Source organism: Labeo rohita, chromosome 6 (assembly GCF_022985175.1).
Source record: "Labeo rohita strain BAU-BD-2019 chromosome 6, IGBB_LRoh.1.0, whole genome shotgun sequence".
NCBI lineage: Eukaryota > Metazoa > Chordata > Actinopteri > Cypriniformes > Cyprinidae > Labeo > Labeo rohita.
In genome coordinates, this window is record NC_066874.1 from 24,742,587 (window position 1) to 24,866,664 (window position 124,078).

At 36.5% G+C, this 124,078-nt stretch overlaps 6 protein-coding genes across 18 annotated transcripts; all 6 read right to left on the minus strand.

The window, feature by feature from the left end:
• Positions 1 to 1,316: 1,316 nt before the first annotated feature.
• Positions 1,317 to 47,751, minus strand: dip2bb (disco-interacting protein 2 homolog Bb). Of its 5 annotated transcripts, XM_051112262.1 has the most exons (41): positions 47,490 to 47,751; positions 31,222 to 31,293; positions 30,694 to 30,855; positions 29,652 to 29,777; positions 28,056 to 28,322; positions 27,822 to 27,839; positions 25,562 to 25,702; positions 25,244 to 25,261; positions 23,512 to 23,631; positions 23,240 to 23,437; positions 23,041 to 23,132; positions 20,843 to 20,953; positions 20,611 to 20,734; positions 20,397 to 20,506; positions 20,217 to 20,319; positions 20,032 to 20,096; positions 18,840 to 18,933; positions 18,641 to 18,760; positions 18,410 to 18,524; positions 17,283 to 17,422; positions 15,638 to 15,774; positions 15,412 to 15,492; positions 15,197 to 15,324; positions 14,997 to 15,111; positions 14,001 to 14,202; positions 13,778 to 13,890; positions 13,630 to 13,653; positions 13,449 to 13,529; positions 13,219 to 13,342; positions 11,909 to 12,030; positions 11,678 to 11,789; positions 10,769 to 10,878; positions 9,320 to 9,450; positions 8,988 to 9,156; positions 8,263 to 8,433; positions 8,019 to 8,080; positions 7,100 to 7,157; positions 6,949 to 7,023; positions 5,779 to 5,953; positions 4,326 to 4,449; positions 1,317 to 4,248 (listed from the first exon to the last, which is right to left on the minus strand). In XM_051112262.1, exons 1-41 carry the CDS (start codon positions 47,572 to 47,574, stop codon positions 3,996 to 3,998), a joined length of 4,848 nt encoding a protein of 1,615 aa, XP_050968219.1. In that variant the 5' UTR covers positions 47,575 to 47,751; the 3' UTR covers positions 1,317 to 3,995. The 5 variants fall into 5 exon arrangements, with proteins under 5 accessions (XP_050968219.1, XP_050968222.1, XP_050968220.1 ...); XM_051112265.1 differs by lacking the exon at positions 27,822 to 27,839; XM_051112263.1 differs by lacking the exon at positions 25,244 to 25,261.
• Positions 47,752 to 48,463: 712 nt separating this feature from the next.
• Positions 48,464 to 60,557, minus strand: atf7b (activating transcription factor 7b). 4 transcript variants are annotated; one of them, XM_051112868.1, is made up of 12 exons: positions 60,419 to 60,557; positions 58,965 to 59,040; positions 58,488 to 58,584; positions 56,793 to 56,923; positions 56,530 to 56,688; positions 56,282 to 56,436; positions 55,940 to 56,033; positions 53,677 to 53,796; positions 53,397 to 53,492; positions 52,916 to 53,104; positions 50,611 to 50,713; positions 48,464 to 50,508 (listed from the first exon to the last, which is right to left on the minus strand). In XM_051112868.1, exons 2-12 carry the CDS (start codon positions 59,010 to 59,012, stop codon positions 50,321 to 50,323), a joined length of 1,380 nt encoding a protein of 459 aa, XP_050968825.1. In that variant the 5' UTR covers positions 59,013 to 59,040; positions 60,419 to 60,557; the 3' UTR covers positions 48,464 to 50,320. The 4 variants fall into 4 exon arrangements, with proteins under 4 accessions (XP_050968825.1, XP_050968828.1, XP_050968827.1 ...); XM_051112871.1 differs by lacking the exon at positions 60,419 to 60,557 and adding an exon at positions 60,380 to 60,403; XM_051112870.1 differs by lacking the exon at positions 60,419 to 60,557 and adding an exon at positions 59,404 to 60,370.
• A 1,670-nt stretch (positions 60,558 to 62,227) lies between these two features.
• On the minus strand, positions 62,228 to 82,984 carry larp4ab (La ribonucleoprotein 4Ab). 3 transcript variants are annotated; one of them, XM_051112781.1, is made up of 17 exons: positions 82,543 to 82,984; positions 75,986 to 76,127; positions 75,239 to 75,352; positions 75,045 to 75,135; positions 73,877 to 74,013; positions 73,687 to 73,790; positions 73,205 to 73,315; positions 72,016 to 72,069; positions 71,261 to 71,461; positions 69,447 to 69,550; positions 68,833 to 68,874; positions 67,233 to 67,424; positions 66,857 to 66,905; positions 66,588 to 66,764; positions 66,357 to 66,481; positions 64,936 to 65,134; positions 62,228 to 64,827 (listed from the first exon to the last, which is right to left on the minus strand). In XM_051112781.1, exons 1-17 carry the CDS (start codon positions 82,645 to 82,647, stop codon positions 64,453 to 64,455), a joined length of 2,322 nt encoding a protein of 773 aa, XP_050968738.1. In that variant the 5' UTR covers positions 82,648 to 82,984; the 3' UTR covers positions 62,228 to 64,452. The 3 variants fall into 3 exon arrangements, with proteins under 3 accessions (XP_050968738.1, XP_050968740.1, XP_050968739.1); XM_051112783.1 differs by lacking the exon at positions 82,543 to 82,984 and adding an exon at positions 78,315 to 78,566; XM_051112782.1 differs by lacking the exon at positions 68,833 to 68,874 and having other exon boundaries at positions 82,543 to 82,982.
• Positions 82,985 to 84,950: 1,966 nt separating this feature from the next.
• On the minus strand, positions 84,951 to 87,632 carry pfdn5 (prefoldin 5). The gene is made up of 6 exons (XM_051111469.1): positions 87,526 to 87,632; positions 86,357 to 86,459; positions 86,199 to 86,230; positions 85,950 to 86,024; positions 85,750 to 85,855; positions 84,951 to 85,649 (listed from the first exon to the last, which is right to left on the minus strand). Exons 1-6 carry the CDS (start codon positions 87,589 to 87,591, stop codon positions 85,570 to 85,572), a joined length of 462 nt encoding a protein of 153 aa, XP_050967426.1. The 5' UTR covers positions 87,592 to 87,632; the 3' UTR covers positions 84,951 to 85,569.
• Positions 87,633 to 88,225: 593 nt separating this feature from the next.
• Positions 88,226 to 104,407, minus strand: espl1 (extra spindle pole bodies like 1, separase). 4 transcript variants are annotated; one of them, XM_051113264.1, is made up of 32 exons: positions 104,198 to 104,407; positions 103,812 to 103,906; positions 102,905 to 103,210; positions 101,700 to 102,428; positions 101,533 to 101,622; positions 101,327 to 101,438; positions 100,921 to 101,048; positions 99,586 to 99,779; positions 99,264 to 99,506; positions 99,033 to 99,177; positions 98,739 to 98,904; positions 98,515 to 98,651; positions 98,263 to 98,397; positions 98,064 to 98,180; positions 97,817 to 97,985; positions 96,789 to 96,917; positions 96,136 to 96,292; positions 95,833 to 95,942; positions 94,392 to 95,611; positions 93,882 to 94,293; positions 93,644 to 93,784; positions 92,633 to 92,846; positions 92,347 to 92,540; positions 90,879 to 91,006; positions 90,615 to 90,737; positions 90,387 to 90,530; positions 90,136 to 90,300; positions 89,954 to 90,058; positions 89,306 to 89,421; positions 89,144 to 89,227; positions 88,875 to 89,039; positions 88,226 to 88,785 (listed from the first exon to the last, which is right to left on the minus strand). In XM_051113264.1, exons 2-32 carry the CDS (start codon positions 103,890 to 103,892, stop codon positions 88,584 to 88,586), a joined length of 6,561 nt encoding a protein of 2,186 aa, XP_050969221.1. In that variant the 5' UTR covers positions 103,893 to 103,906; positions 104,198 to 104,407; the 3' UTR covers positions 88,226 to 88,583. The 4 variants fall into 4 exon arrangements, with proteins under 4 accessions (XP_050969221.1, XP_050969222.1, XP_050969224.1 ...); XM_051113265.1 differs by having other exon boundaries at positions 103,812 to 103,921; XM_051113267.1 differs by lacking the exon at positions 104,198 to 104,407 and adding an exon at positions 104,032 to 104,184 and having other exon boundaries at positions 103,812 to 103,921.
• Positions 104,408 to 104,625: 218 nt separating this feature from the next.
• itgb7 (integrin, beta 7) lies at positions 104,626 to 122,499 on the minus strand. Its single transcript, XM_051113367.1, is given in 17 exon segments — positions 104,626 to 105,189; positions 105,347 to 105,507; positions 105,811 to 105,995; positions 106,418 to 106,625; positions 106,746 to 106,972; positions 109,200 to 109,390; positions 109,507 to 109,647; positions 110,591 to 110,680; positions 112,174 to 112,269; positions 112,388 to 112,543; positions 112,676 to 112,762; positions 112,764 to 112,918; positions 114,622 to 114,792; positions 115,043 to 115,241; positions 117,143 to 117,222; positions 117,306 to 117,369; positions 122,394 to 122,499. Coding segments are annotated over 16 exon segments (2,307 nt in total). The 5' UTR covers positions 122,394 to 122,499; the 3' UTR covers positions 104,626 to 105,093.
• Between the last annotated feature and the right edge of the window lie 1,579 nt (positions 122,500 to 124,078).

Consider the following 124,078-nt stretch of genomic DNA (forward strand, 5'->3'; position numbering starts at 1 on the left):
AACAAAATCATTGCAAACATGAAAGTGAGTATTTATAAATGAATATCCTCTCCGTCCTGGAAAGCACTATTTCCCTGAATGCCCCGTGTAAAAAGCTCATTCACTCGCTTGTGCTTTCATCACATAAACTCAGCTCTGATGCCATTAAACAACAGTGAAAATGAGAGAATACATTTCATGACAGTAGTGTCTCTGATTTGGGAAAAGGTATCGTGGAACTCGTCCGCAAACAGCCTTTCAACGCAGTGACCATACATACGCATACGTACACAACCCCGGAATGAGGTTAGGCTAACATACTGTAGTGATCAGTTGTGTAAGGACTCTGAAAGTAGTCTTTCAAGCCCCCACAGTGCTCGACTTTATCATGCTTACATCTTAAAGACTTGTACATACTGTAAGATTTCTGAATCGGAATTCTAAATAGAAATGCATGACACACAGACTTCAACCCATCACGTTTCTGAAAAGAACAAACAGAAACAGAGCAAGCTATTTACAAGAAGTCTTCAACTTCAGAGCCCCGCTCGGCTACGAAGGGATGTCGATGACAGTAGTTAATATTAATCCAAAAATTTGACAAGAGTACAGCAACTAACTTACAGTACAGTAGAATTTCTCATCTGTACACAAGCAATAATTTACAATTATTTATGGTTTACAAGAAGTTAGTCATTCCTAGTAAAAATGTCTATAGTACAGGAGACAGCAACTGTCCTTTAAAGATCCTTTGCCAAACATGTAAAATCTATGCCTTTGTACAGTTAGGTGTTCACGAGGGGCTTGCTTGTACAGAGTGTCGTGTTATTTTACAGTTCTTTTGTTTTATTGTACAGATGCCTGAATTCCTTTTTTGCCATTCAGAGGTTTAAATGGCTTGTCCTGATGTGTATAAGCACCTTTAGATGAGAGCAAAAATAGAGCTATACGTACCTCAGTTTGTGTTTGGTTTGGGCTTGGTGTGTTATAATGAGGTTTACAGTAAGTGAACGTTCTTGTCTATATGAGTGTTTCTGTTACTGTTAAGTAAAGAAGTAAACTCAAGGAATGTGTGATTTGTAAATATTGAGGTTACACTGAGCACTTAGTCTCAAAAATGTGTTTATTGAATGTGCCTGCACTTTTTTGTGTAATTCATATGCTACTCAATAATGCAAGTAATTACATAATACTACACATATGCCCTTGTTTACAGATATTAATAATCCATGTTACAGAATGTATCTGCATTTATCTAATAAAGTGCATAAAGGATAATGAAAAATAATAAGGATGATTATCCTCATGCAGAACTTGTGGGGGTTGAGGGAATGAAGTTGTTCAGTGTAATACATACATATATATATATGCAGTGATTTGCGAAAGTATTCAAACCCCTTCGTTTTTTCATGTTTTGTTATGTTGCAGTCTTATGTTAAACTGCTTTAATTTACTTTTTTTCCACAACAATCTACACTCTATACACCATAATGACAAAGAAAAACCATGTTTGTAACAACTTTGCATATTTATTACAAATAAAAAACTGAAATTACTTCATTGCATAAGTATTCATACCCTTATCTGGGACACTTGAAATTGAGCTCAGGAGCATGCATATCGCTTGTAGGTGTTACTACACTTTAAGTGGAGTTAACCTGTGGCAAATTCAGTTGAATGGGTATTTTGGAAAGGCACACACCTCTCAATAAAAGGTCTTAACAGCTGAAAATGCATATTAGAGGAAAAACCAAGCCCTGAGTTCAAAAGAACTGCCTGTAGAGACAGGATTGCGTCAAACCACACATCTGGGGATGAGTTCAGAAAAAATTATACTGCATTGAAGGTTCACAGAAGCATTATCCATCATGGAAGAAGTTTGGAACAACTAGGACTCTTCCTAGAGCTGGCCTCCTTCCCAAACTGAGCAACTGATGGAAAAGGGCCTTGGTTAGACTGGTAACCAAGAAGCTGATGGTCACTCTAGCTGAGCTCCATGATCATATATGCAGATGGAAGAAACTTACAGAAGGACACACATCACTGCAACACTCCACCAATCCGGTCTTTATGGCGGTGTGACCAAACTCAATCCTCTCCTCAGTGACGACACATGAAAACCAACTTGGAATTTGCAACAAAGCACCAGGGGTTGCTCATCACCTGCAGAGTACCATCCCAAAAGTAAAGTATGGACGTAGCACCCTCATGCCGTGGGGCTGTTTTTCAGCGGCAGGGACTGAGGGACTCGTCAGAGTAGAAGGAAAGCTCAACACAGTAAAATATAGAGATGGCCTTAATGAAATCCCAGTCTAGAGCATACAGAAACTCAGGCTTCGCAGAAGGTTCACCTTCCAACAGGACAGTGACTTTAAGCACACACAGCAAGAGTGGCCTTATAGACAACTCTGTGAATGTCCTGTGAAAGTGGCCCAGTCACAGCCTGGGCTTGAACTCAGTCAAACATTTCTGAAAAAACCTGAAAATGTGCGTCTGCCCCCCATCAAAGCTGACAGAGCTTGAGAGGTGAAGAATGGCAGATAATTTCCAAATGCAGATGTGCAAAGCTTGTCGCATCATACCCAAAAAGCTTGTGCAAGTACTGCGTTAAGGGTATGAATACTTATGCAATGTATTTATTTCGTTTTTTTAATTTTAATACATTTTCAAAGTTGTCATAAATCATTTTTTTGCCTTGTTATTAAGGTGTAGGGAGTGTAGATTGATGTTTAACATAAGGCTGCTACATAACAAAACGTGAAAAAATGAACTTTGCAAAAAATGAATACTTTTGCAAGGTACTGTATATATACCATATCTGAAATATATTTTGTTAAAGCCCCAGTGGTAAGATTTAAAATGCTAAATGGTTCCAGAACAGACAGCAAATGAGCTGACATCTGCAGTCTCTGTATCACATTTGTGTGTTATTCAAAACAATGGTGATGAAGCTGTGGAGTTTAACCTGGGTAAGGGCATTCTATGAACCGGAGCGTTACAGAAATGTCCTATAATCAATACTGCCCTTGAGAAAGGCACTTAACCCCAGGTTGCTCTGGAGGGACTGTCCCTGTGTTATAAGTATACTGTAAGCTGCTTTGGACAAAAGCATTTGATGAATGACAAATGACCAGGGGAGTATTGATGCTGTTACCCCAATGCTGTCCTAAAATGTTTCATTTTAGAGCCCTGTAACACACAGCACCATTAATAAGCTGGGTTGCAGATCAATTCTGTATATATATTCAGAATCATCAAATGCTAGATCCTAAAAGAAACTCATCTTCCATTCTTTGCTGTTGGGATTCAGAAGCATGGTGTCCTAATGTGTTCATTAACTTGATTACCACACTATTACACATCCCAAATTTAAGATACAGAATTTGTATTGCTGAACCTACATAATTACTGGACTGATCAATGCGACTTAGGCCTTTTGTAGTCCATCCATCCGTCAAGACCTCCCATCATTCACTCTATCAATCATAGTAGTATAAATTAGTTTATATTGCACTATTTTAAGATTTCACTTTGTCTCCCTTTATACTTCTGAGAACTGACTCCTGAAATCGTTTCTGTTGATTCCAAAAACTTGAAATCAGAGTCAAATATTTTGGAATCGAACAACCCAGGTGAAAACTTACAAACTGAGGCTTTAAGCTCATTTTAATAAAAAAAAAAAACTAGTTAGTGCTAGAATAGGAATGCGTTTAAGTAGAAAAAAACAGCTATGCTCTTCAAGTAAATTTATAATCATGACCAAGAACTGGACAGACAGTAAGTGGCATTTTGCTGAAAAAGGGCGGTTCTGGGGCAAAAGGAAGTGAGCAAAAAGGGAAATTCTATTATAGTATCCCTTCACCGAAACAGTCACCTCACACATTTGTAATTTTTGTTCATTAACACCTTATGCCTGAAAAAACAGGGCCAAGTCTGTCTTTTTATATGAACCCGATCCCAGCTGTGAGGCTCCATAGCACCTTTCTGGAAAGCCTTTGTCTCGCCCATAACCCAGCTCACATGTTGTACGCTACGTATATGGGGTCCAACTGATCTGCCAAAAAGGAGTCTCTCAAGTGCATTCGCTGCTTCTCTCCTCTGGAGTTGATGGGAATGACCCCTGGGTCAACGATAACCACTACACCCACAATCAGATGATGCTCCTCTAATACAACATTGGTTACCAGCGGAACCAGGTCTAAAGCGTCCTGCTCTGATCCGCAGAGTTCAGCCACCACCACCAGCAGGTTTGTCCAGGTGAACACAGCACTGCAGAGAAAATAAGCAAATAAGAGGTTATAAATAGAAAAGAAAATTAAGCAAAGAATGTGTGGGTGGGATTTTACCTTTCACCAATGCTGCGATGGGCACGTGACACGCTGGTCTCTATGTCAATTGGATGATATCGCAAACCTCTCAATTCTAATGTCTCATCCAGAGAGCCCACTACAAACAGGGCATCATGGCGATCTAAAAAATCAAGGACATTTTTCAAAATGCATGCATTTTTTTTTTATAATTCATGTATCTACAGTGAGGTTCAAAAGTCTGAGATCCCTAGTTACAATATTAACAATTAGGAAAATATATATGCCGGGGTTCAAGTGGTTTGAGACATTTAAGCACATATGAAAAAAGACATTATTTAGCAAGCCTGTAACCACCTAAATCAATTATTTAAAAAGCATTTTTGGCAAATCCAGGTAATTTACCATAGAAATATAATATTTTTAAATTTTTTTTTTATGTTACTGTGCCAGCTGTGGTCCGATCTCCTTAAAAGATCTCCTTTGCATGCTTGTTTTGAATCACCTGTCTCATGTGCTCACCAGGTTTTGAAGTTTTGAGTTTTTCCTTTTGTACTGCAGTGTTTTTTTCCAGACGAGCAAAAAACATAGGACTAGTTCTTTTCAATTATTTAAAAAACTAGTTGATTGACAGAATAGTTCTAGAGGCAAAATTGTCTGGAATGAGGAGTTCTATCATAAGATACGAATATCATGTGTATGTGAGAAAAACACGCCATGTACAGTCATTTACACCAGTGGTCTCAAACGCAATTCCTGGAGGGCCACAGCTCCGCACACTTTCGCTCCAACCCTAATCAAACACACCTGATCCAGCTAATCAAGGTCTTCAGGATTACTAGAAACTCCAAGCAGGTGTGAGCTGGAGCTGGTTGGAGCTTAACTCTGCAGAGCTGCGGCCCTCCAGGAACTGAGTTTGAGACCTCTGATTTACACCCTTGGAAAACGTGATATCGGCCCCCAGTGGCTGATTTCTTTCAAATTTCTCATAGACCTTTGGGGCCATGACTCAAACAGGCCCGCCGAGTTTCATTCTGATCAGCCTCTGTTAACCTTGTCTAATAGATGCTCAAACATCATCGACCAAATGCGGCCATGTTTTTTTGAGATATGCAAATGTCCTTATAGGCCAGGGGTGCCCAACCCTGTTCCTGGAGATTGACTTTCCTGCAGAGTTTAGTTCCAACCCTAATCAAACACACCTGTCTGTAATTATTAAGTGCTCCTTGAGATCCTAATTATCTGGTTCAGGTGTGTTTGGTCAGGGTTGGAGCTGAACTCCGCAGGAAAGTCGATCTCCAGGACCAGGGTTGAGCACCGCTGTTATAGACATTTGTGGCACTTTGGGCCACAACCGTGCATAGCGATTTCCATGTTGATAGGACAAATGGTTGTGTAGATTCTAGCCATTCTAGCCAAACACACTGTATTGTCTCCATCAGTCTGTCTGAGCACTTTGTCATTAATTTATCCATTTTTATTTCTCTCTCACCTCCACTGGAGTCTGTGAGTTCAGTTCTCTTGACAAATCCCAGATATCCAGTTCTGGCCCAGAGCGTTTGAGGATCTCCAAAACTCAGCTTCGTGTTGAAGTGGTCAGCCTGCAGATTCTCTTCTCCGTATATAGTGTAGTATCCTGTTGCATTGTGGGGACTATGTACCCAAATCTGGGAAAGAATTAAGTGTATTACTGGATAAGAAATATAATCTATTTCGATGAACAAAATTAAGGTAAATATCACTTAACTTGTATCATTTCCAAATAAAGCTGTAGGTTTCTCAAATTATTAGCCAAATTATTATTATTTTCAAAATTAGCCTAAGCAAGACAAAGGAGTCACTGTATTTGCAGGGCCACTGAAGTGTTTTGAAACATGCAGCGTTATTCTATGCGATGATGTAATTTCAACTGAAACAGGAAGACAGGGCAGGACATTTTTTAAATAGCATTTTGTTTATATTACAGCTTGGGCCAAAACCACTGATCTCAGTAAAGCCATATTTGACAGAGTATGACAGCCACAATGTGATCCATATCGCTATAAAATATACCATTCTGTGTAGAATTCAGACTGGTCTAATATGTTTTATGGTCTGTGACGGCTCATGCATGTGATGCTCTCCGTGCTATCATTTCTCTGAACCAAAGCAGACTGTGTGCACACTGTGGCAGTTCATGTGACAGCGCGAAACCAGACTTCCTTTGCCCCAATGAAAAACATATTGACATTGAATCGTTCCTTATCCCCTATATAGTGCACTACGTGCTATTCACCATAAAATACTAAATCTGTGACCAATTACAGTGGGACGCTTTGGATTCTAGACAGCATCTGATTGGACCGAAAGAAGCTGAAGTGCAGTTTGATATCATCAAAATCATTGATCCATATTGGCGGAAGTTAGAGACTAAGTTTTTAATGCTTACATCTTGTAAATTTTGTTATTTTGTCACTCTTTTGAAACATATTAGCTTTTAGATCATATTCATACTAAAAGCCAAAAAAATTCAATTTGATTTCATGGTGACTTTAACAAAATAACTTGTTAGTTTACAAGAAAATTGTTAGTTTAAGAAAATGCTATTTTAAAAAAAAAAAAAAAAAAAAAAAAAAAAAAGCTGAAAAAAATACCCAATTATTATTCTCATAAGTAAACACACCTCTCCAAGATGAGAGTCGCCTAGCGGTCCTCTAGTTTCTGGATTGACTATGATCACCCTCACGCCAGGAAGAATCTAGATAAGGGAGAAAGAGCATTAACTATATTTTCAGTTTCATTTATGCTTGATCGAACAATGGAAACGTCCTTACTGTTCCAGACTCCATGAGAGGAAGTGACTGTGGAGCTCCTCGCTCTACTAACCTTACCCTGCAACACAGAAATAACATTATCAGTGTTGTACAAGGAGAAAGAGTGTTTATTACATGACGTAATCACTTAGGAGGAGCTCAGCTGGGAGGAACCAGCAGCTCTGGAGATGTTTTCATATTTGACAACACCCAGTCTCATAATTGATAGAATACTGCACTATTTAAAAGTGAAAAGTGTGATTTCTGATTTAACAGCACCAAACACAATTCCATTTGGCCAGAAAGTGACATTTCACACATTTTAACACACAAAACACACATCACCTACAAATATTTAAAGGGATAGTTCACCCAAAAATGAAAATTCTGTCACCATGTCATTCCAAACCTGTTAGACCTTCGCTCATCTTCAGAACACAAACTAAGATATTTCTGAAGAAATCCGAGAGCTTTCTGACCCTGCATAGACAGCAACGCAGCTGACACGTTCAAGGCCCAGAAAGGTAGTAAGAACATCATTAAAATAGTTCATGTGACATTAGTGGTTCAACCATAATTTTTGAAGCTGTAAGAATACTTTCTGTGTGCATAGAAAACAAAATGTCTTCTCTTCCCTGTCACAAAAAGTATTTTCGTAGCTTCAAATTAAGGTTGAAGCACTGATGTCACATAGACAATGTCCAACTACCTTTCTGGCCTTTAACATTTCGGTTGCGTTGTTATTAATGCACGGTCAGAAAGCTCTTGGATTTCATAAAAAATATCATAATTTTTGTTCCAAAGAAGAACAAAGGTCTTACGAGTTTGGAACGACATGAGGGTGAGTAATTAATGACAGAATTTTCAGCTTTGGGTGAACTAACCCTTTAAAGACTATTTGTTTTGTGTTTGTGTTTATATGTGTTTGTCTTTATCTTACCGGTCATGTCGGAGGGATTTCATGTCCACATAAACAGTTGAGGGGTCTGGTCCTGTGGTACCCTGTAAAAAATACAACCCCACCAACATACAGATCACCTGCACATCAAATAATCAACATCATATATATCCACAACCTCTCACCAGTGCATTTATTTCTAACACAGAGATGATGAAACAGTGAGAAGAATATATATTGTTGCAAAAGAAAATCCATTTGCAAAGTTTAACTTAAGATAACGTACCTGTAGGCAGATGGCCAGGTTAACTCTTGACCCAAAAGCAGTGCTTACAGCTCGCATGGAGAGTCCAAGGTCTTTGAACAGTTTGGAGAAGGAGTGTGTGAGAGCCAAGCGTGGACGCTCCTCAGCAACCACCACACAGCTCCTCACACACGACAGATTCACACCACGTGCCTGAAGTCAGATGGACATGAAGAACATTAGAAGAACATGTGAAGATCAAAAAAAGATGGAATGGAATTGCAATTCTCTTGCAGTAAAAAGACAGTCATACACGTTTGGAATGACATGAGGGTGAGTAAATTAAATGATGGCAGAATTGTAATTTTTGGGTGAACTATGCCTTTAATGGTGAGTAAATATTAGGGCTGTTAAATGATTAATCGCATACAAAATAAAAGTTTGAGTTTGCCTAATATATGTGTGTGTGTACTGCGTGTAATTATTATGTATACATAAATACAAACACATTCATGTATATACTTAAGAAATATTTACAAGTATATGTATTTATTATAATTTTATATAATTTATATTATATATATAAATAAAAATATTTTGTACAAAAATAACATATTTCTCTTAAATATATACATTATTTTGTGTGTATTTACTTATGCATAATAATTACACACAGTGCACACACATATATTAGGCAAACTCAAACTTTTATTTTGTATGCGATTAATCATGATTAATCGTCTGACAGCCATAGTAAATATGCATACCCTCAGCATGTCTGTTTGTCCACCTAGTCCCTTAGTGCAAAGCTCCATGACAGAATAGGAGCAGAAGGTATCTCTGATGCGGTACTGACTGAGTGTGCCCAGCCACAGGGTCAGCGAGCTCTCCAGCTCCATAGGAGGGATCAAGATGGACTGATGACCTGAGTACACACTGTAAAACACAAGCACATTTCAGGTTTATAATACCATTAAAACATATTCATATGCATTCTGAAGAGAGCAAGCCATTGCATGAGATGACACAAAGCTGTGAGTCATTTGTATGTGAGTATGAGTCATTTGTATGTGACTGTTTGTGTGTATCCATCTGTTACCTCGCAAGGCACCAGAGCACGAAACCAAGTCCACAGTAGGGGTCGAGGCAGATGGCGATCTGGCGAGAGGAGTACAGCTCACACTGCAGCTTTATAGAGCGACAGAGAGCGCTCACCGCCGCATGAGAGATCTGACAGACAGCCAATCAGAGAGAAGACTCTTAAATGTACAGTACAATTAAGATTTGCTTTAAAGGGATAGTTCACCCAAAATAGACATTTTGTCATTCATTATTCACCCTCATGTTGTTGCAAACCTGTAAGAACTTCGTTCATCTTCAGAACACAAATTAAGATATTTTTGATGAAATCCAAGGGCTTAGACAGCAATGCAACTACCACGTTCAAGGCCCAGAAAGGTAGTAAGGACACTGTTAAAATAGTCCATGTGACGTATTTTTTGACGTAATGTTAATGTCACGAATCCTGTCCATGGTCTTCAGTCTGCTCACCACCAGAGGTCGCCTTGCCATTCTATTGACATTCACACTACACAGACTTGCACTACACCCTGGACTACATTTCCAATGCTCCACTTCACTGATTACACGCAGCTGCTGCCAATCACACACAGTATATGAGGTCACACCTATCACTCAGCGCCGATATTGCATAGCGTTTATCACTCTCCTAGCGGTAGGTACATTACAGAGCCACTCTGAGTTTTCCCCAGTTTCCTGAGTCTAGTTTAGTCTTGTTTCTAGTCTGGTTATCCAAATCTTGATCCTTGCCTGTTATCTCATCTTGTCTGTCTGCAGCCTGCCATGGATTTATTACCTGTCATGGATTAACCCCTTTATCTTGCTGTGTCTGACTCTGTTCACTCCTCGTTTAGACTATTATATGTCTGTTTGGAATACCTGTTTGCCTCGCCCCCTGGATTACGTTCGCTGTCAGTGAACCCTCACCTGTCCCTGGATTACTCTTGTGTCTTGTCTGTACTGTGCCTGTTTGGTAATGTGTACCCCGCCTGTTTTTGACCACGTCTCGTTCACTCCATAACAATTTTGAGAGTATGAGAGTACTAGCTTAAAACATTATGGTTGAACCACTGATGTCACATGAACTATTGTAACAATGTCCTTACATCCTTTCTGGGCCTTGAAGAGTAATTAATGACAGAATATTTATTTTTGGGTAAACTTTTTCTTTAGGTCAAAGGGAGACATTTGCTACAATGGGGTCCAAAACGTCTAAAATAACACAGAAAATTAGGAAATCTAATTTAAACTAAAACGTTTTACAATCTCAAATGAGAAAATTTCAAAATAGAAATATTTTCACTAGTGGTTTTAGATTTTTGGACACCACTGTGTATTAACAAAATCCCATCAAGGTAAATGGCTAATGCATCCTATTAGGTAAACATGTCAATGACTCTGGTTTAAAAGGTTTACCAAAACCTGCTGAAAGAATTATGAAACATCCATTGAGATACAAATCTCTCACCTTCACTCCTGTCAGCATGCCTGTGGTGGAGACACTGAAGTCCAGGTAGGCGATCATCTCAGCATTGGGTGGTTTGTAGATTGTGGGAGGTCGTTTGCGAGGCAAGTCATCTGGGAAGAATCATGGATATGTTACTTATGGATATATTTTTAAGCTTGCCACCTAAGTGAAGTCTGAAGACTTTAAGAATACAGTTTTAGTTCCTTTTCCTGTTGTTTCTGTTCCTGAAGTCTCTTGCAGTACACTGTAAACTTGTGTAATTTAATTTAATTTGATTTTATTTAATTTTAAATGTATTCCTTTCATTAAACTAGTTGCAAGTAGAATTAAATTAGAATTGCCAATAAAATAGTGCTGTTTTACTCAAAAATGTCCTATAAATTGACTCATGAATGCACAAAGTTTGACACAGAAGAGAAGAAATTGTTAAATAAAGTCATTATTTTTGTTTTCTTTGCACACAAAGTATTTTCGTAGCATCATAAAATTAGTTTGTACCACTAATGTCATATGGACTATTTTATCAATGTCCTTACTATCTTTCTGGGCCTTGAATGTGTCATTTGTGTTGTTGTTTTTATGCAGGGTCAGAAAGCTCTCAGATTTCATAAAAAAATCCTAATTTGTGTTCCAAAGATGAACAAAGGTCATATGAGTTTGGAACGACATGAGGGTCAGTAATTAATGACAGAATTTTCACTTTTTGTAAATTAACCCAAATGAATCTGATGAGTCTGCCATTAGGAAAGCTATTATACAAAACTAAAAGTTGTTTCAATGAAAGAGCAAATCCTGATCCAATGTATATCCTAAATAATCATATCATATGACTTGAACCTATTATTATGCAAGCAAAGCACAGTATGTTCTGCACAGTAGCTGTTTTGAAAACTAACTGGTGTGTGTTACCTGTGTCTATTATGATGGGCCATGTTTTTATGTTGACTGTAGCTGCTGCTTCTTTAGATCTGAGAATCTTCGTTAAAACCTGAGTAGTGAGAATGCAAGCAGCCTTGCTGACCTGAGGAAACCAGGAGAGAGATGCAAGAAAAGTGAACAATGAGTTTGGCTTCTGAAAGGCCTTCAAAACCAAAAAGAAACCTAACAACGGTGTTAAGAGATGCAAACACACAGACTTACATCAATTATCATGCGGACAGTGGGCAGGGTGGCAGAGAGGTTCTGCGGGTGTGGAGGCCTCACGGTGACAGGAATACAACCAGCATACAAACAGCCATAAAATGCTGCGATCAGATCAATACCTGCACACACAGAGAATTCAAATGCATTTTTAAAGTGTGTAAAAAAACATTACATTTTATATATATTCTATACAAATGTTTCAGTTACAATAACAACACTGTTGCTTTGCTGCTTTGCTTTAAGGCACCTATATGTTAACGTCCTTTATGTGAAATGAGAAAGAGCACTTTTCTCCAATTAACCATGACTTTGTGGTTTACTTTAAGGGAAGTTTTTTTAAAACCTGTATGGCTTTATTTAATGTAAATATGTAGCAGAAAACCCATGTAAGATTTACGTTATTTAAAAAATCCACATTGTTTTATACATATTTTGGACTATGGGGAGCTCCATTACTTCGATGACGTCAAATGGTTACATACTGTGAGCTACTGGCGCTACCTGTTGCTATTTTTATCGCAACACAACGCAGAATAAGCAACTTGGAAAATAAAATACTTTTACAATTCCACATTGTGCAGCTTTTGGTTGTAATTTTCAGTTGAAGCACAACAAGAAAAGCGATGTAAATCTTCACTGCTTTTCCTAGCAATAAGAAGAGGAGAAAAGAATGGGAAGATGCCTGTGGATGAATAAAACTTCCTAAAGACCCGCGTCTTTGCTCTCTCCACTTCAGCCCTGATGCTTTTTATAGACCACAGCGACTGAAAGAGCTTACAAATGGCAGAGACAAGAAACGCTAGATGCCATCCTGGCAGGATTTAACATGTCAATGCTTTTCATGACACCGCAGCCACTGAAGGAGTTTCTTAGCGTGGATTTCACTCGATATCTGGGGTCGTTTAATCTCCTTGTGTGGAAAAATGGATGGTAAATCACTTGGTTTAAGCCCACGCTTATATCAGTCGCCACCTATAAGCTCTTTCAGTAGCTGTAGTTATCGTATCAGTGTTTTATTTTGTGTATTCCAAGTTGTGTTGTGGTAAAAATAGCAAAAGGTAGCGCCAGTAGCTCACAGAGTGCAACCATTTCACATCATCGGAATAATGGCATCCCCCATAGTCCAAAATATGTATAAAAAGATTTTTTTAAATAATGTAAATCTTTCAAGGGTTTTCCACTACATATTTCAGTAAGAAACATCATTTACATTCATTACATTAAGCCATACAAGTCTTAATACCTGGAGTTCCATTTAACTGTCCATCCTTCAAAAACAGCTATGACAGGACAAATCTGTGATTTACCTGGTGGATACAAAAGCACCACATTCTCTCCAATGTTAATACCACTTCTCTCCATGAGAGCAGCAGCAATCTTCTCTGCTCTTTTATGAAGCTGAACACAAGTAGCTGTGCATATTGCCACTCCCTAGACAGAAAGAGAGCATATTATAGGCCAGCAAAACAGAATATCTAAGTGAGGATTTGATTAAGCACTTGCATTATTTTTTTATGTGTATGACATTTGTTTTCACCTTTGCATTCAAAAGTACATAAAGTGTATGGTCAGGATCAGTTTGTGCTCTCCACTGTAAAGCCTCTGCAAGGAACTGATGCTAAAAAACAAGATAGACAGTTCATCATCAGTTCAAACATACAGCCATGCCAAAAGTCATGTCATGCATGTGATTGTGTCATAATGATCACAGGGCTTACCATCATTGTAGGCCACATGCACAACTGCATCCATACGAAGGCATTAAAATACCACACAATGCATTTTAAATATACTGCTTTAAATGATACAGTATGCATTATTTACTTCCTGTTGCATGGGCACAATACACAATAAGTCTCAATTTACCTTCCTGACCAGGTCTTGATCCTCTATCAGTCCCAGATCTCTGCCTGCAGCCTGTGCAATTCTTTTCCCAGCAACCAGATTACCCACCATGATGGAGGCAGGGCCGACACCGACTATGAAAGAAAGGAAAACAGGATAGAACACTTAACATGCATCAAATTTTACATCCAGATTTTAGGGTTCCATTGCTTCCAAGATTTCCATTTAACTAATGCATACACACCTGGTTGTTTTTGACGTGGTTTGGGCATGTTGGTGACGCAGGTGTGGGGGCACATGAGGATGTTGCAGGGGTGCAGCGCCCCCTCCAGGAAGAGCTGCTTGGTGTCTGAGATGTGAATGCCCCCTAGGGGAGTTTTGGGCAGGGTGTTTGCAGGAACCAGTGCAAGACAATACAATCCCACCTGATGAATGCTGTCAATTGCCTGAAGTTGTGAAATAGGACACAAAACCACCAGCAAATAAATAAACCATACATACAAGACTATCAAACGTTTGTGTGTAAACTTAACAATGAAATATCTTTTATGTAAGCAATATTAAGCCACTGTTTTAACCATGATAAACCACTGACTTGAACATGCAGAAAAATATCCTGATATTAATCAGAATTTGGCCATATTCATATTCATTAAATGCGTTAACCCGACTGGAATAACCAGATTAAGTCAATTAAGACCAGTGTTATTTTTGTATTATTTATTAATATTTTTTATTATTTTATAATTTTAGAGTTTTAATTACTTGAGGTTTAGGTAATTTTGTGTTCTTTCGTTATTTTATTTGTTTTTGTTCCTTTAAATATTTCTACTTAGCTTAAATTCATTTTTATTTCAGTTTTAGTTTTCTTAATTTTATTGCATCGACTTTTCAATTTTTTTCATTAAATTTTTTTAATGTAATATATATATATATATATATATATAATTTCAGCTTTATTTCAATTAATGAAAATTATTTGTAATCATTTTACATTTAGTTAACAATAACAACACATATTTCAGTGACAAAAGCTTTAAATAATAAATACGCATTAATCATTAAATTATTGGCTATATTTAATAATAGCCACTGCAAGCAATTTTCCCACCAAAAGATAGCACATACTGGCAGTACAGTCACAAACTGCTTTTGTACCATAGAAATAACTTGGTATATCAGACTTTAAAGAATAAAATGTTATTATTTTTTAAAACTACATCTATAAATTTGTGTGTACCTGCAGAACCCGACTCATCCACTGGAAGCTGTCTTCTTCACTGGCATCAGGCCTTTGTTCTGCTACGATTACTATCCTCTCATCATAGAATACAGTCACTGAGAATACAGCAATCCTACAAAACACACACATACACTTCAGATTAATATCTACTACATTAGACAACATTATTCTCTCTATATTCAAATGTGAACCCTCACCTTCCTCTGTACACAGTTTTAACTGGCTCCACCGCTAGTGCCGTCGCTACCAGATCATCAGCATTGTGGCGACGACCACTAACCATTAGCAAGCCTTCATTCTTACCCACCACAAATATCAGACTACCCTATTGAAGGAAGAGACAGGAAATACAGATTATGATGCATGAAATATGGCACCGTCCTGCTCTTGTTTTCCTTTTTCAGACTCTTACCGGTCCAACAAACCCCAGTAATCCTGAGCGCACAAATGGGATCTCACCAATAGGAGTGCCACTAGCATTGACTGGGATCACCTGCGAGATTTAAAACAAACAACACAACATTCACAAGCACATCAATGCTGCAGGATTATTCCAATAAAAATATATTTATTGTGTGTAATTCCGTGCAAAGTTATATCATTGTTTGTGTATGTGAGTGCTAAGTTGATTGTCATACCTCAAAGGTGTTTTTAGTGACTCCAGACAGGCCATAGTACATGGTTCCACCAGCACGAGAGTTCACAACGATCTCTCCAATTTCATCCGTCTTACACAGCATTGGCGGCCCATCCGGTTTCACAATGCACATCAATGCTAAAACACACATAAACACACAGGCTAACCCTGTTTAAAAAACAAGCATATGCTGGTTTGGTATGTTCTGAAGCATGGTTGCTGGTTTGAGCTGGTTTAAGATGGTCCTTAGCTGGTCATTATCTGGTTTAAACTGGTCCTAATCTGGTCCTGAGCAGGAGCTAGTTGCTTAGGACCAGACAAGGACCAGCTCAAACCAGCAGCACTGATTTGAAACATGCCTAACCAGCATATGCTGTTTTTTTTAACAGGGAACTTCATGCATGCATGACAAACATATTTTAAACTTTGATAGCATGGTGTTATGAACTTGATTTTTCTCTGAAGAAAATGTCCAAGAGAGTACCACAGTTTTACCACGGTCTATAAGCCTATAGTAATACCATGGTTATTTTTTGTATGTGCAGACATGCAAATCACATATATAAGATTCAGTGACACTACCAAGTTTTCGATAATTATGATTTATTTAATTCTTTTGAAAGACATCTCTTTATGCTGTCTTGCGTTAATCAAAAATACAGTAAAAGAAGTAATACTGTGAATTATTATTACAATTTAAAATATTTTGATCCTTCAGAAATCATTCTAATATGCTAATTTATTGTTTAATAATTAGCTATTAGTTTTGGTGGTCAGTAATAATGACAAGTAAGTAGGTAAGTAAGTAAAATCTATTAAAACAGAAAACAGTACTTTTAAATTTTAATATTTCACATCGACATATAGCACTGTTGCTCTACGGGCGTCCCGAGTTTGAATCCTGACTTGAGGACCTTTCCTGATCCCGCCCCCCTGTCTCTCTCCCACTTCGCTTCCTGTCAGTTCTGATCTGTCCAATCATAATAAAGGCAAAAATGCAAAAACAAAAAAAAAACAAATCTAAAATAAAAAAATAAAAAAAATTAACATTTCACAATGGACCCTTTTCACAAGCCTGTGATGACACGTTTCAACGGTCATCGTTATTATAAATCCTTTAAAGTTTTTTATATTTTGATTTTTAAAAATATGTATGTACATTTATAACACTATACTTTGTATTATATCACATTTTCATCAATTTACAAAAAAAATAGTTAACGCTATGCGAGGGTGTTTCTAATGCCGCGTCTATGGGAGGGACGGTAAATTTGACATTGTTCTCTATTCTGACTGCTGATATCAGTCTAGCTCAATTTTTCCTTTGATTGAAAGTCGTGAAAACACTATCGTGTAGTTTTTCTTTTGCTATTTGAGCAAATGCGAATGCAAAAAATATATTTGTGGTACTCTCCCATTCACTGCTCTCAGATTTTACCCAACTATGACGACTTCCGCTATGAGAAACCCGGAAATGTGAGAAAGGTCCATATGACTATTTTCTGCACTTTTATCAACAACCTTGCTGGGCAAAAGAGAGTTATTTTAAAAACAGTTTTTTAAAAATCTTATTAAATAATCTTATCTAATTATTCCAAACCTTTGACTGGTAGTGTATAAAATTAGCATTAGAAGCACACACACACCTCCGGGCATGACGTGTCCTACATCCTGGACAGTGAGAGCAGAGTTCTTGTCTTCAGTGTTGACCCTGATGACCCCATGGCTCAGCCCAGTCATGGATAGGATGGCTCTCGCTGGAAGAGGAGCACCAGGGACCCCAGGCCTGGAGAAACATTTCACAATCAGGACACAAATAGCTAGTGCTTTAAAAGGGGTCATGAACCGAGACATCCCTTGACATACTATAGTGTACTATAAAAACATCCTGTAAGTTTCAAAACTCAAAACTTTCTCAGCAGTTTAAAAACAGCTTTTATTGAAACCAAGCACAGAAAACGACTTGTTTTGGAATGTGCCACTTTATGACGTAATACTGAGACAAACGCCCGGGGATTTGTTGTGTCAATCTGCGCCACATCCAGAGTAGAGTGGGTTCTGTTGTCTACAGTCATGTTGTGCCGCTCGCATCCGGTGTAAATGTGATAAATTAGGAAAAGGCTCCAGACTGTGTCAGTCAAACACTGTTTACTTGTTTGCTTTACTACAGATTCATTTTTAAACAAGACAGTATGATGCAGGCTTTTCAGAGAGACTAAAATTAAAAGATGTTACAGTGCTGAGTCTGACTACAGTGGATCTAACAGTAATGTCACATCACATGTTTTTACCACTATTGCATTGTCTGTTCCATACTGTTTGGATATATAGTAGTCAACATTTGAAGTGGATCAAAAAAGTTCATCAAAGTTGTTCTAAGACAAGAACGGATATTGTTTTAGTTTTAGAACAACTTTGATGAAAAGTTTTTTCTTCCACTTCAATTGTTGACTACTGTAGAGTATTTATATGCTTTTCACCCAAATGACCATGTTTCATTTTCAGAGTATCAGCGTCCATCTGTTATTTTAATAAGCAAAACTGTTAGCCAATCATAGCAGTGGGCGTTCACTTGCGAGTCTTGAATGTGCCCCGCCCATAAAAACAGACCATTCTGCAGAGAGGGTAAAAAACAGGATAGAAAATAGCCTATTACTTCTAAATTACATTTTTTGGATGTAAAATCACACTGAGATTATAAATGAAACTAAAGAATGCAGTTCATGACTCCTTTAAAAAGGGATCCCTACAGTTTGTCAGAAGCATGATATACCTCCGTATGGCAACCGTCATGGCTTCAGGTGATGTAGCACATGGGCAAATGACCTCTGGCTTCAAACCATGAGCCTGGAATACGTTTAAAAATGCATCACATGATGAAACCGACCCTAAATCAGAAGGAGATGGAGATACGGAGAGATGAAAGGAGTCAAATTGTTGCATATGAATATTAAATGAATATCATCTCCCATGGAGTGTCTGCAGGAGGTCTGGTGTAACTCACAAGGATTGGCTCCGTCAGCAACAATTAGCATGCGCAAAGAAGCCAGACTGGTGTCTCTTTGATCTCTGTGAGCCATCATCGCCCAATGCAGGTCACGACACTTCACCAGGGCAACCCGTGCTATAGACACAAACGTTTTTTATATCAAAACAAATGTGTGTAGATAACAGACAAACATTTGGCCTCGTGTTTCTTGTACCTTTGTGTATGTGAACTCGCTGAACCCAGGAGAGTGGACAGGCCTTCATTACTGCGTATGGAACACTGATGGTGTGGATTCGATTCATCACACTCTGAAATACACACAGATGTTATTGAGCAGATGCCTGGAAACTGCCAAAATTAAATTTCAGCACAAAATCAAAAACTATTTTGCATTGTGACATTACTTTCAAGACAAGCCTAATTTTCAGTTACTTAATTATCATTACTGAAATGCAATGTACATATACTGTAAGTACCCCAGTAATATTTGATGAGCTACCTTCATGCTGATTTGATTAAAAAACATTATCTATTTCATTGTTTTACAGTATTTAGATGTATTCACATTACAGTAATTTGAGTGTTTTTGAGGAGTAAATAATAATGCAAAAAATCTTTTTATTTTATGTAATAATAACAACAATAATAATAATTTACTTTCAAAAAGAATCTTCCAAAAAGGTGCCTTTACATAAATATATGAATAAATGAAAAGTAAAACAATAACAAATAATAAAGTATTAATAAATGGATAAATAAATAAAAAGTAAAACAATAAACACAATAATATATCTTTAATAAATGAATAAATAAATGAATAACAAGGAGAAGAAAAATAATAATTACAGTCATTTTGAGGGTAAAATAGTAATAGTAAATGAAAAAAACCTTTTTATTTTATATAACAAGAATAATAATTTTCTTTTTATAAAATAAAATAATCTTAACAAAAATGTGCCTTATTTCATAAATAAATGAATAAGTAAATAAAAAGTAAAACAACACAAATAATAATAAATTATAAATAAATGAATAAATGAAAAGTGAAATAATAAAAAGAATAATTACATTTTGAGAGGTAAAATTCTAATAGTAAATGCAAAAAAAACGTATTATTTTATAATAATCATAATTTACTTAAAAAATAATTATTTTTATTTCATAAATAAATAAAAAAATAAATACAAAATAATACATTATTAATAAATGAATAAATAAATAAAAAGTAAAACAATAAAAACAATAATATATTATTAATAAATGAATGAATAAATAAAAAGCAAATAGAACAATAAAATATATAGGCACAGATACATACACACATATATTCTTATATTATATTTTATTTATTCTGAAAAAATCCGTAGTATCAGCATTGATGAATCATACACATTTTTGTCACTCACCGTGAGAACTCCATGCCACAAACCCATGTCCTTCTTAAAGTCCAAAACATTCACCAGCGTTTCACCTGCATGCAGACACATTTTATTACCAAACGGCCAGTGCAAGTAAAGCAGCATAGCGAGTTTTTTGGTTTAGTGTAGCTGCAACTAAAGGATGGTGTTTCCATAGCAACAGCATCACTCACCCTCACAGTAGTTACAGGCCTGAGTTAGAGCCTGGCAATGTGTTAACATGGCAACTTTTGAAACCGCAACACCCATCACTGTGCCCTCCTTACTGGCCTTATACTGCATGAGAGAAAGAAAGAGAAGAATACTTACATCAATTCAACAAACACACACATAAACCACGCACATGATCTCACCTCTATGTATGCCGTGTCTGTGTTGGCTGTCGGTATGTGAGGCTGCCAGTCTTTCGAAGGTTTCGTGAGATATTTGGAGTCCGTCACCACCCACTTCAACCTGGGCCAGCCTATCAGAAACCCAACTAGTATTAGATCCATCATAAAATTACCATTTCTGACGGTCTTTAAAAAAGGAAATGGATCATTAATTGGTGTATGTGAAGTCTCTGACCTTTAAACTGCAGTATTTCTCCAGTGGGGGTCTTGGGTAAACCCTTCAAACAGATCTCACTGGTCAAAGCCAGACCCACCCCACAGCTACCTAACAAAAAACCAACCTGGCTGCTCCCAGCATCCTGTAAACACATGGAAATTATTTCAACCACAATAACAATATGAATTACTGGCACTCTGTTTAGATTTGAAAGCTTTGTGTAATATATTATTGGTTAACATGTGACTACCTTTCGGGATAGTGGAACCTCTATGGGCACAGGAATGACTTCAGCCAACAAACAGCCATAAAACGCAACCCAGAACATACCAGGGTCACTATTTGGATACACCAATGCCACCTGGATCAATAAAAAGACATTGCTTACAAATAATTAAAGTGAACCCAGCAGGCACACAACGTCATAAGACGTTGATATATGACCAACCCCTAATGTTCCGACATCAGCTGACTATTTTTTTTTTTTTTTAGGTTGTGTAACCAAAATCCAACGTTAAGTCAACGTCAAGTACTGACGTCAACCCGATTTTCATTCTCATCCAAAATGCAACATCTGTCCGACATTGGGGTCCAATGCCAACCTGACATTATACTGACGTCCAGTGCCTGCTGCGAAATGGCAGCATTTTTTAAATAAACATTGCTTCTAAAAATATATGTAACTCATAGCTAGTCCCGGCAGGATTTCACGATTCTGTGAGTGCAAAATTTAATCCAAAACAAAGCAAATACTGCATTATGTGAGGCAGCTTGAATATTTCTCCTATTTACACAATTTACTATCAAAGCAATAATGCAAAAGCAATATTACACAATAGACAACATAATTGTTTAACTGTAAAAACTTGAAAAGGATTTTTTTTCTCGATTTATTTTTCTATACTCTGTTTTATGGTTAGATTAAATTGTATTAATCAAAAAGCATGTCTAATGAATTGAAATCATTAAACATACACAATTCAACAGCAATTTCCTAAACGTTTAACAAAAACTATATTTTTAAGGCTCTATGGCTCTTTTATTTTGATCAAATTCTGTTTTTCATTAATTTTATGAATTCCATTTTAATTGTTTTATTAAATTTCGATTAATCTTAAATTAAAAAAAAAAAAGTATTATTTCATTTCTTTTTCAGAAATACTGTGCTGTGTATTACATTTTTCTGGTAAATAAATTATGGTAAATAATTTTTCTGGTAAATACTCCTCAAAAACAATGTTGTGATAATTGTATTACTAGTAGTAATACTATTATTACATTAAGTACTATATTTCTGTCACAGTTTCTTCAAATTAAACCAAATTTTTATTTTGACGGGTTGCTGCGAAGACCTTTAAGTTTCTGTTTGTATTTGATATAACGATGGTTTTTCTCAAAAGAAACAGTAAAATGCTCATTAAGTGACTCTCAGAGAAGTTCTAGAGATTGCAGGATACATATTTAAATAGTATTTTGCGGCTAAATATTCATAGTCCATATCGTGTTATTGTTAACTGAAACTAAAAACTGTATTAAAAATGATCATTTAAATAAAGCTGAAATAAAATATAAGAAATGTATATTAAATATTTATTACTATTACAGAAACCAACAAAATAAGATAAAGTACTAAAACTAAACTCAAATAAAAATAAATTAAAGCTAAACAGAAAAATTAATAATGATAAAAGCACACAATAAAATTAATACAACTAAAATTAAAACGAAAACTGAAAATAGAAAAATAAAAGGTAATTCCATAGATGGATAAAAACTATAGTAGCAAATAAAAACATTGCAAAATTATACACAACTAAATTATATTATAGTGCTGGGCAACGATTAATCGCGATTATTCGCATCCAAAATAAAAGGTTTTGTGTACATGATATATGTGCATGTACTATATCTAAAAATACACACACATGCATGTATATATTTAAGAAATATATGTTATGTTTATATATTAAATATATTTAGATATAATATACATATTTTCAAAATATATACAAAATATACACAGTACAAATGTTAGGTTAAGACAATATTTGGCTGAGATACAACTATCTGAAAATCTATAATCTGAGGGTGCAAAAAATCTAAATATTGAGAAAATCGTCTTTAAAGTTGTCCAAATGAAGTTCTTAACAATGCATATTACTAATCAAAAATTAAGTTTTGATATATTTACAGTAGGAAATTTACAAAATATATTTAGGGAACATGATCTTTGCTTAATATCCTAATGATTTTTGGCATAAAAGAAAAATCTATAATTTTGACCCATACAATGTGTTTTTGGCTATTGCTGCAAATACACCCGTGCTACTTAAGACTGGTTTTGTGGTCCATATTATATAAACAAAAACTTTTATTTTGGAAGTGATAAATCACAATTAAGCATTGCCCAGCACTATTATTATATTATGAAGTTATATAATTTTTTACCCGGTCTCCTGGTTTGAGAATCTGCTCATTTTTGGTTCCCAGCTTGTTGAGAAGCGTGTAGGCCAGCTTTACGCTACGACTCCACAGTTTCCCTGTCAATCACACACCAATCACTTAGTCGTGAAGCCCTTTCTCGCCAATTCCAGCATCTGCTTTTAATCAAGATAAGTGTTTTGCAGGTGACCTTGCTCAGTCTTACCATATGTAAGTGTATAAAGTGGTTTTCCTGTGATATCCAGAGCTGTGAGGGCGGGGCTTTTGCCCTGTGTGGCACCCCATCGAGTTAACGCTGCCTGAAGAGCAGGAGGCCAGTTACTGACCACACCCAACGGCTCCCCCTTCACCGGGATTATCTGCCGTCCTTCTGGCTTCGGGGTGTTAGGATCTACTTGAGGAACTGTGGAGGAAGAAACGCGTATTGCTACAGCTTTCTTTTAATGTGTCTGATGTTTTCTGAATTCATTAACGTACCTTCTACAATCTCCTCTTGGTCATCCATGAAGAACTCACTGAGTGGCGGGCGTTTGGGTCGTTTTAGCGTGTTTAGCAGCTGCTGGATCTTCGTGGACACACGACTGGACACTGGAACACCTACACCGGGATCGGGGTCAGGCAGGGTGGGATGAGACAGACGAACAAGCACACACTCACGCACACTTATAAATGAACTGGGAAAGCATAAATCATGACTAAAGCATATCTATGAACGTATTACACTCTTCTACAGTGGTATTATCAGTTCTGGTCCAAAAATGCCTAGATATACAATGGATTAAAGATCAAATTAAATGTAAAATCAATATATACACAATCATTTCAAAGTTTGGGGTCAGTAAAATTGTTATTTTTAGGAGAAAAGTAATACTTTTTTTTTCAGCAAAGTCACATTAAATTGTGATAGTAAGTTTTACAGATACAAATTCAAAGAAGAATAAAAAAAAGTTTCTTGCACCAAAATATGCACCGAATCAGTATATAAGAATGATTTCTTCACAGGATCACAGGAATAAATTGTTTTAAAATATATAATAATTAGAGCTTAAAAATCAATTAATTGCGATTAATCGCATCCAAAATAAAAGTTTGTATTTACAAAATATATGTGAGTATATTTATATATAAATACACACGTACATATATATATATATATATATATATATATTCATATTTATATATGATTTATAATTTACATAAATATAAATTACAAATATATTTTTAATATAAACATGTATGTGTTTATTTATATATACATATAAATATACAAAGTACACACATATATTATGTAAACTAGGGCTGCAAAATAATTAATCATGATTAATTGCATTCAAAATAAAAGTTTATGCTAACACTGTAATATATATAGTGTGTATATATAGTATATATAACACTGTATGTTATACATAAATATACAAATACATGTATATATTTAAAAAATATTTGTATGTATATATATTTATACTTGTATATAATTTATTATATAAATTTAAATATATACAAATCTAACATTTTTTTCTTAATATGTACATGCATGTGTGTGTATTTATAATAAATATACACAGTATATGAATGTAAACATAAACTATTTTGAATGTGATTAATCATTTTGCAGCCTTAATGTAAACACAAACTTTTATTTTGGATGTGATTAATCATGATAAATCGATTTGACAGCACTAATAACAATAGAAAACAGTTATTTTAAATTGTAATAATATTTCACACTATCACTGTTTTACTGTATGTTTTTATCAAATAAGTGCAGCCTTGTTGAGACTTCAAATCATTAAAATAAATTTTACCAATCCTAAACTTTTGAATAGTAGTGTATCTGAATGTGAGATATTTTTGTATTTTTTTTATAAATATTTCTGTATTTTCTACATATTTTTCTAATAGTAAAGGACTTTAGTATAAACATAAGTCCTTTGAAAAGTTGTAATAAATTATTTTATGGTACGTTTATAAGAATTTTTCACCTGTAAAGCAGTTTTGATGTATTATGAAGGATCAGGACTGAGTAAAACCACATGTAAGTAGAGATGTAGGGATGAGTGATCTACTGTTATTTACTTATTTTCCTAAAGAAGTGCAGGGTTTCACTAGTAGGGTTCACATTCTCTCTGTGTAACACATATACAGTATACAAACACAAACACACAATTTCAAAGCCAACCTACAGGACATGTCTATGACCAATCATTACCTCTGCCTACTCTTCTCACTGACAGAGAAAAGCAACATGAAACAAGCGGATAAAAGGTGGAAAGGAACAAAGAAACGGGATGCGATTAATGAAGCAATCAAACACAGCATTCATAAAGACTCATTGAAATGCCCCTACTGAGATGTTTACACAAAGTTCTGAGAGGCATGAAAAGAAAGTTATGAAAAGGAGCTTAAAGATTGACATACATTTTGAGAGTATGTATGTCTAATAGCGCACTACAAATAAACATTTCTCTATTTATCGCTTTCTCTTTTACTCTTTTTTCCCCTGCACACACACAGACACACTCAGTACCGTCTGCTGTCTCCATCATGCTGGACCGGCTCTGTCCTCGACTCATGCCTCGCACCACAGCGTTGGCAGGCAGATCCACACGAGAGCCTCTGGCCTGAGCTTGGGATGGCACATCAGGGGGCCCAACTCCTCCTACTGGATCTGGTACAAAATAACACATATTACTCACTCAAATCCACCGCTACTGAAAGTTTTAAACATATCATACTTTAGCTCTTAAAGTGCGCCTACATCCTACATCATCCGCTGCAACGCCGCTAGAGATTACGGTTTATAAAGTTTCAAATATGGATATTTTTCTTACACAAATGCATCGATTTACATCAGAAGGCCTTTATTAACCCCCCAGAGCTATGTGGAGTACTTTTTATGATGGATGGATGCACTTTATTGGACTTCAAATTTTTAACACCCATTCACTGCCATTATAAAACTTGAAAGAGGCAGGACATTTTTTAATATAACTCCAATTGTATTCATCTGAAAGAAGAAAGTCATATACATACACCTAGGATGGCTTGAGGGTGAGAAAATCATTGGGTAATTTTCATTTTTGGGTGAACTATCCCTTTAAATTTTAAAACTTTTTAAATTGTAATATTATTTTACAATATTATGGTTTTTACCTTATTTCAGATTATAGATGCAGCCTTGGTGAGCATAAGAGATTTCTTTTAAGAACATTTTAAAGATCTTAACCAAACTTTATAAAGTAATTTACTCTCAAATCATTATTTCATGTTAGTTTTATTTATTTATTTGCTAAACAGCTATGTAATCTGTGCCTTTATCGTGAGATAATGTACAGTCCGTTGCTCATTATACCAAAGTAAACCTCTTTAGGGTGCTACAATATTGATTACCCTGTCAGGGTTTATTTTACCTACTGACTGTACATTATCTCTTACATAACTGTCTCTGATTTTATTGTGTCTCATCATCATCGTACATCACTGTTTTCATAATCCTTCATCAAAAACTTTCTCTGCCTCTGTGGGCTAAGGCCGTGTGGGTGGAGAAAAATAACATTAACCAATAATATCAGCCTACTGAATATTCCATTTCAGGTCTGATGCACATAAACAGTTTCTGCAAGGGTGCGAATGGCATTTCATGTTGTCTATACATTCACAGTTGATTACTGGTAGATTTTGTAGTCTACAGACTGTCTATAGTTATTGTCTGCATTTCACACACACTCAAGTTACGTCATTTGCAGAAAAACCACTCTCTCTGAATAAAAACAGTATGAGATGAAGTGTGTATTAAGGTATGAATGATCAGTCCTGAACCACATAAGTTCACCCACTTTAAGAACCTTTTGTAATTTTTCATCACCTCCTACGGACAGACCAATCATGCATAGGCTTTAAAGGAGAAGTTCAAAGAACTTAAGGTTTTTGAGGAAAACATGCCAGGGTTTTTCTCCATATAGTGGACTTCAATAAGAATCAGTGGATTGAAGGTCCAAATTGCAGTTTCAATGCAGCTAAAAATGGCCAGATGATCCCAGCCAAAGAATAAGGGTATTATCTAGCGAAAAGATCTGTCATTTTCTCAAAAAAAAAATGCTTGTCTTGCACTAGCTTTGCAATGCGCATACACATCATCACGCATCACATAATTACGTTGGAAAGGTCATGCGTAGTTAGTTTTTCATCTGTGTGCTTTGGTTAAAAAAGTACACATTTTCTCCTCCAATTTCAAAATCATCCGATATTGTTGTTCTACCTTTTTTGTAAAGGGCGTTTGACTTTTTCTGCATGCTTGCTTTGTAAATACTGGGTCGGTACTTCCGCCTACATCACTGGTGTGTGATTACGTATGTGTCTACAAGCCGCATACAAGATGAGCATTTGTGGTTAAAAAGCATATTTTAAATTGTATTTTTCTTAGAAAATGACTGATCGTTTCGCTAGATAAGACCTTATTCCTCGCCTGGGATCATATAGAGCCCTTTGAAGCTGCAACTGCAATTTGGACCTTCAACCTGTCAATCCCCATTTTAGTCCATTCCTGGAATGTTTTCCTCAAAAAATTTCTTTTCAACTAAAGAAAGAAAGACATGAACATCTTGGATGACAAGGGGGTGAGTAAATTATCAGGGAATTTTCATTCTGGAAGTGAACTAATCCTTTAAACACACAGGTGGAGCAGAGGCTGAGGGATGGGGCATGTGGAGAGGCAATTAATATTCATAACTCACAACAAATTTTACACACACAGGATAAGGTGAAAGACTGCTAACACTCAGTTTTACCTCGTCCTATTCTTCTTACTGACAAGTCACAAAAAAAAACAAATGAACAATAAATAACATTTGGGAGAAGAAAACATAAAAGTCAAACCATTTCGAAATAATAACGCAATGAAAACACATGTAAAAATGGCAGGTTAAACAGCTGAAATTAAAACTTAAAACCAAATGATACAAATGAAAACATCTAAAGTGTATTAACAATGGCAAAAGTAGTGTGGGGTAATTGTGACTCACCGATGCGTGTCTGAGCGAAGGCCTCTGCCAGGGCAGAGGGCTGGGAGTGGGAGTGGGGCGGGTGGGCAAGTGCAGGTGGAGGCGGGACCTGCTGAGACTGAGGCTGAGGAGCCTGGGTGGGCCGAGACTCCCCATGGGAGAGAGTGGAGGAGGCAGAGGAAGAGGTGGAGGAGCCGTGCAGAGAGCTATTAATCCAGGTGTCTGGAGACTGCTGAGGCCCCGTACTTTCACTCGACACGGCCTCATCATCAGAGGAAGAGGAGGAGTCTGGCAGAGAGAGAGAGAGGGATAGAGAGAGATTGAAAGAATAAAGAAAGAACAAGAGAAAATACATTTAAAAACAAGGAAGACAATGATAGAATATGTTTAAGAAACATAATGGTAGGAACTACTTAAAAGATTAGTTCACTTCTGAATTAAAATTTCCTAATAATTTACTCACCCCCGTGCCATCCAAGATGTTAATGTCTTTCTTTTTTCAGGCGAAAAGAAATTACGTTTTTTTGAGAAAAACATTTCAGGATTTTTCTCCATATAGTGGACTTCAAGCAGAGCAGGTTAAAGGTCCAAATTGCTGTTTCAATGCAGCTTCAAAGGGCTCTACAAGATCTAGAAGAAGGGTCTGATCTAGCAAAACAATCTGTCCTTTAAAATTATACACTTTTTAACCACAAATGCTCATCTTGCACTAGCTCTGTGAAGTGTGTCTATGACTTCACGCATTATGTAACCAGTTTGTAAGTTCACATGTGGTTAGTTCTTTGTTTGTGTACTCAGGTTCAAAAAGGTAGGGTAGGGTGAAAAGCTCGACTTTCTTTGCACGTTCGCTGTGATTACATAATGCGTGAAGTAGTGGATGTATAGCTAGTGCAAGACGTGCATTTGTGGGTAAAAAGCATAAAAATGTTGTTTTTGGGGTTTTTTTTTAGAAAACAACTGATCATTTTGTTAGGCATGACCCTTATTCCTTGGCTGGGATCGTGTAGAGTCCTTTGAAGCTGCATTGAAACTGCAGTTTGGACCTTCAACCCACTGATCCCCATTAAAGTCCACTATATGGAGAAAAAACCTGGAATGTTTTCCTCAAAAACCTTAATTTCTTTTCGACTGAAGAAAGAAAGACATTAACATCTTGGATGACATGGGGGTGAGTAAATTAGCAGGAAATTTGAACTAATGAACTAATCCTTTCAGCATTTTATAATGATTTTCCTAAGAAAGGTAAATGTGGATGTCAAAATACCAAACTGTCAATACCAGTAAAATTTCATAAGTTTTGCTACAAATTTTAACATCACAGCAAAAACAAAAGGTATGCTATACATAGAGTTTAAATACATGAATAGATAATAAATATATATTTAAAATAAATATATGTATATATAATATATTAACACATATAATAATAATAATAATAATAATACAATTAATAACTTTTCATTTTATTCCTTAATATTCATATGTATTATAAATGTATATTAATATTTAAAAAAATCATATATGATGATATACTTCCTTACTATATGTGGTACGGTTCTGTAAGTTTAATTACGATATTCACATTAGTGCAATGGTTTATTTGGTGCTTGCAATTACCTGGTGGGGTGCAATTGTCAATTGGTGACTGTACATATGCAGACCGACGTTTGGTTGGCATAGGCAGTGCCATCTTTTCCTCTTTATGCTTGGCCAGAGCTGCCTGAACTGCCTCAGTGTGGATATCTGAGGCAAAAAGAAAAAGAAAAAACTGTGAACAGCCAGTTTTTTTTTCCTTGGACCTCTGCACTGAGATATTAGCAGAAGTTTTATTTAAAGTGACAGGTACAACCTTCAACATCATGGGGTTAAATGCTTTTCTCCAGAGTACAAGACTGATTGGAATCTCATTAACCTGCTTTCTGTACCTAAATATAAATTAGCAACTTTTACATCAGCAAAGCTTTTTAAACAACAGCAGTCACCCATCAGAGTTTTAGTAATGCTTACATAACAAGGCCCTGAACATAAATTATGCAGTGAAATCAACTGATTTAATCTGCAGGACTGATGAAACTGATCTCTGACAACAGTAGGACAGTAAAATAATATATAATCACCTGCGGTGATAAACTGAACAAATGAACAAGCAACCTACAATCAAATAAACAAGCTGCCATATTTCAATTGCCACAAAGCACCAGAAATCCACAATGACACATTTCATCTAGGCAACCATTTTGTCCAAGGATGACTGCCATGGCAGATGACTAAACAGTTCTTGCATGGATGTGGTCAAAGAACAGGAAAATATTACCATCTGCAGCCTCTCTGTAAACCTCACACCCTATAAATCTTAAGTAAACACAAGTCTACATACAGCTCGCAAATTGTAGTTCTATAAGAAAAAGTTTTAAAGATTAAGTGTGACATTTGTTCACTGCTGAAATTTGCAGAAACTATAAGTAACCCATATAAGCTGTAACATCATCATATTTGCTGAATGAAAACTAATGCTGTTTACCAGCCACTATAAAGGCTGATAAAATTAAATGCTTTCGTTTAGTGGCGCTAATGGCAAAACATCACCTCAGTCTGAATATCAGTCACTATAATGGCTAATAAAAAGAAAAAGTAATGTATGTTGTCAGGCTGTTCTAACCCGATCTGTATCGTTCATCTCTAGTCCCACCGCTCCGGTGTGGACGCCGTGTGCGCCGGTGGCGAGAAGAGGAGGAGGACGAGTTCGAAGGGCCAGGTTCAGGTGCAGAGGCGGAGCTTGGACCAGGAGACTCTGCATCATAGGCCGGAGGCGGAGCCAAATCTTTGGAGACAACAAGAGTGAACGTCACGCAAACCAGCAAAGGTCAATGATTACAGATAATGTGAAAATCTATAGTAAAGTCTCTCCAGCACTATAAACATTTCCAACATATCTCACATCAACAACTGTCAATAAAATCAGAGCAATTCATGCTGCGGTCCAATGCATAAACAGTAGAGGGCAGTGAAGAGGGACTCTATATGGAAGCCTTCAACCTCAAGAGGAACAGCCTGAGAAGATGTTTCATAACCACATTATCATATGAGTCAGTGGACAACTGAGAAAAACAAGGAGAGAGAGATAATATGGCTGAAAGGAGATGGAGGGAAGAGGGGGTATGAGCAGGGATATTTTTGTAGTTCTTACTTTGTGTTTGTGTCAAGTAGGGTGCTAAAACTTTGGCCCTCTTCTTCTCGTATCCTTTTTGTGTGATGTCACCTAAAAAAGAGAGATAATGTGATTACCAGTTGAAAACAAACAGCATGAACTCAACATTTGATACATTTTTGGTCGAATGTCTTGCAAAACACTTGTGGTTGGACAAGACACACATCTTTCCACTTCATTTCTGTTCAAGCAGTGGCCTTCCAAAAAGTTTTCATACAGTTCAAATGAAAAAATGACTCTTAAAGGGATAGTTTAGCCAAAAATGAAACTTCTGTCATTAATAACTCACCCTCCTGTCGTTCCAAACCCGTAAGACCTTCGTTCATCTTTGGAACACAAATTAAGATATTTTTGATGATATCTGAGAGCTGACTAAAGTCATTATTTTTGTTTTCTTTGTGCGCAGAAAGTATTCTCATAGCTTCATAACACCACTGGTGTCACATGGACTATTTTAACTATGTCCTTACTACTTTTCTGGGCCTTGAAGGTGTCAGTTGCGCTGCTGTCTATGCAGGGTCAGAAAGCTCTTGGATTTCATCAAAACTATCATAATTTGTGTTCCAAAGACGAACGAAGGTCTCACAGGTTTGGAACGACATGAGGGTGAGAAAGGAATTACAAAATGTTAATTTTTGCGTGAACTAAACCTGTCAAAATAGTTTTGGAGTGCATTTCTTCTGTAACCCAACCAAGGATGTTTATAGGGAAAGCTTGTAATTTTGCTTTGTTAAAAAGAAATTATGACTACAGTTGTAAATGACTGTCAACATATTAAAATAACTGTGATTATCTTATGATTTTTGTGCAGGTATACACTAACGTTCAAAATATTAAAAAAAACTACTACAACATGGATGCACTGAATTGATCAAAAGTGATAGCAAAGACATTTACAATGTTACAAAATACTTCTATTTCAAATAAATGCTGTTTTTTTAACCTTCATTCATTAAAGAATCCCAAAAGAAATTGTCATTATCAATTTTACTGTATTTTTGATCAAATAAAGCCTTATGCATGAGAAAACACTTTTGAAAACATTTTTCAAAAACACTGTAAAAATCTTACTGACCCTGAACTTTTAAACAGCAGAGTATATGCACTGGCATTGTAGTAGTGGATTATTAATAATGATAATGCTACATAATATCTGGTAAAACATGAGTTCAAAGGAACACTTTTTAGCTGTTGATGGAGGAGGTTTGGAAACACTGGTTTAGAGAAACCCAAACACCCAAATCCTTAAAGATCATCACAATCTTACATTCTAACAGCCAAGCCGATTTGTGTGAGTTAGTGCTGGATTCAAGTGTGCACTTGTGAGTGTGAAAAAGAGCAGAATGTGTAATCTAGTGGGATTATGCAGGATGGAGAGAGCTTTGGTTATGATACGTGAGCAGCTCAAGCTCATTTCAACACATCCCCTGAAGGGGAAAGATTTCAAAAGAGATAACACAAAAATACTTATTTTAATCCCATAGAAATCAGATTAAGTGTTGACAGCAAACAGCACAGAATCATGAGTCAGGCCACTAAACAAATCATTCTTTCAAAAACCATTTTCAACATTAAAAAAAGGAAAAATAGCAAAAGAAGAGTCAACTCCCATAAGTAATGCATGAGGACCGAACCCAGCTGCACCATGGGATATTTTTAGCTTCACCAGACTGTTATATCACATGTAGCTATGAAGGGGGTTGTGCATATGTGTATGTTCTGTATGCATCTTTCAGTGTTGTGTTTTGAACTGCAGACAATTTTCAAGACAAGTAAATGAGCTCTTCTAAGTCAACCGCAAACTAGAAGGTTTTATTGATGGCCTAAGGTGGTCCACTCCACACTGAGGCTCACAGATTGTGGTTGGTTGTTGGGAGAATGATGATAATGTGAAGTGAGTGACAACAGACTAAGGCAGAAATCTACATTAAGCTTTGACCGCTCACTCACTCATACACATGACATGACCTAAAGTTAGACATGAACAAACACTGTCAGTCTAAATCAGTAATTTCTTATTTAAAATGTAAAATGAACTTTTATTTTAAATTCACATTTCCAAAGTCTAATTCAAGCACACTAACCTGTCCTGAAACAAACCAAACTGTACAGGCCTTGCATTGTAAATCTTATTTTAACTAGTATCAATGCAATAAATCCACTTTATAATTCAACATTCATCAAAAAATCTAATCCAAATGCTTTTCTAATATGGATCCTTAGCCTGAACTGAGCTGATATCTGAATGTCAAGAGCAAAATCTATTTAATCACGACAGCACTTATATTTGCAAGCAATTATGGGCAAACGTCCTATGACAAGTGACCTTTTTCAGTACACCACTTATTTTCCCATCTCTGGCATTTTCCATGATTTAGTTTATGCATACATAAACATCTACTGGCAGGCATGCATACACACAGACAAACACATGGGGATTTTCTTGGCCCTGAGAGAAAGGAGGTGAAGGAGAACCACACTCCTTTAAGAGATAAAGCTACATTAGTGTTACAGTTTGACTACATTAGCAAGATACAAAAATGACTAGAGATAATTTTAAAAAGCTCCTCTGGCAACCTAAAAATGTTTTTGTCATTCTTGTATAAATATACATTTACATGCATATCGATATTAAACATCAACATCAAATACCCATTTTCCACAAGGCATAATTCTTTAGGGTCTTCATGAAATATCTGCAACATACTTTAGTTAAGATTCCTCAGTGGTCTTGTATAAACACCCTTTTTACCTTGTCAAGAAAAAGCTCTGTTCACAACGACCCATTTCTGTGCATGTCTCTTTAAATTATAATAAGCTACTACTGACTCCACCCCCTCTTCTTTTTTTTGTGTATTTGGTGTCACATTACCATCAAAAACAAAAACTAATTGTTTAGGAGACGTTGTCGTTACAGCTGCTCGAGTGTGGAGAAAATGGCGGACAGTTTACAACTGGCTGAGGGCCGAAATATGCTAATATGGGACTGTCCATCTGTGGTGGGCAGGGCTTAAGCAATATGACATCATACTGCTCAGAAAATCAAAACGAAGAAGTTTCATTTTTAGGAGGATTAAAAAACAGGAGTGAATGAATTTTTATCATTCGTAGGGTGCTTGTGTCCACAGTTTGCTAAGACATTTAAATGCAAACCATGTAAAAGTGAATTTTGCATCCGATGTTCCCTTCACCTGAGAGATTAAAATGGAATAATGGCTTTAGCAAATAAATAAACACATTACCATTCAAATATTTGTGGTCAATAAGATTTCAAATTGAACTCATGACAAAAATGTACCTGTGGGAACTTTTTTGCAAAACGCGAAATACATATTGCCATGTATTTTTCGTGACATATTCAATGTGAAATGAACACTGTGTGGTGCTAAATAAGTGTTCGTTTTCTTCCCCGGAACAGATGAAGTTCTGACTGTAATGCTTTGTGACATTTTAAAATAATGTACCTTTTGCACGACACCTAAACCTACCTGATAGTACAAACAAAAGCCAATTTGACGTAAAAACACAATCGCAAGCATGCCATTACTTTTTTGATTTCTCACCTTTTAGTTCTTTCATCGCAAGTCATGTGTTTTACGGGATTCGTTCCCAAGGATTCTGCATCGTAAGTCTAATTCCGTGCTGGCTGGGCTACCAAGAAAGCTGTGACCATAACTGTGTACAAAAATGATTACAAGTGCTCGCTGTTTTACTGCCTCTAGTGTTTATTTCTGTTGGAAACTGCATTGATATGTACTTAATTCTACGTATTTTCCGTCTTGTGAAAAAGTTCCCTCAAGTTTGTTTTCATCATGAGATCAGGTAGCAAGATTTTTTGGAAAGTACTCTTTTACACTCATCAAAGCTCCATTCAAAATACAATAAAAATATAATTGTGTAAAATATTAATAATTGATCATTTTACAATGTAAAACAATTCTTTGCTATGATAATATACTTTAAAGGGGTAATCGGATGCCCATTTTCCACAAGTTCATATGATTCTTTAGGGTCTTAATGAAAAGTCTGGTTAAAAATTCTCAATGGTAGTGTAAAACAACACCCTTTTTACCTTGCCAAAATCAGCTCTGCAAAAATCATCCCATTCTGGTCGAGGCTGCTTTAAATGCAAACGAGTTCTGCTCGCCCCGCCCCTCTCTTCTCTCTGTGGAGTGACGAGCCTGTTTACTTTAGCCGCATTTAGCTGCATTTAGCCGGTAAACTTTCTAACTAGAACGTTATTAGAAAAGGCGATCGCAAAGATTCATGAAAAAAACCCTTATACTCAATTTTGCTGTAGGTGAAGCTGGATCACGAATGATTCGCGCGAACACAGACGGAGATATGAAGAGTTCAGATGCAAAACCAGCTAAAAGCCATCTTGAAAATGAGATAATGATACTGTGTGAATGCTCTTGACACATATTATATGTCCATCAAATACTTTTACTTCAAACTCGCTAAAATACCAGCCTCAGCCCAATCAGAAGTACCGGTACTTACATAGAAACCTATACATCTGAGCCTGATAAAAATGCATTTTTTAAAGAAAGACATCAGATGGATTTAGGTGCGTTTGCATCTGAACTCGGGAGATCGGGAGGCGCATTCACTTCACAAACAAACATAATCCACTGCATCTTCAGCGGCTCAGATGTCAGGAGTAAATGACCACCACTATGTTGATTATTACATCCAGCAACACAACACCTCAATCGCTCAATTCTTGTCTAACTTACATCCCTGCTCTGGCATCAAAACGTGGCGGTTGGACTGTTACAACTGATCTGAGGTAAGATGCTCATGTCAACCAACTATGGTGGGAGTGGCCTCTGTCGGTGTGATGCCACAACGACAGGCATCTGAGATGGACTCGATTTGAAAAACGGAATATTATTTTTACAGGAAACCACTGCATGGATTTTATCATTATAAAGTAGATGTGTACATACACTGCCAACACACATTAATGTTCAAACAGCATGTAAAAGTGAACATAGCATCCGATGACCCCTTTAAAATGTGATTTATTTCTGTGTTGGCAATTCTTGATATTGCAAAAAAAGCTTGTTGATGTTACTGGTGTTACATTAGGCATTTCTGTAAAGGTAATTACAATAGAGCAATAGAGCCATCTAATCCCTTGGTGACTTTCTGTACGACAGACATGCACACCAGCTGCTCAGACTGTGGGAAAGTTGGATCTGAAGCAGGAATATGTACGTGTCTCACTGTCTAGAGTGTGTGTATGAAGGAAAGAGCTCTCTTTCTTTGATGGACAAACATCTTTTTCATTTTTTTTCCTAAATTGACTGTGACTGCAACTGAGAGAGAATTTGGCTTGTTGTTTTGAAAAGCATTAACTTTCCCTGGCTACAAAGTTTTCAGATACTCATATTTACCCTCCCTCTGGTGTGCTGCATCACTGGCCCTAAAACACTATGACACAACAGAGCGCTCACAATGACTTTCACTCAAGACACAATACGGCTATCTCTCCATTGTGTCCCTACACACATACACAGCCTCGGTTAACCCATAACCAGATGGTGACTCACCATTCAGCAACTGCCAACACTGTATCACACTGTACTCAAGTAGAATTTCATTGCCCTCCTTCCCTGTTCTTTTGTCCACATCCAACATTCTGTCTTTCCTTACACACGCACACACATGCACACACACATTTCCTTTCCCTCTGGATGATGTCATGTTCTCCAGTGCTAAATCTTCTACCCTATGACATGGTTTCCTGTTCTGCTGAGAATATAAAAACAGACTGTGAGAGACAGGGAGAAACACAGACAGACAGACAGAGAGTGACAGGGTAAAAGACACAACAGGGAGTTCAAATCATTCTTATCTGTTCTTGAGTCTTTCTATATTATACAACCGACAAACCGGCTTTGAAAACCTGCTCGTGGAAACAGTAAAGTCAGGGTTACCTGGGTGTGTGCATGCAGGTGACAACAAGACTCAAATTACCACTTCACACACCTGGGAACATGCCTTGTCAGGTGTAACCTTCCTAATTCACTTTGTAACACAGTATATGGGGATGATCTGACCTGTGTTTACAGTGTGCTTTACTGTGTGCAAGTGCAAGTTAAAGTGCTGTCAAACCTGAAGAGGTGTCCAGATCAGACTAAATCAATCTAAAATAAAATTTTAAGCGCTAATAAAGATTTTAGGACCCTTATGATTTTTTTTTTTCAATGAATGGCATTATTTTTAGGCACAAGCGATCTGACCAATCATAAGGCCAAATCCACCATTCTGTCTGACAAACAAATCAGACAGAATAGTAGATTAACTTTGGTGGACTTAAACTTGAAACACTGTGTGTACTGACATCTTTCCACAGATTAAATAAAATACGGTCTGATGTTCATTAATGGGTTTTTTCATGCTTTAAGTGAAGAAGAAAAGACGATCGGTTCACGTGGCATTGATCACAACACATTAAAGGAGAAGTCCACTTCCAGAACAAAAATTTACAGATAATGTGCTCACTCCCTTGTCATCCAAGATGTTCATGTCTTTCTTTCTTCAGTGGTAAAGACATTATGTTTTTGAGGAAAACATTTCAGCATTTTCTCTTTATAGTGGAATGCTTTGGTGCCCCAAGTTTGAACTTCCAAAAAGGGTCTTATCTAGCGAAACGATCGGTTATTTTCATAAAAATAATACAATTTGTATACTTTTTAATCTCAAACACTCATCTTATCTTACTTTCCCTGAACTCTGTTTTTTTCCGGTTCATGACAGTTATGTCGAAAAACTCCCATCTTATGTTCTCCCTCAGCTTCAAAATCGTCCTATATCGCTGTTTTACCTTTTTTGTTAAGGGTGTTTGATCTTCTTTGCATGTTCACTTTGCAAAGACTGGGTTGGTACTTCTGCAGTGATGTAGGATGATTTTGAAATGATTTTTGAAGTTGAGGGAGAAAATACGATTAGGATTACACACTTTCACACACACACACACACACACACACACATACTCTGTATTTAAGTTTAAAGGGGTCATCGGATGCAAAGTTCACTTTTACATGTTGTTTGAACATTAATGTGTGTTGGCAGTGTATGTACAAATCTACCCTATAATGATGAAAATCCATGCAGCGGTTTTTAATTAATCTGTAAAAATAATATTCCCTTTTTCAAGTCGAGCCGTTCTCAGATGCCTGTCGGTGTGGCATCACACACACAGAGGCCGCTCCCACGATAGTTGATTGACATGAGCATCTTACCTCAGATCAGCTGTCACAGTCCGACCTCCATTGTTTCAATGTTGGAGCAGGGATGTAAGTTAGACAAATATATCTTTGACTGAGTGATTGAGGTGTTGTGTTGCTGGATGTAATAATGAACATAGTGGTCATCATTTACTCCCGACATCTGAGCCGCTAAAGATGCAGTGGATTACATTTGTTTGTGAATGGAATGCACCTCCTGATCTACATAAATGCGTCAATGTTCGTGCAAATCATTTGTGATCCAGCTTCACCTACAGCAGAAGTGAGTATAAGGGTTTCTTTGTATGAATCTCTGCAATCACCTTTCCTAATAACATGCTAGTTAGCAAGTTTAGCGGCTAAACGTGCGGCTAAAGTAAACAGGCTCGTCACTCCACAGAGAGAAGAGAGGGGCGGGGCGAGCAGAGCTCATTTGCATTTAAAGCAGCCTCGACCAGAATGGGATGATTTTTGCAGAGCTGATTTTGACAAGGTAAAAAGGGTGTTGTTTTACACAACCATTGAGAATTTTTAACCAAAGAATATTATAGGCTTTTCATTAAGACCCTAAAGAATCATATCAACTTGTGGAAAATGGGCATCCGATGACCCCTTTAATATTTTAAGTATATGTATTTATAAGTACATTTATTTTATATTTATTTAATCGTAATTATTTAAAATATAATTTAGAATTTATTTCTTTGTATAAATGTACTTATGCATGCACACACACACACAAGTTTACTTAGCTATCTAAATGGGGACATTACATAGACTTGTTTTTATATAAAGATAATTAACCTACCTAAACTTACTCCTCACAGAAAACTGGATTTTTACAATTTTAAAAAACTTTTAAACTTTTTGTTAGGTTTTACTCACTTTTGGGTACAAATTTGTCCCCAAAATATGGTTAAGTAGGTACTAGACACACACAAACAGATACTATACCACAAGAACTCGACCTAAGCCAGCAAGCAACCACCTAGCAACCACCCAGAACATCCTAGCAAGTAGCAACCACCTAACTTTTGCACTTTTGTAACCACATAGCAACACTTACAACCCCTAACATTGTAGCAGCAGGATTTGTGCAGGAAAGCACCATTCACATTGTTCTCAGCTATTTTTACAATTATGTTGTGACACAAAAATTACACACTTCACCTTTCAGCAGCCCTCTAATAAAGGTCATACTGTGTGGTGAGTGTGTAATACGGCTTAATGGTTATTATGTTATACTGTTTTTACTGTTCTTGTGGCATATGGGCTTCTTACTGCTTTTAGCTTTATTCGTTATGAATGAGACCAGCCTAAGGCGAACTCTACTGTTACCATAGCAACTGTGACTCTAAATACAACCCACTTAAATACATACATACACACACCAATACAACACGAAAGCCTACTCACATGAGAAATTATTTATGCGTGTTCGGAGAGATTATTTTAGCCACAATAAAAGCACAGGAATGTTTGAAATTGCTGAGTGAATGCATGACCAGAAACAGTTTATGCTGTCACAAACACACAAATGTCCATCTTCAGTTCTGAAACGTCATTACACAGGTGAGAAACAGAACTGTAATATACAAATTATTACTCATACCTTTCTTAGTCACATGCTCTCTAGTTAATTGTTACCTATGGAGGCCTGTTTCCATTACTGAATAAAAAATTAAAAAATGCAAATGCAACTTTTTATCTCACACTTCTGACTTTTGCTTGCAATTGTGAGATCCCATCTAGCAATTCTGACTTTTTTTCTCAGAACTGCATGATATAAACTCACAACTGTGTGATGTACACTTGCAATTTAAGAAAACGTCAGAACTGTGAGCTGAAGTTTTCCGCAGAGTTGGAAATTATAACTCGCAATTGTGAGTTTTTGTTGCACAGTTCTGAGAAAAGAAGTCAGAATTGTGGAATATAAACTTGCAATTGCAAGAAATAGTCATAACTGTTTATATCCCACAATTCTCACTTTATAACTTGCAATCCTGACATTATAACTCACAATCGCGAGTTTCTATCTTGAAATTCTGAAAAAAAAAAAGTTTTTTGGATTCCATTTTTTTTTCTGTTTTAATTGCTCTGTTTTAATGGTTAAATTAAAAATATTAATCAAAAAGCATTTTTTAATTAACTGAAATCATAAAACACAATTTAACAGCAATTTAATAAATGTTAAACTTTGGACTCCATTTTAATGGTTACATTACATTTTTAATAATAAAAAGCATCTCTACTTAATTGGTTTTTATTACAAAAAAAAATTATTATTTTATTTATTTCTCTTTTTTTCCATAAATGTATATACATTTTTTTGGTAAATAATTTTTCTGGTAAATATTCCATAAAAAAATATTTTTAATTATAACTGTATTAGTAGTATTAGTATTATAATTACATTAAGTAATTAATTTCTGTCAGTTTCTTCAAGTTAAACCAAACTTTTATTTTGACGGGTTGCTGTAAAGACCTTCAAGTTTCTGTTTGTATTTGATATGATAAAAGTTTTTCTCAAAAGAAACGCTTAAAATGCTCATGTGACTCTCAGAGCAATTCTACAAATAATATTTAGGGCATTTTTTAGGGTATAATCACACAACATTTCTTCCATTTTTTAAATTGTAAATCCCCTTTGTTTGACCAAAAAATAAAGTTTGTTTATTTTTCTTGAATTTAAAAGATACATGAAATTAATGTTTTATGCCTTCATTTGATAACCAGAAAATTTCTAAAGAACTTCTGAGGGGGAAAAAAAAACTTTCATAAGGTTATTTTAAGAATAAATTTGAATAAATTAAGTATGTATTCAAATAATTAGACATGCTAAAACACATAATTTTATTTACACACAATAAAGCAAATGGTGGGGAAAAAACAAATCATTTCATAGGGCCCTAAACGTTTTGTAAAACTTTTAATTAATTGATTTGAAATTGTATAAGTTTCATGATTTTAATTTATCAGACATTATTTTTAATTAAAAACATTTCATTTAACCATTAAAAAGGAGTTGAGAAAAATGTAAACAGAAAAAACGGAATCCTGAAAAATTAAAACGGAATTTGAAAAAAAATTCCACATCACGAAAATCATTAAGGCCCATAGAAAAACTCTTCTCACTGACTGAATTTGTGTCTATGTGTGTACTACAAGTAAAGTGTGCATCTCTTTTTTTCAGACCTGATGTCCATCACAGACCGGTGAATAATTCAGTTTGCGAGGAACCCATATCGCAAGCATTGCAAAAGATATTAACTATTAACATGTCCTGTGTGACGTGCACTTGAGAGCGAGCTAGCTAGATGAACCAGGGTTTTTTTTTTTAAAACAAAGGAGACATCAAGCAATCACATGGTGGGAAAGAGGAGAAAACAGAGAAGAGTCAGTGGGAGAGACAGCACAACATGTCAGAAAGCTTGCTGTGAATCATGGGTAAATGAGTGTTTTGCTTCCCGATGCTCTGTGACCTAGATTAGAGTAATCTCTCACTCTCTGTGTTTTGTCCCTAGGTCTCTCTCCCCCACTCTATCTCTTTCTCTTCTTTTCTTTACAACTCAGAAAGCCTGCCTGTCCTCCTACAGTCACAGTAGGCGCTTAAGCTACTAAGGTTACCTGAACAGATGCACACAATCAGATGCATTATACAGCTGGTCCGAGCCTCCTTAGTTTAAGTATATGCTGACCAGCTATGGAAGAGGATTTCCACACACACACATACACACACAGCTCATTTGATCAGCTTAAGAGCATAAAAGCGTCTGAGTATGTGCTGGGAATTCAAGCAGAGATCACGACTGCTCAGCCCTGATGCTTTCAATGGTGCTCATTGTGTGTGAGTGTGTCACAACCTCCTATCTCCACCCCTCTTCCTCTGTCACAAAGACACACGGACACACAGAAACAAACTATTTCATTCACAACACACGTACATTACAAATAATGAATACAAGCTGTTGGTGGAGTCTCTGAAGAACTGTCATCTTAAAAATCATCTCCTGTCTTGTTACTGTAAACAAATACATGCACAGAAGTAATTGCTTTAACACTATTTATATGTACAAATAATAAATATGATATAATAAAAAAAATAATAAAATAAAAAATATATATAATAAATTTAGGATGTTTTTCCTTAATATGTATAATATACAGGGCTTATAAGAGTTTATTATAAGTTTTTTATTATGTTATCATGTTTTATTGTGTTAGTTAGCTGCAGGGTTGCCAGGTTTTCACAACAAAATCCACCCAATTGCTACTCAAAATTAGCCCAAAAGTAGCCAAATCAGTTTCAAGGGAGTTTACTCAGGAAAAATCACCTTACGGGGGGTAAAATACACATTGTTTGGTGGGATTCCTCTGGTAAAATTAGCATTCCAGGAGCTAAATATTTATTTATGTTTATGTGATTGGGTTCGCTTCAAACTGCGGACATGAAAAACAACCCACAGGCAACCATGTTAAAATAGCCCAATTCTGCGGGAAAACCACGGACTTGGCAACACTGGTTAGCTGTTTTTTTTTGTTGTTGTTAATTTTTACTTAAGCAAAATAACACAACTGCAGTTTGATTGAGATTAACTGGAATGCACAATGAGAAAACTTTTAGATTTTTTTGAAAATTGTTAAAAACAGAGTTACCTGTTAGTTCATGTTATTTCTGCTGTCTAAGGGGGATATTTTTATTTTATTATTATTTTTATTTTTTTTTTAATTATCATATGGATATTATATGCAAGGGTATTTAAAAAAATAAGACCTATAATTTACAGGGATTGACAACAAGAATAATTTGACTGCTAGCCCAGGAGAAATGTAGCATATTATATGCAAGGATATTATTTGTTTTTATTAAGCCTACTTGTATAATTTACAGAGTTAAACAATAAGGATTTTTAATTTCTGCTGGCACAGGAAAATGTAGCAATTTTTAGCTATGTATTTATAAATGTATGCATATTGTATGCAATGATATTTTTATTTATTATTATTTTTAGGACTTTTTTTATCATATGAATATTATATGTAAGGATATTTTTATTCAAAATTAAGACTATTTGTATAATTTACAGTGCTCAACAATAACCATATTTTGTCTGCTGGCCCAGGAGAAATGTAGTAATTTTTAGCAATATATTTTTAAATGTATGCATATTATATACAAGGATATTTTTTATTTAATATTAAGCCTGTTTGTATAATTTACATGGTACAACAATGTTTTTTCCCCTGCTGGTACAGGAAAAATGTAGCAATTATAGCTCTATATTTATAAATGTATGGATATTATATGCAAGGATATTTTATTTATCATTATTTTATATTAAGGACTTTTTATCATATGGATATTATATGTAAGGATATTTTTATTAAAAATTAAGCCTATTTGTATAATTTACAGGGCTTGACAAAAATACTGTCCGCTGGCCCAGAAGAAATGTAGCAATTTTAGCAAAATATTTTTAAATGTATGCATATTATATTCAAGGATTTTTTCATATAATATTAAGCCTATTTGTATAATTACCAGGATTCAACAATAACCATTTTTTTATGCTTGCACATACATAAAAAATGTAGCAATTTTAGCTACATATTTATAAATGTATGGATATTACATGCAAGGATAGTTTTTTTATTTATTATTTTATTTTAAGGACTTTTTTATCATATGGATATTATATTTTAACAACATATTCTTATATATATATTTTATATGTAAGGATATTTTAACAACTAAGTAAATGCACTGTGCTATATAAATCAATCATTCATACCACCCTTAGCCAAATGTGTGGTTCAATGTCTAAAAAAATAAGCCATCAGCATGTTAACCTATCCAATACCATCATATTTTACAGTACTATTTTGTTGTGACTGTGACTGTTAATACTCACGCTAATGTGTTAATAGTCATAACACATTATTCTGCTATTAAAACAATAAAAGGACAACATGATCTCAGCTGACTAAAAATAACATCAGCGCTATAACTACTGTCAAATGGCCATAACTACACTACTACTATGTCTGAACCCAAACAAAAATCATCAAAGCAGGGTCTTTGAGCAATGAACCGGAAGCAGCCACACTCCCACTGGTCCTTTAAAGACTGAAATAAAGAGTCTTTCATTGTGACCTTTTCTTTGTGCTGTCACCCATACAGTCATTAGTCCAAAGGAAAGACGATATGGGTGTGATGCTAAACATATGCTCATATACACGACTAACGTTACTCTAAAGCAAACCTCGCTATTACTGGATAAGTCAGTTTTGACGGCATTTTAAAGGCTGCAGTAGGCATCTCCTCTCTAAGAGCCAAAAATTGAGGACTGTAGGTGGGGACCGTGAATTGTGCCAGGACTGCATTGTGGGCTTTGAGAAACAGATACGCAGTCTTAGCTAATACATAAATATATATATATAACGCATACTTCAGGAAGTCAAACCTTGGGGAAATTAAAAACACATCAAAGACAGAAAGAGATAAGCATGTGTGTGTTTGCAAAACTGCATCAGCAAGGACACAAGATGATGTACGCAACTGTCATAAAATCCAAAAACACACGACAATGAAGTAAGTGAAGCCAAAGCAAGCTAGCCCATCATTTGTAATCTGCCTCTAGGTGCTGTCTTGATTTGCTGTGTGGGAGATGTACTGAGAATGAGCGCAGGCTGCACTGATGGCAGATCAGCTGTTATATCAAACGATTCTCTGGAGCAGAGATAAATGAGAATCTCTTTTTATATTTCGGTAATGCTGTTTAAGATATTGTGTTGCTCTTCTGAATCTTTCATACACCATTGCTGAAAGGCTTATATAACACATAAGGATGACTAAACACACACGCAAACAAACAGAGCCCCTTCTGCAATGAATCACAACGACAATAACGGCACATTAAATGTAAACAACCACACACACACACATCTGTGTTATAATTCTTCAGTGTATTTCTGTTTCACCTGAGGTCTTGGATCACTGTTCATACTGAAGACCATTTAAAACGCTAAATAAAGAGTAATGCTTTGTTTATATGAATTTTATACATGTGCATATGTGCGTTATGGGCATGACATTGAAGCTATATATCACATGTGACACCAGTCCACTTTATGCCAAGTTCCATTGTCTGAGTGAGCGATTTACATGTCTTATGGCAAGCTGTTTTAACATTTATTCCATAGAACTTTTATGTTACTAATAATTACTTTAATGTATTAGTGACTAGCATTTTCTTTAAATGTGCAATTAACTATTCGTTAGATGCTAGCAATTACTGGACAATAAATTTCAAATTTTGCTATTGGTCTGTTGGTGGGATACTGACAGTTGACTTCTATTTAATGGGCTGTATTTATTTCATAAAGATTTTAATATTTATAAATAAAAATTTACATCTTTACAAATTTTCAAATAATTTAATTATCGTGTTAATGCAGGCGAGTAATTTTTCCAGTTTAACGGGGATAGAAGTATTTAACGCAGTTAACGCAGGGGCGGGCCTAGGGTTGAACACCTCACTCACAACTGCTACTTCTGTCTCTTTTTTTCTTGACAAAAGTTGCATTTACTTAGACGCAGAACGTCTTTATGACCACAGGAAACAGAAGATATACCAAATATATACCAAAATACTGTACCAGTGATACCCTCAGTCATAAAAAAAAATTTTAAAAATATTTAAAAATATACTGTCCTCATGTTGTTTCTAGATATTTGAAGACTGAATGTGAAATTATTGCAGTATATAAAAGTATAATTAAAAAATTCAACGTTAGGTGGGATTAATCACGATCTTTAGCGATTAATTTCAGAAAAATGTGTGATTCATTATTTTTTTAATCAACTGACAGCACTAAATTTAATACAAAAGATATTTGAAGATTGAATGTGAAATTATTGCAATATAAAGTATATTTAAAAAATTTTATGTTAGGTGGGATTAGCAATTAATTTCAGAAAAATGTGATTGCTTATTTATTTTAATCGACTGACAGCACTATATTAAATACAATGAATAAGAAATAATACCTAACAGTACTAGTGAAAATGTAAACAATACATTCTGATAATTAGAATACATACCATCAGTAACTATTTTAACTATGTATCTAAATGACAGGGCTTTGTAGAATGCAATGAAATAATTAGCAAAGGAATAAGTAATATCTAATGCACACTAGAGAAATAAAAAACAAACCAAAAAAAATAGTCACTATTTGAAAAAAAAGGTACCTTTTCATTCTAACCAATAAATGTTAAAACGGCTTGCCATACATGACCTCTCATTGAATCTTATATGGGTGTTGATTGTTTATGGAGGAAACATTTGTTTAGGTCTATTAATAGCACTGTCAATGTGTCAAGCAGTGTGCTTATTAATAAAGCATAGGCTTTAGGATAAATGTTAGTTTACCCATTAAAGTTTACTTATAAACAGATTAAGTTACCCTTTATAATAGCATATATAGTGTAAATATTATTAAAGCTATTGTTTTCAAACAGTATATTATTTTAATATATTTTTCCATTATCAGATTAAGTAAAGACTAAATATACAACACTGAATATTATTAGTTGATAGAGTCTGTATGAAGTATGAACAGAGACATATGCAGAATAACCGTGGCCTGTAAATAATCACATAAATATGTCCAAAGCGCTTCACAGATTGGGTGTTTTTGTTTTGCGCAATGCAACAGTAAATAAGGACACATATAAAAGTAATGTCAGGACAATTAAAGAGCAAAACAAAGCGGAATGGACGTTTAAAACGCGGATAAATGCGACGTTGAACCAGTGAGATGCAGAAAAAGAGGTCAGTATGTTTTCGCGAGCGGCGGCGGCGACATTGAAGCATCATCATCACGGAACCTGTGTGTGGATGCTCTCGTCGAGGATGCAAGACTGAGCCTGTCATTTAATACATATCCAGCATAAGTCACCCGTTTAAACAAGAAAAGAAGAGCCGTTGTTGTTTAAAGGCTTACCCTCCGACAGCTCCAGGTCCAGCTCAGCGAGCTGCTCCCGGACCTCTTGGGGGAGAGCGGACACATCCACACCGCGCTCCGCCATTATGGCCTGACACCGGGGGAAAGAACGGCGCAGAACGGTTTACCGACAACTAAAATACCCGTGTCCTCCTCACAATGAAAAACAAATGGCATTAGATAGCAGACCGAGCTCCATCATCTCCGCCATGCCGAGAGAGAAATCCCAACCGATGGGAAGAGTCACATGACCAGAGCTCGGGATGAGGAGTCTGGGAGCCAGTGCTCTGAAGCCGCGGCGATTTTGCTCCCTCTGCTGTGGTGAGAGAGAATCATCTTTATCAAACTCAATATCTTGAATTCAATGGTGAAAAGTAATGTTTATTCCCAAAAATGACAATTCTGTCGTTATTTATTCACCTTTGTCTTTCTAAGTGCATAGGTAGGCCCAGTTTCTTTTGTGAAACACAACTAGAGACATTTTGATGAAGCTTCACGTCTGTCAAAAGGGGGAAAACAACATTATATAGGGGTTTTGAAAGACCAGTGGGTAAAATTTTGGGTAGGTTATTCCTTTGAAGTGATATACACAAGTAGGGCATGTAACACACACAGCATAATTGATATCAACAAACTATGTAGGCTATTAACCAATTAGCAGGTACTTACTGTAGCATTTTAGTCTTTACCTGTGTCTTCTGATTTTGTAACTAACATGTTAATTCAAGAACATGTCCTCATTTTAAATACGTTATACACTGGCAATATACAAGGTTTGTATTGTTTATAATATATTGCTCACACTGATAAACAACACTGTGCACATGCACCTCATCCAAGCTGTTCCATATACACAGAGCAGTCAAATCCCACCGTACCACTTCTATATACACAGAGGAATAGCTCTCCTTCAAAACAAGGTGATCAAAATTGCATAAACCAGCTCAACGCATCTCATTGAATGTACAAGAGGATAGAGTTCCAACAATGTTTAATTGTAACATATCTTAAGGACCGTTTCAGTTAGTCAATATCATACAGTAAGCAATGTTTGTACGCTGACACTCATTTCATATTTACAGCTCTAGTTTAAGGGCTTCACTTACACATTACACAGTTTGGGATCAGTGAGTTATACACACTGTGGAAAGCAGTACGTTCTACATCCAAATAGGATAAATCCAGATGCAAGGAAGGTCAATGACAAAAACTGATATGGCAGATTGGATCATAAAAAAAAAACACCTAGATAATCTACACATAATCTAATCAAAACATGATATTAGAGGAAAAATGATGCCATTGATCAAAACTAATTAATGCCAATTTCCTCCACATAAGAAAAAATGCTTTGGTAAATCATAACAAATGACAAAAGGTCATAAAAATGACATTAAAAATCATGCCTATATGATATTTAAACAAGATTTATTTTGGACCTTTGATGTCATAATTATGACTTTCATGAAATAATTATCTATTACTTTTATGTCATGATTTTGTCTTTTTATGTCATGATTTTTTCTTCTTATATGGCAAGAATGGGCTTCCAAAAAAAAAAAAAAAAGATATTTAAATTTAGATTTAAAAAAAACCCCAGCAAGTTTTGATACAAAAGCCAAGCTTAAACTAACATTATTCTATTTTTTTTAAAAAGTGATCAGGCATGAACGGTTTAATGGAATACAACTTAATAAGTTATGTGTTAGTTGTGTGCACCAGATGAAAATCACTCAGGGTGGCCAAGTGTGTGTCTTTCAGGCCCCAAAAAGAAATAATGTTTTATTTCTGTAACACCATTCTAACACCCAACGTATTCATTATTAAGCATTTCAATAATTTTGAAACGAGACTTCACATTCATAGCCGGGTTAGTTAACTACTGTACATTCACAAAATGCAAGCACAAGAGTCATCACGCGTGAGTTTTTGTGCACGTGTTCCCTGTTACGAGACCAGATGCATTTCGACTTTGGGGGCCTAACCTCTAATGCAAAAGGATTTATGTATTTTGGTTAAAGATACCTATAATTCAGCAGAGCATATCATAATCATACTGATCTAAAACATGTCCACGTGGTTACGCTACCCGTTATATCCATATATATATTGCAAAATGCAGACAAACCAATAACGATATTCAAATATAAAAATATATTTTCTCTCCATTCTTAAGCGTTTGCGAGTCCATTCTGCGGCGACAGGTTACGCTAAATGTGAGACACGATCTTCACAAAAACAGCCACAGAAGCACGGACCTGAGAGAAATTACTTTAGATACGACAATAAAATTAAGACAGAGAAGAAGAGAAGGGAGAAATGGAAAGAGCGAGTATGTGTGAGATAGCATCACCAAGAGAGACTGAGAAAGGAGGTGTTAAACTTATCTGCATAGTGTAGTATCATCTTTCTATTGTGGCCAGAATCATGCAACGAATCATTATATTAGAAAAACCATTGAATAAAATGCAAAATAATTAGAAATATCTGCAAACAAGACAAATATCAACTCAATGCATTAGTGAGAAGATCTATACAAGTATATGTAAAGGTGTATTTTATAGAGATGACTGAAGAGACTTCATTTCCACTGCAGTGCTTCCTAGTCTGTGCAGTCTGACAGGGGCGTCCTATGATGTCACTACTTAGCCTGGGGAGAGTCTGTGATAGGCTACGGGTGAGCGGGGTGTGGTCAGAGCGTGGTAACATTGGTTCCCATTTGTCACATGAGAGCATTTACAAACACACCAGGACTGACAGTTTTGAGGGGGAAAGGGGGCTTCGCTCTTTTGAAAGTATATTTAGTTCCCATTGGCTGAAGGACATGCTCATCATCTGGATGTGGGCTGCGATTGGGAGGAAGCATCTCCAGCTGTGTTACTCCACTGGCCCGAGCCCATTCCCGCTAAAACGGCAACAGCCTCTGCCGCACGCACGCTCAGACCGTTAACCGACACCGGCGCCGGTACCGACATGGGCATCACCAACGCTGATGCTGCATTCTCATCCACTCCTGCAGCTATAATGAGAAATGGAAGAAGAATGAGTGTTACACATAAGGGATTTAGGATGAATAAAGATAATATGTTGGCCGGATAGGAGTAGGAAGATGATGATCTACCAAGATAAGCTTTTTTCTGCATGGCAGTAACAGGGCAGTCTTTATGGGCCAACAGCAGCTCTTTCAGACGCGTCACCTCAGTCCTCAACAGGGACACTTCACTCTGTCAAGGATATATAAACAACTGTATCAATGTAGTCTTATTATCAAATTGCATGAAGGTCATTTTTGGATATACAGGGTTCATACAGATACTGTAAACTACAATTCCAGGACTTTCAAAGACTTTTCAAGCACTAATTTTTTTATTTTCAAGGACTTCAATCAGAGATTTCACATAAGGCTTGATGTTTTTTACTGTTTAAGAAAAAAAAAAGTAGTGTGAAACCACTCCGAAGTCCCGATCTGAATGATTTGCGAATAATGACTCACGAACCATCATTTCAGATCAGGACCTGCAGAGCGGACGGGAATCATTCAATTCGCAGAATGATTCAAGAACTCGAAGTCCTGATCTAAATAAAATGATTTGCAAAGTTCCGTTCTAAATCAAATGATTCACGATATGCGACTTGAGGTTTCGATTTAAATTAATTGATTTGCAAACCCGCTTCAAAGTCCTGACCTAAAGCAAATGATTTGCAATATGCGATTTGAAGGCCCGATCTGAATCAAATTGCGAAATGTGACTTGAGGTTCCAATTTAAATCAAATGATTTGCAATATGCAAAGTTCCGATCTAAATCAGATGATTCACGATATGTGTCTTGATGTTCTAATTTTAAATCCACAAAGTGGATCATGAATCAAATGATTTGTGATATGCGACTTGAGGTTCTGATTTAAATCAAATGATCTGTGATATGCAACTTGAGGTTCCGATTTAAATCAACTGATTCATGATCCACAAAGTTCCGAACTAAATCAAATGATTTGCAACATGCGACCTGAGATTCCGATTTAAATCACCTGATTCGTGATACACAAAGTTCCTATCTAAAGCAAAAGATTTGTGAACCCACTCCAAACTTCCAATCTAAATCAAATTTAAAGTCCTGATCTGAATAATGATTCACAAACTATCAACTCAGATCAGGATTCGGAGCGTGAAATCATTCAATTCGCAGAATGATTTAAGAACCTGCTCTGAAGTCCTGATCTGAATCAAATGATTCGCGATACGCAAAGTACGACTTGAGGTTCTGATTTAAATCGACTGATTTGCGATTTGCAAAGTTCTGATCTAAATTAAATGATTTGCAAACTCACTCCAAAGCCCTGATCTAAATAAAATGATTCGCGATATACGATTTGAAGGTCTGATCTGATCTGAGCACTTCAAAACAGTGAATCATGTTGTAATGCAACGTTTTTTTAAAATCATTATAAGCAATGTCGAAATTTGAAAATGAATGGCTCCTCTAATTTGATCAGGTTTTTGCTACTGAAGCGCTTTAAGTGAAAATAAGTCGAGTTTGAATCAAACAGACTCGATTGATTGGGTTCATCTGTTCCTCTTTTTGTATCTTCAGCCATGTTTACATGACACTGTCAGTACTACTACCAGTTTAGCTCGATAGTTTTATGACATTAACTAAAATAGGCAAAAAAAAAAGATACATTGTCTTTCAATAATTCAAGCACTTTTTAAGTACCTCTTCAGGAATATTGCTATTTCCAGGGTTTTTCAGGCCTTCAATTTGAAAAACTCAAATTAAAGTACTTCAAAAACTTTAAGCACCTTGTACGAACCCTGGATATACTATCTCTGATCTCTTCATCCAAAAATGAAAATTCTGTCATTAATTAAGATATTTTTTATGAAATCTGAGAGCTCTCAAGGCCCACAAAGGTAGTCAGGACATTGTTAAAATAGTGCAGGGTGACATCAGTGGTTCATCCATAATTTTTTGAAGCTACAAGAACACTTTTTATGCGCAAAGAATACAAAAATAACAACTTTATTTAAAATTACAGTTGAACCACCACTGATGTCACATGGACTATTATATTGATGTCCTTACTGCCTTTCTGGGTCTTGAACGTGACAGTTGCGTTGGGTCAGAAAGCTCTCGGATTTCATCAAAAATATCTTAATTTGTGTGCTGAAGATGAACGAAGGTCTTACAGGTTTGGAACAACATGAGGGTGAGTAATTAATGACGGAATTTTAATTTTTGGGTGAACTATCCTATTACTTTGCAGAGATAACAAGGAAAAAATAACAAAAAAAAAACAAAAGGAAAAGGTAAAAAGGATCATTCCCCCCCAAAAAATTCTGACCAGCCGGATCCAGCAATGCTGGCTCAACCAATGACATGATCAAAAATACAAATAAACTCATTCAACACTCTGTCAGACTCACAGTGAGCGTGACGTTAGAAGTCGCTAACTCCTCAGCGCGCTTCTCCAGGGCATTGACCCACACTTTCCGTTTTTGCCGGCAACGGGAAGCAGCAGCTCTGTTCCGTTCAAGAAAACGGCGTCTGCGCTCATCCGGCTCAATATCTGCTCCTCGTCGTCTGCGTCCTCCTTTTGGTGGAGCAGGGGATACCTGAAAGACATTGCATGAGCTGTCAAAATACATTGAGAACTTCAGCATATGCAATTTATTTGAAACAGAGTTTTACATTGTTCAAAAAATCTATTTCAAATAAATGCTGCTATGTTGATTTTTGATAACAGCTGATGACAGTAAAAAAGTGTATACTGATATATAATGCTTTAGTTGAGCTTATTTACTATAAAATATCCCACTTAAACCTATTAATTTACCAAACCCTATTCAAAATGAACAGGCAAATACTAGCATATATGCAACACAGGTATGAGATGTCTGTGAGCACCTGTGGTTGAGCAGGTGATGGTGTCTCAGTCTGATCAGTTTTTTGTATTGGTGCTGGTCCACTAGGACTCGGCTGAGATAGTGCTGCTTTTAGCCTCTAGATGGAGACAGATCCCATACACAAACACAAGGAAACGCCACAACGTTTAATTTAATGCTCAAAACCTGTGTGTTACTTTTTTGTAGTTAGTTAATCGTTACATAATAAGCCCATTGTTAAGCATTTATACCTAAGTAAACACCGCGTGTGCTAGCGTGGGTGTACGTGTGCGCATTCTCACCGTCTTGGCATCAGAGTGTGTACTGTATCCAGACGGAGAGGAGGAGCCACTGCTGCTCCCACCAATAGGAGGGCCTGGAATCCCTGGGATATTGGGCACTGGGTTTGATGATCTGGCAAGCTATATATACACACACATAGCAACACAAGCTTAACATTCTATAAACACAAAGCATAGAGACAAACAAAAAACAGATGTGAGCTTGCTTTGAGGGTCATATTGCTGAAAAAGTTATAAATAGATACTGTAAAGGTAATAGTAATTACTACTGTTTTGATTTAGGAATGATATCTGTCTGTGGGAAGTGGAAACACACTACACATGTTCATAATCGACTAGCCAGTCGACTTAAAGACCATCTGTATAAAAAACAGCTGGACAGAGTGCAGCGGAATGCATAAATTTGGAACTATTTTTAACTTGACATGCTGATGGTGCAAGAAGTTGGAAAAAAAACTGTTAAAAACAGCACAGAGTGCAAGAACACAAATTCCTCCACAAGCGTAGCAGATATTCCAGACTTCCAATGGCATTAATACTAACTACTGAAATAATTGAAATAAAGCTGTAATATAAATATTAGATGAATGTATATTATGTAGAAATGTTGTCTTGGCAAGTAACTAAAAATAAAATAAGTTTCAAACCCATAAGACCTTTGTTCATCTTCGGAAAACAAATATTATATATTTTTGATTAAGAGTTTTCTGACCATGCATAGACAACAACGCATCTGCCACATTCAAGGTCCAGAAAGGTAGCAGGGACATTAATAAAACAGTTGTTGAACTGTTGAATAAAGACGTTATTTTTGTTTTCTCGTAGCTTCACAAAACTAAGGTTAAACCACTGATGTCACATGGACTACTTTATCAATGTCCTTACTACTTTTCTGTGCCTTGGACGTGGTAGTTTCATTGCTGTCTATGCAGGGTCAGAAAGCTTTCAGATTTCATCAAAAATATCTTAATTTGTGTTCCGAAGATGAACAAAGGTCTTACGGGTTTGGAACGACATGAGGGTGAGTAATTTATGGCAGAATTTAATTCTTGTGTGAACTATCCATTTAAGTACTAAAATACTAAAACTGAACAAAATTGTACAAAGAAATAAAAAAAAACTAATAAAAGTGACAAAAGCATGAAAAAAAAATGTAAAGGAAAGCTGAAAATACAAATAATACTAAACTGACAGCTACAACCTTTTATTAAATAAAACAAATAGATTTCACAAAAAACCCAGAGACTGGAACACTGGAACACTGTAGTGGCCATGATTTAAAAGGAATAAATTTAGGAAAGCTCAGAGAGCATTTAAAGGAAAAGTTCACTTCCAGAACAAGAAATTTACAGATACTCGCCCCCTTGTCATCCAAGATGTTGATGTCTTACTTTCTTCAGTTGTAATGAAATAAGGTTTTCTGAGGAAAACATTTCAGGATTTCGCTTCATATAGTGGACTTCAATGGTGCCCGCGATTTTCAACTTCCGAATTGCAGTTTAAATGCAGCTTCAAAGGGCTCTCAGCCAAGGAAGAAAGGTCTTATCTAGCAAAATGATTGGTTATTTGCTAGATGAATGCTCATCTTGTCTAGCTCTGCGTGAAACTGTATTCCAGTTCAAGACAGTTAGGGTAGGTTGGTTAAAAAAAACTCCCATCTCATTTTATGAACCGGAATACAACCGGAATACACAGAGTTCACACAGAGCTAGAGAAGATGAGCGTTTGAGGTTAAAAAGTATATAAATTGTTAATTTTTTTAGGAAATAACAAGTTGTTTCACTAGATAAGACCCTTCTACCTCAGCTGGGATCATTTAGAGCCCTTTGTAACTGCATTTAAATTGCATTTTGGAAGTTCAAACTCGCAGGCACCATAGAAGTCCACTATATGGTGAGAAATCCTGAAATGTTTTCCTCAAAAAAACATAATTTCTTTACAACTGAAAAAAGAAAAACATGAACATCTTGGATGACAAGGGGGTCAGTAAATTATCAGTACATTTTTTAATAATTTCTGGAAGTGAACTTCTCCTTTAACTGCGCTGTACACTCTCAGCTTGATAAAACCCTCTCCAAGAATTTATGTCGTTTAATTCAACCCCTTTATTGCACCAGTGTTAAAACTAATAATAATAAAAGTATTAAAAATGAAACACAAATAAGCTAGCTGACCTCACTGACTACTTGACTAGTTAGATGGCAAATGTATAATCAACTACCCTGACTCATGCCATAAAAAGCATATGTGTGAGATCTCATACCGATATGACTGAAGTCTGCCCTGGACTGGGCAGCAGAGGAACAGTCTGGCCATTTGGAAGCTGCATCAGCATAGGAAAAGAACCAGACGGCGAGCTGAAAAGAGAGTTACAGAGGTACTATTTTAGGACATTTTTCCTCACGCAGGGTGAGGAAGCAGAGGTGTGAACACTGAAATGACTCATGCAATTAAAAAAAAAAAGTTTCTGCTTCACTCCTGAGGATGAACACAACCTATCACAAAGTCAAGCTTGTGATTTCATGTGAGTGGATCAACACCTACAGTGCATAAAAAAGGCACCCCTATTTGAAACGAACCGCCCTCAAATCTAGTGCTTTTGTACCTGAGTCTGTTTGACGGAGGGGTCCTAGTGATAACAGAGGTGGGAGAGGGCTGAGTCGGGTTCATGGCGTCGAATCCTTGGTGAAGTGGGAGCGAGCCTGGGCGCACTATGGTTGGTGTAGGGGTGGAACTCGCTGCAGTTCGTGGAGGAACATCCTGCAAGAGTGAGATACATGACAACATTATAAGCAGCACTAGAAAAAACAACAGTGAATACTGTAATCGATCTTCTCATAAATTTAAATTAACCTTGGCTTTCCTCAAAGCAATAGGCTCTTTTGTCATGGCAACTGCATCTTTGCTGTTTGTCATGCTGGAGGCGGAGTCAGGGCTGTCAGGAGGGGAGGAGTCAATCTCAAGAGGCCCCTCCCTCTCTTTAACCTCTGTAGGTGTCTGTAGAGCTGGAAGCTTTGAGGTTCAAGAAATCAAGTTCATTAACAAAATTCTCTCAAATAGAGCATATAAGTTGCTAACCTTTTAATATTTCACACATTCCTTATTTGAAATCTTACCGTGCCCTTAATTCTCCTTTCCTCTTCCTCCTGTGTTTTGCGGAGATCTTGCTCAAAGGAGCCAGCCAGCTCACTAAACAACCCCACCTCCTCACAGTTCTTAAGAAATCGGGTGGGAGTGGGTGTCTGATCTGCACACACACACACATTTGTTTGACTGTATTATTGAGGACATTGCATGGACTTCCACTGATTTTCTATCAGGTTAATGATATTTTCTATTCCCTAACCCAACCTCTAAAACTACCCCTTACAAAAACATGTGCAAAACACTAGATTTACATCAAAACATGCTCTGGCCAAGTCTTTTTTAACTAATAAGGACCAGTAAAATGTCCTCACTAGTGGGTTGTCATATTATTTGACTATACACTACCAGTCAAAAGTTTCTGAACAGTAAAATGTTTAATGTTTTTTTAAAGAAGTCTCTTCTGCTCACCAGAAGCAGAAAATATCTTTACTATTTAAAATAACAGTTTTCTATTTGAATACATTTTAAAATATAATTTATTCCTGTGATCAAAACTACATTTTCAGCATCATTACTCCAGTCTTCAGTGATCCTTTAGAAATCATTCTAAGATGCTGATTTGCTGTTCAAAACACATTTGTATTATTATCATCAATATTTAAAACAGTTGAGTACAAATTTGTCATTATTCTCTGAACAGAAAGATCCAAAGATTAGCATTCTTCTGAAATACAAAAGCTTTTGTAATATTACACACTATACCATTCAAAAGCTTTAAGTGAGTATAATTTTTTTTTTGGAAGGGGGGGATAGAAATGAATACTTTTATTTAAGCAAGGATGCTTTAAATGGATCAAAAGTGATGATAAAGAAATTTATAATGTTACAAAAGATTTCTATTTGAGATAAATGCTGTTCTGAACTTTCTATTCATCAAAGAAACCTAAAAAAATTCTACTCAGCTGTTTTCAACATAACAGTAATAATAAATGCTTTTTGAGCAGCAAATCAGAATATTAGAATGACTTCTGAAGGATCATGTGACTGGAGTAACGATGCTAAAAAAAAAAATCCAGCTTTGAAATCGCTAAAATAAATTACATTTTGAAATATTTTCAAATAGAAAAATATTCAAATTATTTTAAATAGTAAAAATATTTCAGAATTTTACTCTTTTTGCTGTACGTTGGATCTAATTAATGCAGGCTTGCTGAGCAGAAGAGATATTAAAAATTAAAAATCTTACTCTTTAAAAATGTTTGACTGGTAGTGAAGACATCTGGACTCACGAGTATAGTTTAACAAGCACATACACAGTATTAGCAACTAATACAAACATTCAAAGGCGGCTATGTCATTGGTGGAGAATAAATATCAGATATTGTCAAAAAAGCAAGTTATATGACTTCTGTCGTCTGACACTTTAATTGCTCAAGCTCTTTAAAGCAGAATGGATCTGCCTTATCTATTACAACATAAATAAACTATATTATTGGAATCACTCCCAGAATGATTTCTTTGATAAAACATTGACAGCCAATCAGAATCTACCTGACTTTAAAGAACCGAAGCATTTAAAGCAGTAGATGACATAACTTAAGCGTGCGCTTATAATAAACACATTATTATCGTTCCTGGTGTGAACTGGTTATAACACAAGCTATGACCAAAGCTATAAGCTCTGACCAAAGAGAATGATAAATTCATCTATGTAGGCCACAAACCTGCTATGATAACTGTGTCTGTCCTAGCTTGTCCGAACTTCAGCGTCATCTCATGCTTATGTTTATGCACTGCCAAATGGTCCTCGTTGGTGAACCTCTGACATGAGAGAAACATCAACAGAGACACATATGCATTAACCCGCTGCAAAGTTTTCAATCAATTTTCGTCTCATCCTAATTCAAATCAGATGGAAGCCAGAAACACAGAAGCGGTGGATGATATCAGGCCATCTGTTGTTTTGATGACGGCTTATGTTATCTAGTTATGCAGTGCTATGGGAGCCTCTTACAGTTGCTCAGTGGAAGCAGGGATTAAAACAGCTGGTGTGATTTTAGAACAAAAGTTTGGGGCAACAATCTGTCACTGGCCCCAAGACTAAGGGCCAAAAAGATCTTAAACACACACCTTATATAAATAGACAGGGCTGGCATGAAAAGAAAAATTTAAGAATAACAATGCAAGAAAATAGCTCTTACCTGTCCACAGCCTGGGGCAGTGCAGACAAAAGGTCGATCGTCTCCCATTTTAGATCAACTACTTCCTGTGTCACTTCTAAACACCATCCAGAAAGAATAGTTATGATTTGTCTTATGAGACCTCAGACTTTTTAAAACCCCTTTTCTATTCGTTTCAACTTATTTTTTTAACAATTACGTGCCCATAACGCCTCTATTTAAAAGAATTCCTCCCAAACTTTGCATTTGAAATGCTGTACAGTCTCTTGACAGATGACAGGAATCCAGACTTCATTGCAGCACAGAGGCCTGCTAGGTTCAACTGATTGCATAATGTACATGACGATTACATGATAAGACGCTTTCATTTGACTATTGTCTGAGATCATCCCTGTTTAAAGAACATTTCCGCTAAATGAAACCCGCTTCAACCCAATAGCTTTATCACACCAACACATACCGCTAGCTAGCATGCGTTTCCTCCGTAAGCCATTCCAGAATTATCTATATCAGAAAATTACTCGACAATAGTATGTAATAAAACCATAACAACCGTTTTAACAAAACAATAACACGTCGGAAGGTTTGTCGTAACTCCTGGCGCGCTGTGTTTCTCGTTTAAAAGGTTCTTAGCGATGTCCGATTCGTGAACGAATCGTTCTTTTGAATCGGATCTTTTCAATAGATTTCTTGAATCGCTTCACAAACCCAGTTCGAACGATTCGTCCACGAATCTGATTGAATCAATCAACTGACAAGTAGGAGCATTTGAAGTGAACCGAAACGTAAAATTAACCTTACTTTAATCCTAAAGCTAAAATAGTAGGACTTAAAACTTAAAATACGCTTAAAATATATTGTAGATACGTTGTATATATTGTATGGCAGCTTTATCAGCACATGCAAAACCGTTAACGTTAGTAAAATAATATACTTTTTTAAACATTTACGGCTTTTAAAAGAAACAGCTGAAATAAAACATTACTTTATTAATATCGAACTTTTGATAAAACACCGACCACGAAATGACGCAATTACGTGACAGCGTACGTAACATCTAAATCATTTTACCCATTTTTTTTTCAAACGAACTGTTCAAAAGAACCGATTCGCGGAAACGAGTCGGACTTCCCATCACTAAAGCTAAAGGCTAATGCTAACTACACATGAGCCAACATGCTGTAACACCCGTTTACACTGCAAGCGAGCGACGCGAAGGGACAAAACAAGAACACCCTCATTATATTAAACGAAGCTACAGTGCCAGCGTACGAAGATTATAATCGATAATTATATGGGAGTGTTCTAATTGTGTCGCGTCTCATGCAGTGTACACACGGTGCTCATGACACCTCCACCATTCCAGCGACTAGTGCCGCTACACTTGAAATCGCTAATTGCAATGCATCCGATAATCCAAATGTGTTGCGTGTCACCTGTTCATCAGCCAAGGGTTTCAGTGTTTACAAACTTACCCTGCTCCTCCCTCTCTCGCTCGTTCCCTCTCTCTCCGCGTTCCCACCTTTGGAACTCCTTCATCCAGCTAGCTCACAATATGCAAATCTCGCGATATGTTGAGGTAATACTCAAAACCAGATTAAAGTCGTTACGTAACAGATTTGGAGACGTGATGAAAAATCCGCTGCTCTAGTTTACACACCTCTGCTGCACACCCAAGACGGGGAAAAAGACGGTAACACTTTACAATAAAGTGTCATTTGTTAACATTAGTTAATGGATTAACTGAGAGAAACGAACAATGAACAATACATTTTACACCGATTATTAATCTTCATGTTAGTTCATAAAAATACAGTCGTTTATTGTTTGTTCAAAGTGCATTAACTAATGTTAACAAACATTAGATTTATCGCATCCAAAATAAGTTTTTGTTTACATAATATGTCTGTGCACTGTTTATTATGTGTATATAAATACACAGTCTATATTTAGAAAATATTTACATGTATACATTTATATTCATAATTATAAATACATTTAATATATAAACAACAATATTCTTAAATGTATATATGTGCATAAAAATAGAATTTACTGTATAATGTGAAATGTCATGAAATTTTGGATTAATAAATCAAAAGTAGGTCAGTACACTTATAATACATAATTTAATGAATATTTACCAGAAAAAAAAAAAAAAAAAAAAAAAAGTAAAAACACTGGTTAAAAATAAAAAAGATCTTATTAAATAAATCAGATGCTTTTGATTATTAACATTTAATGAAAATGGAATCCAGAAAATTAATGGAAAACACAGTTTGGTTTGGTAAAAATAAAACTGAATTTGAGGAAGGAAAAAAAGGAAAAAGGCCCTTAAAAATGTAATTTTTGTTAAACTTAAATTCCTGTTAAATTCTGTAAGTTCCATGATTTTAATTAATATCAGACATGCTTTTTGTTTAATAGTTTTTAATTTAACCTTTAAAACTGAAAAATCAGGAAAAAAATAAGTAATCCAGAAAAACGTGAACAAAAAAAAAAAAAAAAAAAAAAAATATATATATATATATATATATATATATATATATATATATATATATATATTGAGGGAGGGAAAAAAAAGAAAAAGGAAAAAAAAAATACATTTCAGTAAAAATAAAACTGAGTTTATAGGGCCCCAGTTAATAATAAAAATAAGACACTGCTATATAAAAGAAAGAAAAATCAAACACAGATTAAAATCATTTTATCATTTATTTTTTTCTTCCATTTCCTTTATCTTTTTTTTTTTCTCATTGAACATCTACAATATCATTCAACACTTCACTCAGCAGTTGCTACGTCTACCCCCCCTAAATAATTAAAAAGGGTCAATACTTGTTTTTCTTTTTTTGTTTTTGGCTAAAGACTTGCTACTCATAACTGCACCATTTCATGTCTAAAAAGCTTACAGCCTACACAGGTTATAAGATTAGCAACAAAACATAATACAATTCATTTCACCAACCAGTTATGAATCAACTCCATTAATTCAGATAAAAGAATAAAAAAATAAAACCAGGTCCACTGATTTGTGTTTTTTTGTTTTTTGTCTAATTTTAGTGGCACAGTTTCTACATAATTTGCGCCCAACGACAACATTGCCAAATATAGAAAATACAAACCTCAAACTAACACACATATGCTAGGCCAAGAAAGCCACACTAATGAAAGTTAAAGAAACAGACAATCTAAAACAAAATAAATTAAAACAAAACTGATGCATGAACCTTCCCTCCAATATTTTGTCTAACAGTCACAAAAAGGGGATTTTGAAAAAAAAAAAAAAAAAAAAAAAAAAAAAAGGTTCATAGAACACCTTCATAAGGTTCAACACACAAAGTTTCATAAAACTAAAACATACATTGTTCAACTCACTAATCATGATTTTTAACCACTCACTCATTAAACAGTGGCTCTGCCCATGGCAGAATGATAAGAGAGGAGTGAGAGAGGAGCTACTGCATTTAAACAGCACTTCCTGAGATTGTCTTCTCTGCTGATTTGACTTTGGTCTGGATCTGTGCACAACCCATCCATACAAGTGAATGAGACATTAAGGAGGGGAGAAAAACAAATTGAGGAGAGAATCATGCATTACAGTGTCACTGATTAAACAAAAAAAAAAAAAAAAAAAAAAAAAAACAACAACAACAACACACACATTCAAATATACATTAACTGAAACTTAAGACCCCTACAGTTTAATGTGGTTACTGAATTCAAAAGGCTACGAATAGAAAAAAAAAAAAAAAAAAAAAAAAACATCCTGCAGTAAGCATTGGACAAAATTAGCAGTCATACACATCAACGATTTCCTCTGAGGTCCTGAGTTCCCTCTCTTTTACCAAAGTCGACATGAGATTGGATGACAGGTACATTATGAGTGCTGTAGCAGGTATATTACATGTAATCATACCTGAAATGTACAGGCATAAATGCAAGCGTCACATACAGATAATTAAACATAAAACACAGACTGACTCAATATCACAGACTGGACATGAACAGCAATTCTGAAGCAGCACTAAATCTGAGAGCATAAAATCCAACCCGATTATTGTCACCAGCATCTACAGCAGAACGGAAATTGTCAAGAGACACTGTATCACTAGAAAACACTAGCAAGACTTGCACTCCCTAAGGAAAGGAAGACAAACAGTGGTTTTGCTCACCTACATGAATGATTTCTATTCACTCTTTCATCAAAGCAGCTTGATCTTTCTCTTACTGACAGACCCAGCCTTCAGAAACACTGGACATCACAGATGACACCGTACGACATTATACAGCACGACACACCAACTCAAAAATCACCTTGAATATATATTTGTCCGATTCTTTTTTTGTCAATGGATGTCTAGTACTACTTCATCCATTTGTCATGACAAACTTTGTTCACTCTCATTGTGTCCTTCAAACCTACACATTTCCCTCTTCCTTTGTCTGAACATACACACATAGACTTGTCTTCCAGTTTTAGACCAGGGGTGGGAATCTATAGGCACCTCATGATTTCATTTTGATTCAGTCATAAAGCAATTACAATACAATGTGCACAACTGATGAAAGTTTTTTTTTAAACTTCATGCCAAATATCAATAGATTTCCACCATGTTCAAGGTCAATTAAAAAAAAAAAAAAAAAAAAAAAAAAAAAAATTAAAATCATTTTAAAGATCAGACTTGTCACATTAGAGTATTTTCTAGCTGAAGAATTAATTATAATAGTGATACTACTCACTTTTCCAAGTCTGAAAATCACACTATCGAAATTCCCTGGTCTTCCAGGACCATGAGAACTTCGTATCAGTATCTGCAATGCAGCGCCTTGCGCACATTTTGAATAAGTTAAACAAACTGTTATGAATCACTGCACATTGATCATTTTCAAAAGCATCACAGCTGAATCAAACATAGGAAGTAGTGAAAAGACACACACACACACACACACACACACACACAGGTGACTTATGGACCGGTGGAAGTGTTGCCATGCTGTCTTTGTGTGATCTGTTGCATATGGACAATATGTGCTGGCTTGATTTGTCACCAACAGTACTACTATCATTTATAGATAATATTATATATAAAAACGAAAAAAAAAAAAAAAAAAAAAAAAAAAAAAGGTACAGCATTGTACACTAGTGCCAGGACCTTCAACACTCCAAGTAAAATCAAAACCCAAGCTAATTAATTGCTGTAAAATCACAGACAACACAGGAAGCATAGCTTCCATTTCTCCTTTCAAGTGTAAGAGGTTTTCATCTTCCTTAAATTCCTAGTTTTCTTCTGTATTTTTAAGGACCAGCTTCCCAGATATCACACAGTCATTTGGGAAGCAGAGGGTTCTTCGACACCACAGTGCGACAGTCCAGTTTTCATATGTAGATTTATATATAGATATATTTATATATAGATTTATATACTCTTACTTTTTATATATATTTATAAGTTGTGTATCTAAGTATACACACACAAGTGTGCACGTGTTGTGGGCATACGAGGCATTACTTTGGCGATCTTGGTGGGATGTTTTGTTCCTTTCCACTGCGTCTGTTGTACCCCGTCTGTGGAGAGGAGCGTCGACCCTGTAGAGGCCGTCTCTGTTGCTCTCTAAGCTTAAACCCTGACCCTCTAGGGCCATTACCACGTTGGTAGCCAGTCTGCTCTCTCGATGTCCGACTCTCGTTTCCTTTCTCTAGTTTCTCGCTGCGGGATGAGGCCGGGCCTTCTGCTTTGTTGACGCGAAGTTCTCGTAGTGGTTGGTTTGTGGTGGGAGAAGGGGTGGGACTGGGGCTGGGCGGTGCTGCCGGTGCTGGTGCAGGGGGAGGATCTTTGGGTGGCCTTTGACACACCTCCGCATAGCTCAGCTTCCGAGGCTCCTGAGGTGATTCAATAAAACCTTCAAGTTAACAGACATCGCCGTTCCCATCTGAAGGTCAGAATAACCAACAGGAACACTTAGAAATTTAGCACACGAGTGCATTTACCTGGACAGTTGCGTTTGTTGGGACAGGTGGCGTAGAAGCAGTGCTTGCAGTGCTTGCAGTGCTTGAAGTGCTTGATTGGCTGCGTGAAGGTTTCGGGGCAGGAACGGGCTGGACGTGCTTTGTAGTCACTGATGCAAGGTCTGGTGAAGTTTCAGCGACCGGAACCTCTTTCTCAGGTCTCTTCACTGGCTGTGACGCACTGTAAAGAGAAATGTGATTTGAATCAACATGCTCCTATTCATACAACCTCTTAATTATTTATATTTTTTCAATGCATATTTTATATTACATTGCTTTACATATTTAAAAAAAAAAAAAAAAAAGTGTTCTCTCATATTTAACACATACTAAATCAAGTGTATTTTATTATAGTAACATTTACAATACATTTATAAATTAAACCTAGATAAATAGTATTGTTTAGTGGTAATGTACGATACTTGAACACATTGAATTCTTTAAGGGAACCCCGGGTATTGAGACTTTCATGGCTTAATACAATATAAATTATGTCTTTTACTGAAATGTAGTAGAAAACCCATGAAAGAGTTACATTATGTAAAAAATCCACATCATTTTATGCATATTGTGGACTATGGGGGGGGTCATTCTTTCAATGACATGAAATGTTGGACTTTGTGAGCTACTGGCACTACCTGTTGCCGTTTTTACCGCAAACAACTCGGAATACACAGCTCTGAAAATAAAATACTGATATGATAACCACAGCTATTGAAAGAGCTTATAGGTACTGATACATATAAGTGCAGGCTTAAACCAAATGCCGTACCATCGATTTTACCCCACATGGAGTCTAAACACCCCCGGATATCTAGTGAAATTCACACTGAGAAACTTTTTCGCTGGCTGCGGCGTCATGACAAGCGTCAGCATGTTTACATCCTGCCAGGATGGCATCTAGCGTTTCTTGTCTCTGCCGTTTGTAAGCTCTTTCAGCTTTCGGCATTAGGACTAAAGGGAAGAGATAAAGACGCAGGTCTTTAGGACGTTTTATTCATCCACAGGCATCTTTTCATTCTTTTCTCCTCTTCTTATTACTAGGAAAAGCAGTGAAGACTTACATCACTTCTCTTGTTGCCCTTCGACTGATAATTAGTACCAAAAGCCACACACTCAATGTGGCATCGCATCAGTAACTTATTTTCCCGAGTCGCTTATTCTGAGTTGAGCTGCAGTAAAAATAGCAACAGGTGGCGCCAGTAGCTCATCAAGTGCAACCATTTGATGTCATCGAAAAAAAGTGCAAAATGATTAACGATGTTGATTTTTTTTAAATAATGCAAATATTTTATGGGCTTTCTACTACATATATATGCAAGAGACATCATTTAAGTTATATTACGCCATACCCAGGGTTCCCTTTCAAAGTTTAATATCCAATTGTACATGTATGCGTGTACCTAGTGCTAGGTGTTTCCTGTTTTGTGGCAGGAAGCTTTGGCGCTGGAGTGGAGGGTCCTGTCGACGGAGTTTCCACTGGACATGTTCCAGGATCTTGACTGACATCTTGCTTACTCGTTTCCGGCTAAACACATAGAAAAATGGTAGCTTTGATTGATATCTGATTCTCTATGAACACGCAAACCAAACGTGACTGAAAAGAAATGGTTACAGAAAGTAGTTCTTACTACCTTGTCCCTGCTGATGCCCTTAACTACATCTGCCATGCGATTTTCCAAAACGGACTCCGTCTGCACGGTCACACCTGGCAGACGACTCGGCGCACCTCCTGGCAATGGCGGGAAGTTAGTGGTTGCTAGGTCAAACTTAGGGGGCGGAGGTTTCACTTCTAATTCAGGATTCTGCCTCTGTGAAACGAAATGAGAACTTCAATGAAGCATGAATGAAGAATAAAAATGAAGTACTTCAGAGAGCCATGTAATAAATGTTTAGGACTTGCCGTTCTTTCATCTTCTCTTCTCCTCCTCATGCCACGATAGCTTCCTCTCCTAGACACAAGTCGTTAAATACACTGCTATCAGCAAACCTGTCACCATTCAGTGAACACACTCAACAAATGACCCTCAGATCTCATAATCTTACCGCTCACTGGGAAAGGAGTGACAGAGACTTAAAGGAGAGCGTGAGAGAGAGAGGGGGAGAGAGGGGGCAAAGGTAAAGATGGAAGGAGAAAGTGATCTGAGAGAAGAAAAAGAACTCCTTAAGTCTTCCTTTCACTCCCTGCTTCCCTCTATGCGCTTAGTTTATCATCACTGGGTCAGAACAACCAAATCTGCTGCTTAGTTAAAAATTATACAGGTTGAAAAAAAACTGACCTGGCCCGGCTGTTGATGCCGAGGTCTGAGTGGTGGTTTTCTCTGGGGGAAGCTGGAGGTTCAGAGAGAGGGGTGAGGGTGGAGGCAGTGGTGTCTGAAGTAGGGGTGCATGGAGGCTGGGGACTACCGGTACCAGACGAAGTATCTGTCAGCTGACCCACATCAGCACGAGGTTGTGGCTTTACATGATTCCTGCACAGAACATAGAAAAATCAGAGGTTTCTCAGAGGTGGTAGCATGTAACTATAATCGAGGCACCAAAGCCTGAGCAAAGCTGAGTAAACATCTGCAGAACAGATAGTTTGTCCAGCTGGGCTTTAAGGGTGGTCTCTCTCTGGCTGTGCAGAACAAGCATCACAAATGGAGGTGTTATAAATGATATGTGGTGACAAAAAGAAAAAAGACTGTTTGGTTGAGAAGTTCCTGACAAGTGACACATTTTCATTTCTTTTGCAGATGTTCTCTCTTTTAACAGACAAACCAATAAAAAAAAAAAAAAAATTTATCAGCTGACATTTCACTAATTGTCAATCTCAAACTCAAACAATGAATAAACGAAACGTTCTTTTTAAATTTAGCTTAAAGTTTTTTTAAAAAGAGGTCCAAAAACTAAAATCTATAATTTATAAAAAAAAAAAAAAAAAAAAAAAAAAAAGCACTTGTTACAACTGCCCCTATTCTTCTTTAGTGTAAAATATTGTGGTTTCAGCCAAGATTATGTCTCATTTGTCATCTATAAAGTATATTAAACATACACTTGTAATAAACAGGGCACTGGATATATAAAACCCTGGACAACAAAACCAGTCATTCGTAACACGGGTATATTTGCAGCAATAGCCAATAATACATTGCACGAGTCAAAATGATCAAATTTTCTTTTATGCCAAAAATCATTAGGATATTAAGTAAAGACCATGTTCCTTGGAGATATTTTGTAAATGTCCTACAGTAAATATATCAACTTTTTGATTAGTAATATGCATTGCTAAGAACTTCATTTGGACAACTTTAAAGGTGATTTTCTCAATATTATGATTTTTTTGCACCCTCAGATTCCAAATTTTCCAAAAGTTCCTAAAAATCCAAAAGTTGTTGTATCTTGGCCAAATATCATCCTATTTTAACAAACCATATATCACTGGAAATCTTATATTTCTTCAGCTAATATGAATCTCAATTTCAAAAAACTGTTTTGATGCAAGCACTTCCCAAGACACCATCAGGAAACTCTCGTACACAAAGCAACAGATACATGCAAGGACAAGGTCACATGACAGATCTGATGACAACGCACTGACATTCATTGACTGTGAAAGGCATCATGCGTCAAGATGCAGCTTTTAGCTGAGTCATGATGGTCAATCACTATGGAGTGCTTGCTCATACTTGAACAACACTAAATGTTCTGTTATAATCAAGTGATGTGATGCACCCCATCCCTTAGCTATAGTCTACCATTAGACCAACATTTAGCATAAACATCTAAATCACCACAATGCAGTTCTGGCATTCTAATCTTTAAGCAGTTTGCATGGTACATGCATAAGATGATCATTTACAACAAAGAAATGCTCCAGAAAAAGTAGAACATATCTACCTGAAGGCATTGATTACATTCTTTCTGGAATAAAGTGGAAGTCTAGAAAGTAAAGGAATAAAGTCATTGTGACTCCAGTGCATCAAACAAGAGCTCTGCCTCACTTTTTGTATACAAGAGGAAATCAATGTAGGTTATCTTTAATATTTTCACCCTTGGACAAAAAGTACAATTCAATTCGAAAGGAGGCACAATAACAATACGTATTTATTATAATCCACACAAATAATCACAATTGGTTATTTTACTGTGATAAGGTCATCTCAAGTGGTAGAACAGCGCACCAGCAATGCCAAGGATATGAGTCTCATCCTTAAACATTTTATCAATGTATAAATTGAATAAAATGCAAGGCGCTTTGGGCGAAAGGGCCTGCCAAATGAATAGATATAAAACTAAATCTTTGCAAACATGTTTGAAATGCAGCAAAGCAAGTTCATGCCCACAAGATGTTTCTAATGTGACCTTCATAAAGCATGTCTGTTTTTATTAAAAATCAGCCCCTGGGATATAAAGTTTCCACTGTCGAAGAAACAATCTATTATATTTTTGGCAGAGAGAAAAAGGAACAGACTTCAAAAGAGGTTCTTAAAATGTAGGTTTCACGATCTTACCGGTTGCGGGGGTAGTTGCGCGTAAGGCTGATTGGAGAGGAGCCAGTTTTGTAGTTTCCTGCTGTGCCAAAGCCATTAACAAATGTGCTGTTGGGAAATGGAGCCTGCAAGATGAATCAACAGCTGAGATTAACCCACACATCCTCAAACTAATACAAAATGAATTCACATTTTTGTCTCACATGGCCAAAGCACCTCTTTACATTAATGTAATATGCTAAATGAACCAAATAACTGTTGGCATGGTAACCATTCAACTGCCCTGACTTCTCTGCAGTAAGTCCCCTGCAGCTCGGCCTACAATCACAACCCTGATTACAAACTAGAAAACCCACTGCGACTCCATCAGCTTAAACCTTCGGCCTTCCTGACTGCAATACAAAGGTAACAAAATAAAAGGCTTAAAAAAAAACAAAAACAAAAACAAAAAAAAAAAAATTAGATTATTGGATGAGTCACTTTCAAAGTGGTTCTAAAATGACTATAAATTGCTACAATGCTCAGCCATATCAAATAGACAAAGTGACCCTCAGATCTCATAATCTTAACGCTCACTGGGACAGGAGTGACAGAGACTTAAAGGAGATAGAGACAGAGAGAGAAAGAAAAATACCAGAAAAGAAGAAAAAGAACTCCCAAAATCTTCTGATCACTCCCTGCTTCCCTCTATGCGCTTAGTTTATCATCACTGGGTCAAAACAACCAAATCTGCTCTGATCTTTTCATATACAGTTACATTTGTGTTTCTGAACATAGGTTTTTACTTTTCCATTATAAAAAAGTACTTTTTAGCAAATAAACATCAAATTCATCAAGTGACAGAGTGAAAGGGACTGTTTACACTGTTGCCAAAAAAAAAACAAACAAAAAAAAAAAAAAAAAATCTCTGTTCAAATACTGTTTTTCCTAATTCAGGAAAAAAAAACATTACACATTTTCACCACAAATTTATGTACACTATATTGCCAAAAGTATTGGAACACCCCCTTCTAACGAACATATGACAACTTCAGTAATTTCCATGATTATGAATCTTAATGTTTAAGCATGTAATGATATCCTAGGGAATAGTGTGCTTTTAAATTTATATAAACAGATTGGACAGGACCCTTTTGTATTCTAACATGGCAATGCATCCTTGTATAAGACGAAGGTTGAAAAAAAGAAAGTCCTAATCCCAGCTGAACACCTCTCGTGTGACTTTAAGTGCAGAGCTGGAGCCAAAAACACCAATGACTTGTACATATTGATACAATCATTTTAGACAATGCCAAAATTGTTGCAAAAGAGATGGAAATACAATTTTTAAATACATGAATTATGTTTCCATCTTTGTTGCCACAATTGCACAGTGCCTTTTTCTGTTCTAAAGAAGGGGTGTCCGAATACTTTTGTTCATATAATGCATGTACAAGTCACTGGTGTTTGGACTTTTTGCAGACCAATCAAGTTCTTCCACACTGACTGAATCAATCATTTCTTTTTGAACCTCGCCTTATACACAGATGCACTATCATGTTGGAACAGAAAAGGGTCCTGCCAAAGCGTCGCTATAAAATTAGAAGCACACAATTCCCTAAAATATCATTATATGCTTAAACATTAAGATTTGCACTCATGGAAATGACTAAAGTAGTCAAACCTGTTCATTAGAAGGAAGTGTCCCAATACTTTTGGCAATATAGTGTAGCCTCATTTTTAACCAATAAGAATTGAGCACCAAATCAACATTTTAGAAAAGGTAGCATCTTTCTTATATGGGGGATTTCATTCATTTTAAAAGGCTTCAACATATGTCAAGATGAAGTTCTCACCAGTGGTGTTTCAAAGTAAGGGGTTGGTGAGGGGTTCCACGTCTGTGGCAGGAGGCTATAGAGAGGGTACTGCTGTGGAGGCTGGTACACCTGCTGCAGGTAAACTGGAGACGAGTACTGTGATGGAGTGGAGTAAACCCCAGAATCAACGGCTCCGTAACCATTCTTAGCAAAGAACGTGTTTATGGCCTTGATACGAGCCTACAGACACAAACATACAAAGAGACACCTTTGAAAACTTGAACATCTAAATAATCATTCATTGTGTTACACTCAGTTCAGTACATGCACCTCCCTAATCCAGCAATTACTGTTAAATATGAACCAGTGTCTTAGCAGGGCACTTGAGAGCAGATTCCTTTCACAGACGCATCTCATGCATTACTCATACAGATGTTTTTTTTCTATTTATGGATGTGGGCTGCACAAGATAAAATGCATTTTGTTGTACAAGTCAATGCAAAGAGACTTTGAGCAGGACAAAAACAGCTTGGTTTGTGGATTACATAATGCCATACAGTGACTATAGGGTCTTTCCTATTGGTTACATATTGATGGTATAATTGATCACTGACTGGTTGAAGGAACAAGGGTCAAAGTTGAGTACTGCAGAGAATCCTGTTAATCATCACAGCATTCAGAGTAGTCAAGGTGACACTAGTTGTATTTGAAGTGTTGGCCAGGATCGCACACATACTGGGGGCTTAAATTACAGCTGACCTAACAAGAGAGACGGCAGCACAATGAACACTCACCATAATTGGTTTGCCCTGAAAGGTTTTGACTTCCTCACGCAAGTATCTGTAAGCCTGTAAAACAAATGTGACATGCGTCAGAAAACATGTGCGTTTATTAAACAAGCAGAGAAAACGCAAAAACACTTTAGGCCCCATTAATGCAATTAACAAAATATTTGTAATTGTACCAGCCAATTATTGTGGCTGTTATAATAGCTTTTAGTTTTAACCCTTTAAAATGAAGTAGGTAACTAACCAGAAGCTAACTTATAATAAATGAAAGGAGAAGTTCACTTCCAGAACAAAAATTTACATATTTACTCACCCCTTTGTCATCCAAGATGTTTATGTCTTTCATTCTTCAGTTGTTAAGAAATTACGTAATCTTGGATGACAACGGGGCAAGTAAATTATCTGTAAATTTCTGTTCTGGAAGTGAACTTCTCTAATATAAAATGCATAAAGGGGAAATCTTTCAGCCATAGCAAACAATCAGTGACCCTCAGATCTCATAATCTTAACGCTCATTGGGAGAGAAGTGACAGAGACTTGGGGGGAAGAAAGAAAGAGAGAGAGAGAGAGAGAGAGAGAGAGAGAGAGAATAAAAGTGAGCTAAAAGTAGCAGAAAGGGAGAAGAAAAAAGAACTCCCAAAATCTTCTGATCACTCACAGCTTCCCTCTATGCGCTTAGTTTATCATCACTGGGTCAAAACAAACAAATCTGCTGTTTGCGTTTGTTAAACCAGCAGAAAAACTGCAAAAACACTTTAGGGACCATTAATGCAATTAATTAATGCAATATTTATTATTGTACCAGCCAATTATTGTGGCTTTTATAATATCTTTTTGTTTTAACCCCTTCAAAGGGAGCATGTAACTAATCAGCAACTAACTTACAATAAACTAACATAAAATGGATAAAAGAGAAATCTTTAACTACTGCTTTGTAGATTTCATTATGAACATTTGATGAATAATTACGATGGCAAACGGAATGTTACAAATCAAACAGTTTACAAAGTCATAAGCCATAATACAGGAAATAAATTCATGCAATTTTTACTTGCAGCATTTGATCTAAATTAAAATAAGTCCAAACAACACAATTTGGTGGCACACATCTTGAAATAATAATTTTTTTACCAATTGTTTATACAAACATTTGTTCTATGAGAAAGGCCCTTTATGTGTGTGTTGTCAATAATACCTGCTGAGCATCAGTGTCAGACTGGAATGTGATGTACCAGTTGTTATTGTGAGCAAACTCCACACTGATAACCTGCGGACACTTCTCGCTTTTAAACAGGGCCTCCACCTCCTGACAGAGAAACAAAAGCATCAGTCAGCAAATCAACTGAATAAGTGAAAACCACTGACAAAAAAAAAAAAAAAAAAAAAAAAGAGAGGCCAGATATCCCTCAGATCTCATAATCTCACGGTCATTAGGGCAAAATCCACTGTACTGAGAGACAAAGGGAGATTTAGAGATAGAGATATAGATAGAGATAGAGATAGAGATAGAGATAGAGATAGAGATAGAGAGAGAGTTAGACAATGAATCTCAACAGCATCAATGGTTCTGGATCCTTCCAAGCGCGATACTGATCATCATCGGGGTGACCACAGTAATGATAAACCTAATCTCTACCATATACAGCCACAAAATATGACCGTAAAGTGTGGTCTCACCTCTACTGGTGTGGTCTCAGGAACCTCTCTGAGGATGATGATGCATCGCTTGTGGTTTGGCCGTACCTTCTCACCTTTTTCATCCACCTGCACCATGGGAGAGGCTGAGAAGGACAGAAAAAGCAAGGAATTAAAGCACTGTAAGGAATGGACAAACTCTGAAAATGTGGTTGGGTTTTGTTTATTTTACCTCGTAGCACCTCAAGTATCAGGTCCATATCAGTAGTCAGCAGTTTGATCCCCTCCATGCTTGCAATAGTCCAAATAGGGACAAACTGATCACTGTCCATCTGAGACATCAAGTAAAGGTCCTTGGAGAGATTCTCTCTGTGGGAAACAAGATGTTGCAGTCATATTGATTGCACTGAGTGTCAGTGTGCATATAAGAGTTGGTTTGAAGGCAGATTAAGTGTATATAGTGGGAAAACAGAATTTGAATGCCTACATTGCTAATTAAAAGCTTCCATTGCACGATTTGCATATACTACTATGTTATCACACTGGACTGATTTGCTTAAGTTCACACATGCAAATAAAAAAATAAAAAATAAAAATAGACCTGTGAACTAACTTTTGTGTCAAGACACTAAAAAGTTGTACTTTTTACACAACACTTAAAACACTATGCTCAAAAACTCTGCAACACCCAAAAACATACATTTGAATGTGTCCGCATACAACAGTGTTTTAAAGAATAAATATAAAAATATGTTTAACACTTAAAAGCACTGCTTCTAAAAACACCAAAACTAACAAAGGACCTGATATTTGGAATTTAATTATTGGCATCAGCCGAATCAACAATCCAAAAGAAAGAAATAAATAAATAAAAATCTGGTCAATGTACAAGTATTGCTTGTAAACAAATACAAACAAATACATACATACAAATAAGTTTAATTCAGAACTGAGTAACTGAACAAGTAATGACTTTTGCAGAAATTCGCACTTCCCAATTAGTCACAAGACACACAAGAACTAAATTACTTTTGCTGTCCTATGACCATACTGTGTTGGAATGGCACTGGGGTGAGTAAAAGATAAAAGATGACAATTTTAATATCTGGGCGAGCTATTTTTTTATATCTTATCAAATCAAACTGTCCTTATTTGGCAACCAACAACCACAATACTGCCAAATAAAATGGCTTGGATCGGATCATCCACATCAAATCATTTCCAATATCACAGGTCCATTATGACATTGCATTTAATTAGTGAATGAGAATTTTCTCAAGCAAGAGTAAATAAGCACTGCTCTACTGTTCAGATGATTATGACTTTCCATTCATCCCTTACATAATTACATAATGTGGGGGAGCAGGTGTTAGCATGTCTGGGCGTACAGTGGGCGTTACCTCGAGAAGCAAAATTCCAGCTGCTTCTTCAGTGACTCCTTCAGACTCTCTTCAGACAGCAGAGGCTGCTCCTCGACCGTCTCACCCTCCACTGAGTGAAACAAAACACATACACACCCCCAATGACAATCAGCCAGTAAGCAGCACTGGAATGGAGTGGAATTAAAGCGTGAAAGTGGGTGTATGTGACAGACCTTGTTCGTAGAGTGGGTAAGCCAGTTCTGCAGACTCCATGCCATTCAACATGCTGCTCTCCATAGGAGGGGCTGACTCAGTCTCACCATAGCCAACACCATACTCCTTGAAACCTACAGTGGAGAAACAACAGTAGTACATGAGTTTGGAAGCTTGCTGATTACCTGCCATGTAAGAACAGCGATAGGCCATTCAACCCTCAGATCTCATAATCTCACGGTCATTAGGGCTGACACACTCCACTGAGAGAATGAGCAAGAGCTTAGTTTGAGAATTAGAAAAAGAGACTGAAAAAGAACAGAATGGAGGGAGTGAGAGAGAGGAGAGATGAGAATGAAAGATCTCTACAGTGAGAATGGTTCTGGGTCCTTCCAAGCGCGATACTGATCATCACTGGGTTTAAGTAAACTTTAACATCATGCTACAAGATGGTCATAGCTCCCTGAGTAATTTCATTTACCCTAACGAATCTAGCCCTTTTCTTATAAGACAAACTGAATCAACATTACCTGACAGCAGGGTTTTCCAAACTAATAATTAGCTGAAATCATAAAAATCGAAAACTAAAATACGTAAATTAACTGGTGTGCAGAAATAAAAATCTCTTTTGTCCTGCTTTTGTCCACACATAAATGAAAGCATATGAGTTCTAAATGAGATGCAGTAGATGCTGACAATTTGCATGTCTGGGAGAATTTTTACATATTAATTACAACACTAAACAAATGGCTAATCAAGATACCTACCTTCTGACTCCTCAGTGGAGACAGTATCTGATTGTGGCCAATGGCACGTCTCTGTGGCCGCCTCTGGAGCCTGGGTGGTTGGTGCAGACACTTCCTGCCACACTTTAGCATTGGGATTCAGACCGGCCCCCTTAGTGGTCACCTTGAAGACAAGGTTAAACAAAGTTTAACAGTTAGATTTCACCTAACAGTAGAATTAAATCAGCAGAAATCTGTTAATATGTGCTAACTGTAGCTTAAATTAAAATTAATTATAAGACTATTAACTAGAACTCTGCTGATCATTTAACTACCCATTATCACGCATCTGACATTGACATCCTTCATAGCACAACCATATCAAAATTCATGCGCAGTAAGTGTTTAATTAACTGGCAACACAACGTAGTTAGGCGTCAGTGTATTAAGCAAATAGTTATCCACCCTGTTTCACAGTATAATGGGAGGGTAACCACAAAAATAGCAGGGAAAAAAATCCTGAAAAACTTGCCTTCTAAATACACATTAGCAGCATCTAATTGTCATTCTCAATGACCCACTGAAGCACAGCCCAAAGCAATTAAATCTTTTTTTGTTTTTAAAATATACATGAAGTGCACAGCTCAGTCACAACATGGCAACATGGGGGTAAAATGTATGTCAAAGCTTGCTAGTCACAGCTGTTGAACAAGGCCACTGATAACTGACACCACTGCAAACACTCCAGGAACAACTTTACAAATAACTGAATTTCTCATTTCCCAACATGTTAAGTGATTACAAAATGATCACATTCCTCTCCATATCAACTTGCATAAGACATTTTCAAGTACACCAAATATGCAACAGTGTTGTGTTATGTTTTTTAGTAACATAATAGACCGAGCTCATTCAGTAATGCACATATAAAGCAAATTAAACCCCAAAATATTACTTTTACAATCACTTCACTGGGGGGGAAAGAAAACACAAATGTGACCCTGGACCACAAAACCAGTCTTAAGTAGCACAGGTATATTTATAGCAATAGCCAACAACACATTTTATGGGTCAAAATTATCCATCTCTTTTTTGCCAAAAATCTTTAGGATACTAAGTAAAGATCTTGTTTCATGAAGATAATTTGTAAATTGTACACCGTAAATATCAAAACTTAATTTTTTATTAGTAATATGCATTGCTAAGAACTTCATTTGAACAACTTTAAAGGCAATTTTATCAGTATTTAGATTTTTTGCACCTCCAGATTCCAGATTTTTTTGTATCTGGGCCAAATATTGTCCTATAAAACCACACCTCAATGGAAAGCTTATTTATTCAGCTTTAAGATGATGTAACGTGATAATTCTCAATTTCAAAAAAACTGACCCTTATTACTGGTTTTGAGGTCCAGGGTCACAAATGTCGATGCTTGGGTCTCTCAAGGGTTAACATAAGACGCTATCAAAGTTTCACATGACACGCTGAGGCACAAATTACAACACCACATCCACCTTGCTGTAAAGTTAAAAGTCTCAATTCGATTTACATTAAAAAATAACTTCCACCTGCCATCTCAACAAATGCAACGTTGCATTTCAGCCACAACCTTGGCGAAGGACGTCTGAAGAGCACACTGAAGAAATACAAACACCACAGGACAGGCAAGGACACTATTAACACACTTGACGAGTTTGAAAGCCAGAACTGTGCACAACTTCTCCCTGTAACTTCTCTATACTTTATACTACTCATTCACACCTCATTCACAAGATCCATTACTTACCCGACGCGACACTCCACACACACAGGCAGGAGATTTTAAATAGTCGGCCTTTCACCCATTTAATCTGATTAGCCACTCCGATAAACCAGAGCGAGAGTTCAGAGCAAAGAGCTACAAACCTGCATCTGAAACGCAGCCTGGTTAACCTGACTAGCGCTTTATTGGATTTGGACGGGCTAAAGTTATTTTTGAACTAAGGGTTAAATTAAAAGCCGAGGCAATTCGTGAATACCTTCAGTATTTGCTCTGGTAATCGCTTCGGTTTTCATAAAAGTTACGCATTTTGCGCAAATAAAGCAGGTTGGCTACATAGCTAGCATTTGTTGCGCGCACGTGGAGCTTTCGCTGTCGACGGTCAGTTCGCGTCTACATAAACAAGGTCTTACATAGTAACTCAACTAATCTTGCTGGTCACTAACTACTCATTTTTAACTAACAAAAGACAAGAAGAAGAATAGTGACTGCACTACAAAGCCACAACGAATTCTCCGTCTTGTTGAACTCATGGCAGGCGCCATCGAGTTGACTCCACGCCAAAGCTGTGAAAAACCTTCGCGGTCGCCAAAAATGACCCCATTAACTCACCTCCACAAACAACAGCATGGTCTTCTCCCCCGACGACGTTATCACTCGCTAGATACCCAGCAGGCGAATGAACCTAGCTCACAATAACGCGGCACCGGATTCCACTTCTTTCCGTTTAAAGCAAAAGTGCAAGTTCACTGCCAAAGAGTTTCGCGGCCACTCATCATCTGCATCAATCCCCTGTGCTCTGCGTAAGCATCTACACGGCGCTTAACGAGTCTGATTGGCCGTGCGCTAGTCTTTCCTTCGCCTCTTTTCTGATCACATGCAGCAGCACGCTTTGAATATTGCCCGCCCACCGTGACGGGATTGGTGCGTTCTGAAATACGTCATAACGGATCTCCGTATGATTGGAGCGAGTTTATGTCTGTCAAACGTCTGTTCAAGTTACCGGAACTATAACCTCTGCCACCAAGATCACTGCTGAGCACGTGGCGACAGCTGAAACAAATGCTGTACAAGCCTGACAAAAAAAATGAATGAATGTAGTTAAAATGAGCGATTTCCAAATAACGTTACGTTCCGAAACGGCCTTCAAGGATGAAATTTGTGTCTATCGTAGTTGTGTCACGAAGCACCGAATAGTAGCAACCAGAAACGCCCAATTCAGATCATGGAGAATCTGATGACTGGATCTCGATGCAAATTCGCTGTTGAAGCCTAATGTGGAACAAACATAGACTTGACAAAAGCTGAAATCCCCATACAAAGTCTTCTAGAACTCTCTACTAAAAAGCAGTTTCACAGTCAGGTAAAAATTAAAGTATGCTATTTTGCTCAAAACAAAATTAAACATACAACACTAAATGCTTATGTAATTTAGGAAAGTCCATAGTTTCTCAAAAGGTAAATTTTCTACTGCTGGAATTGTGACTTTGGGAATCTAGAAACCAAAGTGAACTTCATTTAATTCTAAATTCACACAGAAAAAGTTTAAAAACAAAGGTTTTCAACCAGGGGCTAGGGCAAACTAGGGGGCCTGAGCAAACTTTTAGGGCAGCCTCAAAACGACTTTAAAATTAAAACAAAAAAAAGCTAAAACAACTAAAAGATGCTAAAAGTAATTCACCTCCTCAAAAACAGAGGTAGTCTGCTTTTAAAGGGAACTCCAGGTATTAAGACGTGTATGGCTTAATAAAATGTAAATGATGTCTCTTATTGCAATATGTAATTGAAAACCAATTAAAAATCCACATCATTTGAAACATATTTCATACTATAGGGGCAGTATTATTTTAATGATGTAAAATGGTTTCAATCGGTGAGCTACTGTGCTAACTGTTGCCATTTTTACTGCACCACAAGTCGGAAAATAAAATACTGATACAAGGCCACATTGTGTGACTTTTGGCTGTAATGTTCAGTCGAAGGGCAACAAGAGAGGCAATATAAGTCTTCACTGCTTCCCTAACAATAAGAAGAGGAGAAAAGAATGGGAAGATGCTTGTGGACCAATAAAACTTCCTAAAAACCTGCGTCTTTGTTCTATACACTTTAGCCCTGATGCCTTTGAGGCTTTTAGTAGACCGCAGCTACTGAAAGAACTTACAAACAGCATATTGACATTTGGTTTAGGCTTGCACTTATATCTATCGCCACCTGTAATCTCTTTCAGTAGCTGTGGTCATCGTATCAGTATTTTATTTTCTGAGTTTACTGAGTGCAGTAAGAATAGCAACAAGTAGTACCAGTAGTTCACAGAGTGCAACCATTTTACATCATCGAAATAATGACGCCCCCATAGTCCAAAATATGTATAAAACAATGTGGTTTTTAAATTCACAGGTTTTCTACTACATATTTCAGTAAGAGACATTATTTATGTTATATTAAGCCATACAAGTCTTAATACCCAAGATTCCCTTTAAAAATGTAAATTCCAGACGTGCAAAAGTCATGCACATTAATAAGATTGTAAAACTTAAATTTATTTAATTTCAATGAATATACATTTTTCTAGTTTTGCAAAGCACTGAATTATTTTAAAGGGTAGAAAATTTGAGCACAGACTACTTATTTAAATCTTTATCATGGATAACTATCCATTTGCCACTGGACATCAGTATTATGATCATCAATAGGAAGTGTGATTGTACAAACTTGAGTTGTGGATCACCTCTTTTTCCTAGCAACTACCCAGCAAGTCCATTGCAACCACTTGGGACACATTAACAACCACCTAGCAATTGCCTAACAAACATCCAGGACACCTTTTCAGCTGCCTAGCAACTACTCTGAACACATTAGCACAGTGCAACCGCCAAGCTAGACCTACATTCCTTCAAACTTCAAATCTCCATTCAAACTGCATATTTAACCTCTATTTAAAACCATCCATTTATCAAAGTTTCTTTGCTGTTTATAGTAAATAATCATTTCTCCAGGTTGACATCCACTTTTTATGCTGTCATTGTGCTAAGTGACAGTTCAGATGATTGAGTGAACAAACAAAGTGGGGCACAGAGAGAAAGAGACTGCAAGAAAGAAAGAACGTAAATCATAATCATCTGGAAAAGTCACGGGGCCTTCAAATATTGTTGTGGACAATGGGGGGCCTTGGAGTCAAAGTGCTTTAAAATAATTCTCACTGGTTATACTGCTTAATTTTGAGAGAGAGAGAGTGAGATTCCTGCAGAACAGACTTAGCATATGTACAACAAAAAACTGGAAACAAACCTGAATCTGCTTTATTTTGGTGCAAGTCCACATCTTACACTACTGTATCCTTTAAATATTATGGTACATAAACATTATAATCATGCAGAACCATAGTATATGAAAGTACCACAGTATTAACAACTGATCAGCTGCACCATGGTAGTGCTTTTTATAGGTAAAATGAAGGGTTTTTTAAAACTGACCTTCCTCACCATGTTAAAACATTCCAATGACCAAGCCACTTAAGCCATTATCAGCAAATGACCACTGGCAATACAAGCATTATACAAGAATCTAAGCAAAACAGTACAATTGCCTAATTAATGTATAATATACTTGTAATCAAATGTATACAGCTAGAAATTAAACTGGTACTGGTAAACTGTTCAACTGGTAGAACAGTTAGACAGCTTGATTAGTTAGACTAGAATAAAATCAACATTGCTTCATATTAGAATAATTTAATATGTTTCATTTTTATAATGAGGTTTTAACCATTGTAATGATCTTTTATCAATATAAAATTATTAATTTAATTGTTATCATTTATTCATGGAAATGTTTTTCTTTCACAATTGTGACCACAAAACCAGTCATAAGTAGCATGGGTATATTTGTAGCAATAGCCAACAATACCCTGTATGGGTCCAAATTTTCAATTTTATCAATTTTTCTTCTATGCCAAAAATCATTAGGATATTAAGTAAAGACCATGTTCCATGAAGATTTTTGTACATTTCCTTCCACAAACATATCAAAACTTAATTTTTGATTAGTAATATGCATTGCTAAGAACTCCATTTAGACAACTTTAAAGGCAATTTTCTCAATATTTAGATTTTTTTTTTTCAGATTCCCTCAGATTCCAGATTTTCAAATAGTTGTATCTCAGTCAGATATTGTCCTATCCTAACAACCCATAAATCAATGGAAAGCTTATTTAATATAAATCTCTACTTCATTTTTGTGGTTCAGAGTCACAATTGTACCCTGCATTACTCTAGCAACTCTAAGTAGTTAATAATAACCTAAATCAAGCTGTTATGTGGTGGTGATTTAATTAATTAATTTCCAAATGACATTAACCCGCTTGTAATAGAAAATTATCAACCTTAACTTGTGTCACGCGTCCTTAAGTAATGAAATCATTGCTCAGTTACAGTAGAGCTCCGCTGACTAGGCTATGAACACGTGCTATGAAATTTATGCGCAGACGAAGCCTTGGTGGCAATATATTTAGTTTATGTTGCCTAGTACCGATGTCCGACTTAAAGTCGGCTAGCCAGACCTAGGTATTACTCAACTACGCGGTTATTAAGCTCAACAATTTAAGCGGATCGATACTTCATTTGCTAACGACCTGACAATCTGGTTAGCGCGCAAGGACACAGGTAGTTTGTCAACACACTGCAAGTACATACCAGTTGGATAAACAGTCACCCTGCGGTCTAAACACGTTTGTTCTAAAAACGCAAGAGCTATATTATAAACGAAAAGTTAACGTCGTGTTTAGGGGGAGGGTTAACGTTAAGTGGCTTGTGCCGATTCAGCACCACAGGCCTGAGCTCACCATGCCGCCTTGGTCCTCGCCGGTTTTCTCCTCTTGATCTCGGGCGACCGATACCGGCTCGACCTCCTCCTTCTGTTGCGCTTGGCTGCTACTCTCCGAAGTCATCGGCCGCCTTTGGCTCTGCCCCGGCCGGCCTCTCTCGACCCCGATCCGCGATCAAGCGCCGTGCGCCTCCGATCCGCCACTCCTCACCCTCCTCTCGCCGGCTGAATGCAACAAGCACTTGCTCTAGCTAGTTAGGGTCGGTTTGTCTTACCGTTTCAGAAAATAAACGAATGAAAGAAGGAAAAGGAAGACTTGCTAACACTAACGCTTGCGGATTTATCTCTAGTGCGGGTCTACTTCATACACTAATAAGCCTTAATGGGGATCGGCGAGCGTTTCTGACAGACGGCAGAAATTCACACACCGCCACCGTCCCGACAGACAATGCGACCACCCCCTCCATCACGCTCGCTCTTCCCTGGCAACAGAGCGCAACACGCGTTGCGCCGCATAGCAACCAGCGGGCGCTCTCGCCGCATAGCGACAGACGCTCAGCGAAACTGCAGCCGGGCAACTGCGAACCATGACACAGCGAATAATGCACATATAATTACAGCAGTCCTCCATCCGAACTAATGACAACTCTGTATTAAAGTGAATCCTTTTTGTGTCATTTGAGATAGGCTAATGAAGTCTATTATTTGATAAAAATACGGTAATATTGAGAAACATTATTACAGTCTGAAATAACTATTTTTTGTGTGAATGTATTTTGAAAATGTAATGTGTTCCTGAGATGCAAAGCTGAATTTTCAGCATTAGTTATTATTGGTGCTCAGTTAACGATGATGGTTCTTATCATTTGACAGTTTTTGCTACTTAACATTTTGTAGAAACATTTTTTTCTTATTCTTTGCTAATAGAATGTTTTTTACTCTCTCTTTTGATCAATTTGATTGCTTACCTGCTGAATAAAAGCATTCATTTCTTTTACACACACATACCCCAAACTTCTGAATGGTAGTTATGGATTCTGCATAAATATTAAGCAGTTTTCAACTGACAATAAGTAATGGTTCTTGAAAAGCAAATCAGCATATTGGAATGATTTTTAAAGGATCATGCGACACTGAAGACTGGAGTAAGGATGCTGAAAATGTAGCTTTGTATCACATGAATATATTACATTTTAAAATACATTACAATACAAAACAGTTACTTTAAATTGTAATAATACTTCAAAATATTAGTGTTTTATTCTATTTCTGAGCACCTAAAGGCAGCCTTGCTGAGCAACTGTATATATATATATATATATAGTTGAGGTCAAAAGTGTACATACATCTTGCAATTATTTTATCAAAATAAAAGGGATCATACAAAAGGCATGCTATTTTTCATTTAGTACTAAGCTAAATAAGATATTTAACATAAAAGATGTTTACATATAGTCCACAAGAGAAAATAATAGATGAATTTATAAAAATGGCCCCGTTCAAAATTATTCTTAATACTGTGTTTTTACCTGAATGATCCACAGCTGTTTTTTGTTTTGTGTTGTTTAGTGATAGTTGCTCATGAGTCCCTTGTTTGTCCTGAACAGTTAAACTGCCCACTGTTCTTCAGAAAAAAATCTTCAGATCCTACAAATTCTTTGGTTTTCAAGCATTTTTGTGTATTTGAACCCTTTCCAACAAAGAATGTATGACTTTGAGGTCCATCTTTTCATACTGAGGACAACTGAGGGACTCATAGGCAACTCAGATGGGCTCAGTTGAACAAAATGAAGGTGTGTACATTTTTTTTTTTTTTTTTTTTTTCATTTCAGAAGACATCGTGTTTCCTTCTGAAGCATCAGTGAGCGTTTAAACCTCCTGTAACAATTGCATATGAGTCCCCCAGTGTAAAAAGATGGATCTCAAAATCATAGTCATTGTTGGAAAGGGTTCAAATACACAAAAATGCTGAAAAACCAAAGAATTTGTGAGACCTAAAGGATTTTTCTGAAGAACAGCAGGCAGTTTAACTGTTCAGGACAAACAAGGGACTCATGAACAACTATCACTAAAAATGTAAAAAATCACTAAAAAACAGCTGTGAATCATTCAGGTAAAAACATAGTATTTTAAATCAAGTGTATGTAAACTTTTGAACAGGGTCATTTTTATAAATTCAACTATTATTATTTTTTGTGGACTTTATGTAAATGTATTTTATGTGAAATATCTTATTCAGGTCAGTAAATAAAAAATAACATGCATGTTGTATGATCCCTCTTATTTTAGTGAAACAATTAACATTTTGCAGATTCTGCAAGATGTATGTAAATGTTTGACCTCAACTGTATACACACACACACATCATATGTCTAGATAACTGTCTTTTATGAAAGTTAATTTTCATAATTGTAACAAGATGTAGTGTCAGGTTTTAAATGTCAACTTTTAATTTTATTTCAGCATGGGTGGAAAATTGTACATAAACATTTTACAGTAGTCATAACGTTCCTGCTCTCTGTAACATGGACTAGTAACCCATCTGCTTGGGACAACAAATCAAGCTATTCCTTTTATTGTTTTGACATCAAAATACTAGTAATGAAATGCAAATACTTTTCTGTGAACTCACTTTTAGAAAAGAAAGAACATTTTCTTTAGCCGATTTCAGATGTAAATATTTGCATTCAAAATATTTGATGTATTAAAAAAACAATCCACGGCAAATGTTTGCCACAAAGCTATGTTGTGCCTCAAAGTAAATCTCCTCCAAAGACATTAATCCCAGTGGTGGGAGGCTTTGTGGATACAGCGACAGGCCGTGCCCAATGCTTCATTTGTTCACTAAACATGAGAATGAAAACATGGAACAGAAAAATTGATTAGTTGTTTGATGCAGGCAAAGTGCTGGACTTCGTTCTCCCCCCAAGGAGATGTGAACATCAGAGCAGTAGTTCTCCATTTCAAGGGTTCAGAATGGATATATCTGAAAGGTAAATGCTCAGGATCTCCCTAGAATTTTCTGCCATGCTGCTTGAAACCGTTTTTAGGCTTTGGTGGTGCCAGACTGTGATGCCTGTTGGCTGTGCAGCTGCTGAAGCTTCATATTCATGACTTCCACAACAGCTGTTAGGAGGCAAATTAAACTGTTTAATTTAATGCATTTTGTACATTTGGATTCCTATATATATAGAGAGAGAGAGACAGCAAATGTAAGTAAAATCACCTTGTTTCATAGCATGTTTTTCTTGAAGGGCAGGCTGAATTTTCTCAATTTGTTTTGTAAGGAAGTCAATTTTGCGCTTAAAGAACTCTTTGCCATCCTCTACATTCTGAAAAGATGAACAAACAGTAAGATTTATTTGGTAATGTTTTCAAACCTAAAAAACTACAATTATTACACAGATGTGCAAAATAGTGGCTTACCTTCTCCACGAAATAACCTGTTCCGACATCCACTAACACATGATCCACATCATTCAGTTTTCCAGGCACATACATCTGCAAGAAAGCAGTTAAGGAAACAACCTATCTGAGATTAATGCAAATGATTTACATAAACAACAAACTGGCCATGTGACTTTTTTGAGGGTCTGATGGTGGACTGATCATTTCTGAGACCCAATTAATCCATCAGCACTCATTTATCGCTCAGCTGAGGTGTTGAGAGGATACAGAACTGGTGAGAGGGACAAGTAGTTCTTTTCCTGAGGGAAAAAATGTTAAAAAGAATTCAGTGAACAAATTAGGTCTTGCCAAAGATTCAACAATCAGTTATTGTAACTCAGTTTATTTAAAATTAGTATCATATAAAGTTCAGAGGTAACACTCACCTTCATTGCTCTTGTTAAGTACATTCAAACTGTCTTTAGCCTCCACATATTTAGTTTGGACGACTTTCAACTGGCCTATGGAAGATGACAGGAACTCTGTTTCCTAGAAAACAAATTCAAGCCATTTTATTTGTTAACGGGGCTCTGATAAACTGCAGTTTACTACGGAAAAAAATATTCTGTGCAAGTTTTTCTGTATTTACAGTGTTTTTATGATGCGTCATCAATCTGCGATATTGGCAGCACTGAACGTAAGCAATGCCACTGACCCTAACGAAACTTGCATATTTTGCTGATTATTGCTGCTGAAAATTGTCAATTATTGTCATGTTTTGGGCTGTACTAACCGATCTGACCGGGAAAAACATTTGAAGTACTATAGACTCCCAAAAGTTATAACAAATCAAGAGGAGGAGTGCACAAACTGTCTGAGGAACAAAACAAACATTTGTTTGTTCTTATAATTTCCAGTCAGGTAGGTGAAATATTAGGCTAATATCTTAATTAATACTGCTCGTACATATTTTTTACAACCTATTAACTTTAGTTTGTCAACATATTGCACCCTTTCCTGCTTATTAAGTCCCTCTCTATATGATTTAGCAGCTTTCACCTGTTCAGTAGTACATTAACTGTGCAATCCATGCGGTTGTTTACATCCGAGTATCTCCAATATGGCCGCGCGTCCATGTAACGGACCAAAAATCGTGACGTACGTGCAAACCCTCTATACTAAAAATTCACGAGTAAAAAAAATTGCACATATACTCGTTAAAAATTGTTTAAAGGAAAAGTTCGACCAAAATATTTAATTTTGTCATAACTTAACGTACGGGAGAATGTTTGACTGACAGTCACCATTCACTTTCACACCATACTATACAAATGAATGGTGACTGTGATGTGTCATTCTGCGTCTCCTTTAGTGTTCCACGGAAGAAAGTAAGTCATGCGAATTCGAAAGAATATGAACGTTTGTAAATAATGACAGAATATTCACATTTGGCTTACGTATCGGTTTAATGAGTTACAAAGCACAACCAGCAGCACGCGTCCAGACAGCATGACAGCCGCTCCGTGCACAACACTACACCAAGGACTGATTATATCAGCGTATCTTGCGGTTCTAAATAAAATAAGGAAATTATTATATTTATAACACAATTTACCTGATCAAGCTGAGATTTCAAGCCTTCTAATTGTGGAAGAGACAATTCAGTTAGATTCACCGCCATGTTGACAATAGAATAGGGTGAGGAAAGCTTCCGGGTCAACCGGACACAGCTGGAAGGACTTTTAGCAATGATTTTGTATTTAAAAAAAATCATTTTAAAAGAAAAAGCAATAATAGTTCAAATACTCTGTAAAGCGCACAAATACCCTATTTGTTTTGAATAATGTCAATTAAAAGATTGGATTCACCCTGTAACACCACACAGTGATTCAAGTATTTACTTGATGCACATGGTATTTTGCCAGATTTTCCAACAAAAGTAATGTCGTTCTTGAACACACTTATTTACGGAAGCCCAAAATGTAAGAGGTGAAACAAAGAAACCAATATCAATCTTTTAAAAAGATTAATTAAATAAATTAGTTAAATCGTTGGGTTTAAATTAAACATTTTACTGTATTCAGATCCATCACTGAGCCTGCTCCTGCACACATATCAAACTGAGGCATGTCAGAAATTTAGATCCTCTATGTCCTCTGAAATCAACATCTTTGGCATTCTGAAGACACAAGGCTTCATAGTTTATGGTCTCCCCCCACATGTACTTTAATTCTTAAAAAGTACTTCCCTCATTCCTGCTGCACCACAGCAAGTTGAAATAACCAGAACTGTCAAAAACATGTTGTAAAATCGTTTTATTTTAAAGCAGTTTGACATAACTTAAAAACAAGAAATAAAAGGATACAAGAACAAATGTGACTTAAAATACTTAAAACATCTTGAGGTAACTATGTCAGCAATTGCAACCACACAACACGGCAGAAATCAAATGAGGTCTTTAAAATGCCAAAACACTTTAAGCTTGCTGCCTAGGCACAGGTTAGATTTAGTCCTAGATTTCCTATGTTCATTTTCATATAGGCAGAGCTTATCTTTGCATTGTAAACAAGCCCTGAGATTGGTTATATTAGACCTTAAATAACAGCTGCATTTACATATTTGATCATTACTATATTAGCTGTGAAAAATAAAAGTTCAACTTTAAAATCTGGGCTAGTGAATATACACAGGCAAACCATATGCAATGGGCGCGGCACCAATTATGTGTTTTAAATGCGTGGCGTTCCGCGACTGGGCTAAATGCTGAAGAAGGGAGGAGCCAGAACCAGCAGAGAGCCACGATTGGAGCAGAGCTGACGTGAAACGATCTAAATCACGATCTGTCACGTCCCACAGGTTACCGAGCACCAACGGGCTGGTTAAGAGAGAAAGAACCATATTTAATGATAAAGCAATTCAGAAACGCCTACACACAATGTTTTTGTGCATGAACGTGTACTTTACCATCCTGCGGTCAGGTAGCTTAGGATGATTCCTGTTCCCTCCTGATGGCCGAGTACACTGAGAGCAGCACTACTGCAGCCAAACAGAAGAGCTACGGCCCGCACGGAGCCTTTTAAAACCCTCTGAGCATCCAGAAACCGGGCTCCTGCACCATGTCCTATGTAACTACACAGGGGTACGAAAACATTGTCAGACACAAATTAATTTATATTTCATCAATGCTTTATTGAATAAATAAATAATACCATCTTTTTTGCAGTTTTACTCACATGTAGAGATCTTTGGTGGTCACAGCCTCTTGTAGTTTATCTGCGTCAGGAGCAGTTCCACAAACCCCCTGCCACGCTCGCTCACTGGCCAATCACAGACAGAAATTACAACTTGTAAACAGGACTAGTTACATAACTGTGGCCGTCAGTGTGTGAACTTACCCAGTAAACCACTCTTTAAAGCGACTCTCAGTGTCAGGTAGGTTTCCATCTGGGTTTAGCACATAGTAAACTTTCTTAGGGCTCACACCACTGGACAGAACACAACTTGAATCCATCTGAGAAAAGACAAATGATTCACATTAAAGGATTAGTTCACTTCCAGGATAAAAGTTTAGAAAAGTCTGACATCATTGTTTATTTGTAAAGGGCGTTTGACTGACTTTGCACATTTGCTTTGTAAAAACTGGGTCGGTACTTCCACCTACAGCATGGGTGACCTTTCCAACGTGATTATGTAATGCGCAAAGTTGTGGACGCTGAGCTAGTGCAAGATGAGCATTTGTGGTTAAAAAGTTTATCTATTTTTATTTTATTTTTTTATAAAATGATTGATCGTTCTGCTAAATAAGACACTTATTCCTCGGCTGGGATCGTGTAGAGCTCTTTGAAGCTGCACTGAAATGGCAATCTGGACCTTCAACCAGTTGTTCCCCACTGAAGTCCACTATATGGACAAAAATCCTGGAGTGTTTTCTTCTAAAACCTTAACTTCTTTTCGACTGAAGAATGACTGCTGAACTAACTACAAGTAAGATCTTTTCTGAAAAGTAAATATTCCATGTCGTGTTTGTTACTTAGTAGCAATACCTCTTTCAGATGACTGTGTCCAAGTACTGCATGCAATGAAGGCATGCGAGTGACAGAACGAGACTTCAGACAAGCGATGTTCTCCCATGGCAACCTCTGTAAAAACTGTAAAACCACACAATGTTCAGCAAATGGACTCATCTCAAAAAATTAAATTGCCTCACAGATTAATGACAGTGTACCTTGTCTAAGATAAGAACTGTATGTCCCTTTGGCTCCTCTCTTCCTCTCAGTTCAGTCACACCACCCTGCAGAAGGCGCAGGAACTCCTTGTCCTGCATACCCATCCCCTCCACAAGACACTGCAGGTCTGGCAGGGACAGGAGTGGAGATGCAGAGAGAACCACCTTCAGGGAAAGAAAAAAAAGGAATTGAGGAGTTACAGGTGGGAACGTGATGATCAAACTAATGCATGCGCAAAGATGCCACATACCTTAAGAATGTCCTGTGTGATCTTCGATCCTTTCAGTGCCTTTTGGAAGCACTTTATCTGAACTTCAAGTTCAGAGTCAGAGGTCAAAGGCAGGAGTAGAGTTCGCCAAACCCCTAAAGCCTCTTCCATCTCTTCTAACATTTTCTAATGGACAACCACACATTTAGTATCCAACATCGTTCCTTTTACATAAAACATTTTCTAACTGTCAAAGATCTTGTGTCTTACCTCCACGCGAACATCCAAAGCCTTTCTTCCTTCCCACCACTGTGCTTTCTCAGCCACCGTGCTCACTTCCTTTTGCCCCTTCAATACGCCATCCATTTCTTCCAACAGCACAGAAACAGAGCGCTAAAAATAAAAGCAAATTGTTTAAGCATCTCCACATTTCCTTCCCAATGTGAAAAGATTGTAATGTTTTAAATGTGTTGCATTAGGTAATAAACCAAAGTAGTGAAAACATCTACACAAATATATCAAATTTATCTGTACCTTTCTGTCTGCAGTAGGGATTCGAACAGTGATTGGGGTAGAGCCACGCTCCAGTCGGGTCAGAAGAATAGTGCTACCAATTTCGTCAGGATACACGCCAGTGAGTGACAGCATGCACACCGTGACTCCTAGAGCAAAAATACATTAAATAATATAGCCGCAAGCAGCGATTACCGAGGTTTAATTGCTTTAAGGCATTCATGCACAAATTTACATTAGACCAAAACATTACTCCTTAAAACTTTGCATCCTTGTTTAGAATCACCTGTTGCATGTGCTCACCAGGTTTTGTGAAGTTTTGAGCTTTCCTTTAGGCTTTATAGGATTTTGGGTAAATTTGGACAGGTCCCTTTTCTAAACAACCCCGTTATAGCTTCCCAAAGGGTAAATTTCAACATTTGTTTGGTAATTACTGACCTAGAGAGTGCAGAGAATTGTACTGTACTGATTTTTCCACCTAAAACTAGTTCGCAAAAGTAGGTTTTTTACATCTTCTCAATCATTTAACAAATGATTTGACTGACAGCAGTGGTTCTAGAGGCAAAGTCATCCATAATGAGAAGTTCTATTATATGATAAGAATGATGTGTGTATGTACAAAAAAAAAAAAACAAAAAAAAAAAAAAACACTGTGCAATGTACAATCGTTTATGCTCTTGAAAATGCGTTATGGCCCCCAAGTGGCTGATTTCTTTCAAATTTCTCACAGACCTTTGGAGCTGTGAATCAAACAGGCCCACTGGGTTTCATTCCGTTTGGCCTCTGTTAACCTGGTCTAATAGATACTCAAAATTCATCAACCAATGGTGGGCATGTTTTTTGAGATACACAAATGTCCTTATAGACACTTTTGCCACTTTGGACTAACAGAGCACAGCTATTTTCATGTTAAAAGGACACATGGTTGCATATTTACAGCCATTTTTATGGTTTTACCTCTTAATGCGCCACCAAGTGGCCAAGCACTGCATTTTTTCCCCCTGTGACCTCAGATTGAGCTCTAGCATAAGTGTTCTGAGTTTGGTTCGAAGATACCTCATAAGTTAAAGTGTTTTGATAATTATTGATATTCACTCTCCAGAGAATCTTTCTGCACTGGTTTGGTTCTGATTGGGCAGAAAACCTAGGACTAGGACTAAAAAAAAATATAAATAAATAAATAAATTAAAAAAAGAAAAATCGAAAAATACCCCAAAATTTCAAAAGCTCACAATCAAATCTGAGGCATGAGCCAAGGATTCCAACGAGATACTTGAGACACTTGAGAATGCGACTGACGGTTCAGGAGTTATGAGCGATTTCGTACTTTTGATCGCTGCAGCACCGTAGCTATGCATTTGGAACCCTAAAAAAAAATGGTTGTTTGGAATTTTAAAACCATTTTGGGTCCCTTTAGTATTTCTGATAGTGCCTGAAGAGTAATATAATAATTTTTTTCAGTCACTTTCAGCACAGTCGGAGTCATTACCTGCTGGCAAGTCTTTCAGCTGCTGTGTGAACTGCTGACAGTGTGTCTGTGGGAACTGTGCTGGATGTGATGAGGTAAAGGAAAAGATCTGCTCCAGCGCAGAGAGTTTCTGAGACTGTGTTACCCCAGACGTTTCCTCCAGACTCAGAGCACCAAGACCTTCTGCTACATCATTAGAAGATTTCTTCAACTTCCTACAGAGATAGACAGAGAGAAGATGTGCTATTTAGACAGGCTGAGATTTTTTTTTTTCCTGTCTAAATGTCTGCATTTTATACTGACATACCTGAACTGGCTAACCACATGACGGGTCATATGGTGGCGAGTGGACACACCCAGCGACTGTGCATGTAGCATCGCAGTAGTGATGGGATCGGTCTGGCCGAACGACTGAGCAAGCAGTGAGCAGATGTGGGGAAAAAGAGAGGGAGATGGGAAGTGGTGGAGGAGGAGCCAAGAAGAACACAGGTACGACTGGACCGCTTCTACTGACAGGTCAGCTAAATATGAAATAAAACAAACACATTATATACACATTTATCGTAATAAAACACACAATTTTGACAGTCCTAAATAGCACAAAAATTAAAACCCCCAATTTTTCATTTTTCACAGACACCCTAAGACCCATTCAAAATTGTTACATTTTTGCTTATGCTCACCAAGGCTGCATTTGTGTGATCAAAAATACAGTGCATAATCAGGAGTGGGCGATAGGACCAAAAACTTATCACAAAATGAGTAATTTTACTTCACAGTAATATATTTATATATCTCACAAAAAAACTAATACTTGCTTATAATAATACTAATAAAAAAAACACTAAGTAAACTGATTAAAATAATTATAAACTAATTACAAGCCAAAAAAAAAAAAAAAAAAAAAAAAAAAAAGACATAAAACTTAAGAAATGCTACATCGTATAAAGTAATCAAATGTATTAAAACACTGCATATTCTTCACTGTGTTAATTAAATATATTTCTTATTAAAGTTACAAATGTGATCGGTAAAAAGCAGTGAGAGATTTTCTCTCTTTTGTTGTTTGATTAACATGTATGACAAACAGTAGGAATATCAGACTGCTGTCACTTCAAGAGCTGTCCAGATCCAATCACACATGCATTTTCTTTCTCAGCTGTTTACATTCACTTAAGAGCTAAATTACTTTGTTTACGAGGATACTTGCAAAGATACGCATTTTGACACATACAAGTATGTATTTAACAATTTAAGGATCATTAAAGTGGCAAAAATAAATCTCTCAAGACTCAAACAATAGTTCGCACAGTATTACCTAGAGGTGTAGATGCATGTGGTAGGCTTGTGTGAGATCCAGAGCCATTCTGTCCAGTTCTTCTGAGCTCACTGAAACACTCTCGTCCAACATCAGCAGCCAGATCTCTCCTCAAGACCTCACAACCAGCATCCGGGCTGCCTAGAACCACACACCCAAACACAAACATTTAATTTAGTCCAATTAGGGGTAGTCAAATAAGCAATAAAATTATATTAATTTTGTTCTACAAACACACCTGTGTCATTTATCTCTGTGTCAGATCCTCTGAGCTCCTCCAGGCTGATATCCAAAAGAACATCTTCGTCCTCTTTAATCATTCTCATCTTCTCTGGCTCCTCTGTGGCTTCTGAACTTTGGCTCTTTTTTGGACGCCCTCTGCGTGCGCGTGTTTGCGTAGATAAGCCAGGTTCTTCTTCAGAAGATATGCAGCTGGTAGAGGGGAGTGCTGTGCTTCTCTTAGTGGTCCGTGTACGTCGGGGAGGTTCTGGTTCTACGGTTGGATTAACTTTGGCATCACTAGGAATGGAGTTCAGGGCTGGTTTGAGGGTGCGAGATGTTTTAGAGCTGGAGGCACTCCGCTTTTTCTCGGACTTTTCCACTACGGCAAGAGGTGCGGCTTCAGTGTCACTTTCATCACTGAACTCGACCTAAGAGAGCAAGCAGATGTTATTAGTTAACTGATCATTTATGATATGAAGATATCTTCTACAATCATCTCATGAAGTGTGAAACCAATGAACCAAACCTTGAAGCGAGAGCGCTTGGTTCGTTTAGGCGCAGCTGGTACGATCACATGTTTCTCTTCCGCAGGTGAAGAATCTTTGTAAACTTCGAACGATCCCTTTGGGGCAATTTTTGACTTCGCAATCCCACGTTGGGTGCCAGATGGGTGTAATGAGGGTGTGAAGTTGACAGAAATTTCAGGCACCTCATTGGTGAAGTCAAAAGCTTTTAAATCACCAATGCCGGTGCTAGTGGAGACCGATTTAGGCCGGGAAGTCCTTGTTGCTTTGGGCGTTTTGAAAACCATGGAGGATTTTGAGACTGTAATTTTAGGCACTAACTCCTTAGGTTTCTTAGAAACTACAGAGGATTCTTTGGTTTTCCTGCTTTCATGCTCTGCAGATGCACTTTTAACATCAGGGTGGCGTTTAGCACCTGTCTCTAGAGGAGTTGTGTCAGTCACGGGGCTCTTGGATCGATGCTTTGATTCGGTTTTGAGTTTTAATTGTGATTTAATCTTCGGTGGATTCCAACCCCACACAGAAGAAAACAGTTCTTCAGGTGTACACTGTTTCTTCATGGCCAACGCCAAGCAGCAGGCCACTGCTTTGGCACCCAGCAGAGCAGCTCTGATGGGCCCAAGCTCTGGTGTCAATGCCCCTTTGGGTGTCACTGCCTCCAAACCTGCCTCTATTTCCTCCCATAAGATTGTAGCCTTCCCTTTGTCTCCTGTTCTGAGGAGCTGAAGCACAGCGCCCAAATGCACTTTGCCTTGTTCCGCCTGTAGCAGTGATAGACATAGCCCAGCTGACTCTTTAGACAAGCTAAGAGCTGTCAAGCTGTTTTGGAGCTTAGCTGCGACACTACGGCAGCGTTTCCTGGCAGATTGGCGTAGTCGGCGAGAGCGCTCGGGGTCTGTCTGTAGGTCTGCCTGTAATAGGGCCCAGTGGATACTGACTCGAGCCACACTGAGCTCACTGCAGCAGGGACAGGAACAGGTGTCTGTATGGGTCAGGCAGGAAAGCCCATGTTGGCGTTTGGGCTTCAAAGGGGGAGATGCTCCTTGGCTTCCTAATCTAGACATGGTCTCCACAGGCTCCTTATGAAGGGCACGAGAACTGAGGATTCCACTCAGATCATCATCTTCCTCAGGGGTGTGACCAGACGAGGAAGGGGCAGCTGGCCGACCTTTGCGTGGTTTTATTTTTATATCTGTTTTCTGTTGTTTTTCCTGGCCAAAATCTATATGTAGGGGAGATAAAAACTAAATAAATACTATGGTTTTTAAAATTACTGGCTATAAATATACTTAACTAAAAATAAATACTTTTAGTTTAAGTTATTTAAATTTGTACATTTAAAAAAAAAAAAAAAAAAAAAAAAAAAAAAAAAAAAACTATGCCTATACATATGAACACAAGGTTCAAGGGGTTTTGACTTGGTAACTGTTCGCTGATCTTTACCTGTGCAGAGATCAAGTAAGTTTCTAACTTGCTCCAGATCCAAACTACTAGCTTCATTTGCGCCCTTCATCAGCTCCAGTTCTGCCTTTAACACCAACAGCTCAGCACAGCTGTAAAACAAAATAACATGCAATTACAAATGGACAACAATTTGTCTGCCATCCCAGAAGCATATTTAAACCTACTTGTTTAAACATCATTTGGTGTGTGTTGTTGCCCCTCAATGTCAGAAACACATGTTTGGATCTGAGCTGTCACACACATTCTGCCTCTCACATCCACAGATATGAAGTATGTACTCACTGGCTGAGTGTCTGCAGTTTGGTGGCCAGTTTGAGAGCCTCAAGACACTGAGCTTTAGCTTCATGAACAGCCCCACTGCTGCTTCTCACGATCACCATCCTTTCGGAGCACACCAGCACCTCACTCAGCAACAGCCACTTAAATACAACACTGTCTCCTACAGAGAGAAAACAAACCAAAAAGATTTTTCTTTAAATTTTCACCTCTAGAGGGTGCATATCAAAAAACAAACAATGAAACAAAGGCGTGGTTTGATGACACCATGATTGAGTGTGGAATCATGGGAGCTGTCGTCTTTATCCCCACAGTCGACGCAAACCAACTTATCCATGCTCATGGATAAGCTAATGTATTAAAGATTTAACATTAGTATTAAAGTATCTTTGGTGTTTCCATGTTTTCTACAAAATAAAACCGTCGGAAATTGATGGTGTAGGACTTCAATGGCAAGCGACGTAATGACAGTCCATTACACTAGTTACATTTTTTATTTCTCTGGATTTAAACATTCTCAGAAACATCTGGCATAAAGTATACAAGTCAACAAAATATATAACACTGCTGTAGTGCTTTTTGGATCTTTTTATTATAAAAATCGTCCATATGTCTTTAAGTGGTCAAATCTATTGAGAAATGGTTACAGCTTCTTGTACCTTGATCTACAAAGCGTGTGTCTGTGTTTGGTCCAGGGGCTCCATAAAATCCATTGCCCAGTAGCATCATGACCAGACTGCACAAAAGCTTCAACCCTTCATATTGAGCCGTGTCTGGAGTCTTCAGGCCTACAACACAAAAAAAAAAAAAATGTATAATTTTACTTGCATAGTATATGGGTAATTGACATGATGTGACTAATTTGCTGTCTAGATTTATTCAAAAATACATTCACTATCAAAAGTGAAAAAAATATATAACTTAAGCACCAAATCAGCATATTAGGACCATGTGACATCGAAAACTGGAATAATGGATGTTACATTAAGCTTCGCCACCGCAAATTACATTATATACTAAAATATAAAGCAGTTCATTTAAACGATTCCTTCAAATGGCTGATTTATTCAGAAACAAGATAAGTGGCTGTCTTTTATGAATAGTTACTGAATCATTGACTCGATTCACTAAAAAAAAAGGTATATTCATTTAGTAACGAAACACTGCTGTGTTGCTCAAAGACGCACAACAGTTCTGCTGTGGCTTTGATTGAAAATTCTGGCAATGAAATTGAGCAAAAACAGTCAATATTGTGTCTAAAACACAATTTAACTTTTTGTTTATTGAACAACTTTTATATAAAATCAGTGTCACGTTGCAACTGTGTTGATATTAACTTAGGGAAACGTGCTTACCTAAATCATATATTATAAATATCTCTTTTTTCCGCATATGCATAGCGTATACTTCCTGTGAGTGCTACACTCATTTGTTTTGATTTCTGCACAAGTTTCTCTCACATACTCACTCAGGCTGCGAAGGCCTCATCTGCCACGACAAATATATTATCAGTCGTTGTAAATGTGACATCAAAACTGACCGGCTAGGAACTGGCAGACTGACTGGCCAGTCACCAGCCCGGGCCGATCATTTGGAAAATCGTCAAATTCTGGTCCCTGGTCGATAGGTGCATCTCTACAATAAATGTTACGCTTATGCTACCTAAATGTGTAATGTGTGTACTGACCTTGCTGAGTAATGCTCTGTCGTAGCTGTGAATCCAAAGTCTGTGTGTCCAGACTCAAGTATTCACTGGCTGTCTGCAGTGCTCGTGCCCTGAGCAGGTACCAGCTCTTAGAATGATGCTGAGCGGACTCCTTTATCACCTCCATCAGGCAGCACACACCACGCTCAACCTGAGAGAGAAAGATCAGTGATTCTGTGAGCAAGTATACAAATACAGGATGACCATTGATTATATGAATGACCATTACCTGTCCTAATGCATAGTGTATCTGTGCTTTCTGCAGCATAGCAAGCATTGATATAACAGATGTGCCCTCGGAGCTCGGGACAGAGCTCAAACTCTGTTCTGCTTTTTCTAACTCCACCTGAAACATGCAAACAAAGTTCTAGTGTAAACAACGAAGTAGAGTTTATAATGCAGAGGTTCAATGTAAACAGTTAATTCACCTGTGCAAGCTGAGGAGAGCCCAGATACAACAGGATCCTGGCGGAGTGGCAAAAGGCATTCGCACTATTCTGGGCATCACCAAGGCTACGGAAAAGGGCAGCAGCAAGCTGATACCCTTCCAGAGCTTGCAGGTGCTAACAAAGACATAATCATTATTCAATATGAGTCTTAAATACTTCTCTTGTGGATATGAGTTTGAGTGAACTGATGTTACACAAATTACAGTGAATGATGTGGATGTTTAGTCTTACTTTGCCCATAAGTGCATAGAGGGCAGCCATCAGTGACGTGGAGGAAGCAGTGAGTTTAGGGTCTCTAACTGCAGGCACAGACCCCTTTAGCAGACTCCGCCACAGAGACAAACATCTGTCCAAAGGCTCGCTCAGCTCTGGCACAAACATGAATCAACCACATTAGTGGATTATCCCATAAAGCAGTGCTTCTCAAACCCATTCTGCGTTTGAGTGTGACTTACTGTTTTGAGCCAGTAGATTGAAGCGTAGTCCATCATAGACTAACTGGCTCTCTTGTGATTTCTGTTTGTCTTCATACTCCAGATCATTAGTGGGAACAGGATCCATATTCACCTCCATTTTATTCTCCTCCTGCACCGCACGTAATCGCTTCTCTGTGTCCACAGCCTGTGACACACCAAACGAAAATAAAGTTTTTCAGTATGCAAATTGTTTCAAAAGTTTGGGGTTAGTAAGACTGTTAAATCTTTTTGAACATATTGTTTAAACATTTTGTACACTGCTAAGGCACGGACCTCCTGTAGGTTGGTCTCAAGAGTACAGATGTAGAGCCAGAGTGAGGCGTGTGCCTTCTCATCCTTCAGCCTATCAGCATTCTCTGCTGTCTCTGGCTCCGTCTCCAACAACCTCAAAGCCTCGTGGGTAAAGTCAACTGCTGAGCTAATTAGCAAAAACAAAAAGATTTTAAAACCAATAAGATAAATGCATAAAAAGTAAAATAAATATGGTCCTGTGGTCATACCCACCAGTCAGTCTGTTGGCTGAAGTCCTGGTAGCACACAACCTGTGCCATCTCACACAGATATGTGGCCCGTCTCAGTGTGTGTGGTGTTTCTTCATGGCATATATCCAAAAGGTCACAGAGTGTGTTGTAGCGCTCCTGGGCTGTGTCTCCAGTCTGCTCCTTATACAAACGCAACTCCTCTTCTAACAAACACATCAGCACATCCTCATCCACTACTGCTTCTCCCAAACCATCCCTCAGAGTCCTAGCCAACCAAAAAAAGCCCATTATCACCACATTCAGTCACACTTAAACAATAGTACATCTGGCTTAATTTAAGATACCTTAGACGTGTGTCATCTTCTCCAGCTCGGGCAGCATCACACTTGGTTTTGACCCACAGCGACACAGGTTCTGCGAAATGATCCAAAATCTGTGTGCCCAAAACCTGAATCCAGCGCACAATCCAGTCTAGAGCCCGCTCCAGCTGACCCCCACGCCGGCTACACTGCACTGTCAGCATGAAACAGCGGTTGACCTGAAACATACACACAATACATCTACAGTTCAGAGGATAATAGTGACATTTACACATTTAACTGAATGTACAACTTGAAAATCAAAATATTCATGATAGAGCAACAGACAATACACATACAAGGTACTTGACATCAAGGGTCACATGTCTAGGGTCCTATTATTTCTGCAATGCGGAAAACGTGGATGGAATCGCAGGAATCAAGTCATAAAAATGGAATTTACTGTATAATGTGGAACGTCACAGAATTTGCCAAATTTTGGATGTATAAATCAAAAGTAGGTCAGTAAACTACAGTCAAATCACGACATGGACTAGTGTCTATGAATATTAACCCTCAAATAGGCTATTTAAATATAAATCCTACATGTTCTGCGTGAATGAATGACGCAGACACACGGTTTCGTTTACTACACCAATACTGAACACATTGTGTGCTGCTCAATGTGCTTTCAGCCTATGCCGCCTCAATATATGAGTACTTGAACACATAAACAATCTTAAGTATTAATCTCTAATGCTCTGAGAGTCACTTTAAAGCATTTTAACACTTCTTTTGAGAAAAACTGTCATCATAAAGGTCTTCAAAACAACTCGTCAAAATAAATGTTTGGTTTAACTTGAAGAAACTACGACTTTTTTTTACAAAACTGTCTTTTTTTGTTAATTAGAGATGCTTCTGATTATTTTAATGTAATGAAAAATAATGAAAAATAATGAAAAAGACAGAATGAGATAAAAAAAAAAAATTAAGAATAAAAGAAAAAAAAAAATTTTTTTAAGAAAAAAAATAATCAGTGTCTTAAAATTAATTTAAAAAAAAAAACATTTAACAAATTGCTGTCAAATTGTGTACATTTCATTATTTCAATTAATTAGACATGCTTTATGGTTCTTTTTTTATTTAACAATTAAAACAAAATTTAAAAATTTAAATGGAAAAAAAAAAAAGAATCCAGAAAATTAAAAACGGATCAGAACTGAAAAAGTAAAAATAAAACTGAATTTGGGAAAAAATAAAAAAGGAATTTCATAGGGCCCTACAAGTGTCACAAAATGTCAAAATTTTAAATGTTCCTTTTTATTCACTGTTAACGCCAAACAAAATGAACAAATGACCAGAGAAAGCTGCAGTTCTTACCCTATCCACAGGAAGAGAGGGTGGGCAGTCCTTACACAGCTCCTGACACACAATCACAGCCAAACCAAAGGCTCCCTCATAAAGCTTCCTGTTAAACAGCTCATACACCACATTATTCACCGCACACACTAGAAGAAAAAAAAAACCCCCAAAGATAAATTAATATAGAATTCAATTTACATGCACTCAATGGGTGCGTTTACACTACTGTTCACAACTTTGGGGTTGGTAAGTTTTTTTTATTAAAGAAATTAATATTTGCATTCAGCAAGGACACATTAAATTGATAAAATTGACAATAAAAACCTGTACATTGTTACAAAAACATATTTTTTTTAAATAAATGGTGTTCTGTAAACTTTCTATTAAATCAAAGAATCCTGAAAAAAAATGCAGGCAGATGTACCTGCTTTAAGTAAGAAATTGTCATTGTTGAGTGTCCGCAGTTCAGTAAGCATCCGTCCTGCTGTTCCCTGGCAGTACAACAGCACTCTGTCCAGAGCATCGCCCGCAGATACCTTTGGATGTAAAAGTTGAATGAAGAATATAAATTTGAAACATCTAGCTCATCATAAAACATAATCATGATTTTAAGACAGTTTAGCATATTACCTGAGATGCATGAAGACTATCGTACGTGCTAATGAAGCCCTGGTAAAAACTGAAACAAAGCGAGTACTGCACCTGCTGTGAAAATGAGTCCTGAAACACAAACAAAAGCCTAAACCATATTCTAAACACATATTAATGAGTACCAGTGAATTATCATACAATCTTACTTTTTGCTGCGTGAGCAGAAGTTCCTGATATTCTTCCAAAAATGAAAAGCAAGCCAGCAACGTAGTTACATCCATCCCTTTACACTGACCAGCTTCCAACGCCCAAACCACCAGCTGACAAGCCTCTAACAGGGCATGAGACTCTGCAGCTGACATGGCACGGGGCAGCCCTCTGAGGGAACGTGCACATTCAGTGAAAGCCTTACTGCATTCACCTCCTAAGCTTAACGCAGACTGCAGCTGCACGGCACGATCTGCAAGACTCAAAGCCGAACGCAGACCCACGTGACCATCAACGCCCTTCAGAGCCCCACGCAACAGCTCAACAGCCTCAGAAGAAAACCGACTCTTGCAGAGCAGTTTACAAACCTTAAACACCACCTCACACCGCACAGCTAGTGAGAGGGACATCAGTGCAGAGTCCTGCAGATTGATTAAAGGGCCGAAGAACAGCTCCCGTAATTCAGAGGACAGAAAACTCACGTCGTCTTTAGTAAAACTCCCACACGATCGTTCATACTCCACTACCGCTTCTTCTACGAACAGAGGAACTTTAGACGGGAATGAGGCTGAGCTGGATCCCTGTTCTAGGAGTCTGAAAGTTAAAGCTTGCAGCTGGCAGTGAAGTCTGTCCCGTGGAAGGAGGGTGGAACCGCTCGCTCTGTTGGACAGGAGACTGTTCCACAGCACTGCGAAGCAATTCCGCACCAGAACATGGAAGTCATCCGTCTGTTGACAAAAAACAAAAATATAAGGTCTACAGAAAGCACAGTGAAATATAGTTACATTTTCTATTACATTTAGAAAGGAATCAAAGGGTTCCCACAATTTTTGACCAATGAACTTCCATTATTTTTACCAGATCTTTATTGATCTTTATTTTTTATTGATTGGAATAAAGCTGAAATAAAATAAACTTTAAATATTGCATGAAAATTACAAAGACATAAGAAATGTTTTCTTGGCAAATAACTGAAATACTTTGGGAATAAATACAATTAACAAAAAATAAAATAAAATAAAGCGAAACCTAAATAGCAATATAAAAAAAACATTTCATTTAACACAAATGCTGAAGTTTAAATAAAAACAAAGAAGAAAATATAAAAAAGGCTAATTCAAAGGAATAAAAACTATAAGAATATAAATAATACTAAAATACACTGGTCATAACCCTGGGAAAACTGTCATCAAGAACACTGTACCTCGGCAGACAAACACTTTAGTCTTCTATACATAAGCTGGCCTAATCGACAAGCAGGGCCATGAGCTCCAAGGCTGGTGACTTTCTGTAGGATGTGGAACACTATTTTCTCTAGATAAAATGGGTTGCTCTGCATTCCAGACTCCTCCAGCGATTCAAACCCTTGGACGGCCAGTTCCACCAACTGCACTATCCGCTCCTGATGGGCAGGATCCAAGGTCCCACTGCCCAGCCGCTGGTTGCAAGCCCGGATGATACGATCGCACATTGTGCGACCATATGGACCAAAGCCATCATCCACATGTTTCTGCAACAAAACAAAATAAGAAAAGCTCCAGCAGTGCACATAAGATTTTTAATGTTTTTTTTTGTTTGTTTGTCTCCTCTGCTCACGAAATTTTTAAAACATTTTTATTATTTAAAATAACTGCTTTCTATTTGAATATATTTTAAAATGTTATTTATTCCAGTGATCTCAAAGCTAAATTTTTAGCATCATTACCCAAGTCATATGGCTCAGAACAAATGTTAATATTCTGCTCAAAAAAGCAATTATTATTAGTATGTTGAAAACAATCGAGTAGAATTTTTTCAGGTTTCTTGGATGAGTAGAAAGTTGAGAAGAACAGTATTGATCTGAAATAGAAATGTTTTGTAACATTACAAAGGTCTTTGCCATCACTCTTGATCAATTTAAAGCATCTTGCTGTATTTTGATCAAATAAATGAAGGCTTGGTGAGCAGAAGAGAATTCTTAAAAAAAAAAAAAAAATAAAAAAAAAAAACACACACACACACACACACACACATTAAAAATGACTGGTAGTGTATATGAAATATGAAATAAATCCAGGTTTTATCTCGGAAACTGTTCCCAATCTCACATATACATTGAACTCAATTTTTACCTTCAGCTCGTCGTAAAGAACCACAGTGTCCTTTATACAAGATAACTGCTGGACGTACTCTTCTGTTTTCAAGCACTTCATTATCACCGTTGTGACTATAAAACAAATTGCTTGTTAATGACAAGCATTTCATATATTAGATTAGACAATTTAGTGACATGACATGTACATACAAACACATACAAGCAAACTATGTAACTACGTAATACAGTCTACAAACCTGAATGACAATCCACTCTGAGTTAACGTTACCGCATTAAAAGTACATTTCATAACAATCAACTATGCTATCTTGTACATTTTGACATTTAGTTACAGACTAGCGTGTTAGCTAGCTAACTTAGGCCAGCGTTAATCCACAAGCCGTGTAAACAAATCAAACAAACCTGTTAGCCTGCCACCAACATGCTAAGTTAAACGGTCAAATACGGAGGAACAGCGATACTACTTCAGTATTTTGAAATGCGTTCATGTGTATCTTTCATAAATGTGGGTAAATAAAGATAAAATTAATTATTATTTCCACTCGCTCTTCGCCGTTGTTCGGATGACAGCAGCGGAACCCAGAGCGAAGTCGCGCACTTGTTTAAAATACCGCAAAGCCTATCGGGAAACTGCAGACGTCCCGGAAGTGAAGCTAATTTAGCATGGGTACTGTAGTTTTTTTTTTTTAGAATTCTACCGCTTTCCTTAGCTGTGATACATTACTAGTCATTCAGAAATAAAAACGGACAACAGAATGTGACTTGCTAATTGAACTAAAATTAAAAGATGAAAGAACACAAAACATTTTTTGGAAATTTTGAATGGCACTTTTATTATTGAAGCAAAAGCTAAATGATTGCAATATTAAATGTTCTGGAATAAAGATGTCATACCTCAAACATAACATGAAGTCACTGTTTAAAAAAATAAAAAATAAAATCATGTAAGCTGTAAATCTGCTATATAAGGACTAAAAACACAGCAATGTGGTTTTATTTAGCAAATGAGCTAATGTTAAACACTTTATTTTACTCATAAAAGTACATTCCTGAGAAACTTGTGGTCTGAACATGGCAATTCTCTTTGGTAGAGTTGTTCCGCTTATCAACCTGAATAGCTCTATTTATTTATAAGAGAAAAAGCCTTTGTGTTCATCATATATATTAATATGCATAAAATACATTCCGATATTTACAACAATCATGTAATCATGTATTTTTATGAAGATGGTACAATAAAAAATGCAAAAAGTAGATATTACAATAGCAAATTCCTAGAGATCGTCTCTTTCTTTAAATTAATCCAACTCAGAATGTTCCTTTTCTTTGTCCTCAATGTCATGCAAAGGGTTATACACCGTTGTCGTGGCACCTTTGAAAAGAGGATTCTGGACCTGTACAGAACAAACAGACATTTGATTGTTACATGGTCAGTCTGTATTGAATTTCACACTGAAACAAACACTATGTTGTCTACACAGGTTATAATGCATAACATATAAAAACTGTGCTTAAGTGGTTAATACTACAGTGTCTTTGCCTGTACATCACCTCTTTCCACTCAGTCATTTTCTGTGCTCTGACAAAGTTCTGGTATTCTCTAATGTCGTACAGCTCCAGCAGGCAACGGTAAATAATGATTATTATAATGCCAATAAAAATTATGCTTGACACAGAGATGCCAATAATAAGCGTGGTCTTATCAACAGAACCTACAGAGACAAAAAGAACAAACATTTAACATTCACAGTTCCATACATTCTGTGTCATAAATGAGTTTAAAGGGTTAGCAAATTCTGCCATTAATTACTCACCCTCATGTCCTTCCAAACCTAAAAGACCTTAGTTCATCTTCAGAACACAAATTAAGATATTTTTAAGGTCTTATGGGTTTGGAAGGACATGAGGGTGAGTAATTAATGGCAGAATTTTCATTTTTGTGTGACCTATTCCTTTAAGAGTGTGCTTATTTTACGGCCTTGTTATATTAAATGAAATAAGATTTTAATACATACGTGGCAAGTCTGCATATTGAAGTTCAATTGTGCCGTTAAAACCAAGCTTTACATCGTATGAAGTGGTGTCTGCATATGTGCAATGCAGCTCATGATAGCCCTCAAGACGAATTACTTTAGCATTAAAACATCTTACAGCACAGCCTTCTATATCAGGAGTTTGTACATGACATGCCACACAGTCCCTGCAGACACATTAAAATAGAAATAGGCAATTTAATTAATGCATTTGTCAGACACCTCGCCCTACATTGGATTTAAAGTATTTATCAGTTCTTGCATTCTCTGGATATCGAACGGTTATAAAGGTACTGCGTTGATACAATGAGCACTTGATAAAGAATGAATCACTGGAATTGTATGTATGAGCTGTATCAACAAACTCATCCAAATTTCTTATTTCTGGATGAATTCTGATCACAAAAACTACACCTTTTTCTGCTTTTTTCTCTTTTTAGATTGACCTGCTACATTGCATTAGCATTAACATCACTATGATCATTTTAAAAGCTTATTAATAATAGAAAAAAACAGGCAGAGGAAGACAAAATCACTCAAAATAATCTTGAACACACATATCAGATCACAGAAAGAGAGAGATACTCACTTCATCTTCGTGCAAGCATTAATGAATTCAGAGCAGTGGTTTCCCGTGAAGCCTTCGTTACACTGACAATGGTTGCAAGTGCATTTGCCTTGACCGCTGCAAAGCCCTTTGTCATTCGTACAGTTGTCTTGGCTAGGCGAACACTCGCATGCAGACCCCGTGTAGTTTTCAGTACAGTTACATTTTCCACACTGACATTCACCTTTACCTATGACAAACGCACAGAAGAACAGATAGCAGATAGAGTTTTGAATCTGAAATTCAAAGAAAGAAAGAAAGAAAGAAAGAAAGAAAGGGGCACATTTTTGTGCCAAGCCACTGTACTTACCATTACAGAGAATGCTATTATGGCGTTCACAATTATTGTCATCACATTCACAGAATTTCCCCTTGAGCTTGCCTCGACACTCACACTTGCCACACACACAGGTGCCATGTCCACTGCAAACCCGCGAGCTGTTGTCAAGCCGACAGGACGCCAGCATACTGGCGATAGAGTCTTTGTCACTCTGTTGCGCACACTGACATTGCTGACCCAAAAACCTGTCATCACAGCTAATACACACACACACAGTTTCTAAGTTTTAAAAAAAATAAACTGGTAAGACAGTTTTATATGAGCTGTTAAATCAAACAAGGTGTTCATTTAAAAAGCTTTTCAAATAAATCAATTACATGTCCTTTTTGCTCCATATTATTTTCTTTCTGCTGTGAAACACAAAAGGTGATTTATACTACCATCCTACCACAAAAGTATCATAAAAGTAGTCTTTTGAAGATTTTTGTGATTATTTGACTGAACTTTAAAGGAGAGGTTCACTGAAAATAACCATTTTCTGATAATTTACTCACATCCAAGATGTCCATGTCTGTCTTTCTTTAGCTGAAAAGAAATTAAGGTTTTTGAGGAAAACATTTCAGGATTTTTCTCCATATAGTGGACATCAGTGGTGGCTAACAAGTCGACGGTCCAAATTGCAGTTTCAATGCAGCTTCAAAGGGCTCTACACGATCCCAGCCAAGGAACTGTATCTAGTCTTATATAGTGAAACGATTAGCCATTTTCTAAGAAAAATATAAATTTATTTGCTTTTTAAATGCTTGTCTTGCACTAGCAGAAGTACCAACCCAGTGTTTACAAAGCAAATGTGCAAAGAAATTCAAATGGCCTTTACAAAAAAAACCTTTTCTAACAAAAGTATGCAGATGAAGAACTAACTGCATGTGACATTTCCAACGTGATTACACAATTTGTAAAGACGTGCATGCACATAGCAGAGCTAGTGCAAGATGAGCATTTGTGGTTAAAAAGTATATCATTTTTTTTTTAGGAAAATTACAAATTGTTTCACTAGAAGAGGCTTATACCTCAGCTGGGATCGTGTAGGGCCCTTTAAAGCTGCACTGAAACTGCAATTTGGATCTTCAGCCCGTTGGCCACCATTGAAGTCCACTATATAAAATTCCTAAAATGTTTCCCTAAAAAAACTACATTTCTGTGCGAGTAAAGAAAGAAACACATGAACATCTTGGATGACGTGTGGGTGAGCAAATTAATGAAGTAAACTTTAAGTTGCTAATAAATGAAAATTTAATGTCAAATTACGTGTTTAAAATATATGATACCAAATCCCATTGCTTCTCATGTGTCATGTAACTGATTTAAGACACATAAGTGGCAAACGTGACTGGAAACGCGAGTGAAATGAAAAGACTTGGTAGTGTGAATATTGTTGATAAAAAATAGCCTTTAAAGGAGAAGTTCACTTCCAGAACAAAAAAAAGACATAATTTACTCACCCCCTTGACATCCAAGATGTTCATGTCTTTCTTTCTTCAGTCGATAAGAAAACATTTCAGGAATTATCTCCATATAGTGCACTTCAGTGGTGCCCCCAAGTTTCAACTTCCAAAATGTAGTTTAAATGCAGCCTCAAAGGACTCTAAACGATCTCAACCGAGGAAGAAGGGTCTTATCTAGTAAAACGATCTGCCATTTTCAAAACAAATTGACAATTTATATACTTTTTTATCTTCAAATGCTCATCTTGTCTCGTCTGTGTAATCCGGGTCAATACAGTTGCTGTTTTACCTTTTCTTCTTCGCATGTTCAGTTTGTAAACACTGGGTCAGTACTCCTGCAGTGATGTAGGACGATTTTTAAGTTTTTTGACATACCCTAACTGTATTGACCTTATTGAACCAGAAAAAAACAGAGTTCACGCAAACTTAGACAAGACAAGTGTTTAAGGTTAAAAAGTATAGAAATTATTAATTTGTTTCGAAAATGACAGATTGTTTTGCTAGAAAAGACCCTTCTTCCTTGGCTGGGATCATTTAGAAACATTTTAAGCTGCATTTAAACTGGTTCAAAAGTTCAAACTTGGGGGCACCATTGAAGTCCACTACATGGAGCTAATTCCCGAGATGTTTTCCTCAAGAAACATAATTTCTTATTGACTGAAGAAAGAACGACACAAACATCTTGGATGACAAGGGGGTGAGTAAATTATCTGTAAATTTTTGTTCTGGAAGTGAACTTCTCCTTTAAGCTAACTCAGGTACATTATTATATGAATGTAATTGAATGTACACTGGCTTTTTTAGATAAATAAATAAAACTTGTTGTATGGAAAACATAAATTATACAGGGCTGGAACGACATGATAACAAAAGGTAAATTGTTTTAATTAATGCTACACATTAAACGATTCTCTAATCAAGGCATCTTCATAGTCTGTGAGCTGATGTAGTTCCCTGCTGAGACACTAGGGTGCTGTACCTGCACAAGCCGCACGAGAGAGTTCCTTTACCGCTACAGTATGTGGCGGCCTTCTCTGAAGCACCACAGTCACAGTGGCACTCTGTATGCACTGTGATCTTCACCTCCTCATTGATACCTTGCATTTTGATCCGAAATGTCTGAGGCTCCTTCAGACATTCAGACGCATTCAAACGTACTTTGAATGCAATCTATAAAATAAAGAGATCATGAGAAAATACGAAATTTCCTCAGTTTTATGAGCTACAACAACAAATGTTTCCTGGTTGCTGATAATTCAGATGAAATCACTGATGGTGGTGCTTACCTTCTCATGCTTGATGCCTTGACACTCTCCTTTCTCCTTCCATTCAATATCTGCCTTATTCCCCTTACATGTAGACCAGTAGGACACGTCTAATTCTTTTGGTGCTCCTTCCTGCTCTAACACCAGTGTGGACGACAAATTCTAGCCCACATAAAATATGGCAATTATTGGTTTGGTATTTATACTACCAGTCAAATATTTTTGAATAGTAAGATTTTTTATGTTTTTTTAAAGAAGTCTCTTCTGCTCACCAAGCCTGCATTATATTTGATCCAAAGTACAGCTAAAACAGTAAATGTTAAATATTTTTACTATTTAAAATAACTGTTTTCTATTTGAATATATTTTAAAATGTCATTTATTCCTGCGATCAAAGCTAAATTTTCAGCATCATTACTCCAGTCTTCAGTGTCACATGATCCTTCAGAAATTATTCTAATATGCTGATTTGCTACAGAAACATTTATTATTATTATCAATATTTAAAACGGCTGATTAAATTTTTTTCAGGATTCTTTGATGAATACAAAGATCCAAAGATCAGCATTTATCTGAAATAAAAAGCTTTTGTAACATTATACACTAAACCATTCAAAAGCTTGAAGTCGGTACAGTGTTCAACATAATAATATTAATGTTTTTGAGCAGAATATTCAGAATATTAGAATGATTTCTGAAGGATCATGTGACTGGAGTATATCAGCTTTGAAATCACAGGAGTAAATTACATTTTAAAATATATTCAAATAGAAAACAGTTATTTTAAATAGCAAAATGTGAAATAAATCAAATAAATGCAGGCTTGGTCAGCAGAAGAGACTTCTTTTAAAAAACATTAAAAATCTTACTTGTTCAAATATCTTTGACTGGTAGTGTAGGTCGTGTAATACAAACAATGACAGTTTCAGTTCATTTAGTAATTAGTTAACCATTTAAGCAGAAGTGGAAAACAGGGTTGCAGGGAAACGCTCACTGTTTTGTTTTAGCAGCCACTTGTAATTAGTCTTTGAAATAGGAAGTAGAGCCAGTGCACAAGCCAACATAACTAAACAAGGTCAGAACATTAAATTATGAAAAAACTCACCCCATAGGCTTCAGAGATGAGATCCACAACATTACTGGAGTCATTCTTTAATACACCAACCACTGACTGAGGAATCAATGCACTCAGTGCCTGTGAATGTTTGTTTATATGAATCATAGAAAAAAGAGAGATTAATTATACTTTAAAAATGCACTTGAATGATTATTAATAAATATATTTAAATATCTAAATATATATACAATGTTTCTTTTTTGTTTGTTTGTTTTTGAAAGAAGACTCCTGTGCTCACTAAGTGTACACTCTAATAAAAAAGGCTCAAAAGCTTTCTCAGTGTTTTTTTGTTTTTTTCTGAGAGTGTTACATTTACAGTTGAGGCCAACAGTTTACATACCCCTTGCAGAATCTGCAAAATGTTGATTATTTTACCAAAATAAGAGGGATCATACAAAATGCATGTTGTTTTTTATTTAGTACTGACCTGAATAAGATATTTCCCATAAAAGATGTTCACATATAGTCCACAAGAGTTTATAAAAATGACCACATTCAAAAGTTTACATACACTTGAATGATCCACAGCTTTTTGTTTGTTTGTTTAGTGATAGTTGTTCATGAGTCCCTTGTTTGTCCTGAACAGTTAAAAAAATCAAAAATCTTGCAGGTCCCACAAATTCTTTGGCTTTTCAGTATTTTTGCGTATTTGAACCCTTTCCAACAATGACTGTATGATTTTGAGAGCCATCTTTTCACACTGAGGACAACTGAGGGACTCACATGCAACTATTACAGAAGGTTCAAACGCTCACTGATGCTTCAAAAGGAAAAACAATGCATTAAGAGATGGGGGTAAAAAAAAATTTGAATTTGAAAATTAGGGTAAATTTCACTTATTTTGTCTTCTGAGAAACATGTAAACATGTAAGTATCTTCTGTAGCTTCTGAAGGTTAGTACTAAATTTAAAAAATCTGATATTTAGGCAAAATAGTAAAAAATGTACACATCTTCATTTTGTTCAAAAGTTTCCACCCCTAGCTCCTAATGCATCCTGTTACCTTCTGGAGCATCAGTGAGCGTTTGAACCTTCTGTAATAGTTGCATATGAGTCCCTCAGTTGTCCTCAGTGTGAAAAGATGGAGCTCAAAATCATACAATCATTGTTGGAAAGGCTTCAAATACACAAAAACGCAGAAAACCAAAGAATTTGTGTGACCTGAAGGATTTTTCTGAAGAACAGTGGCGAGTCTAACTGTTCAGGACAAACAAGGGACTCATGAACAACTATCACTAAAAAAACACACACACAGCTGTGAATCATTCAGGTAACAGCGCAGTATTAAGAAACAAGTGTATAAAAACTTTTGAACAGGGCCATTTTTTGTCTCTTGTGGCCTGTAAACATCTTTTACATGAAATATCTTATTCAGGTCAGTGCTAAATAAAAAATAACATGCATTTTGTATGATCTCTCTTATTTTGGTAAAATAATTAACATTTTGCAGATTCTGCAAGGTGTATGTAAACTTTTGACCTCAACTTTATTTGATAACATGAAATTCGCAGTTTACCGTGAAGTATTTCTTTTAACCCCAAACATTTAAACAGTGATGTAATTCCCTCAAACCTTATATGCTGGATAGATATCCTCAGTCACAGCAAATATGAGCTGAATGTTGTTGTCCTGCAGAACTCTAGATACATGACCCACTGATGGGTAATCCTGTAGGACAAAATAAAATGATGTCTTCATATACAAAATCATACCACTTAAATTGCCCTTAAAGCAAAATTTCGAATTCGACACAAAGAATGTTCATCATTAAATGTGCAATACTCACATAGGCTTTTCCATTATAGGAACCATTAACATTAAGAAGACACTGTCCATTATGTGGCTGAAAGACCCCACCTAGTCGTCCATCTCCTGCCATGTGGAAAGTATCATCAGACGTATAAACCAAAATCCGTGTCACATTACCCCACTTGATCTTATCCTGTGGTGAGAAATGGAAAACAAGTCTTTTATTCATGTAGCTACTATGGTTAGTTGAGGCTTAAAATGATCAGTTCAAATCTGATTCTTTTGATGCACAACAGACTACACACAGGTAACACACAGTTTTCACCTTACAGACCGCAGCCTGCATGATGGCATCCAAACCAGCCTCAGGAGCATCCAGGTTGCCAGAGATCTTCTGTTTGCTAACTTCTCGTTTCAAACTCGCTGGCATCGTCAGTCAGAGGCAGGACATTCTTAAAACTGAAAGCCGGTTGGCAGGTATCTATGCGATTGGGGCAGGGGTTCTGACGTCTTGCCTTCACCTGACTGACATACGGCAACATCTCCTTATCAACAAAAGACCCGAAACCTGAAAGATGGAGGAAGAGCTTAGGATGTATCACAGTAATATAGCACTAATCCTTTTGAACTGAAGTTCAAGTAGTTCTATTTTAATTCAATTTTAATTTTTATGTTTTAATGAAGTATATTTTAGGCATCAGTAAGATTTTTTTTATTTTTAGAATAATTTATTTGATGCAAAATACAATACAGTAAAACAGCAACACTGTGAAATATTTAATAGTACTTAAAGAAACACTAGAATTTAAAAACTAAAAAAAAAAAACTATTTTTTACTTTAATGTATTTTAAAATTAAATTTATTCCTGTTACGGCAACGCTGAACTTTCAGCAGCCATTACACCACTTTAATGCCTTCACACTCCACATTACTTCAGAAACATTAGTTAATGCACTGTGAACTAACATAAACAATGAACGACTGTTTTTTAAAATTAACTAACATCAACAAAGATTAATAAATAGCGTAATAAATGTACTGTTCTTTGTTTATTCATGTTAGTTAATACATTAACTAATGTTAATAAATGACTCTGTGAAAAGTGTTACCGAAATGATCAATTTTGATGATCAGTTAAGATTCTTTTCAGGATTATTTTATGAATAGAGAGTTACAGAATTTAAAAAAAGGAAATTATTAACATTATAAAATACTGTACTGTCACCTTTACTGACAACTTGCCAAAGAAATATATATATATATATATATATTTTTTTTTTACCAAAAGACTTTTAAACAAGAGTAAAATAAGTTTTGATTACATAATATGTGTGTGTACTGTGTATATTTATTATATATTAGGGGTGTAACGATACATATATTCGTACCGAACCGTCACATCTCGGTTCATCATTCTAACGGTGACACAGTGAGATGTGCTGATGTTTGGTTCACTGTTTTATTTTGATAAAGTACCAACTGCACTGTCAAGTTAGCAAAGCTAGAAGCCTGGAACTGATATTTTTCTGTCTTTCTGTGCGGCGGCACGATTACTTCAACTTTCCTCATACCAACAAAATCAATTTAAACAAAAAACAAATGTCGCTTCCTGCCATATGAGTTTCCTTTCTGTCACAAAATGAACTGAAACTTAGCAAATATAGGCTATGTTATGTGTCGCACAGTTTTTTCTCTTGTCAAGTTTTGGTTCTCTTGTTCAAGTATTTATTCCTTGTATGTATATATGTACTGCAGATTTTATAGCCTATATATGACATTAATTTGATATAATATTTAGTATTTTTACATGTAGATAAAAAAAATGTAATTGGTACTACTGTCTGTTTAAAATAAATGAAAAGAAACCTAGCGTAGTAGATTTGTTTTTGTTTTTTTCTGTTGTACCGAAATCATATCAAACCGTGACCCTCAAAATGAGGTATGTAACGAACCGTGGCATCGGTGTACCGTTACACCCCTATTATATATATACATATATATATGTACACACACATACAGTATATATTTTGAAAATATGTTACATGTATTTACATGTATATATATTTATATTCATATCAATATATAAACATAACATATATTTCTGGAAATACACTAATGTGTAGTCATTTTATCTAGAATTGTCTGTAATCCAGTAGATTTCATTGCACTTTCAACAACTGTGAATTACTTAATTACTGTTTACGATGTTGAAAATTCATAACTGGCCTGTCACCATTAATGTTAGTATTTCAGTTAGCCTTTAGTCTCACCAATCCGGACGGTCTGTGTGATGTCCTTCAGCTTCTTGAGGATTTTCTGCCCCAAGGTTTTAATTTGCTCCAGATCATCTTTCATGGAATAGCTCAGATCCATCAGGTAGTACAGATCTATAGGGTAACCTTGAGCCCTCTTAAACTCAACTGTGAATTCAAATGGAACTCCTGCACATTTAAAAGAAACAGAATCTCAGAAAACAATTTGGCGACTGCAGAAATATGGTTGTTTTGTATATAGTTTTAATGTGGCTAATCTGTATTATTTGTATGTGTAAGATACGACTGAACATTTTTGCTGTATAATATTACATCTACATCTATAATTACGCTGAAGTGTAAATGCTCTGAATATGGCTTTAAGATAATACAGTATGTTGCATGCTGTTGTATGTCTGAGCAGAAGTCTTAAACTCACCAACTCTGAGTGTAATGTTGACATTCTGAGGTTTGAGTTGGACCACGTTGTGAACATCGTCGCTAAGGTCACTGTTTTTCACATTGGTCAAAGGATGTTTTACAGGGTTGATCACATGATCCGCTTTACATTTCCTGTTCTTCAGAGACTCGACAGAATCACATCGCCGTTCATTTGACTCACCTGGTTTCAGGAAGTCCTGCATCACAAGGAAATTTGCATTACAAGCACAATCATTTATAAAATAAATGAACAAAAATTACCACATTAAAAAATGATGTAGAAGCAGTTTTCACACACATATTTTGCTAGTAAATAATCCTGAAGACATGGCAAGTAACACTGGATTAAACATGAATTTTTCTTGTAAAACGTATTCCAATAATCTTTTTAATTATCTTTTATTTACAACTTCAAAAAATATATTTTTACAGTTTACAAAGTGTTTTTGCATTTTTAATTTGTTATTCGTTGTTTATATTATATACTTTTATATACTTTTAATTATATACTTTTTTATTTTGTAACTTGGTAACTTTAAAATTGTGCTTCACATGGTAACATCCAAACTGACCTGTTTGTTAAAAATAATACTTTTTATATAATATTATATAATAATATTTATAAATATATATAAAATTATATAATAATATTTATAAAATGAATTAACCTACACCAAATTATATTAAGGGGTCAAATTAGAATAATTAATAGAAATAATGATTTAAGCTAACAACTGTTTTTACTTTTACTGTTTGGTGTGATTCTCTTTAAAGTTTAATAACTGATTTCTAATTTTTATAAAATTCTTTGTATTTTTCCCATTTATCCATATTTAAAAATATGATAAATGTCTATTTGATTGTTTTACTGATTTATTGGTTTTAAAAACATACAAATGGTATATGTACACTACCGATTTTTGAACAGTAAGATTTTTTTTTTTTTTGTTTTTTGTCTCTTCTGCTCACAAAGCCTGCATTTATTTGATCCAAAATACAGCAAAAGCAGTAATATTGTGAAATGTTTTTACTATTTAAAATATTTGTTTTATATTTGAATATACTTTCAAAATGTAATTATTCTTGTGATCAAAGCCAAATTTTCATTACTCATTATCATTACTTTAGTCTTTAGTGTCACATGATTCTTCAGAAATCATTCTAATATTCTGATTTGCTGTTCAGGAAACACTTATCAATTTATTATCAATATTTAAAACATTTAAGTACATTTTTTTTCAGGATTCTTTGATGAATAGAAAAATCCAAACATCAGCATTTATCTGAAAATAAAAAGCTTTTGTAACATTATAAACTATACCATTCCGCAGCAAATCAGAATATTAGAATGATTTCTGAAGGATCATGTGACTGGAGTAACAATGCTAAAAATTCAGCTTTGAAATGACAGGAATAAATTACATTTTAAAATATATTCAAATAGAAAGCAGCTATTTTAAAGAGTAAAAATATTTCTATTTTTTTGTGTTTTTGTTGTATTTTGGATCAAGTAAATGCAGGCTTGGTGAACTTGGTAAAAAATCTTCCTGTCCAAAAACTTTTGACTGGTAGTGTATATAATATAAAGTAGCCTAACTGCATACCTATGACGTTTTCTAAAATGAACTAAAAGTAAGTTGCGTTTGCTCCATTAAAAGCTACATTAAAAGCAGGAAATAATAGATGACATGTTCACAACAGATAAGCTACAACAGATTGCATATAGTGTTGTAACGCTGCCTACATTGCTTAGTTTAGAAAACAGCTGACAGACAATACCAAGAAGGTCACTGTGTGAGAAAGAGTAAAAGTGTGCCAGCTTGAACTGCTAAAAAAGCAGCTAGTTAGTTTGCACCAAAAACATGCTCAGCCACAGGTACCACAGCAGGAAAAGAGCTTTTAAAAGAGCACAAAGGCAAAGTGCAACTTTCTACAACTAAATGTATAATGGATTCTTTGTTTCTCAATGATCTCTTTTCTCAGTTCTCTCCAGCTGACAAAGACTGACACCTTTCCTGATCATAGAAAACTGTTGTTTTGTTTTGTTTTTTGCAGCAGCATCAGATTCAAACTCATTCATTTGCATGATATAACTTACTGTCTGTGTGCACCACGCACAGCTAGGACTCCTTATACATTCAGAACATGATGAGTGAGATTGGCAAAGCGGTTCCTGCCCTAAAATTCACAGACATTTCAAATTTAAGACTGGATTTACACTTAAAAAGCCTGAACGTGATTAAAGAGATAAACTGCATTACCAAGGATACACCTCTGACCCAAACAGTGAAAAAGAACTGTCGCAGCTATCAAAACAGCCTTCATCTGCAGAAAAAAAGACAGTTTTATTATACTTCTAAGGTTACAATGACAAAATGTTCATTTTGAGCTCATTTGATCAACGTTTCTTAATTTGACATATCCTAATATGAAATATACCTGTACTAATAATTTATCTCCATGATACCATCCATAAAAGCAAACTTCTTTCACCATTTCTTTTCACACAAATTGTTTCTCTATCAATATTAAATGAAAACTAGATGACAATAAATTTTGAAGTTGGCTTGAAAAATCTTTGTGTGAAAGATTAAAGAAGTTGTAAAAGCTTGAAGTTTGAAAGTTTACAGATAGATGTTGACAGCATGTTGCTAGCATGCTTTAGCACATCGCTAACATGATTTAACATGTTTCTAGCATGATTAGCATGTTTTAGCATGATTAGTATGTTGTTAACATGTTTCTAACATGATTAGCATGTTGTTAGCCTGTTTTAGCACGATTAATATGTTGTTAACATGCTGCTAGCATGTTGTTAGCACAATTAGCATGCTACTAGCATGATTAGCATGTTTTAGCATTATTAACATGTCAGTATCTTGCTAGCATTTTTCTAGCGTGATTAGAATGTTGGTACACTGTAAAAAATAAAAAACACAATTTGTTGAGTCAACTTAAAATAATTTGTTAACCTGTTGCCTTAAAATTTTAAGTTCAGTCAACTCAAATAAGTTTAGTCAACTTGAAATGTTAAGCTGTACTAAGTAACAACTTAGATATTTGTGTTTGCTAAACTTAACAGAGGGGTAAGTAACCCAGCTGCCTTAAAATTTTAAGTTGATTCAACTCAAATATCTAAGTTGTCACTTAGTATAATTTAACATTTCAAGCTGAATAAACTTTTTTTGAGTTGACTGAACTTAAAATTTTAAGGCAGCCAGGTTACAAATTATTTTAAGTTGACTCAACAAATTGTTTTTTACAGTGTACCATGTTACCAGCATGGTTCTAACATGATTATCCTGTTGTTAGCATGTTACCAGCATGTTTATAACATGATTAGCCTGTTGTTCACGATTAGTATGTTGCTAGCCGTTTTTTTAGCATTATTAACATGTTGTCACCATGTTGCTAACATTTTTCTAGCATGATTAGCATGTTGATAGCACTTTTCTAACAGGATTAACATGTTGCTTGCATGTTTCTGTCATGATTAGCAGTATCTACATTGAGCACTGCTGTTCATTGGCTCATTTGGGGCCAAATTTCTTTGGATTTTTGAAACATTTGTATTGTTGAAATATACAAGACATTTTCTTTTATTTTTTATGAATTTAACTTTAATCAAACTTACCAGTTGTTATAGTTTCTATTTTGTGCTGGTCAATTATGAACAATAGATCAAATTTAACTTCTAGCAAAAACTGGAGAGAATTGCGTGGGGCCGAGGGGCTCCTCTCCTAACAGATATAATCTCACTCCAAACTTTTTCTAAAACTTGAGAGCCCTGATTAGCATTAACATGTTGAGCATGATTTTAGCATATTTCTAGCATGATTAACATGTCTATAGTATGCTTTAGAATATTAAAGCGTGACTAGCATGTTTGTAACATGTTTTAGCACTGCTAGCATGTTTGAACATGATTAGCATATTGTTAACATGTTTTAGTATGTTGCTAGTATGATTTTACGGTGACCGGGAGGGGACACCTTCGGTTCACTTAAGTTTGTCGTGACCACGACATATCAACTCGTGGGAACGTGATATTATGTCGTGGCCATGAGATCATTTTGTCGAGTTAACGACATCCTTATGTCGTGGCCACGAGATGCTATGATGAGGGAACAACATCCATTTCTCGTGGCCACGTCTTATTATGTTGAGGAAACGACAGGCGCTTCTCGTGGCCACGAGTTTAATGCGTAAACAAACCTGCGTGACCATAGTAACCCGGGATTATCAGAGATATATTTATTACCATTTTATTTTGAATTAAGGAATTATTATATTAATTATTATAGAAATTAATACAATATTAAATGATAATATTATGTGATGCTGTCTATGCGAATGTTGTCTGTGCGCGATGTAGACAGCATTCAAAAGAAGTTAATCATTAATAAATATTACATAAAGTATATCAAATAGTCCTACAAACATTTCAGGCATACTTTAAGACAAACTTAAGTGAACCGAAGGTGTCCCCTCCCGGTCACCGTATGATTTAGCATGTTTTTCTAAGATAGTCATTAAGCTCTGCTAGTGATAGACATCTTAAACATTCTTGCATGATTAGCATGTTTGTTGCATGTTTTAGCATTGTTAGCATGTTTTAGCATGATTAGCATGTTGAACATGTTTTCATGTTTTAGCATGATTAACATATTGTTAACATGTTTTAGTATGTTGCTAGCATGAGTTAGCATGTTCTAGGACAGTCATTAAGCTTTGCTAGTGATAGACAGCTTAAACACGCCATGGCCTGGTTTCACAGACAGGGCTTAGACTAAACCACAATTGGGCCATAGTTTGGTTTGGACATTTAAAGGGGTCATCGGATGCCCATTTTCCACAAGTTCATATGATTCTTTAGGGTCTTAATGAAAAGTCTCTAATATACTCTAATTAAAAATTCTCGATGGTTTTGTAAAACAACACCCTTTTTACCTTGTCAAAATCAGCTCTGCAAAAATCATCTCATTCTAAGAGGTTGTTCCTTTAAATGCAAATGAGCTCTGCTCACCACCCCTCTCTTCTCTATGTGGAAAGACGATCTTGTTTACTTTAGCCGCACTTAGCTGCGTTTAGCCGCTAAACCTCCTAACTACCACGTTATAAGAAAAGGTGATCGCAAAGATTCATAAAAAAACGCTTATACACACTTCTGCTATAAGTGAAGCTGGATCATGAATGATTGATTGAACATAGACGGATATATGTACATTGGGAGGCGCATTCCCTTCACAAACAAATCCACTGCATCTTCAGCGGCTCAGATGTCGGGAGTAAATGACGACCACTATGTTCATTATTACATCCAGCAACACAACACCTCAATCGCTCAATCAGAGATATTCTTGTCTAACTTACATCCCTGCTTCGGCATCGAAACAAGGAAAGTTACTGGACTGTGACAGCTGATCTGAGGTAAGAGCTCATGTCAATCAACTATCGTGGGAGTGGCCTCTGTCTGTGTGACAGCACACCGACAGGCATCTGAAAACGGCTCGATTTGAAAAAAGGGATATTATTTTTACAGATTAATTAAAAACCACTTATTAGGGTAGATTTGTACATACACTGCCAACACACATTAATGTTCAAACAACATGAAAAAGTGAACTTAGCATCCGATGAGCCCTTTAAGTAATTTTTATAAACATGCCTTAGAAAAAGGCATAACCATAACCTAACAAACCATACACTGGTCAAAATTGACTCTTAAGACTGGTTTTGTGGTCCAGGGTCACTTATAGCAGCTAACTTTAGAATAGACTGAAGGACTGACTCGTGTTTGGTGATTGTAGCTTTAAAGCTCTAGGATGAGATACTATTAATCGTTGGCTCAGAAGAATAAGCAGCAGCACCTTAAATAAATTAAATTCTGTAATTAGTTTTTTTTTCAAGCCCACTTAATAAATATTTTTTTCAGCTGTCACATTCTTTGGGACCAGAAACAAATCACATTGTGTCTTATTTTTAGTAACTCATATCTGCTGTTCTCTTTTCACAGTTTACAACACACACACACACACACACATAAAAACATGAATTTCTACACTTGCGTGACTACACCATATGACAGGCACATGAATTAAAAGAAACAGAGTTAAATATACATTATGTAAAAACACCACTGAGCTTCCACCAGACCGCATTCTGTTCTTTTTTTTTTTTTTTTTTTTGACAACGTTTATGAGAACGTACTTAACACCAGACACCTGACAATGAGTCAGGCCTTACATGTGAGTTTGCATGCATCTAAAAACGAGGCGACAGACAGGCATACAAAATACAAAACCACAGAATGTTACTCTTCCTCTTTTGTAATCGTCTTTCATGATTTAACCCGCACAGACCGGGTGAGAGACAAAAATTCTAAGAGTGAAGCACACTTTCTTGCATTTTCACTAAGTAGGACGTGCAACCGTTGTTCTTTCTTTAAAAGCAAGTGAAAAGAAGATTATAACATTTTCAGGTTAGGGTTGACCTTGTTTCAGTAACGGAAACATTCGGAGAAGAAACAGTTAGAATAACTGCGCCTGATGGCGTTTCATTTCATATTTTACTGAAGTAAGCAGTATATACGCCATTTTGACAGAGCACAGGGCTCACAAAAAAAAAATAAAATGACAGATTTCTTGTACATTCCATATTGTAGACAACAGTTAAAATAATAAAATAAATAAAAACATGCTGGAATAAATTACAGTTTGTTACAATAACCAAATACCTCCAGAATTAAGTTATGCAGTAAGTTTTAATATGACAGTTTGTATGCATTTTAGTGTTTTTCTGACTAGAAAACTGTTTTGGCGTACAAGCTAGATAGGAAAAAAGCCCTATCCGCTTTTAACACAATAGCCTATACGCGTTGAAGTTACTATATGATGGTATTATAAGTAATTGATTAGTCTAAAAACAATATCAATGTCTAGTTATCCCTAAGAAATTACATATTAGGTTCATCGTGCCCATAGTATTTTCATGTTATATTGTAGAGTTATGTCATGTGAACAGTTTTTAACCCTTTGAAAAACTGAAAATGCCAAAGTTCAAGTTACCTACATAGGCTGTGTATTTAATTGATTGTATACTTATTTATTAGCTGCAATTTATTTTACTTAATGTATTTATTTTCTTTAAAGGAAGTGGTACGCCCAATCAGTAATTAAGTTTCAGCCCAACACAAATGTGCTTTTCTGCTAATTAAAAATTGACTTTACAAACTGTTACAAAAACATTAACAAAAGCATTAACAAAAATCTACTCGTTTATAATGACTTAATATTCAACACAGTGAAATGTATTATCTTTTCTGAAATCATTTAAATTAAGTCTCTTACCTTAAATGGGAGATGTCGTGCGGAGCGTGTAAAAGCTCATTCAAAGCGTCACTGGAGGCGTCATCATCGCTTTCACTGGCGTGTCTGTGTCTCAAAACCTAGTACGCTTCCTACCTAGACAGCATTTTTGGTCGTTACAGGCAGGTGCAACATATTTGGGCAGGTATCGCAGATGTGAGCCAAAACAAATACTACGCGTGTGTGTGATTCCCGAAAATGTTGCGCGCTTATGATGTTTAAACATGTTGTCTAGACAGGTAGCGCTTTAGGATTTGAGACACTGCGTATCGATCACATCATCGCCGAGTTGGCTTGCAAACGATACAGAAATAATGTGGCCACTTCACCTCTTCCTCTTCCTCTCTAGATTTTATCTGTCTGTCTGCCTGTCTGTCTTGAACTTTCGTAACTTTCCCCTCACAAGGCAAATGCAACACGCTTACAAATAGTTAAATAAGATGAGAATAGCAAGCTATTTGCTCAAGCAAAGCTATAAGATTTGATAAGAAGCGAGTAGTTATTTTTGTAAATAACGTTTTGATAAATATTAAGTATCAAGAGCAGTTATTGTAAATTTTACTAGATTATTACTGTTACTAAGAACATTTTCGCCACATGGCGGCGCTCTTGTGATCTCTTTAGCGTGGCATCGGTTTACTGCTATTGTACATGTTTGGTAACTTCTTTAGTAGCGTTTTTTTGAGTGTTTAATGATAAAATAATGTATATAACACCACAGCTGTAGACAAGCATCTTTATTTTACCCCTGGTGAAAAAAACAGCATATGCTGGTAGGTATGTTTTGATGCTGAAATGCTGGTTAGGTAGGTTTTGATGCTGGTTTAAGCTGGTCCTTTGCTGGTTTTTGCTGGTCATGTTGCTGGTCAAGGACCAGCATGAACCAGCAAAGGACCAGCATAAACCAGCAAAGGACCAGCTTAAACCAGCTAAGGACCAGCATGGACCAGCATGGTCCTTTGCTGGTTTTTGCTGGTCATGTTGCTGGTCAAGGACCAGCATGAACCAGCAAAGGACCAGCATAAACCAGCAAAGGACCAGCATAAACCAGCAAAGGACCAGCTTAAACCAGCTAAGGACCAGCATGGTCCTTTGCTGGTTTTTGCTGGTCATGTTGCTGGTCAAGGACCAGCATGAACCAGCAAAGGACCAGCATAAACCAGCAAAGGACCATCTTAAACCAGCTAAGGACCAGCATAAACCAGCAAAGGACCAGCTTAAACCAGCTAAACCAGCATAAACCAGCAAAGGACCAGCTTAAACCAGCATCAAAACCTACCTAACCAGCATTCCAGCATCAAAACATACCTACCAGCATATGCTGGTTTTTTCACCAGGGACCACCACATGAATATAATGAATGTGACTATTCAAGACTGTTCTGAAAGGGTTTCAGTGACGTTCTTGAGCATACCAGACAAAAACTAGGATGTATGGTAAGATGGGATGTAATATATCCCATAATATTCATCCTGTAAGAGTGGACGCGGCCATTTTAATAAATCTTGTCTGTCTGACTTCCGGTCTCATCCAAGTCCAGCTATTTTTACCTGTACAAAACAGCTTGTTGTGCTGCTTGATTTGCAAATTGGTGCGCCTTACCTTTTTTTTTTTAATATATGTAATTGTGAGCACAATGGTTTGCAGTAGAGATAGTTTTACCGTTT

Coding starts and splice junctions, on each gene's coding strand:
- dip2bb (XM_051112262.1), bottom strand. CDS start 47,574: ATGGCGGAGCGCGGTGTGGATGTGTCCGCTCTCCCCCAAGAGGTCCGG. Junction 18,934..20,031: donor TGTGGCATGGAGTTCTCACG/GTGAGTGACAAA, acceptor TGTGTATTTCAG/AGTGTGATGAATCGAATCCA. Junction 10,879..11,677: donor GCCCATCATAATAGACACAG/GTAACACACACC, acceptor GATTCTTCCCAG/ATGACTTGCCTCGCAAACGA.
- atf7b (XM_051112868.1), bottom strand. CDS start 59,012: ATGGGAGACGATCGACCTTTTGTCTGCACTGCCCCAGGCTGTGGACAG. Junction 58,585..58,964: donor CTGCCCCAGGCTGTGGACAG/GTAAGAGCTATT, acceptor CTCTCATGTCAG/AGGTTCACCAACGAGGACCA. Junction 56,437..56,529: donor TTGCTTTGAGGAAAGCCAAG/GTTAATTTAAAT, acceptor TCACTCTTGCAG/GATGTTCCTCCACGAACTGC.
- larp4ab (XM_051112781.1), bottom strand. CDS start 82,647: ATGACTTCGGAGAGTAGCAGCCAAGCGCAACAGAAGGAGGAGGTCGAG. Junction 67,425..68,832: donor AATGTAATCAATGCCTTCAG/GTAGATATGTTC, acceptor TGTTCTGTGCAG/GAATCATGTAAAGCCACAAC. Junction 64,828..64,935: donor CAACAAACGCAACTGTCCAG/GTAAATGCACTC, acceptor GAATCACCTCAG/GAGCCTCGGAAGCTGAGCTA.
- pfdn5 (XM_051111469.1), bottom strand. CDS start 87,591: ATGGCGGTGAATCTAACTGAATTGTCTCTTCCACAATTAGAAGGCTTG. Junction 86,460..87,525: donor TGAAATCTCAGCTTGATCAG/GTAAATTGTGTT, acceptor TTTGTTTTCTAG/GAAACAGAGTTCCTGTCATC. Junction 85,650..85,749: donor AAAACATGCTATGAAACAAG/GTGATTTTACTT, acceptor GCCTCCTAACAG/CTGTTGTGGAAGTCATGAAT.
- espl1 (XM_051113264.1), bottom strand. CDS start 103,892: ATGAAGTGCTTGAAAACAGAAGAGTACGTCCAGCAGTTATCTTGTATA. Junction 95,943..96,135: donor AAACTGCAGACACTCAGCCA/GTGAGTACATAC, acceptor TTTGTTTTACAG/CTGTGCTGAGCTGTTGGTGT. Junction 89,422..89,953: donor GACACAGTCATCTGAAAGAG/GTATTGCTACTA, acceptor GTCTTTTCTCAG/ATGGATTCAAGTTGTGTTCT.